Genomic DNA, 144,179 nt, shown 5'->3' with positions numbered 1-144,179 from the left:
TCTTTAATAATTTGAATATTTTTAGCTAAACAATGTAAGAAGAGGAAATGCTTTGAGTTATTATTGAAACACTTATAATACCCTTATAGAGGACTGTACAGCCTTAGACATTACTATAGATAAGGGAAATATTTTAAATGTAATTGCTGAATTTGAACAAATTCTCAAAACAACAATCAAACCAATGTGTGGTGCTGAGGGTTTTATGGTGCTTTGACATTTTAGAAGACAAAACTTTCTATTACCCCTTCTGAGAAAATTAGCTCACTAAAGACTTTCAGCATCATATTCCTCAAACATAACATTTCATATCAGCAGGGCTGGGAAGGCATTATGACCTCCAAAGAACATTTCGAAGCAAATCAGTTTCTCCAATTTAAACCGTCAAAATAGTAAGGAGACGAGTATGTATCAAATAAAGGCTTGGAAGAGAGCTGAGTTCTAACTGCCTTCTCTATTTTGATAGTGGTCAATTGTGGATCTCTGCTATGTGTTAATCAAATTGAATTAGCCTCATCACTGCAGAACTTTTCAGAGCCTTTGGTGGGCTAACATGTAACACTTCCAAACCTATTTGACTTACAGAATGCTTTTAAAAATTGCCCCAACCCCCCAAATCCTTACTATCCTCTTTCGTAACAGTAATACTATTTGGTAACTACTTTTCCTATATTTATGACCTGGAGCTTGCCAGTCCTTGCATATTATACAGTTCTCTGACTTTTTAGCAGGACCAAATGTTCAATAACATATTATCATTAGGAAAGTCATCTTGTTAAATCTTCTAAAAATAAAATCTTTTAAAAACCTCATGTGAGGGGCCGGCCCCGTGGCTTAGCGGTTAAGCACGTGTGCTCCGCCACTGGTGGCCCGGGTTCGGATCCCGGGCGCACACCTACCCACCGCTTCTCCAGCCATGCTGAGGCCGTGTCCCACACACAGCAACTAGAAGGATGTACAACTATGACATACAACTATCTACTGGGGCTTTGGGGGGAAAAAAAAAGGAGGAGGATTGGCAATAGATGTTAGCTCAGAGCCAGTCTTCCTCAGCAAAAAGAGGAGGATTAGCATGGATTTTAGCTCAGGGCTGATCTTCCTCACAAAAAAAAAAAAAACCCTCATGTGACATATAATTTTTAAATTTTAATTTGTAATTTCAGAGTAGCATAGAAGAATATTTCAAATTAAGACTTGAATAATCTCTACTATTTAAGCAACTAAAGAATATTTTTATAATGCGCTTCACAGTACCACTCCTCTCTCACTCCTCAGGTTTGCAGAATATAAAAGAAAGCTAAGAATCACTATGTTTTGCAAACAGTGCTCCTTTTCAGCCATCCCACCTTAGATTTTCTGACACTCCTCACAACCGATGCCCAAGATACAGTTGACTACTCTCTGGCCAGTTGACTATGTATGACCAGAATGGTCTTAGACAAGTCATTTAAATCTTTGACTATTGGTTTCCTCATTAAAAAAAAAAAAAGTCTTGGGGGCCGGCCTGGTGGCACAAGCGGTTAAGTGTGCACGCTCCGCTGTAGCAGCCCGGAGTCCGCAGGTTCGGATCCCGGGCGCCCACCGACGCACCGCTTGTCAAGCCATGCTGTGGCGGCGTCCCATATAAACTGGAGGAAGATGGGCATGGATGTTAGCCGAGGGTCAGTCTTCTTCAACAAAAAAGAGGAGGATTTGCAGATGTTATCTCAGGGCCGATCTTCCTCAAAAAAAAAGTCTTGTAGTACTTATCATCTTACATCACAAGGTTATATTATTGTGAAGAATCAATAAGGTAATATATGGAAGGATAAACTAGTTATGCCACATATATAATATTTTTTATTATTTTGTCGTGCTCTCTGAGAGGACATTTCTACCTGCAGCCTCTTCTGTCTTCAGTCATCCTACACACTGAGGAAGAGACACTTTGTAAATTGGATTACTTCTCTATTTTGAGATTTCTCTTTAATATATGGAAGGATAAACTAGTTATGCCACATATATAATATTTTTTATTATTTTGTCGTGGTCTCTGAGAGGACATTTCTACCTGCAGCCTCTTCTGTCTTCAGTCATCCTACACACTGAGGAAGAGACACTTTGTGAATTGGATTACTTCTCTATTTTGAGATTTCTCTTGTTGAATTTCTTCTGTTTCCCCTCTAGATTCCCAGCTACCCTTCTCTACCTTGCTCTTTGTCCCAGAGGTAGACCTGTATTGACCACATCAACCATCAGCCTTGTCTTCTGGCTCCTGGCTGGGACTGGCCAATGTAAAGCAGCAGTAGGAGATGAGAAAGGGGGAAAGACTAAGTTCAGGATATTAATCCCCTGCTCCTTCCTGCCACAGCCTTGCCGCCCACTTAGAACAGAGTTTCCAGCTCCTGTAAGGCACTCATGTTGACAGCATCCTCTGTCTTCAGGTGCCATTGCCTACTTACTCCTCATGCCCTCTCAACCTACAGATGGTAATAGTCAATGCAAGTGCCATCCTTAGATGGAGGCTCAGGGGCTTAAGCCTAATGCTTTCGAGAGCCCCACTCTGACTGTCCTCTCGTGAGGCCTCTCCTCACATTGAGAACAGATTTCAAGGCCAAAACGAGGTGCCCACTCAGAACCTGCTCTCTCCCCAGTTAGACCATACTCACAATCTCAGAATTCCCTGCCCCGACTGGCCTGTGACTGCTCCCAGGGCTACATCTCTCCTGCTCCCCAGGTCAGCCCTCCAAAATGCAAACTATGTTGTGGGTGAGTTCACCCTAGGACCGGAGAAATGGCCAAAGGTTTGCTGTTTGTGAAGCCGGGAGAGAGTTTGGCCATAAAAGGGAGAGGTGACACTCAGAAATATGGGCACCTTTTTCTAATTCTTTAAGGTGCTGCCCTTTGCCAAACCATGCATCCATGGGGCCACATCCACCTAATGAGAATGTCTTCTAATTTGCAAAATGGTGCCATACAAACCAATAGTAGCCTTGGAACATTTAAAAAGAAAGTTTTAAAAATTGTGCTACTTTGAGCTCTGGGATTTCCTTGAAAGTGCCTTGTGGTCTACTGCCAAGGCATGAAGGAGAACTGTTGATTGGGCAAGGTTACCGCTAATCAGAGCAGTGAGGCTCTGATCTGTTTTTTATATTGAGTTACTTGTAAAGTTTCATTTGAATAGATGGTTCTGTAGATACACTAATTTTGAAAACCACTGGAATATATGATCTAAAATTCCCATCAAGCATGGCCATTAGGAGGCCTTACAATCCTCTCTCATGCATCATATGCAAACTTCTAGTCTTCTGGTTTTAGACCTTTCATGTAAATTATGAAATTTGTCTCTGTGCTACCTATTTTCACTATCAACCCTTGTTCATGTGTGCCTTTCTATCTCAGAGTGTTTTTTTCTTTTTTCCACTATATCCTTCAAACAACTGCTCCCAACCCACCTCCTCTGGGAAGCTTTCCAAGTTAATCTGAACACTCGTGAGATGTTGTAAACTCTTCATCAGATGCTCCAAAGCAGAAGGAACACAAGCACGTTGTTAGAGTTTCGTTGTTGTTGTTTTTATTTCTTATGTGAGCTCTAGATATTGCCCACTTTCTCTTGACACTCTGTAACAGGAAAGAAGGTGGCTCCAAGTCATAAAGGTGTTCTCTAATGTGTTGAAATTATAATAGATTTTAGTCTAATGGGGGAACATAAAGATAAGCAGCAGGATTCAAACAAATGCTAAGATTTCACAGTAAGGAATGGAGAAGAAGCATTGTCTGGATACCATAAACCATAGTGTTTTAATAAGAAGAATATTTGTAATAATAAGAGCATCTAACATTCTAATTGAACACTCACTACGTGCTGGAGATGTAATTTCACTCAAGCCGCCCAACCTTTGAGGGAGGAACTATTACTAACCCTATTTATAACTTTGAATATCCTAAACCTGCTTATTTTAAAATCTCTGATCCTCCCTTACAATTAATTTCATCTAGAGATAGTTCATACCCTGGTTGTTAAATGTGTTGCCTGCCTTTCTTACTATTTGATTTAGTCATTTGTTCGGAATTTTAGTGTTTGGACTCAAGTCATTTTCTTTGTTCGTATTTAAGTTTCCATTTTACTTTCCCATGGTTCTCTCCGTCTATCTGTCTCTCTGTCCTCATTCTATTCATGCGTTTGGAATTTTTGTCTGTGAATTTATTCTGAGTGTGATTTTTTTATCTAGATTTTTTTTTCTATGTTCTCCTTTGTTCTTCTTCTCTCTCACTGTGCACAAACTAGTTGTCCAACTGTTTTATGTGTATCTCCATTTGATTCCCTGACCTGAACCACGTCTTATAATTGCATTTGGGAGCTCCTGTTCAGTGGTGCTAGAATATTGGGAATATTGGGGATCCAGTTACAGAACCAATGGGTAGCTAGTTACAGACGCCAGTTATGTGGCTTTGTCTGTGTTATCCTGTCTCTCTGAGCCTGCAGTTTGCTAAAAACAGAAATTTGGACAATATGGTTATTGAAAGTATACATTTTTCTTTATTTCAAATTTTTTGCAAATGGGACCACCTGATCTAATTTCTGGTTTTAAATAGTAAACTTGACTCTACTGCTCCATCTGGTGTGGAGTATTTTTCTTCATTTTGACTCTGAGAAATCCCGACTTCAAATGCCTTTGCTTATTTCCAGACTCAGTGTCCAGTTGGCCCATGGTATCTAAAAACAGAATATTTGCTTCAAAACATTGAAACTAATGAAAATACTTAAGGTAATTTTGGAAATTCAGAAAAAAACTAAATCACTAAGGATTGTGACAGATAATTGTTTCTTAGTTGCTCCAAATGATCTGACCATGCGGTAAGGTAAAGCCTTAGCCCAATCACAATTGATGTAAACAGCAGTAGCCAATCTGAAACATCATTGTGCTTATAAACATATTTAAAATATAGGGCTAGTATTGTGCATCTAAGCCTTAATGTCTCTTATTTCATAAAATTTTACACAGTAACTACAGAGCACACTCACATTTACAAAAACATTTAAAGGTCTCTTGGAAAATTTGTACAATTACCAAAATTTTTTGTAGTCAAAAGTAAAGGAGTCCTGACTTTTGTAGGACCCATATAATAAAAAAACACAACAAACAAGTAAATAAACAAAAAATATGTTATCTTTCCTTTAACTTTAGCTTCAGAATAACCTTGTAGGGCAATACCAAAAAAAAAAAAAATCTATTGATCTTATGTACTCTAGATACCCCCAAATTTGTTTTGTGTCAAAAAGATAAAGCCACGCTTAAAAAAAGGACCTTTTTCAGACTAAATACTCAAAGGAAAGGTAACAATTGTATGTGCTTAGGAGCTTTACTTAATAATTGTTTGAAAAATTATAATTAACCTATTCTTTACCTCATCTCTGAAAGCTCGGATGTTAATAAGTGGGTGATTTGATTAGTCCACTGTATTTATTATGAAGATATTTAACAAAATATGTTAATTCACAAGATGACTAATGAAATGTTTGGGAGTAAAATATGTTCACTTTACAGATAAGGATATTAGGTCCCAAAGATTTTTAGAACATTTCCTTAGACCGTACAAAAAGTTATAAATGGCAAAGCCAATTTTAGAACTCAGGTTTTCTGACCACAAATCCATTAGATTCAGATCAGAGTTTCACTGTCTAAAACCAAGATAAATCTTGTTTTTTATCTTAGAATCAGTTATTATATTTTATAAGTGGCAATTCATATTTTGATATTTGCAGTGCTGTTTGGTTTATTTCATTTTTTTTGCTAAAATGCCGTAACAAATACGTAACACGTTCTTTTAAGCAACTTTATAGAACCATAATACCAATGAATGACTTTACAGCAAGAATTATTGAATAGAATTTCCACTTAGTGTTGAAGAAATGCCTTGGTTCAGCAACATCCAGTAAGTGAGCACATAAATAATTGCTTATTAAAGACTTTATATATAGAATATTACAATCTCTAAGTATTAGCAATACGATAATGAAAACATTATGATTTACTTGCCACTACCATTAGTAATTGACACCATGGATTACATAATATTACTTCCTGCCAGTAATTTTGATTGAAGCAAAGGAGAAAGGCCATGAAACATACATTTATAACTCTATGTGAATACAGTACAATTACTATGAATGGTTGATGAACTCTTTAACTTTCTGATACTCATTGACAAGCTGTATTAAATTTCATTCTATAGCATCTGTCAAGGGAAATACAAAATTCTATTTACTCTGCCCAATTAGAAAGAGAAAGATTGTTCAATCAAATTTATGTGAGGTCTGAATAAGTTATATCACATTTATCCTTGGATAGGGGAAGACAATGTTCTTAGACTTTTGCACTTTTGATACAGAAAAGAAACTAAGAAATTGATTGGTAGTGCATAACAAAAGGAATTTTTGCAAGGTCATAGCATATGGGGCCCCTCCATGTAGCTAACCTGAAGACCTGACCTTCAACAGAAGGAAGAATGGGCAGCATCTCCATGAGGATGGTAAGAACACACAATGGTATTATAAGGCGAAGTTATAAAGCCCCATTCCTTTCGTGTTCATGTTAAGACATGGTCGTCTGAATAAATTTATCCATTAGGGATTCTTGTTCATAAATAAATTCTGAAAGCAGAAAATCTGTCTCTAATCTAGAATTTGTCTGGGGTAGGGGGTAGTCTCTGTCCCTGAGTTAAGAGAAAAAAATGATGGTAAGACCAATCATCCATGTGCAATTGCTAAAACTTCTGATATCTCTTACAGAATAATGCTACTGTCTGGACTATGCATGGTCTCTTATTTTTAAGAGATTCTTAAAAGAGGGGAGGGAAGAGCCATGGCCTGTAAGTGCCATTAGAGGTAGAATTCAAGGTCTCTTTGAGGATGACCTGAGAAACAAACATGTGAGCCAAAGAATTGAAGAAAATTTGGCCCATGGCCCCTTTAAATTTTTCCCTCAGCTAAACAGACATCTAGTCATTTAGAAAAGAACCCACCCCCTTGTTAGACTAGCTGAGGCACAATCCTCTGTTGTCACTTTTATTGTCTGACCTGGAGAAGGAGGCAGCTTGGGATGCCTAATGGAGTCTTGATTCTATTTCACAGCTACAGAGCACAGCCAGAGGCCCGTGGTGCTTTTGTGAGCCAGAATCCACGGAGGCTAATTTTGGCTGAATAGAGGCTAAAGAGAATTCATTTTTCCTTGTTACATTTATTTCACTAAAATTGTTCAAACTCACAAGATATTGCTGGAAGGACACCAGCAAGCACTTCTTAATTGAGGCCCCATTCAGTAGCATAACTGACTTTGCAGGTACCAGCCACAGAGGTGATGAGGATTTCAGGAGCCCTAAATGCATGGAAATTAACCTTAACACAGGAGACAGAAACGTTATCTCTACTTAGATGTGGAATATAATCTTGAGGCTTCTGTTTCACATACTTGCTGGAGACTGTAACCATGGCTCTCATCTTTCAGTTGCTACATATAAAAGGTTTCATGTCCAGACGTCACTAGTAGATTCTGCTAAGCATGGTCAGAGAGAGAATTGCTATTCCTCACCCCAAACACTGAGAGTCTCTAGAGATAACTAGCAGCAATTGAATATTAACCAGTTTTCAGGAAACCAAATGGACAATGGAGATGCAGGAAGAATCCTTTTGTTTTTCCCTCCTACTTCAAATTTTAATGAGTAAGAAAATTTTTGTATTTAAATTTTTAAATATGTGCAACATTCTGGTCCTAAAAATTATCTCAATGTTAATAGCGCTTAATCCTATTCTGAATTTTAATTTTGCACACATTCTGATTACTACTTATAGTTCCAACTTTTCATGAATTTTTAACTCAATTAATAAGGCTAGCTATTTAAATTGCTAAAATCTTGCAGAAAAAAATGATCTAGGAACTTGCTAAGTGTTGATATTACTCTTGTTATTTTTAGGGGTTCTTCAATCTTTGTTTAAAGGCAGCAGCATCCTTAGAAGATACCTGGGGGAAAGTATAATGATCCCCATTTTACAGATGGAAAAATTAAATCTTAGGAGACACTGATAGGGGTGCTTGATGAAAGAATTTCCGTCTTCCATTTCAAAACTCACTCTTTCCAAATCAGCAACATAAAATAAACTTAACGTGGTTTTTTTTTTTTCCAGAATGAATTTAAAACATAATTCTAATATGGAAAGTGTGTTTCACAAAGGAATCTTGGGGAAAAAATGAATTTCCCTCTAACAGTTTCTCCACATTGTTTGTTGTCCAGAGGGTTCTGAGGGTAGTTAACCTAAGCTCACCTGCCTTAAATATTGACCCTGAGGGGCAATTTGAGGCCTTGCTAATGGGGCAATTTGGGGCCTTAATGATGCAGACAAAAAGGTCCACAATCCTACTTGATGAAGTGAAGAGGCTCATTAGCATGATTTTCAAGGGTGGTGCTCAAAGAATTAGCTTGCCACCCAAAGCCACGTCTAAACTGGTCAAATAAAGAGCTCTTCATTTAGCTAGAGTGCTATATTTGACCACTGTCTCCATTTTCTTATGCATTTGATTCTCTTTTCTTCTAGAGCAGTAAATGTTTTACCACAACCTAAATGGACAGCTCTCTGACTTTTTGCAAAACTTTGAGAGCACAACAAAAATGATGTAGTTTTTTAAAGCAATACAAAATAAAAAGAGGATTCATGTGAACCTATCCCAAACCACCAATTATCCCTATTAGAGCAAAGTTTCATGATGAAAACAACGGCATATTGTTTAATCTTCTGGATTTGTGGACTAGATGCCAATTTCTAATATACAGTGACAGCAAATTTAGGAAATAAGGCATGCCAAATCACCTTTAAATATAAAGCAACTGAGCAACAAATGCCATCACAGGCGTAATCTCAGTGACATGCATGGAGCTTTTGCAAGTACTCAGTGAATTTAAATCCATAATGCCCTAAGTAGACAAATGTACACTCAGATACATACCACACATGGACCCACACACACACACACATACAGCATGCAAACCCACTTGTTCATGTTAACTCAGTCAAGTAGAAAAGGCAGCTGTACATATATTCAGTGCTTCATTAGAAATCCACATTTGTTGAACAAACACACAGTAAAAATTATCAACAGTGACGGAGAATTATCCTTGTTCGTAGAAAATGTGTTTAAAAACACTTAGAAATATAATAATAAATAATAGAAAATATTACAAATATTTAATTTCATCAAATATATAAACTGGTTTTTTCTTTTATAATTTGATGTTATATACAGGCACACTGTCTAATTCAGTTACCAATTACGATAGACGATGATAGACTATTCTTTGACTCATTCTTAACCACTAGACTAGATAGACAGAAGCGCCCTCAGCTTTGCCCTAGGCTCTTAATGCCTCAAGCTACTGCTTTAGTGACTGATTCAAGGGAAAAATAAAGAATGAAAATTCAAAATGTGATACTTTTAACTAATCAACTGCAAGGTAATTTTCTTTCAGCACTGGTAACATATATCCTCCTCGTACATATACACTCTATAGCTGGCTACAATCTTTGGAATGAAGATGTTTTAAAAATGGAATAATATAATTATCATCAAAACTAATTTGTACCTCAAACAGCCCAAATTAAATTCAATAAGCGCAGTAGAAATTACAGTGATTTAGGTTCTGATGTTTCACCCTACTAAATTTTTAATTGTGGCAAATATGTTCTGCTTCTGCAATGTAGAATAAAAAGAGGGGAGGGCGCAAAGACGCCCGACATTCCTCCATATGACAATGTTTTTGTAATCACTCTATTTAAATAGTAACATTTTATTTTTTTAAGCACTTAGTTTCTTGATCAGGATCCATATTCATGGGGTCTCGCTGTAATCCACTTTACCACTTAATGTTGCAATTCAAATGTTCAGTCAGAAGCAAAGCCCTCCAGAATAAAGCATGAATATTACCGTGTGGGGCTGTAAAGAGAAGACTATTAGAATATATCACCAACACACTAGGGGACCATTTAGTCCACTGCTCTAAATACATCATTTAATTACAATGGAGACATTACTTCATGTTTCTACTGATGTAAGTATTATTAGAATTCATGATATTCGCAGGCTACTGTGGGCCATTACATTGGCCATAAGCTATTCCATAAGATTTACTACTAAAGGCCCGCAAGGGTATTTGAGCATTCATGGATTCTGTGGCAGTAGGCTTTTATCTAAGACACATAAGTGAGGGACAACCGAGTTATTATCTCTAAGAAACATAGCTTAATATTTTGGATTCTAAAGGTTAAGGTACCATAAATCCTGAATTACTCTGAGATATCACATAAAAAGACATTTTTATTTTATTTTACTCTATTCTGCCTCTTAAAATATTTTATGATGGCAGTTTCTAGAGTTGTACCATGTTGTTTACATTCAGTCCCTGGATGCATCAAAACAATGACACAGCATTTCTTTTAAACTGCAGTAATGAAAGCAAAAATATATTTTTTGGGGGGCGTGTGTGTGTTTGTGTGTGTGCGTGTGCGATGTCTGTGGTATAGAAGGAAGGGAGATGGAAAGGTTAACTAAATATTTTATTTTTTAAAGGCATATCCAATTTCTGTCTGAGGACTCTTGCTCAGTGCTTTGATTGGACTTTTTCATGATGAGTGCCATTGTGTTGGTCTGAACTGAGCTGATCTGCCCTTGGATGCAAAGCTGGGATCCTCTTAGAAGATTCTAAGGGAATGCACAGGAGAGCACAGAATCAACTGCCAGAAACAGCTTCAGAAGGCCGCCTGCTTTTTAGACAATGAAAATTGCAACCAGAAAACTCAGGAAAGACTGATGAAGGGCTTAGTAATATTTGTCACAAAAATAGGCAGAGAAGAAATCTTTTCTCTATTATGAAGTAGGAACATCTAGATAACTTCCCAACAAATGAACGATTAGGGGTTTGGGTAACCAATGCTTTGAAAAAGCGGGTAAGACATGAAATTCAGCCACACAATCTGGTTTCCCTGTGTCATGGCAATGCCAGCTTTACATTCTTGTTATTGGAAGGCACCTGTTAGGCTTCTGAGTCCTAACACGTGAAGTATGTAACTCTTGCATTTTCCGGGAAAGCTATCAGACAGATTCATCAGCACTGGCTGTTTCTTCGAGAGACGGCTCTAAAGTGACAAATAGCAGCAAGGAGCTAGGCGGGTATATGAGAGTACAGAAGTTGTGTTGACTGAGAGACAAGAAGAGTTATTGGTTTGAACACAGAAAACCACGGAAAAGTTGGGAAGACAAGTCAGATATTTTGTCTCTGAGTTTGTACTATGGATGCCTCTCTTCTGTGGCAGATTTTTTTATCATCTATCTTCCTCCCTACCCTCCTTTTTTACCCCAAACCAGTCAACTCCCAAGACATCCTATTCTGGGGCCTTAAAACTTCTCCTAGCAGATGAATTTCTAGCACTGCTACACAAACTGTCTAATCATTATTAGAAAGGCTAATCATTATTCCAGAAAAAGTCTCAATTTCACAACGCAATGTTCTTATAGCTTTGTATAATGTGCAAATATACTAAAATGATATCTTTAGGACAAGAAAGTAAATAAAATAAGCACAATTGCTTTGGACAAAATTAGCTATTCTTCATTAAAATCTAAAATATTTAATTACTTCAATTAAGTAAAAAATCATCAAATATATGCACTAATAATATTTGTCACACAGTCATATTACTTTCTATCTTTTTTCATCCATTTAGAATGTACTGAAACATTGCCCTTTTGGGCCAAACTTCTAGATTTAAGCACTTCGTGTTTTACATAAAAAGTATAATGCATATATTTTAACCTCTTACATAATAAATCGAAATATATTTTAAAAGCTAAGCATTTTGAATTAACATTTCAGGTCTACAATAATAAATTTTGGAAAAATTAATACTATTATTTTTATTAAATTACCATGCTGTGAAGACCATGCAAAATTTCTAAAACTCTAAGTATTAGCCTTTAAGTTAATGTATAGCTGTTGGTAATAGTATAATATTAGAACTGTATGTCTCATTAATGTAATAATTGGGCTATCATTATGAATCAGCACAACTCTAAGTGCCTTATGAGTATTATATCATTTAGTCCTCACAATAACCCCATTACACAGGTATTATTATCATCCTGATTTTATAGATGGGAAAGCTGAGGCCTAGAGAGTTGAAGCAACTTTCCCAAGGTAATGTAGCCAATCAGCAGCAGAAGCAGGGGTTAAACTTGGCCATCTGACTCTCCAGCCACACTCTTTTTTTTTTTTTTTTAATAAGTGTTTGCAGTTATTAGGACAATATAAAATTACACTCGTAAATTATACACTAATTTGCATAAAATATATACACTCTGAAATATTTGAAAACAATATATTCTCTTGTGTTAAGTAAGTATACATGTTGAAATCTTGTTTACACTGCTAATTTGCTTAGTTGAGTGTAATACAAAGTTAAATGTCAACAAAACCTCAAGTGGATTACAAAACTTTTTTTTTTTTTTTGCTGGGAGTTATTTATTTATTTATTTATTTATTTATTTATTTTAATTTTTTGTTTATTGCAGTAACATTGGTTTATAACATTGTAAAAATTTCAGGTGTACATCATTATACTTCTATTTCTGCATAGATTACATCATGTTCACCACCAAAATACTAATTACAACCCATCACCACACACATGTACCGAATTATCCCTTTCACCCTCCTCCCTCCCCCTTGCCCTCTGGTAACCACCAATCCAATCTCTGTCCCTATGTGTTTGTTTGTTGTTGTTATTATCTACTACTTAATGAAGGAAATCATACGGTATTTGACCTTCTCCCTCTGACTTATTTCACTTTGCATTATACCCTCAATGTCCATCCATGATGTCACAAATGGCTGGATTTCATCGTTTCTTACGGCTGAGTAGTATTCCATTGTGTATATATACCACATCTTCTTTATCCATTCATCCCTTGATGGGCACTTAGGTTGCTTCCAAGTCTTGGCTATTGTGAATAACGCTGCAATGAACACATATGGGTGCATGTACCTTTACAAATTGGTGTTTTCAAGTTCTTTGGATAAATACCCAGCAGTGGGATAGCTGGATCATATGGTAGTTTTATCCTTGATTTTTTGAGGAATCTCCATACTGTTTTCCATAGTGGCTGCACCAGTTTGCACTCCCACCAGCAGTGTATGAGAGTTCCCTTCTCTCCACATCCTCTCCAACACATGTTGTTTCCTGTCTTGTTAATTATAGCCATTCTGACGGGCGTGAGGTGATATCTCATTGTAGTTTTGATTTGCATTTCCCTGATAGTTAGTGATTTTGAACATCTTTTCATGTGTCTGTTGGCCATCTGTATATCTTCTTTGGAGAAATGTCTGTTCAGGTCTTTTGCCCATTTTTTAATTGGGTTGGTAGTTTTTTTGCTGGTAAGATGCATGAGTTCTTTATACATTTTGGAGATTAAGCCCTTATCAGAAGTATGGTTTGCAAATATCTTCTCCCAATTGTTAGGTTGTCTTTTTGTTTTGTTGATGGTTTCCTTTGCTGTGCAGAAGCTTTTTAGTTTGATGTAGTCCCATTTGTTTATTTTTTCTATTGTTTCTCTTGCCCAGTCAGACGTGGTGTTTGAAAAGATGTTGCTAAGACCGATGTCGAAGAGCGTACTGCCTATGTTTTCTTCTAGAAGTTTCACAGTTTCAGGTCTTACATTCAAGTCTTTAATCCATTTGGAGTTAATTTTTGTGTATGGTGTAAGGTAAGGGTCTACTTTCATTTTTTTGGATGTGGCTATCCAGTTTTCCCAACACCATTTGTTGAAGAGACTTCCTTTTCCCCATTGTATGTTCTTGGCTCCTTTGTCAAAGATTAGCTGTCCATAGATGTGTGGGTTTATTTCTGGGCTTTCAATTCTATTCCATTGATCTGTGAGTCTGTTTTTGTGCCAGTACCATGCTGTTTTGGTTACTACAGCTTTGTAGTATATTTTGAAATCAGGGAGTGTGATACCTCCAGCTTTGTTCTTTTTTCTCAGGATTCCTTTAGCTATTCGGGGTCTTTTGTTGTTCCATATAAATTTTAGGATTCTTTGTTCTATTTCTGTGAAAAATGTTGTTGGAACTTTGATAGGGATTGCATTGAATCTATAGATTGCTTTAGGAAGTATGGACATCTTAACTATGTTAATTCTTCCAATCCAAGAGCACGGAATATCTTTCCATTTCTTTGTGTCTTCTTCAATTTCTTTCAGAAATGTTTTATAGTTTTCGGTGTACGGATCTTTCACCTCTTTGGTTAAGTTTATTCCTAGGTATTTTATTCTTTTTGTTGCAATTGTAAATGGGATGGTATTCTTAATTTCTCTTTCTGCTACTTCTTTGTTAGTGTACAGAAATGCAACTGATTTTTGTATGTTGATTTTGTATCCTGCAACTTTACCATATTCGTTTATTACTTCTAAAAGTTTTCTGGTGGATTCTTTGGGGTTTTCTATATATAAAATCATGTCATCTGCAAATAGTGACAGTTTCACTTCTTCCTTTCCAATTTGGATCCCTTCTATTTCTTTTTCTTGCCTGATTGCTCTGGCTAGGACTTCCAGTACTATGTTAAATAGGAGTGGTGACAGTGGGCATCCTTGTCTGGTTCCTGTTCTTAGAGGGATGGCTTTCAGTTTTTCACCATTGAGGATGATATTAGCTGTGGGTTTCTCATATATGGTCTTTATTATGTTGAGGTACTTTCCTTCTATACCCATTTTATTCAGAGTTTTTATCATAAATGGATGCTGTATCTTGTCAAATGCTTTCTCTGCATCTATTGAGATGATCATGTGATTTTTATTCTTCATTTTATTAACGTGGTGTATTACGTTGATTGATTTGCGAATGTTAAACCATCCCTGCATCCCTGGAATAAATCCCACTTGATCATGGTGTATACTCTTTTTAATGTATTGTTCTATGCGATTTGCTAGTATTTTATTGAGGATTTTTGCATCGATGTTCATCAGTGATATTGGCCTGTAATTTTCTTTTTTTTTGTGTTGTCTTTGTCTGGTTTTGGTATCAGGGTAATGTCAGCTTCGTAGAATGAGTTAGGGAGCTTCCCCCCCTCCTCAATTTTTTGGAAGAGTTTGAGAAGGATAGGTATTAAGTCTTCTTTGAATGTTTGGTAGAATTCACCAGGGAAGCCGTCTGGTCCTGGACTTTTATTTTTGGGGAGGTTTGTGATTACTGTTTCGATCTCCTTACTGGTGATTGGTCTATTCAAATTCTCTACTTCTTCTTGATCCAGTTTTGGAAGGTTGTATGATTCTAAGAATTTATCCATTTCTTCCAGATTGTCGAATTGGTTGGCATATAGCTTTTCATAGTATTCTCTTATAATCTTTTGTATTTCTGAGGTGTCTGTTGTAACCTCTCCTCTTTCATTTCTGATTTTACTTATTTGTGCCTTCTCTCTTTTTTTCTTGGTGAGTCTAGCTAAAGGTTTGTCAATTTTGTTGATCTTTTCAAAGAACAAGCTCTTGGTTATATTAATTTTTTCTATTGTTTTTTTGGTCTCTATTTCATTTATTTCTGCTCTGATTTTTATTATTTCCCTTCTTCTACTGATTTTGGGCTTGGTTTGTTCTTCTTTTTCCAGTTCCTTCAGGTGCATTGTTAGATTGTGTATTTGAGATTTTTCTTGTTTGTTGAGATAGGCCTGCATCGCTATAAACTTCCCTCTTAGAACTGCTTTTGCTGTATCCCATAAATTCTGGCATGTTGTATTTTCATTTTCATTTGTCTCCAGGTATTTTTTGATTTCTTCTTTGATTTCTTCGTTAACCCAGTCGTTGTTCAGTAGCATTTTGTTTAATCTCCACGTATTTGTGGTTTTTCTGATTTTCTTCCTATAGTTGATTTCTAGTTTCATACTGTTGTGGTCAGAAAAGATGCTTGGTATTATTTCAATCTTCTTAAATTTGTGGAGACTTGTTTTGTGGCCTAATATGTGATCAATCCTGGAGAATGTTCCATGTGCCTTTGAAAAGAACGTGTATTCTTCGGTTTTTGGATGGAATGCTCTGTATATATCTACTAGGTCCATCTGTTGTAGTGTGTCATTTAAGGCCAATGTTTCCTTATTGATCTTCTGTTTGGATGATCTATCCGTTGGTGTAAGTGGAGTGTTAAAGTCCCCTACTATTATTGTGTTACTGTCTATTTCTGTTTTTATGTCTGTTAATAATTGCTTTATATATTTAGATGCACCTACATTGGGTGCGTAGATATTTACAAGTGTTATATCGTCTTGTTGGATTGTTCCCTTGATCATTATGTAATGCCTTTCTTTGTCTCTTTTTACAGTTTTTGTTTTAAAGTCTATTTTGTCTGATATGAGTACTGCTACCCCAGCTTTCTTTTCATTGCCATTTGTGTGGAGTATCTTTTTCCATCCCTTCACTTTCAGTTTGTGAGTGTCTTTAGGTCTGAAGTGTGTCTCTTGTATGCAGCATATATATGGGTCTTGTTTTTTTATCCAGTCAGCCACCCTATGCCTTTTAATTGGAGCATTTAGTCCATTGACATTTAAAGTAGCTATTGATAAGTATGTACTTAGTGCCATCTTTTAACTTTTTTAATTTTTTTCTCAGTGTTTTAGTAGTCCTTCTCTGTTCCTTTCTTATTCTATACAGAATTGATGGTCACTTTAGTTTGACCTCTGTCTGAAAGCTGTACTCTTTAACTCCCCTCCTCCCTCATGTTTTTGATATCATATCTAACTTCTTTGTTGTGCATTTGTATCCATTACGTTCTAATCATGGAAATAGATAATTTTTCCTATTTGTGGTCTTCTCTTTTCCCCTTAAATCAGTCCCTTTAACATTTCTTGTAGCACTAGTTTCTTGGTGACAAACTCCTTTAATTTTTGCTTATCTGGGAAACTTTTGATCTCTCCTTCCATTTTGAATGATAACCTTGCTGGGTAGAGTATTCTTGGCTGTAAGTTTTTTCCTTTTAGCACTTTAAATATATCGTGCCATTCTCTTCTAGCCTGTAAGGTTTCTGCTGAGAAGTCAGCTGATAGCCTTATGGGGTTTCCTTTGTATGTAACTTGACATTCTCTTGCGGCTTTTAGGATTCTCTCTTTATCTTTAATTCTGGACATTTTGATTATGATGTGTCTTGGTGTGGGCCTCTTTGGGTTTATCTTGTTTGGGGCTCTCTGTGCTTCCTGTACCTGGATGTCTGTTTCCTTCCTTAGGTTAGGGAAGTTTTCATCTATTATTTCTTGAAATAGATTCTCTGCCCCCTTGTCTCGCTCTTCTCCTTCTGGGACACCTATAACATGGATGTTAGTGTGCTTGATGTTGTCCCAGAGGTCCCTTAGACTGTCCTCACTCTTTTTAATTCTTTTCTCTTTTACCTGTTCACCTCGGGTAATTTCTTCTAGTCTTTCGTCCAGCTCACAGATCCATTCTTCTGTATCCTCTACTCTGCTTTTGAGTCCCTCTAATGAATTTTTCATTTCCAGTATTGTATTCTTCATTTCTGATTGGTTCTTTTTTATATCTTCCATTTCTTTGTTGACATTCTCACTGAGTTCATCTATTCTTCTCCCCAGATCAGTGAGCATCCTTAACACTCTTAGTTTGAACTCTCTGTTGGGTAGGTTGCTCATTTCTGTTTCACTTAGTTCCTTTTCTGGGGTTTTGTCCTGTTCCCTTACTTGGAATGTATTCTTTTGCCTCTTCATTTTGCCTCTTTCCCTGTGCTTGTGTCTACGTATTAGGTAGGTCAGCTACGTCTCCTGCTCTTGGATAGGTGACCTTATGTAAGTGATGCCTTAGGAGGCTTCCAGTGTGCTTCCCTCAGTTCTCAATGTTCCAGGGGTGACCCCTATGTGGGCTACGTGTATCCTTCTGCTGTGGCCTGTTTGCTCTCTCTGTAGGTGCCCAGGGAGGCTGAGTTATGCTCCTGGCCAGCTGTTGTAATGCTCAGCTGCTTGTAGTTGTTGTGGGCCCTTCAGTCTCTTTATCAGGTGTGGGGAGCCCCAGCACAGTTGGCTGCAAGTTCTAATACCACATTTGTGTTGCAGTATTTCTTTTAACTGAGTAGGCCCCCAGCGTGGCAGGTTGTTAGGCTCAGGGCCTTACAATTGCTGTAAGCCTCTAGCCTATTAGGTCTTGTCAGCTCTCTGAGGATTGCAGCTGGGTGGGGCTGGCCTCAGGCACAGGAGCACCCAATTGTTTCAGGTTTTGGAAGGTGGAGCAAACCTCCTATGTGGGTCTTTGAGAAGCACAAGTCTTCTGCGGCTGAGAAGCCCTGCCGCCCACAGGTCCACACACACAGTCAACACAGTCCTGCCCCGTGTGAGCGCCCCGACCTCCCCAAGCGGACCCAGTCTCTCCACGGCGGAAGCCCCACACACTCTGCCACCGCCCCACACTCTCAACCCGCTCCTTGTGCACACCCTGCCCCGCTCAAGTCGGCTCAGTTGCCAGGCTGCAGAGATTCCAGTCACCCATCTATGCAGGCCCACAAGTTGCTTGAGGGCTTGTTGTTGGGTGGGGCCAGTCTCTAGGGTGGGCTGCCTGCCCTGGCTGAGCTGGATTAAATCGGTGCTCTAACGGGTGGGGCAGACCCTGGGCTAGCAGGCCTCAGGGAGAACTCCAATGGTGTCTGTGTCAGCACACTCACACCAGGCCACAACAATGGCCGCCGCCAATGTCCCAGTCCCTGGAGAGGTCTCACCCCTCACCGACACGCACTCAGGGCCTATTAGGTGAGTCTCTTGTCACCAAAGCACTGTACACCTTTCTTTCTGGTGATTTTAGGATGCTTTCTGAAACGGGTGAGTTTGCGCACGGGCCCTTTAAGAGCCAGTTTTAGTTTCTTTGTGAACCGGGTTTTCTGGGGGTGCTCCCCAATGTTTTAGTAGCAGGCAAAGTCAGATATTATGCCGCTGGTCTCGATTGTGCTGGGTCCACAATATGCCCACAGTGGGGGCGCTCCCCAGCTCAGGACCCCGCGCCTCCAGGGAGGCTGCATACCTGTGAAGCTGGCGGCTTGTGAAGGCGGCGTTTTCTCTCCAGAAGGGAGTCTCTGCCTCTTCCACCTCAGTTAGGATTGTCCGTTGTTGCAGGAGTTCCTCTTATCCAGTTTTCAGTTCTGTCTCAGGGGTAATTTTTCCACGAGTAGTTGTAAATTGGCTGTGTCCACGGGAGGAGGTGAGTTCCGAGTCTGCTTACGCCGCCATCTTGACTCCCTCTCCAGCCACACTCTTAACAAAGTTGCTCTACCCCTTTCACTCCATACAAACAAAACAAAACAAAAAGGCAGAGGGGGCCGGCCCCATGGTGTAGTGGTTAAGTCCGAGAGCTCTGCTTTAGCAGCCGCGGGGTTCATGGGTTTGGATCCTGGGCGCGGACCTACGCACTGCTTATCAAGACGTGCTTTGGCAGGCATCTCACATATAAAATAGAGGAAGATGGGCCTGGATGTTAGCCCACGGCTGATCTTCTTCACCAAAAAAAAAAAAAGGCAGAAATTCCTAGCCTTTTGGATCTATCATTGTGAAGAGAGTAGTTAAAACCAAGGTTCACAATAAGTACCCAGAAAACATGTCCCACTGTCCTTGGAAGCGTGGCTCACTCCCAACTCAGCCTTCTCGCCAGGTCCTGCCACCAGGTAGAGCAGCTCTAGCTGTAGCCTCACATTTTTAGATATAGCTTCAGTGGGTTCAGACATTAGGTCCTGGGTCTCCATATTCAGCTCACTGAATTGTCTCTTTGAAGCCACTTTCCCTTTCTGTGAGGTGAGGAAAAAGCCCCTCCCATTCCTCACCCCTGGGGGCAGGGATGGGAGCTCAGCATGTAGACAACTGTCTCCAGAGAAACTTTCCTTCTCAGCTCTAGAGTGTCCAGTCTTTCCTGGCTAGAGGTAGATGACCCCAAATACTGGGAGGAATGGTTTTACAATCTCTTAGCCTGGCAAGACGTGTTTAGGTGGTCTAAAACAATGTCTTTTGTTTTCTTCCATGTAACCCTAAAATTTTTAATTAGGTACCCTCACACATATTTTTAGATTGATAATTAAAATTTTTATCCTATAATTAAATAGTTGTAGAGAATAATTACTGACATTAGAGCAAAACCTGTTTTATTATTCTTTTGGTATATCCATGAAATCTATGGCAGCAATTTAATATCCACCACTATCTTTTTAAAATACATGAACAAGGTCCTCTCTAACAGTTGGAAATCACCTTTTCTAGCCCTTGAATTTAAAGTCTTATCCCAATTCCCTCCAAAGGAGTTTTGCCTAATGTATTATATTGTTATGCTTGAAATTATTTTCCCGATCACTCGGTCATAATTCTCTGGGACTAGAGTATGTACATAAATCAAAATGTAACATAAAAATTTCTGTGACCACAAATTTCTAAGTATTTAAAAAAATTATTCTGGATTGAGCCCTCATTACAATTATTATTACTGTGTACTTGATCAAAATAACTTGCATATATTACAATTTTATTTATTTGTTTATTTTTTGCTGAGGAAGAGTCACCCTGAGCTAACATCTGTGCCAGTCTTCTTCTATTTTGTATGTGGGTTGCATATACGCCACAGCATGACTGACGAGTGGTGTAGGTCCACGCTCAGGATCCAAACCCGCAAACTGGGGCTGCCAAAGCGGAGCATGTCGAACCCAATCACTAAGCCACGGGCCAGGCTCTACAAATTTGATAAATAATTTTCAAAGATAAAATTATAATTTTATTGGAAAAAAGTACTTTAATGAGAAGACTAGGCTTTTTATTTTCAGGTAGTTCATGTATCCCTCAATAAATATTACTTTTGCTGGAATAACACAGGATTCAGCATCAAATCTATTCCTATATTTTATAGACATAAGCATAAGAAAACCTGTTCACATAAATAAGATAGTGGTAATGCAAGGACTTTTGTTATAGCAATGTTTTTCAGTTCTTACAATTCTTAAATTATAAGCCAGAAGTCACATGAAGATAAATCTATTTTTACTTACAATTTGATTAGTTCCTGCTTCAATTTTATTCAAAAAAAAGGAATCATCTGTTTTTGAAAAGGGTGGATTATTCCACCATTGGAATAATTCATTTCCTTATTTCTGGTAAGTAAAATGAAAATTTTATCAAATGACAGTCATCCCATTATTCTTTCATTTAGAGAAACCTGGTTTAACTTTAAATGCTCAGAAATGGTTAGGAAAAATAAAAATTCAGTTTATTTCAACACACTTTCCCTAAATAATTATTTTTGGTGGAAAAAAAGGTTTTTATATTTTCATCAAAACCATGGGCCTATTGATTTAGCTTATTCTACTTTTGGAAAATACTTATTATAAACCTAATGGCAAAGTAAATCCTTATTTTCAAAATCAACTAGACTGATTTTCTATAAAAAATTTGACTTCATTTTACATTTCAAATAAATGTGCTAATTTGCAGCACCATGAAAATCATCTCTCTTTAGACCTCTAATTCTAAGATAGATAGATAGATTGGTAGACAAACAGGTAGATATTAGGTAGACAGATAGTATAACTAGCGAATAGTAGCCCCCAAGAGATATCCACACCAAAACTCTGAAACCTCTATATGTAACTTTATTTGGAAAAAGGACTTTTGAAGAAATAATTCAGTCAAGGATTTTGAGATAAGGAAATTACCGTAGATTATCCAAGCGGACCCTAAAATCACTGACAAGATTCCTTATAAGAGAAACACACAGAGAATAAAAACAGGCAATGTGACCATGGCGGCAGAAATTGAAGTCATGCGGCCACAAGCCCAGGAATGCAGAACGCCACCAGAAGCTGAAAGAGGCAAGGAACTGATTCTCTCCTAGAGTGTCTGAAGGAAGTGCAGCCCTGCCAAGATCTTGATTTTGGACTTCTGCCTTTAGAACTGTGAGAGAATAAATTTCAATTATTTTAAGCCACCAAGTTTATGGCAATTTGTTAACAACAGCCATATGACATTAATAGAGATAGAAAGATGATATAGATAGGTAGATAGATAAATAGATAGAGTTGATAGATAGATAGATAGATAGTTGATAGATAGATAGATAGATAGATAGATAGACAGATATTGATCAAGGAGTTTGCTGCATGGATGAAATAAGGCACTTTCACCTTTTGTCTTTATTGGACTCTTCATAGTCTTCCTATTCTTTATCAATAATCAGTGGATGGAAGAGACAATCAATCTAAAAGAAAAAAAATTATCTAAATTTGGAGGCTTCCCATATGGTCAAAATATTCCACGTCTAACATCATGTGTCACTCTTCATAGTCAGATAATGATGATAAAAAAAAAAAAAGTCTGAATTAGAGGAATCTTCTCCAAATGCAATATTTTATAAAATCTCTTTGTTTGGAACCTGAATATTTTAAATCCAGAAGGAAAAAAGTGAGCATAGTAAGGTTCGGGACAATGCAAATTATGAACTTCTTTTGTAAAGTAGGAGAAAGAGGATTGCAAAGGGTAAAATGAGGAAGACAAACCACCATGACACTTGAATCACAGGTATATTTTTAGGTAAATCAATTCAGTAAAAAAATACATACAGAAGTTGAAGATATGGTGACTGATACTCTATTAAAAAAATTTGGAAAGTGTTGGTACTCCTGTGTGAAAACCCCTGGTCCCCGGTAGAAGATCCAAATTTTACAGCTCCTGAAGCTTAAATAATTCAATGAGCCCTATTGAAGGAAAGGAATACAAAAATTTAGTACATGCTTAAATACAGGACCTTGGAAGGGGTTCATGAACCTGAAGGACCGTGAAGCTCAAGCTTCATTAGCTTCATGGTAATTCCACCTCTGGATATGCGGCTTCTTAGCACTTATTGTATAGTCAGCCTTTAGGACCTCAGCTCAGGTACAAAGCATTCTATTTTAACATCCAGTTAGAATTATGTTTCTTATGTCGTTATGATATTTCTTTATTCTGACTTGTCTCTCTCTTCTTTTAGATTACAAGTCATTAAGAGTCATTTTTCTGCTCCTGAACACTCTCCACAATCCTGAATAATAGACACGCCAAAATGTTGGTGACCAAATAATAATTGACTCAAGACTTCAACCCCGTAGCCAGAAACATCGTGAAGTCTAGAACAATTTCCCTATCTGTATTTTCCAAAATCTCTTGGTATTATGAGTCAAAATATATTCTTTCTTACATTAATATATACTATAAAACACACGTTATCTCCAGGAAGGCATAACACTTCTATTGGTGTTTTATCATCTATCTGCTCTTTTACATGTATATTTATGTTCAAATTGTCTCTTTTCCTTTTAGCTTCCTTAAGGGTGTAAATTGCATCAGGGCATTTCTCTATACATCTATAGTGCTTGGATGATTATAAACAGGCAGAAGCCTAATTGTCTCCAGGACAGAACTTAGTCTCAAGTAACAATTCCCTAACTAATTATACCTTACTTTTTACAGCTTACAAATACATGTTTCTGTATGGGATACCAAGGAAGCCAAAATGAATATTAGCGCTCTAGGACTCTGGCAGCAGTTCCCCCAGCTTATATCATATTCCTTCCCGCACTTGCTAATATAAACTCTTAAGACAGCAGGGTAGGTACCTCATTGTTAGAGTTCTTATGAATTACGTATGTGTTTTTCAAGTAGCTATAGAATTAACAGGTAGCCCCACTTCATCATTTTGGTGGCCCCAAAAGAATTACTGCGTCTTTCACCTTGTGGTTGAAATGAGTTCAAAAGAGGAAGACAGCACTACATGATGGAAAGGGCCTCACGATCTCAATTAGATTAATAGACACTCACCTTAATCCAGTTCCACAGCATCTAACAAGGACTGAGTCTTGCTGTATCAATAACAAAATGGTAAACAGACACCATGCGATAGCTAGAATACATTTTTGTTTGACATGTAAATTCTCAACTAAATCTGGGTAAAAAAAATAATAACCACTGATATTTATTGAATATTTAATATATACCAGATTCTATAAATGGATTATCTCATCCTGACATCAAACCTATGAGGTAGGTAAGTACTGCTATTAGCCTCAATTTACAAAATAAATAAATTGTATTGACTAAACTTATACAAATAGATAGTAAGGGAGGCAGGATTTGTGCCCTTAGGGTTCCATATTCATAACTACTACCATTACAGAAAGTTTGAGAAATCTTCCCAGCACTATTTACTCCAAGCTGATTTTCTATGATAGACGATAAAGTAACAGATGGGAGGTGAAAAATCTGGCTATTCCTGTTGGCCATTATCTTTCTATATAAGACATGATAACAGCCTCTATGAAGCTCTTATCAACAAATTCCCTAAGCTTAATTGAGAATAAATGGTGAACCTTGAATCAGAAACAATATTGTATGGTGATCCTTGAGTTGGAATTAAGCTCCACCTCCGGGCTGTACTTGTGGCCGTAGATGAACTAGAGTGCTTTAAGGAAGGGTTTCCATCAAGATAGAGATATTTCTCTTCCTTTCACGGTCCTACAAAAATCAATATCCACGATATATGCAGGCTTTTTGATTATTCCCATTTCCATGGAAAAGCGGGTGCCTGTGGCAGATTATGCATAGTAAACTTATGGTCTTTTCAATATCCAAATCAATTCAAGGTCACTAGACACAACTCTTAGTAACCGTCTCCATGAAAACAATTCCAAAATCCATTGCACAAAGCTTAGCCAAGATAACAGGATGGCTGTCTTTTGAAAGAGCAATATAATTTCCACAGAAAAAAAATATCATTTGTGGCAGATAACTTATGTTACTATTTTGCGAAATGCTCGAATTCCTTGGGAAGCTCTCTTACTTCTATTTATACTTTAAAACAAGGTAGACTGAACTAGTCCAAGAAGTAAACCAACATGTTCTTCCATATAAACACGTTTCATGATGGGGAACATCTATTCTGACATCTACAATGGGCTGTCATTTAGGACATCATATAATATTTAAGCCAAAATGAAGATAAGCAGATTGTCATAAACACTTAACAAAAATATGCAGATGATAGGGCCGGCCCCGCGGCTTAGCGCTTAAGTGTGCGCGCTCCGCTACTGGCAGCCCGGGTTTGGATCCTGGGTTCGCACTGACGCACCGCTTCTCCGGCCATGCTGAGGCCGCGTCCCACATACAGCAACTAGAAGGATGTGCAACTATGACATACAACTATCTACTGGGGCTTTGGGGAACAAAAAAAAAAAAAGGAGGAGGATTGGCAATAGATGTTAGCTCAGGGCTGATCTTCCTCACAAAAAAAAAAAAAATCCAGATGACATATAGGTTGCATTGCTAATGTAAATGAAGTAGAAGTCAAATTACCTACATACAGTAAAAGTAGTTTCTGTTTTCTCTTGATGAAAAATTTGTAATCTTTGTACTGTGGCAGAATAAGCTGACATAAATTAGTTAAATTTCAAAATTTATAGTTACTTCATGTTTCTTTGAAAATTTGATCATATTTCTGATACTTACAAATACTAGACTATGCTTATGTGATATATTAGTTTCCTATTGCTGTTGTAACAAATTACCACAAACTTAAGCCTTCAAACATTGCAAATTTATTATCTAACTGTTTTGGAGGTCAGAAATCTGAGACGGGCCATAAATTTGGTTAAAATCAAGGTGTCAGCAGAGGTGAGTTACTTCTAGAGGCTCTAGGGGAGGATCCGTTCCTGGCAGAAACTTCTACAACTTCTAGAGGATGACTGCATTCCTTGGCTCATGGCTGCATCACTTTGATCTGCTTCCATCATCACATCTTCTCTTATTCTGACTCTGCTGCCTCCCTCTTTTAAGGATCCTTGTTGGGCCCACCTAGATAATCCAGGATAATCTCCCCATCTCAAGATCTTTAACTTAGTCACATCCGCAAATAAGATAACATATACCTTCTGCCATATTAGGTAACATATTCACAGGTTCTGGGAATTAAGATGTATACATCTTTGGGGAGAGGTACAGCATTATTCTATCGCATGTGGTGACATAATTAAGGATGCAATTGAGTGTTATAGTGCAAAAACCCTAGGCTTTGTAGCAGTTGGACAGCTCTGGGATCAAATCTCAACTCCTCAAAACAAGGCTGTATCATCCGGACACTGGTTACTCCTCAGAGCCCTCATGGAAGAGTTAGGTGGAACTTTTTAAAGAAGTCTCTAGAAAATTTCTCTTAATTCTCATTGGCTGGAATTGTATGTCATGTCAAACCCTGAGCCAATTAGGAATCTGAGCAAGGAGATGGAATTATTCTACACAAAATGGATCAGGGCTCACTTCTGGAGCTGGGTGTAAATTGATCCACAGGCTGTATGGAGAAGGATGGATAACTAAAAATAAAAGTAGGGGGGCCAGCCTGGTGGCGCAAGCGGTTAAGTGCACGCACTCTGCTGTGGCGGCCTGGGGTTCGCCGGTTCAGATCCCGGGCACCTACCGATGCACCACTTGTTAAGCCGTGCTGTGGCGGAGTCCCATAAGAAGTAGAGGAAGATGGGCATGAATGTTAGCCCAGGGCCAGTCTTCCTCAGCAAAAAAGAGGAGGATTGGCATCGGATGTTAGCTCAGGGCTGGTCTTCCTCACAAAAATTAATTAGTTAATTAATTTTTAAAAATAATAATAAAAATAGGAAAAAAATATGATTCTCTTAAGAAGGAGGAAGGAAGAATGAATGCTGAATAGGCAACCAACTATATCCATTGCTGAACTTTCAAAACAGCCTAAGTAATAATTACAACAGAGAAGAACTCTGTACACATAGTTGCCTTTATTCTGTAACATGAAGTAATATGTTTAAAATACTTAGAATATTGCCTGGCTCACAGTAAATACTCGGTATATATTAGCTATAATTACTATTTTATGATTATTGTCCTCTGGCTTTATTAGATAGTTTTTTGATAATGCTGTGGACAAGTATAAAACAGTAAACCTTAAGACACAGGGATTTAAATAATCCCAAAATACAGAACTGACCCTTGAGTTTTGAAAAAGGTGGGAACCCGGCAGACAGAATTTCTACTGGTCTCGTTTATGCCACACATGGCTCCTTACTCCACAACTCCACACGCAGTCTTAGATTTTGGTTCCTATTTGAGTTCTTGTTCATCAGATTGCTCACATTAGCTTCCAAACGCTATCTGGCATTTCTTTTATGTGACTGCAGGCTCTTAGTCACAATTCCTTCTCTATTCTGGATCTCTTGTTGCTTTCCTCTCTGCTTGACACATGTAATTCTCCCATTTTTCTGCTGTTATTTTGCATCTCTTGGGTGATAACCCTCTCAACCAGAAATCCTTGTGGTCCACCTGCTACTGGGATGCTGCTCTTTGCTGCACTCGTTGGCCACTATCCATCACTGCAGGTAACCTGCCAGGTCCACGGGAGTTCACACAGGACAGCATACCCAAGGGGAGCCATGCTCTTATGTGCTATTTCGTTTGTGAAACTGAGATTTTCAAGCACGCACTGGTGGTGCAGGAAAGAATTACCTTCTTAATAATGTGATAATGTCACCAAACAGCCTGGTCTTAGTAAAGCAAGAGTGGTGAGAGACCTTAATCTGGCATGTTTTGGACCAGAAGTCAAGAACAAAACAGTCTCCTGTTTAGGGATTTCTGTCTTGTTTGCTTTCAGTCAGAGTTAAAGTCTCTCATAATAGGAGTCTCAAAATCCAGATGATCAACATCCAGGTCTTCAATACAAGAGTATATCGGCCATTTTAAGAAGAGCAGAGTATTCTCAAAGTTTGGAAGCTAAATTGCTTTCACTGGAACCTTGTGAATGCTCTCCACTATAGTCAAACTATTGTTTTGTGTTTTTTTTTTTTTTTTTTTTTACTGAATTGCCAGACGTGCTGAGTTTAGGGTAGAAGCAACTAGGCAGAGTGTGAGCACTGACTTTATTGTATCTGCAAATCTCATAACAACCCTGTTCCATTTCCTGCAGCATATAAGGAGCTGGGCCCATACAGAAAACTGAAATAGGTTTCCCAGCCCATTAGCTGTCACCCTCAGCAGCACTGTGGACAAATGAGCACTTCATAAATACTTTTAGGGAATGATGATTTGCTCATTTGTGTTATGCAACTTTAAAAGGCTGGCAACTTGAGGGGGCCAGCCCCATGGCTTAGCCATTGGTTAAGTGCCCGCACTCCGCTACTGGCGGCCCGGGTTCAGATCCTGGCTGCGCCCCGTTGCACCGCTTGTCTGGCCATGCTGAGGCCGCATCCCACATACAGCAACTAGAAGGATGTGCAACTATGACATACAACTATCTACTGGGGCTTTGGGGAGAAAAAGGGGATAAAAGGAGGAGGATTGGCAATAGATGTTAGCTCAGGGCAGGTTTTCCTCAGCAAAAAGAGGAGGATTGGCATGGATGTTAGCTCAGGGCTGATCTTCCTCACAAAAAAAATAAAGGCTAGCAACTTCAAAAAGTCAATATGTCCTCTGATTATGCTAACTTGCTAGGGACAACATATGGCGTGTCCAGTGCGTCGTTTCAGCATATAATATTCCTGTGTGTTTTCCACCTAGAATTTGTAAAATTGTTCTTTAAAGTAGATAAAGTTCCCTCTTGTGATCCTCCCTTCTCACTCTCTTCCACTGTCCACTCTTTTGTTCAAAACTCCTCCAGGGTCTTTGTGACGACTTCAGAATTTCCACCATCCAGTCTAACCTTATTTTCTCTTCAACGTGCCCCTTCACTTCCCTACTTTTTGCACATCACTCCCACCTCAATCAAAAAGCCTGTTTCTTTAAAGTCTGGTTTCAGATGTTCAAAAAGTAAATATAATAATATCCTAGTTTGTAACATTTCTGTCTAAGAAGAACTTATACATACAGTTTTTCTATTTGATCTTCATAACAATCCTTTAGTATTGGCAGGCTGGACATTATTACCCATTTTTGTAGATGAGAAAACTGAGGTTCACAGGAATTAAATGAATTAAGCTAGGCAACAAAACAAGCAAAGGAAGAGGGGGCACTCTGAGACACACATGTAAGTTTTATTTTTCTTACTTAATACTCCTTCACGGATCATTCTAAATCTTTCTAAAATACTTAATTTGCCCAGACATTAATCAAAACAACAGTGCCTGTGACCAATGGTAAAATAAAGAGATTTTTTTTTCCAAAAATATTCAAATCTCTTTTCCTTTTGGAGATCAGTTCATCAGTCAGTCTTTTTATTGGGGTGATTACAGCTTCTAGGATGTACTGTCAAAGCAGACATTTTTGGACCAGAACGTTCAGATAGTTATCCATAGTTGCACAAGCCTCTTCTCCTACCTTCCACCTGTATAGGTAAAAAGGGGCAGAAATATAAAATACAGTAAATGTATTTTCACCAAAGGACCAAAATTTGGTGTGGTAATTTTTGGAACTCTCAAGTCTCAAGGGTCTCAGAGAACTGAGAGTGTTTAGCGACCTGCAGTTGCAGTGTATCATCCTCAGAGGATTGAAATTGATTTTCTTCATGTTACCGTGTGAGAATCCAGAGCATGCACCCCTGACCCATGCCTTGCCTAGGAGTGTGCCACAGCGCTCAAAGCGAAGGACGTGAGCACCGGGCTTCGAGGCAACCCTAAATGGGAGCAACAGGGCTCCCCTCCTGCTGCATTGTTTTGAAGCTATTATTCCAGCTTGTGATTTCATTTCAGTTCCTTCTTCATCTCCGGGTGCTGCCGCATGTGCCAGATCAATTCCAAACTGGCTTTTTTTAGCTTCTGAAAAACAAAAATTGGTTATCTACTAACTGATTTTATTTTTACTATAAAAGCCTCATGACTGAATTTTGCAAACAAAGCTGAAATCTCTTTGGTCTATGCTGTATTCACTATCCTATATAAAGCGACCGAAACCATCAAAAGTTGAAGAACCACGCTCATCAGTTGTTGGTCAGCCAAGCTTTCAGAGCAGTCAGTGGCGACAGCAAAGCAACTTTATACAGGAAGCAGAGAGGAACCCTTGTGAAGTTAATGAAGCTTAAACTGCAAGGCTCTTCATTTGCACAGGTGCCTTCCAAAACCCTGAGAGAGGGACCTAGCAGTGTGTTTATAAGGTCATATTGTTTCTGGAAAATTTGCAGAAGTAAGGCATTTAACTACAATTGTTTAAAGAGTCATGTTTCTCTCCACTCTTCACACTTTCCCTGGGTGTCTGGTGGCACTGGAAAAGCCATGGGCATTTGAGGGATCTGGGTTAAGAGAGGTTGTGTAACTGCAGACCCTCCAGGACTAGTTCAACTGACTCCATCTCTTACCAACAGAGTGATGAAGAATTGCCTTTCCGAAAATCTGCAAAGCCACGTGGCCAGGGCATGCACAAAAGAGGAAATTGTGACCAGAATCACCTGGGGAACCAAAAATTCCCGCAGAACCCAAGGACCAGGTCACGACAGGACCTTGAAAGTCGGACTCTTATCAGAAGGGAGGGCTCCCTCATTCAGAAAGATCCAACATTAAAATTCCTTCCCCACCTCATAAAAAATGTTTAGAACCCTGTCATAAATGTTTAAAACCTTACCATAAATGCTTGAAGCCCACCAATCAAAAGCTGTCCCACCAGCATTTCCACATGCCAGCCTGTTCTCCTTAACCTCTTAAATTTCTCCCCAAAGCCTGAACTGAGGAGAGAGCTCTAAGGGCACATGCCCCCTGTTCTCTCTGCAGATCAGTCTCACAGAATAAAGCTGATCTCTTTTCCCAAAGGCTGATGCAGTAATTAATTGTCTTATTTATGTGCATCAGGCAAGTGAACTCCAATTTTGTGCAGTAACAGTTGATTTGCAGACACTCTTAGTTTGGGCTTATTGGAATATATTTATGTAGTTCTCAGGCATGTCTGTGTGGAGTTATGTCATCGCCAGCCATTCCACCATAGGAACGGGTCCCAGCTGTGCTCCCCCTGGCCCATTGTGCCAGCCCACCTAGCATTGTGACAGCAGATGCAACACCAGAGGTGGCATCATGACAGGAAAGTGTCCTTGTGGAAAAACTGTTATCATCATAAGACTTGTAAATTTGTCAGCAAAGAATTAGAATCTCATCAACATCCAGTAAACATAAAAGTTATCTCCTGTCAGGAATATACTTAATAATGTAGCATATTGGGTTCTAAACACACTCTTCCAATTTCTTTTTGCTGGGAATCAAAAAGAATTTATCAGAAATTTTATCACAAAATAGAATTTATCAGAATTCACATGTTTATAGGGCACAAACTATTGCAGTGGCAACAGAAACATTATTTATAACAATTCATATATGAAAGAAACTTGATAGAGTTTTTCCTAAATTTGATAACAATCTTAATGTTTCCAGGACATTACCAATAATGATTTATAAAAATGAAAAAACTTTTCTAAACTATTGATATTATGGAAAATTTTTGAATTATTAGGCTATGAGAAATGTTGACTTATATTAATAGTCTTTAAAGAGTCAATCAAAGAGTATTCATCCAAAAACTAAAGAAAAAAATATGGGTATGCCAGACAATTCATTAGTAAAAAAAAAAATGTGATTTTTTTTCTAGAATTGTAGATATGGTATGTTTGACCACTTTTTTGAATTTGTAAATTGTCTCATTTTAAGTAAATTTTCACATTTGAACAGTTCCATCACCTCAAAACATTTTAGGGTCCTAGGAAAGAGTACAATGGAAGTGCACCCACACCACATGTCTAAATATCTAAGTTTTAAATATGGAAACAACTGTAGACAAAATGTGTTCTCCAATCTTGACTATACCTCCATAATGATGAAATAGGAAAAAATGTAAAAATAATATATTTTTTAGGCGACTGGAAGTTGGTCAAATGTCAAAGATGATCGAAATTAATTACTGTACATAGCTGGGTAGTCTGTTAACAGAATGATGACTTTGGGTTGATAATAACAAAAGACGTATATAATTAATGGATTAAAGATATTTAGTCCCACTTTTTTTACTTTTATCAAAAGCACTATGTATATTGTAATAATCAAGACTTTTAGATAATTTTTATTTTATTGATAATGATGCCACATTGTCAACTTTTTTTGAGTATTTTATAATTATTTATTAAAGTGAATTTTGATCAACTTTGCTTTGTTGGGGCAGTAGCAACTGGAATTGTCAGTAAACTTCTCAAAGCAATACTTAGATTCAGAAATGAACCTTGAGTTTTGGATGTCATGTTCAAACGTTACGAGTCATATATGATATATTACTGTTATTGCAGAATCTTTACAGAACATTTTAATTTTATTATGTAAATAGCTGCTACTTATATTATAATTTCATCATCTCTTAAAGCAATATCTAGACCCACACAGTGAAGTAAAGAACCTATATTTACCTCAAGCACTTATATCTACAGCTACATATATATCTATACACACACAAATTTAAGAATAATATGAATTGTTTAATACTGAAAAATGTTTCTCAGAGGTCATTAGTGCAAGTGTTGTGAACACCATGCTGATTTTATGAGTACCTCTGCAATCATACATTAGAACATGAATAGAAGCATAAGTGAATGAACGAATGAATTCTTGGCACTACTGGAAAATGATGCTTTAAGAAGCCAGACTCTCTTGCAGTCATGGTTACTCACCGAAAGAAATTGACAGGATAATCAGTCTCTTACTCAAGTACCTTTGCTACTCAAATCCTCTTCAAACTCCAATGCAGTGTCCGTCTCAGATGTTGACATCAGCAAAACGCAAAAATCTTCACAGTGTTTAGACACAGTAACCTTTGTTTTTGAGGACATAGAACATGAGATGTGGAAAAGATTTTCTCTGTGGCCTGAAAGGTGTTAGTCATGAGGGCACTTATGGGTTTACAGGTTGTTCTGTGTTAGTGCTGAGTGTCAGATCCCAAGTGACAGAGAAGCTGGAGTTCTTTGATAAACTGTTCATGGACACGGGACCCTCTTGTCCAGGCTTAAGGGTAACAATGCTATTGTATCTAATTTTGCATTTATAATTTTTTTTTCTTAAAGTGGGTCCTAAAAATAGCTAAGCTTCAGTCTCCCTAAAACTTAGACTTACCCCTGGAGAGAACCTCTGGACAAACATTGCAGATTATACACACGTGGGTTTGCTAACAACTCCTTTTCAAACCCCACTAAAATGCCTAACTAGTGATTTTTTTTAAACTTATAAACCCCCAAGAGAAAATACTGAAAAGGATCCAACAACAACATAACTTAGAAAGCTAAAAAACAGATGCATGAGTGGTAACTGAATTAGCCAATAAGGGAAGATGAAAACTTAAGGTGTCAGTCAACCTTGGAGCTTTTTTCTTTCATATCCGACATCCATCTCCTTAGATAATTCTCCTGGCTCTACTTTCAAAACACACCCAGAATCTCATCACTTTGCACCATCTTTACTAGGACTACCTACTGTTGTAGGTTAAGTTGTGCTCCCAAAAATATATGTTGAAGTCCCAACCTCTGGTACCTATGAATGTGACCTTATTTGGAAATAGGCCCTTCGTAGATGTAATCAAGTTAAGATGAGGTCATACTGGTTTAGGGTGGGCCCTAAATCCAATGCCTTGTGTCATTTTAAAGAGAGAGAGATTTGGAGATACAGACACATCGGAGGCAAGATGATCAAGTAAAGACGGAGGCAGAGATTGGAGTGATGCTGCCACATGAAAAGGAATGCCAAGGATTGCTGGCAAACACCAGAGGCTGGAAGAGGCAAAAACGATTCTTGCCTAAAGCCCTCAGAAGGAGCATGGCTCTGCCAACACCTTGATTTAGGACATCCAGCCTCCAGACTGGGAGAATGGAATAAATGTTCATTGTATAAGCCATCCAGTTTGTGGTAATTTGTTACAGCAGCACCGGGAACAAATATACCTTCCATTACTTCTCGCCTGGACTAATGAAGTAATTCTTAACTGATTATTCTGCTGCTATCCTGGTGCCTTATTCAGTCTATTCTGAACACAGCACCAATAGTCTCCTAAAATACAGATAGATCATGTCATTTCTGTGCCTAACACCCTGTATTGGCACGCTATTTCCTTCAGAGTAAAAGCCAATGATTGCACATGGCATACAGAGCATACCTCCTGTCACCTCTTTGCCTTCCTCATCACCTCCCACAGCATTCTTCCCTTCCCTCATTCTACTTGAGCCACACTGGCCTCCTTGCTGTTCATCAAACACATAGGCGAGTTCTCATCTCAGAACCTTGGCGCGGGAGGCTCCCTCTGCCTGCAACACTCTTGACCCAGATGTTCCCTTGGAGAACTCCTTCGCTTCCATCAAGTCTTAATCAAAATTCACACTCTCTAAGGCCTACCATGACTATCCTTTTTAAAATTGACCCCTGATCTTCATCTCTTGGCATTCCCAGTCTCCTTACCCTATCCTACTCTGTTCTTGTATGGCACTAACCAGTCCCTAAAATATTAAATAATTTACTTTGTTATTATGTGTCTTGTTTATTGACTGTTTCTTACACTCTCTAAACCCCTTGAGGGGAGGGAATTTTGTTTTGTTTACTGTTATATCGCAAGAGTCTAATCCTTGCCTGGCATATGATGATAAATATTTGTTGAATGAATTTGTTGTATTGATTGGAGAATCTCAAAAGCATGTTAATCTCTATCAGAAAACCCCCCAAATACTGAAAAACTCTTGAATAGCAGAACTTCTGGAAATACAAAGCATTTGGGACTGAGATGGGAAAATTGAAAAGTTATGTCTATAGTTAGTGGATACCTTGCTCTCCTCCACCCCCAGAAAAAGACAATAGGTTTACTTTCTGTAAGGAGTCTCTAAGAGACTCTAAGCGTCAGGGAATGATCTCAGGGGTATCACGTACAATTTGCTCACTGAACAGGGAGATCCCAAATTCTCCTGTTATTTGACTCCAAATACATTGACATTCAAGTTCATGACTCATGGTTGGGAGCTTGCAAGATTTCTTTCTGGAGGAACTGACAAGCCCAAAAGAAAATATTTACTGATACAAAGAGTTGAGGGTGCTCCCAAAGAAACAACCCAGCCATATCACCTCATACTAGACAATGTGAAGCTGCTCATTCACACTGGACATCTAACAAGGTTTTTTTTTTTTTTTTTCTGCTAAGGAAGATTTGCCCTGAGCTAACATCTGTACCAATCTTCCTCTATCTATGTGGGACACCGCAACAGCATGGCTGATGAGCGGAGTAGGTCTGCACCCGGGATCCGATTCCACAAACCCGGGCCGCTGAAGCCGGATTCATGGAACTTTCACTACTATATCAGGGCACTGGGCCCTCTAACAAGCTTTTACAGCCTCATCCTAAAACGTGAAGGAATCATCTTCATGAAAGTCTCTAATTTGAAAGACTTTCTCCACTGGCAGTGGAGTAAAGCAAGTTTATGTATTTCTTTTTAAAAAAATAATATAACTTTGTGTAAGAACACTGTAACAAAAAATAAAATCTGGTACTACAAGAAATATTTCCAACTACATATATCTATTTTAAGCCTTAAAATATCAAGAACTTGAGACAATTATACTGTAGTAGTTTTGCAGAAATCAGAGCAATGAATTTTTTCCCAGGTATTTGAGATTGTAATTGATGTCAGGCGAAGTAAAACACTTTTTCCATGTATATTTGCCAGGCAGTTGTTTTGTTTAGACACTTTTTGTCTACACTCTTTAAATTCAAACTACTCTGCACCACTTTACAAATATTTATCAAATACTTACTGTGTGCAAGGCATTTTTGAGTGCTGGGAGAATATATAATGTCATTATTATTGCTACACTATCACTGTGAGATATCCAGGACAGGAATCAATAATTTTGTGTGATGACCAGAGAGAATTGAGACAAAAAGAGTATGCAATTTATGCAAAATCAAACCATCAACTAGAAAATCCCACTGCGGCAAGTCTTCCCAACTGACAGGACCCAAATTCCTCTGGGAATTTGGCTTTGATGAAGTTTCTGGTCTTATTTTCATCTAATCAAGTGCCTACCTAGGAATTCCCATGGTTTATTACATCAAAACAAGACATAATACATTTGACGTTTTCTCAAAGCATTTTGAAGTCCCCCTGCCTGCCTCCACCATGCATTTTATTTTCACCTAGTGATGAGGGGGCCATCAGTTCAAGATGACTACAAAAAGCCCATTGGCTCAGGCAATTACTTGATTTCGTCTCCTTGAAAATGTCATGCACATTTTAAGCACACTGACAAACAAGTTTGAAATGCTGGTCACATTTGGAGATGCTACAAAATACAGTCTGCAAGGATAAATGGATTTTTGGATTAAAAGTTGTTATTAAGTCCAATCTTTGTGATATTTTTTCAATCTTCAATGTAGAAACAACACTCTCCTCTCCTATTCTCATTTCTCAAACTTTTCTGAGATCCATTGAAATAGTTAAGATGCTCTCAACTGCAAGCAGTAGAAACCTCAACTAAAATTGTCTTAAATAGTATGGAAATGAATATTTTCACTTTTCTAGAAATCCAGTGGATTCCAAGAAAGTTAAATCATATGCTCAAAGACATTATCTCTGCTTTTCCATTTTTGGAGGTAGCACCTTCCTCTTATTAGTGGTAAGATGGCTCCAACAATTCCAGGAGGCACACCTAGACATGACAACAACCAGAAGAAGAAAAGAGATTATTTCTTCTTATGCATCCCTGGGAACAAGATAAAATTTCCCAGAAGCTTCCCTAGCCAACTTCTCTTCACACTGTATGATTGGATCACGTGCTCATTACTGAATCACTCACAAACAAGTATGATTACCTGATATTAAAAATCAGGGATGGAATAGATGAAATGGATGTTGGCGAGTCGACTACACTGTTCTCTTCTTTGTCCTTCACTTGTTTCTGACTGGCCATCTAGTTTTTTTTTAATTTGGCACTTTTGCATTATGGCTAGAATTAGTTTAATGAATTAGAATGTACTTATTCCAGGCCCCAGTTAGCACCAAATGTAAGGATTTACTTTTTCATCTTCATTAATTTAAATGTAAGGATAATCACAAATTTGGAATTACTGATTATCACCTCTTGTTTCCTACTACAATGTCTCTTCATTAATAGATAATTCAGGACAAATAAACTCAGAAAACTTGAGTTTCAGTCTTATTTCATCCACTTACAAGTTTGTAACATTAGACACATTACTATGTCTGCTTATCTCAATTTCTGCATTAATAAATTTGAGATTATTAAGTCCTTATATATTATTGAGGCCTAATGGTTTTATTAAATAGGATAATCTAAAAGCATGCTAAAACATTAAATGTTATACAAAGCTACATTTACGGTGAATTTTAGATAGGTTCCATGTTAATGACTTTAACAAACATTTCATTTGCTCTTTACAACAATTTTACGAGTACAGTGTTATTATTTGTGATTTACAGATGAAGAAATTGAGACTCAGAGTTTATGTGACTTGTCCCAGTAAGTGGCAGAGTTGGGCTTTGAACTAAACCCATGCGTGTGGGACCCCAAAACTCATGAGCTCCACTGCCACACTCTACATACATACAGAATTGTTACTTTGAAAATTCACTCATATACAGCTCCCTCACTATTCCTCTGTTATTCATTAATCAATGAATTTTACTGAGCACATACTATGTGTTTGATATTAGGATGGATGCTGAGAAGGACCCAGATAATTATACGACAGTCTTCCTGTTTTCAAGGATATTACAATCTAGCCAGGGAAACTAAGATAATTGATCATTCAAAGCAATATGCAATAAAAATTAACAGATCAGCATAGGCAATAGCTGCTGTAGAATGTGTGCACCTTGGAAGAAGGGGGTCAGGAATGTGGGTAGCCATGAGACTTCAAGAACTGGACTTCAGGAACCAGTCCCATGGCCTACTGGTTAAGTTTGGCATGCCCCGCTTCAGCGACCCGGGTTTGCCGGTTCGGATCCCGGGCACGGACATATACCACTCATCAGCCATGCTGTGGCAGCAACCCACATACAAAATAGAGGAAGACTGGCACAGATGTTAGCTCAGAGCTAACCTCCTCAGGCCAAAAAAGAGGAGAATTGGCAACAGATGTCAGCTCAGGGCGAATCTTCCTCAGCAAAAAAAAAGTAGACTTTAGCTGGTCAGGTAGAATTAACATAGGAAGTGAGGATGAGAAAAGATTTGCAAGCTACTCAGTATGGGTCATCAAAGCACATGGGCTGGTGAATAAGAATTTGTGGGGAGAAGTAAACTGAACTATGTGCCCAGTACCAGAAGGTCTGTGTAGAGAAATCTGAAGGATGATGTTGATGAGGAAATACCACAGTAATTCTGCAAGTAGGAAAAAAACTATTTTCTCAAGCTGGAGAGTTGGGATGGCACAGACTGGGCCAGGTAATGAGTAAGAACTCTCCTGAGGGAAATGGCAGGGTCAGACTTTATTATTTTCAGATTTGATGAGAGTGCTTCTCCAAGCTTATTCTCCGTCCATAAAAGTCTCTTTGTGCCCGTGTATTTTAATATCTGCCAAAGGAATCATCATGGAAAACATTTGGGCCTCCTTGAAAAGTTAAAATTCAGGAATTAAAAGGAAAAGAAAATCTTCCCTCCTAAGACTGTCTCCTCTCAAAAGAGAGCCTGCGAGATCTTTCCTCTCTCCCACACTCTCTCCCATCCTTTTAAGTGTAGGGATTAATCTCAGTGTCCTCAAACTTTCTTGGATTAAATAGAAAATCTTTTACAAGTAGAAGCTCTAATTTATACATTTCAGGATATTTAAAATTCTCTCCCTACCCCACCCCACACACAAAAATATCCCATCAACGTTCAGGTACAGAAAGCATTAAATCTCACCTCATACTTTGCCTTAGAAGTCCCATTTTTAACCAAGTCTATTACAATATTAGTTTCAAATAAGTTGTAAAAAAAGTTGAAATATACAAATAAAGGTTAAACTTTTTAGAATTCTTTTTTAATTTTTATCAACTTTGTTGAACTATAATTTATATACAATAAATAGCACACAATAAAAGTATCCAATTGGATAAGTTTGCCTCATGAAACAATCACTGCAATCAGGATACTGAATGTTTCCATAACATCACAAAGTTTCCTTGTGTTTCTTTGACAATTCATCCCTTTCTACAACCCTCTCCCCAAACAACCACTAATCTGCTTTCTATCACTCTACATTGGTCTGCACGTACTTTTGTGTCTAACTTCTTTCACTCAACATAATGATTTTTGAGGTTCATCCATGGTATTGTAAGCATCAGCAATTTGCTCCTTTTGATTAGTAAAGAGTATTCCATTGTATTGTCATACCACCATTTGTTTAGCCATTCTCTTATTGCTGTACAATTGTGTACAAGTTTTCACATGGGCATATGTTTTCAATTCTTTGCATAGATACCTAGTAGTGAAATGACTGGATTATATGGTAAGTGTAGATCTAATATTTTAAGAAAACTGCTAAGTTATTGTTCAACATGGTTTTACCATCTTACATTTCCACCAGCAGCATGTGAAAATTTCAGTTCTTCCACATCCTCACCATATTTGGCATGGTCAGTCCTTGTTTGTCAACATTTTTGAAAGTGTAAATTAGTCGCAGCTTTAATTTGCATTATCTGATGAATAATACTGGTGAGCATCTTCTCTGTACTTATTTCCAATCATATATCTTCTTTGCTGAAATTTATGATCAAATATCTTGCCCATTGGTTTTTGTTGGGTTGTTTGTCTTATTATTGCATTATAAGAGTATTTTGTATATTCTGTATACAAATATTTTCTCCCAGTTTTGGCCTTTCTGTTTTCTTTGCAGAGAAATAAAATTTTTTAACATTGATAAAATCTAACATTGATTTCCTCTTTTTATAGACTAAACAAGAAGTCCTTGCCTAATCTAAGGTCACAAAGTCTTTCTCTTACGTTTTCTTCTAGAAGATTTTATGGTGTTCAGTTTTATTTTTAGGTCTATGATCCATATCGAATTAATTTTTTGTATATGATGTGAGGTAAAGGTTGATTCTTTTTCCTCATAAATATCTAGTTTACCAGAACCATTAAAAGGAAGTCTTTTCTTTCACCATGGAATTGCCTAGGCAATTGACAATCAATGGACCATATATGTATGGGTTTATTTTTAGACTACTTACTGAATTCCATTGATCTATATGCTGATCTATTAGCTAATATGAAACTACCTTGATTATTGTCACTTTAAAAGTCTTGAAATCAAGCATTATTAGTCCTCTCATCTTGTTCTTCTTTTAAACATTATTGGCTGTTTAGATCATTTGCATTTCCATTTAACTTTTGAAATCATTTGTCAATTTTTACATTTTTTATTAGAATTCTGTTGAATCAACCATCATCTTAACAGTATTCAGTCTTCCAATCCATTTATAGGGTGTATATCTCCATTTACTTGATCTTATTTAATCCCTCTCTGCAGTAATTTAAATTTTCCTTATAGTGGCCTTGCAGATCTTTTGTTAGATTTATTCCAATGTTTCTGTGTAGTTTGACACTGTTTAAAATGGAATCCTGCTTTTCAAATTCATTTCCCAGTTGTTTGTTGCTAATATTAAAAAAAAAAAAAGATAGTTAACTTTTGTCCCTCTTTCCAATTTAAATGCTGCAGCCAAGTAGAATAAGTAAGCAACCAGAGATAGACCTAGAACAGTCTATGGATAGGATGAATTTTTTACTAAACTGAGTACGTTTATGACAGAGAAAATTTCTAACTTGTCAATCAAATCTGGTTTTTGACTCAAATTAATTTACCTCATTTTAAATTATGCTAAATAAAAACAGTAAAAGCTAGCCCATCAGGGACTATTATAGTACTTATCACATATAAATTCTTTTTAGTCTTGCAACAACTTTATGTTTTAGGTACTGTTGTAATCCCCATTTTACAGTTACAGAACTTGAAGCTAGTAATTAAGTAACTAGATCACTTTCATAATCAAATAATCTTTAGAGACCACAGTCAATCAATTTTATACAATGCCTCTTGAAAAAGCGTGTTAAGATCTCTACACTTGAGTTGAAACTAGCAAATTCATTTGTGCCCTTACATGAGCTCATTCTTAGAGCATACTCTCCAAGAGGAAAAAATAAATTCTAGAAATTAAAATGTTGGAAAAGATGCTAAGACTTGAAGGGGGTAAGATTTAAGTCAATTTTGAGGCAAAGTGAGGGAAGGTGCTAGGTGGAAAGGACCTCAGTTTTATTACAGATGAAACGGAACAGACAGAAGCCCAAGATTTTACTCTCACTGCTCCCTCCTTACCTCCTCTGGGAGAACAATGAGATCATTGTTAGTTCCAATTTACTGTCCAGAGAATTGAGACACTCAGAGGATACGTAATTTGTCCAAAGTCTCCTCGCTAAACAGTGTTTTAGGAGCAGGGATTCCAACCCAAGACAATTTGATTCCAAAGCTCAGACTCTTTCCACAGCACATCCCTCCTTCCATCCACTCTCACCAACTCCCATCCCTACTCTTCCCAAAGATTTTCTTTGGAAGCAAAGTGAATACAGTGAAAGGACGTATGGGTAGAGAAAGTAAAGATCCACCATAGAAATGCAAAATTGATTGAACAATGAAATTGAGGACATGCCCCTGCAAGGTTGACCTAAATGCAAGAAGAATAATATTATCCCCAGGGTTGAGAAGAATGGAGCCAATGTTACCTTTTCCCTGGATATTTGGAGGTGGTTGGGACTTTTGATGAAAGGAATGGTGGAAATATCAAGGTAGGTCTCAGTGATACCAAGTTTTCAGAATTTGAAAGAAAAAAGAAAAAGCCTCAAAAATACCAAAGAAAGACTCCAGTTTTTTCTAAACGACTTCTTTAGATTTTTTTATCCAATTTATCAAATTACGTGGCAAAATGAAAATTCTTGGCTCCCCATCCCCCCCAAATCTGATCCTATCTATTAGTTTACAGTGAGAGGTTAGCTTTCTTGAAAGCATTTTAAACCTATTTGTATTTTTTCAAAGTAAATGACTTGCCTACTATTAAATTTCAAACATTCTGAAAGGGTTATGAGAAGAATTTTGGGGTTTTCTTTTCCTAGGAACCAATGTGGAAGGCCAAATTTCTTTGAGTAAAGCTGCTCCAAACCTAAGGGAGATTAAATTTATTCACTCCTTGGCAGTTAGAAGAGATATTTAATAGAGTTCTTCCTATCTAGCCAGAGAGCACATTGTGGTTCTAAGTTAGAATTAAAGGGGCTGTTTGCATTTCTACTTCATGGTCTTATTAGCTTTATCCTATTAGGAACAATTTCTATTAATGAATGAAGAAGCAGACGGACCTTGGCAGCAGCGCAAAGCTTTGTTTTCAACATATTAGAAAAAAAATTGACTAAAAATATCATCTAGAATTTGAATTAAGTACTATCCTTCTTCTTGGCTATTTAACATTCTAAGTGTATACTTTACTGACACAGGTTTTGTTGATACATTTAAGTACTAACTTGTGAAAGCAAGGAAAATGAGATCATGCTTCTATATTTTTTTGCAATAAGAGTATTATGGTGGCTAGTTTTCAGTCCACTTTGCTTCTGTGTCCACATTGCAATTAAGGAAATTAGAATACTAAGGAGTTTTCTCATAAGCTCATGTAGTTCACATTAATTGAGCAACAGATGCTAGGAAAAGGAGAGAGAAATACAATTTTTAAATATGTGAGGGACTTCACTTGCTATTTCACTCTAGGATTTAACATAGTCCCTGCTACTCCTCCAGTCTTGAGAGCATTTAAAATAATGCTGAAATATACATATATTCCGGAAATTATCCCCAAACCACAACTATTTTATATATACACAAAGCCATGTGCACTCTGTTTTATTGATAATTAAAGGGATTTTCAAAGCAACTTTTATTTTAACCGATTTTTGCTTAAGTGCTAACTTTTAAAGCCATGAATCAAAAGGTTTTAAAGATATATTATTCAAGCCAGAAATGTTTTTTTTTTTTAAGCTGCCAGCCAAAATTAAAGAAAATTCCACTGTTTGTGGCTTTTGGACTTATCTGTTGGTTATTTGTATTAGTTGTAAAAAAATTTTAGGACTAAATAAATAAATAAAAACCAAAACAGTACTTTATAGCTAAATTTTAAGACATATATATTCAAATATAAAAAGGTATGCAGGTTTTCAAAGAACATATAAAAATGATTCAGTAATGTACATTATTTTAATGTGTTCTCAATTGAATTTCTTCCAGTGGCAGGGAAATAATACTCCCCAACATCAGTTCATGATATCCATGCAAATACTGGTTGGCACTGCGAAAAAGAACAGTGTCAGGTTCAGTTTTTCTTGCTGTAGAGCAAAAGTCACAGTCAAATAGAGAAAGAGAAAGAGAGGAACAAATAGTAAGAGTAGAGGAACAACTTGGCATAAAAATTCATACTTTTGTGTCAGTTGATACATTTTTCTTGGACTTGATTTAAGTTCATTAGTTTGATGACTTCCTATATTCCCCACTGTACCAAGGAACATTGCTTTGTTGCCATACATACATAAGTGGAAAGTAAAATTTTTTGCCAAAATTTATCCCTCACGTAAGAAAGTCACCTTATATTTGAGTGCTCATCAAGTCCTTCATATTGTACATATTTGCTTTTAAAAGCAGAATATTGTTCATGTGATTTTCAAACTACCTACATATTAGAATCACCCAAGAAACCCCTTAACAGGCTGATACATAGGGCTGTTTCCCAGAGATTCTGGTTTAATTTGGTCTGAGATTGACCCTGGGCATTGGAAAAAAAATTTAAGCATCCCAGGTGATTCTGATGTACAGTCAGGTGGAAAACTACTGTAGGATCTCAATATTAGTTTTGGACGCTTTCAGAGGTCACCATATAAAATCAAGTGTAAGGAGGCAGAGAAATATAACACAAATTTAGTAATAATTGCTGTGGGTATGACTTTATAGGTGTTGGATGCAGTGGTACACAGCCTTTTAAAGATGGATTTAAAAGTTACACATTAAGTGGTTAAATTGCAGAGATCATAACTATAAGCACATAAAACAACAATAACAATATTAACAATATTCATTAAGCACCTAGGAAGGACAAAGAACACAAAAACAGAATTATATTAAAATTATACAAATGGTACTTGAGGCTTGGTATAAAACTTCCAGTAAAATCATTACACAAGGATGCTAAAAGTGATTAATAGCAATAACAGGATATATGGCTTATACTTCATTTGTAACCTCCTTATGGATTTAAGTACAGCCCTAAGAACTTACATATACCTTCATGTAACATACATTATACTACAGTAATATATGGGCTTGATCTTAGATATTATAAAATTACTTAATATGCTTTCTCATGACCAAAAATTGACCAAGATGCAAAATTGTCAATTCACAATTAACATCAATTAAAATTATCAACATTTTATCTTTCCACTTTCTGAAACATTTATTTCAAACTAGTGTTTTATGCCACTAGATATTCTTTATTTATTATAATTTTCACTGATTCAGTAAAATTAATAAAGAGTTCTAGAAGGCTGAATATACTAGGCATTTAATTTTTCAATTGTATGTTGAATAAATGAATGGAGAGCATAAAAGCTCTGCTTCTTTTTGTTTTTCATACATGAATATTGAGATTATTTTAAACATTATATTATCTCAGTGACAATCAGAAGTGGCTATTGGAGCATCTGAAAATAAATTCAGTATTGTGGCAGGAGCTCAGAGCAAACCCACTCTAGTCCATTTATATCTTGTTCTATTTCACTAGCCCTATGAAGGATTAAAAGTCACCTAATAATCCTATCAAATACTTACATATCATTGCTATCTGCCAGGCACTATTCTAAGCGTGTTACATATATTAGCTCATTTAAGAACCCCATTAGTAATGAGGCTTCAGTTTATATCATACGGATCATCATTATTTATAAATTCTAAAGAAAATGTTTTTAGGCAAAGCTGATTAGATCCAATTGGCTTCCAGGAAATGTACATCAGAAAACTAAATCACTAATTGCATTTTAAATATTCAGAAGTGGTTTGTTGAACAAAAGTAGTTCCAAAGACGTTATTCATAATGATGCTAACCCTTTTGATGAATTCCAGAATGACTCTGCATTCTAATCTTTGATCTCTTGCTTTTTCTCTTTCTCTTTATGTTTTGTACCACCTCTTCCAATGATTAATCTTCAATAATGAGGCCAAAGTTGACTTCTTCCACCTGTTGCTTTGGCCATATCGTCTACTTTCTGCAATGTCAATGGCATTTTGGATTAGAACTAACCACAAACAAGTTGATTGAATGCTTTTCAAAGGACTGCCCTGACCACCTCAGTTTGCTTTTGCTACTTCCCATCCCGTTTCCCACACTCAGTCCTCACAAGTTCGCTTATGGACTACCCCTGTCTCTAATCATCCCACTCCATTTTCCTAACTTTCCTCCAGACTGCTCATTGAGGCTAGTTTTCTAACTACTTTCCTCTTCAGCTTAAATAAAATGGCCTATGAAAGTCTTCCTTAGTAGAAAAGCTAAATCAGTTTCCTTTAGCTTCTTTCTTATTTGAGAAATTCTTACGGGTTACATTATGTCCCCCCCAGATTCATATGTTGAAGTCCTAACCCTGCCCCCCATACTTCAGAATGTGACCTTTTTAGAAATAAGGTTGTTGCAGTTGTTGATTAAGTTGAGGTCATACTGGAATAGGGTGGATCCCCAATCCAGTATGACTGGTGGGCTTATAAAAAGGGGAAATTGGGACACATACATGCACACAGAGAGAACACTACGTGAACATGAAGGCAGAGATCAGGCAATGCATCTACAAGCCAAGGAGTGCCAAAGATGGCCAGCAAAGCACCAGAAGCTAGGAAAAAGGCACAGAACAGATTCTCCCTCACAGCCTTCAGAAAAAGAACAACCCTGCTGACATCTTGAGCTCAGACTTCCAGCCTCCAGAACTATGAGACAATAAATTTCTGTTGATTAAAATACCCACCTTGTGCTGCTTTGTTAGGGCAACCCTAGAAAACTAATACAGAAACTAAATACACCGCAGATTTTACTACTCTGCCCTTGTACTTTCCCACCTCTCTACATGCTGGGGGGTTTTGAATCAACTCTCTTTGGAAATAACTATGATGAAAACACTCCATCACCTACTACAAAGGAGCTGCAGAGTAGGGTGGACAAAACACTGATTCAAAGAATGGAGAGACCTAGCTTCAAGTCTTTCCCCCCTATTTCTTGCCATGTTAAGTTGGAGATGTTTTGACTTCACCACGTTGATTTTCTCATCTGTAAAATGAGATAACCCACGGTATCGTTATGAAATAGTGTAGTAAGGTAAGAGTTTGGGCTCTGGACTCAGACAGAGCTAGATTCCCTAGTCAGCTCCCCTATTCACTGCAGGTATAATCTCAAGGCAATTTTGAGATGGCCACTTCTTTGTGTAACAGAATTAAACCCCCTGACTATACGCATGCTCACTAGACCTTGGCTGAGCCAATGGGATAACATCTTTCTAGCCATGCCAGTTGGTTCCCTGATGGGCATGAGAACCAAATCAGGCCAATAGGTAACAGTGCAGATGGAGTAGTTATTAGGGGGATGGGAGCTTTTGTCACACTATCTTAATTGGGAAAGCCAGCACAACCACCTCCTGACTGTTAGACCTTAGGCAAGTCCTCTGACCTCTCTAAGCCTGTTTCCTTTCTTTGTTAAAAAATTATTGTCATAATAATAACTGGCTCTTCAGAATTTTGTGGAGTGTAAAGTCTTTAGCACTGTGGCTAAAATGAACTATTACTAGTTATATTGTCATTCTGTGTCCTTCTCAGGTTGGTCATGTTGGAAGTGGCAGGGAAAAGCCTCTTCATTCTCTCAGGTTACAGAACTATTAGGATGTGACTCCAGAGATGCCAGTGACCACTATGCCAGCACCCAGAGGGAAGCAGAAACAGAAGGAACAGGAGAGATCTGAGCAGAGGCTTCTGGTAGTGCCTAATCCTCCATTCCAGTCCCTAAGTTCCTCTTGCTTCAAATCTGTGAGCTATTCTGATGTCTGCCAGTAACTCTCCTTTTCCCACTTAAGCTAATAGCAATTGAATTTCTGTAATTTGTACATAACCTCATCTCTTAGTCCATTTCTCATCAGTAACATATGATCAGTAATAGTGGCTACCTCACTGGGTTATTGTGAAGATAAGACATGAAGTTCTTAGCACAATGCCTGGCACATAATAAGCAACTGGTAAAAATAACTGTTAATTTAACTGCTACTTAGAGTTACTAAGAAAAAATGTGAATATATGTAAAACTCTTTGGGAACAATAAAGCCTGAAATATATAAAGGCAAGATTGTCTCACAATGATAAAAGTTATTTTTGATCATCTCGTATAAGGGAATTGACTGTCAAATGGTCATTGCTCCTGGCAAAGTTTCTGTGGGTTCTGCCCTACACTGATTTAGTAAAAATTTTGCTAATGAAAAATTTTCTTTAGCTGTCTCTTAAGAAGGGGGAAAATAGGTTTATATATATGCATATAAGCAGCTCATGACATTGGCTATCATATACCAAAGTCACATAGGAGTTGAAACTCTGAATATTATGCTACTTTCTGGGTGGGTGAGATTTGGGAGGTTACTTTATGACTCTGAACCTCAGTCTTTCATCTTGGTCAACATATTTATTCTCCGTTTACCTGTAGCTATAGGTGGGAAATAAAAAAATGGCATATAAGCATCATCCTGAGAAACATTATTGTATTGATAGCCAACCTCCCTCACCGTTCCCAGAAAGTGTCCAGGGAATATAAGCTTAGCAGCATTGACCGAGGTGTTTCAAGTAGAAAAAAAAAATCAGTCAGTTGAGAAAGAACTTCACTGAATGGAAAAAACAAAAATTCCACTCCACGTTTTGGGTTGAAATAGAACGAAAGGTGGCAATAATAAGCCTTTTTTTATTAAACCTAGACATTCTCAAGATTTACTTGATGGCATCTAAGTGGTTACCATTTAAGTGTACAGTTCAGTGATTGTCAAAGGAAAAAGTTATTTTAGGAATGGAATGTTGCTAACATTTTCTGAAGAAAACACTCTCTGGCAAAAGGTTAGTGTGAACATGAATTCCAAAAAAATTTTTTTTCCTCAGGTAATTTAATACATTAGCCTGCCCTTTGCTATTATTTTTTCTTTTGAATTTAAAAATATTTTTAGTATTTGAATTAAATACAATATCAACAAGGGAAGCTGAAGTCAGGTCATTCTTGTTATTTTTAAAAGTTAGAATTGTAAAACCTATTTTTTTCTTTTGTGAGGAAGATCAGACCTGAGCTAATATCCATGCCAATCCTCCTCTTTTTTGCTGAGGAAGACTGGCCCTGGGCTAACATCTGTGCCTATCTTCCTCCACTTTATATGAGAAGCCACCACAGCATGGCCTGACAAGCGGTGCATCGGTGCGCGCCTGGGATCTGAACCCATGACCAGGCAGCAGAGAGCGTGCACTTAAATGCTACACCACAGGGCTGGCCCCTGTAAAATCTATTTGACTTTACAAATTAAAAAAGTAGTGTGGATAACCAGAAAAACTGAAAATAAAAGTTTGTATTGATCTTTATACTCAAAAAAGTACTCAGAAAAGCAGTGTAATGGCTGATGTTATTTGAAATACTTAGGACTTTAAATTTTGTTTTGTCGTGAAAATATGCTTAAGAACCTGAAAGTTTACAGCATTCTTCTTGGTGATGTACTTAATTTTTATAAATTGTTTTATACCTATCTCACCTGCTAACACTAATTTTTCTATTAGTAAATAAGACATTTGCTTTGTTTACCCCTTCTGTTCTCCTATGTGTATTGTTGTTTTAAAATATTTTTTATTTGCCTTTTTCCTTCTCTGAATACTATAGTCTAAAATCCTCAAAACAAAGAAATATTGCCTTCAAAACATTTATTTAATTTAGGGTGGAGTTGTGTCTATCTTGAGCAGAAAGAGTTAAGCTCTTTTACTGTAGGTTTCAATTTGCAATTATCATGCTGAAAGAAATAATATATATTTTAAACTTAACAAAACAACAAATGTATTAAAAGAGAAGACTTGATAAAGATCACACTTTAGCCACAAAGAACAGAAGTTAGAACAAATAGCACAAGAAAGGCTAAAAGTATCTATAGAAATATAATTCAACGAGGCCAGAGAATATGACAAAATATCAGGACATCCTCTTCAACCCTTGTTCACACTACTTGTCTTCTAAATCATGTGTTTGAAATAAACTCAATTGTTCACATTTCAAGTGTTTTGGAGACAGGAAACTTACAGGAATATTTTGCGAAAATAAAAACTTAAGAAACCTTATCTTTGCAGCTCCTCAGCATTATAAATAGGCAGGGGATAGGCAGCTTATCTAGAACTCTTTAGAACAGTTAAAAATTGAATCAGCCCACAGCCAACTGTCTCCACTGTAGAACCACAGAAATCCCGAAAGTAAAAACTAACAAAAACGGAAAAACCTTAAGTAAATTTGAGTATAATGGAAAGAAGAATAATTGCTATTTAAAACAATAATGGTTTTCTAGGGGGTAGAGTTCTATTAAACGGCAGGTCTTCTGATCCTGCAGAGCATGTTAATGGATTGGGTTATGCACTGGTCAGACTGGGAATAACCACAGGAGGTTGTTGCACTGTGAGATAAATTTGGTGCTCAGATGGAAGCGGATGAGGAGGAACAAAGAGAGCAAGAGTGGAGAGAAACGGGGCCTTTCTTGTGCTTTTTGTTCTAACTTCTGTTCTTTGTGGCTAAAGTGTGATCTTTATCAAGTCTTCTCTTTTAATACATTTGTTGTTTTGTGAAGTTTAAAATATGTATTATCTCTTTCAGCATGATAATTGCAAATTGAAACTTAACAGTAAGAGAGCTTAACTCTTTCTGCTCAAGATTGACACAACTCCACCCTAAATTAAATAAATGTTTTGAAGGCAATATTTCTTTGTTTTGGGGATTTTAAACTATAGTATTCAGAGAAGGAAAACGGCAAATAAAAAATATTTTAAAGGAAGGATGTGCAACTGTGACATACAACTATCGGAAAACGGCAAATAAAAAATATTTTAAAGGAAGGATGTGCAACTGTGAAATACAATTATCTCCTGGGGGCTTTGGGGAAAAAAAGGAGGAGGATTGGCAATAGATGTTAGCTCCGGGCCAATCTTCCTCAGCAAAAAATAAATAAATAAAAGAATGGAGACAGACCAACCAGTCAGTTCTCATGAGTGCCAGTCAGTGTGAATTATCATGTGACAAACTTCAGTCATGAAATGCCCCAAAAAACATAAAAGCCTAATATTCAATTGGAATTTCTTTACTTTCTGTGATGTAAACACTTCTCAGTCTCCCCAAGAAGTTAATAAAGTCGAATGGCATATGAACACCCTGCGGGCATGACTTTGTGGAAATAAAATAAAAGATCTGGGTTAACAAAGTGAGGAACAACATTCTTCAGATGACAAGATGACCTATAAAGTGAATGTCGTCGTTAGAAAGGCTTAGGTGCTTACCACATGGGCCTCTCCACAGGATTGCCTTGAGCAACTGTAGCTGGCTATGTAAGTGAGCTGGGAGGCAGATCCCTCCCTGGTTGTGCCTTCAGATGAGACCACAGGCATAGCTAACAGTCTACAGATTCATCAGAGAGCTTGAGCCAGAAGCACCCAGCTAAGCTATGCCCACAGAAACTTCAAGATAAAAAATGTTTGTTGTCTTAAGTCACTAAGTTTTCGAGCAATTTATGGCACCATGTGCATATTAGCATGCACATCAGTAACTCATACTCTAACAGATAGTAAAAGAGAGACTTGGAGTGTCAGGCACTACTCAGAAACACTCCAATCCCATATATACTCCAAGTGCTAAATCCTACATAAAACAATATGTCATATCACTGGTCTTTTTTTTTTTTTTAATGTTAATATATTTATTTTTTTACTTTTTTATTTTATTTTATTTATTTATTTTTTTAATTTTTTGTTTATTGCAGTAACATTGGTTTATAACATTGTATAAATTTCAGGTGTACATCATTATACTTCTATTTCTGCATAGATTACATCATGTTCACCACCCAAATACTAATTACAACGCATCACCACACACATGTGCCAAATTATCCCTTTTGCCCTCCTCCCTCCCCTCTTCCCCTCTGGTAACCACCAATCCAATCTCTGTCTCTATGTGTTTGTTTATTGTTGTTATTATCTGCTACTTAATGAAGGAAATCATACGGTATTTGACCTTCTCCCTCTGACTTATTTCACTTCGCATAATACCCTCAACATCCATCCATGTTGTCACAAATGGCTGGATTTCATCGTTTCTTATGGCTGAGTACTATTCCATTGTACTCTCATACACTGCTGGTGGGAGTGCAAGCTGGTGCAGCCACTATGGAAAACAGTATGGAGATTCCTCAAAAAATCAAGGATAGAACTACCATATGATCCAGCTATTCCACTGCTGGGTATATCACTGGTCTTAAACCTATCTCTTTCAAGTTTCCAGAGTGACCCCACTCATACTACTGATTACCTTCTTCAAAATTTGGAAGTTGCTACCTTCTCAAATTATCTGAAGCAGTTAAAAGGGTGAAACCAGGACAAAGAAGGAAGAGCACAAGTAATAAGCAAAATAGTGATTAGTATGTGCCGGACATTGTTCTAAGTGCTTTACGTGTTAATAAATTTCATCCCCACAACAACCATAGAGTAGGTGCTATTATAACCCTCATTTTACAGATGAGAAAGCTGAGGCACAAGGAAATCAAGTAAATTGCCAAGGTTATAAATATGATTAGTAAGTGGTGTGGGTAAGACCAGACATCAGGCTTACTAGCTCAGTGTGCTCAGTCATTACATCACACAATTTTCGTTTTAGCATGTCTTCACATCCCTTCCCAGCATGACAATGAAATGAGTAGGGACCCTTTTCTCAGTAAAGTTAATACCTAGAAGGAGGAGAGGTGTGGTATTAACTCCTCTGCACTTCTTGCCTTTTCTGCCTTATATCATCTTAGAAAAGCAGAAGCAAGGGGATGGAGAGAGACAGTCCCATTCATCTCAGTAACAGAGGGGTCACTTACAGGGGTAGTTGTCCTACTGAGGCATCACTGAAGGTTTCTTCATTCAGTGCCCACAGGAGAAGTTATATTTTTCTCAAGATGAAAAGAATGGGATGTTTCTGTTTAATCTTTGTTCTATGATTATATTTAGGAATATTTTATAGTTTGTGCTACTACTTACCTACTTACTAAAAATAGATCTTTAATTAATTTCTTTCTTAGGGGATGGTGGTGTCCTTGGTCTTGCATGAACGATCACCTAGTCCATCTGTCTGCCAAATGCACGAGAAATTCTTTCCTGCTATTGTTTAAAAGGAGAATCGTGCACGCTAGAGATGGGAGGAGTGGAGAGACTCATGATATTTTGCTAATTAGTGCAGACAAATATATGGATACAAAAAAAAAAAAACCTGAAGTAACAGTATTTCTCACTCTATCCAAAGAACATAATACTTCAAGGGCTCACAGTTAGTAAGAAACCTGACTTGTTGACAGCTGGAAATATTTGTGAATGTCATTCCTATATTCTTGCTACCGCTTAGATAATGGTTTTTTTTTTAACACTTAAATGTCAACAAGTTTGATTCAGTGTAAATAGGTTACCTCCACATCAGTCAATGACAGCAAAATCTCAAGATGTTAGAAGAAAGAGACGAAAGTTGGAAAGTTTTTCATGTTTTTTGTCAAAAGCTCGTTTATTCATTGTCCATGCTAATAGCTCATAACCAACATCTCATAAATGCTGTAAGGATTAGCAAGATGTCTCGTAATTACTTTTACCCCAGTGATAAATGATTTACTAATAACTTGGGACCTCTCATATAAGGTAGCCCTTAGACTCCACGATGTGAGTTTGTATTATAAATGAGACCAGTGTATAATGAGGTCCTTCTGTTTGTCAGTAACAAAATCCTATTGGAAAAAGTAAAGCCATGGACATATCTCAGGTTGAACTCTGACTATTAACAAACCACATTATAAGGAGATGTCACTAAATGCAGTATCATTACCTGTACGGTTCTGAGCACGTAACCAAAAACAGCAATCGCACTGTGATGTTTGAATTTACATGGAAGGGTGGTTGTGAAAACATTTTACCTCCGTTGCATTTTTAAGAGAAATCTGAATCAAAGTTGGAATAATATCTCCAGTATGAATAGAGGAGCTGGAAGCAGAATCAAGTCTACTGTGAACTACAGCAGTTCTTTGGCCCTTGCAGAATATTCCTTTCCATGCCACAGCACAAGAAATGTAAATAGAAGAAAAAGCATAGATTGTACATACATCTGAGAAAGGGGAAGGAAAGAAGAGCCAAGGTATTAATGTAGAGCAAGGCCGTTAAGCTTTTACAGAAGTCTTAAAAGGAGAGCATGCTCACGAAATCCTCTACACCAAAACTTTTTCTTTGTTCATCTCATCATATTTATTTTTCTCCACCTGTTGACTTCATACATGCTCCAATGGTTTATCAATGGATTCAGCGCATTAAGTTGTTGTCTTCAAGTTTTATTAATGTTTTCCAACTCATTTTTTTATCTTCCTGATGTGTCTGAAAGAAGTGTTTTTAGCAAATAATATCATTTTTAAACACAGTATATCTATTTATGCATAATTTTTCTTTTGTAGTTGGCTGGAGGAATAAATATCCATGGGCAGATAGAACTATATAAGTAAACAGGTACACCAAAATAAAGAGTTGATTATCAGAAACACGAATAAAAGTAAACATTTCTATTATTTTATCAGTCAGAAGAATAACTAGTTGGATATCTACATTTCTTGACAGAGTTTGTCAAGAGAGCTCAGGTTTGGTTTACTCTGGAGTATTTTTTTTCAGCTTTGTTGAGGTAAAATTGACAAATAAAATTGTCACATATTTAAAATGTACACCCAGATCAAGCTAATTAACATATACATCACCTCCCATATTTACCTTTTTCTTTTTTTTTTGGCGAGATCACAAATTCTTCACTCAGCAAATTTCAATTATATAATGCAGTGTTATCAATGATAATCACCACATTATACATTAGAGCCTCAGACTTTATTCATCTTTTAACTGAAAGTGTGTAACTTTTTGCTAGTTGCTCCTCATTTACCCACCCCCCAGCCCCTGGTAACCATCATTCTACTTTTTGTTTCTATGAGTTTGCCTGTCACTTTCTTTCTTTTTTTTTTTGGATTCCTCATTTAAATGATAGCATGAAGTATTTGTCTTTGTCTGGCTTATTTTGCTTAGCATAATGCCCTCCAATTTCATACATGTTGTCACAAATGGCAGGATCTCCTTTTTTAAAGCTGAATATTATTCCATTATATATATATATATATATATATATATATATAATATTTTCTTTATTCATCCATCAACAGAAACTTAGGTGGTTTCCATACCTTGACTACTGTGAATAATGCTGCAATGACAATGGGAGTAAATATATCTCTTCAAGATAATCATTTCATTACTTTCAGGTATATACTCAGAACTAGAATTGCTGGATTATATGGTAGTTCTATTTTTACCTTCCTGAGGAACCTCCATACTGTTTTTCACGTGGCTGTACCAATTTACATTCCCACCAACAGTGCATGAGGGTTCCCATTTCTTCACATCCTTGCCAGCATTTATGATCTCTTGTCTTTTTGATAATAGACGTCCTAACAAGTATGAGGTGATATCTCATTGTAGTTTTGATTTGCACTTTCCTGATGATTAATGATGTTGAGCACCTTCTCATGTACCTGTTGGCCATTTGGGTTTTTTTATTGTATTTTTTTCTTTGGACCAAACCATTTTATTGAAGGGCTTGGGGAAGAGGTCAAAGGGCTGGGAGGACGATGAGACCCAGCATCTTTGGTGTGGCCAAGATCTCCCCAGCTTCACAGTCACCAAAAACCGTGTTGGCTATTTGTATGTCTTCTTTGGAAAAATACCTATTCAAGTCTTTACCCACTTTTAAATTGAGTTCTTTGTGTTTTTGCTATTGAGTTGTATGTATTCCTTGTATATTTTGGATATTAACTCTTTATCAGATATATGGTTCCCATTCCATAGGTTGCCTTTTCATATTGTTGATAGTTTCCCTTTGCTATGCATAAGCTTTTTAGTTTGATGTAGTCCCATTTGTTTATTTTCGCTTTTGTTGCCTTTGATTTTGGTGTCAGATTCAAAAAATAATTGCCAAGACCAGTGTCAAGGATATTTTCCCTATGTTTTCTTCTAGGAGTTGTACAATTTCAAGTCTTACAGTCAAGTCTTTAATCCATCTTGACTAGATTTTTGTGTATGGTGTAAGACAGGGGTCCAATTTCATTCTTTTGCACATGGATATCTAGATTTCCCAACACCATTTATTAAAGAGACTATCCTTTCCCCACTGTATGTTCTTGGTGCATTTGTTGAAAATTAATTGACCATATATGTGGGGGTTTATTTCTGGGCTCTCTATTCTGTTCCATTGATCTATGTGCCATTTTATGTCAATATTATACTATTTGATTACTATAGCTTTGCAACGTAGTTTGAAATCAGGAAGTGTAATGCCTCCAGCTTTGTTCTTATTTCTCAAGATTTCTTTGGCTATTTGGGGTCTTTTGTGATTCCATACAAATTTTATACTCTGGAGTGTTTAATTATGCCCCATGATCCAGGAAAGTAGGTTGCTCATGTGAGGATCCAACATATACTGCATGACATTTTCAATGTATTTTTCTAACCAAGATAGCTAAACATGTGTGCCTGATCTTGTTAAGAAATAAGAATCCCATATCACATTCTCACCACTTCTTCATTTATTCTTTCTTCAAAATATACTTTCCTGGACATATTTTGTAGAGAGAAATGTCAGAGTTTCTCCAGTTTTTGGTGTTGCCTCCCAACCCACAATTCCTAAACTCCATCAGCACCTCTACTCTGTCTCAACACAACAAGAATAGATAGAATTACTATTTAGCATCATAGAGTCACAAGCTAACATATATTAAATCTACTGCTTCCCATCTTCTATCGTGGATTATTTCCAGACAGTGGGAAACACTTAGACCAAAGAAAAGTGAGACAGAGTTTCATCCTTGCATATTTAATTAAAATATGATTTATTTAATTGTATAGCAAGATATAAAATATGTGTAAATAAATATATTTTATCAATTGACTTTAATATAAAATTGTTTTGGTAAACAGCACAAGACAGACAGGTCTTAGGTTGCTAGTGTTGAGATGACCAATGAACCTTGGAGCTCACCTACCTTCGGACGTTTTGTTATGGGAAATAATAAATGTCCTTATTGAGTAGGCCACTTTCAATTCTGTTTCAATTTCTGTTACTTTAAGCTGAAAACATCCTATAAAATGCAGAGATATTATCTCATTCATGGTTTTAGCATGGTGCTTGAGTAAACTGTATAAACGGGGCAAACAGAGGTGAGAAAATAGGGAAGACATTAGGAATCTTTGTGAAAAGGACTAGGTAGGGGAATTCTGAGGACTGATGATTGTAATGAACCCCAGCTTCACAATTTGGCCTGGGATTAGTCTATTAGGAATTTCCAATTCTGCAGTGAATTAATAGATGTTAATGGACTGCAAACATCTGTTCCCTCAACAAGGTGATATTTTACCCTTTTTTCACTGCTAAAAAATAAGATCTCGGTCACTGTCACTGTCCTCAAAGTCATATTATAGAGAACTGATAGACAGCTAACATTTTGTTCCTGTTAAAAAGCTGGAAATTTAAGGCATTAATTGATTTTCCTAAAGATGTTCCAAGTAATAGGTAAATCCAGAACAAAAATATGTCTGATTTTTAAAGACTCTAGACCGTTGATTCTACTTAATACTAGAAATAAGATTTCGCTGGACACATATAACCTTCTTAAAGAGAAAGAAAAAAATATTTCTTCTATTCCAGACAAACTATATTGGCTTCCTAGAACTGCTGATTGTGGAATCAACAGTTCATAAAATTATATGTATACATGTGTCTGTATATTTGTATATATGCATGCATGTGTGTATATACATGAAACATACAAATATATCTGAAAAAATATAAATACTTCTTATATTACATTTATTTAAAATAAATCTTATTAGAGATTTTCTATATCTATATGTGAAATTACATTTCTTTGAAAATAAGTATACATTTGGAATTGATTTTATCCCTAGTTAATACAAATCAGCAAGTTTACTTACACAACACATAGATGAGCAAATGAGACGATTTTAGGTTAAAAATAACCAGGTTAGGGGCTGGCCTGGTGGTGTAGTGGTTAAGTTCACACACTCCACTTCAGCAGCCCTGGGGTTCACAACTTCGGATCCCGTTGTGGACCCACACATCATTCATCAAGCCATGCTGTGGGAGTTTCTCTTTGTATAATCACAGGGTTGTTTTTTTTTTTTTTTTTCCCTGTAGGAGTGACTTCTTGGACCACTGTCCTGTCTCCTCTTTTCCTAACCTCCCCTCTCTCTCCAGAATTGTGTTGCTGTCTACTTTAGATCTTGTAACAAAAGAATTGAAGCTAAAATCATCTTTAAAAGTATTAAAATTTAAAGTGTTCAAATGAAACTGTTCACGGGAGTCAGTAATATGAATGGCCTGTCCATCCCTCCAGCATTTGTTAATTTGTATTGTGCTCAAATGTTCAAATTGCCAGGTCAGTGTTCCAAATGCTGATTGGAAATATCATCTAATGTGCATTGTAGGCAGTAAAGTCACACTTCAATTTCAGCACAGGTTTTACATTTTAGTTCCTGCTCATAATCTAAATAAGCATAGCGTTTCTCAGCTTAAATTTATTTCAGGCATGCTCTCTCCAAAGGATTTAAAAATTAAAATGCCTCCATGGCAGAATGGGAATGTTTATCCATTTAAGATGCTTAGAAATATAAGGAGTAATCATCTTTCTTTTCTGTGCAATATAGTTTTTGAATAACAGAGAAGATCATTTTGAACTATATTTAACAAGTAGCTTGTTTCAGCTTCGATATTAGCTTGATTTACCATCTGTAGAATTACCAATAACATGATGCATTTATTACCCGTAAAAGCTATTAGCAGGTCATTTTGTTCAGTTCATCATATGTGTCTTGAGACACAATCTGGCGTCTAACAGATTTTCATACATTGATGTCGCAGAGAATCAGACTGTTCTTTAATTGATTGTTTCTTGCTAGACTCCTTTTGATTAAAACAAGTTATGCTATTTGCTTTTAGTTCCACATTTCTCCACTTCAAAGTATCGCCACAGAAAGCAGAAATTATTCTCATTTCTCTGGGTTCTTTTAATTCAAAGTGAATGTATATATTTAAAAGCCTGCCATAATCAAGGGCTTAAAAATGGGTTCAGTTTTTCCAATCTATGACTCCCTCAACAAGAATGCAATCCTTCACCATGCCTTTAAAAAACAGATTTATCTTTTCCTGCCAAGTCATCGAATTTTGAACCTCAGAACCTCGAGTGAGTATAGATCACAGGGACCAAAAGGAATAGGAAGGGCTCCCCCAAAGCGCCATTTCCCTCACAATTTGCACAGCCCCAGACAAGCAAAGCTGAATCGTGGTGATAGTGTTGTATCCTTCTCCAGAGGGAAAAGAAAAAAGGGTCTTTTGCTAAACTGGTTTCAGAAGGCCTAACTCATATTGTTCATTTAAGCAAAGAGATTGGTAAGCTCCTGAGACACCCCCTTCTCTCCACCTCCCACCAAAAAAGAAAACTCCAAAAGCTATGTGAACTCTGGGGGGATAAGGTCGATGGTCTTGTCTCAGTCCTTCTACCCACATTCCCCACACAGTTAACACCGTAAAAATGAAAGGGTTGCAATCAGATCAGTACTCGTCAATACGAATGAGTAGCAGCTTGCCGGCTCAAAACAAGAGCCTAATTCAGCATTCAAAAGGTTTTTGTTTGCCTAATGTCAGAAACAAACATAAAACTTTCTATCATGTGACATTCATGACACTAAGAGAGAGCAGTCACCCTTCCCTTAGGCTTCTGTCTGCCACAGACAAAAGCCATCAATAGCTCCTTTGTATTCTACCTCAGCTTTCTGTCTTCATTGATGAGTCAGCCAATCACTCCCAATTGTCATCTGTTCTTTCCAGGTGAAATTCCCAAGTTCCCAGTCACAAACTCCCATGTCCCAGGATGCACTAGTTCACATAAGAATATCCCAGCCAATAGTACTTGTAGCAGATCAAAAATTTTATCAGGAAACAGAAATATTTTTAATTCTAATTTGAACATCTTATAGTGTGTTACTTGTTTAGACAACGTGTTGTGAAATATTTGCTATTTTCGATTATTTAGGGCAACCAGAAATATATGGAAGTATACCAAATTTATTTTGTCATTTTAGCACCAATTAACTCCTTAAAATTTACATTACTTTATGCAAAATGTAGCTGCCTGGGGATTCTAAAAGATTTTTAATGATTTAAACTTAAAAGCCACTATTCAGAACCAGTGATGCATTGAGGAAAATTATGTAAGTTATGTCCTTAGAAATTACTTTTACCCTAGAATTTATTTAAAATCAAGTTGTGCCGATCATTTCAAATATTGCTCTAAATTTAATAGAAAATCTCTTGGTGGATGTTTAGTGTAAATTGAAAAGATTAAATGGCTTAAAAATAGCTTTGAAACATTATGTAGACGCATGAGGCAGTTATCATGTTTAAATGATGGGAATTTAATGGTCTTCTCATACATTAACCCTACACTCTGACGGTGAGAAATGTCTTCATCTTACGCTAGAAATGGATAAAAATAAACATTTAGATTTAGTAAATCTAATGATTTATTTAGCATTTTCTTACCTATTTGTAATATTTTTGAAATTCAATGAGGTGAATTTTTATGGCTCAGAGTTCATTAGCTACAATGGAACCTTCAAATACATAATAAATAACATGCACTTGGGACAACTTACTGAGGTATTGTCCTGTCTCTTTTCATGATATGCCGCACTCTATATGACTATGAAATTAAAAAACAGCAACAACAACACTATTTTATTTGATAAAATACTTTTAAAAATTAACACTAACAAACACTATTTGTTAGTCAACTCCTGAGAAATAAGTATATCTTATTCGTGAAAATATACCTATGTCAAAGGCAATAGAAATGGCTAAAATTACCATTATTTGATATGGAATGTGAAAAAAGTCACAATTTTTCAATGAATGCATTATGGAATGTTATATTACAGGCACGTTTGCTTCTAGCAAGAGTTGTATGAAACTGTTTATATTTAATACAAATGTGGGCAGCTAACTGAATGAGTTTAAAGAGAAATATGTTTTTAAAAAAATGGTAAGCTTCTCTAGACGAAAATATGAACTTTTGCCTGAATCCCTTTGAGAGAGAGAGGGAAAAAAATGAAAGCAACATGCTTTGAAGTACTCTTCAATGTTATCTGGTCTAACCCAAACTGCAAAGTTATAAAATCTGTAGATTTCATTCACCAGCTCTGTACCAGTCACTCATGTTGATAACAAGGATTGGCTAAATATATTAAAATAGCAGTTGTATCCTGAATTGTTCCCTGTGACATATGAAGTAATAGATTCTTTTAATAACATCTTGAACAGAATTTCTGTAGAGGTACATGTAGATATGACATGCAAGGTAATGCACTATAATTTTATTCCATTCTATGGCTTCCTTATTCGTGAAAAGTGAGATCAAATAAGTTGTCTTAAATCCTAACTAATTTTACTTTGGATAGGCCTCTATCTCCAGCTTTGGTGGGCCTTTCTATCATAAATAGTTTCTAGGGATTTTAACATTATTTGATAGACTGGATGTTATTATTCTCATTTATGTATGAAGAAACTGAGGCTTGAGGATGCAGTTATTCCTTTTTTTCTCATTAAAAAAAGAAAAAAAGACAAACTTCTTCCTTCTCATACTAGTTTGCTTTATTTTCATAGTGAGAATCAAAGTCTATTCCATTTTATGAATATAGGTGATTGGATAGCGGATGGGTAAGACTTAGCATGATTTCTTACTTCTGTTCTTTGGAAATGATGTTCTTTTAGGAGAAAACTGAGGCAAGCATCCCTCTTTCTCTTAACTCCCTGCTTATGCTTCTTTTCCTTTGATTCTGTATTCTATGCTATGAAAGGATACCTTGGGAATATAAACCTCTCCACGCCAAACATCACGATAGTACCTAGAGGTAAATTGGCCCAACTGATGCCTCAATGGCCCCAGAATGGTGCAAGGAAAAAACACCAAGCAGGGAATAAGAAGACATGGGGACTGCTTTCCAATAGCAAGTGTCTAAGTAAATGTAAGCCTGAGGGTCCACTTACTCATAATCACAGTATTAATTGAATGTATGAATATATGACACACATGCTTCTACGATCTTTGACTTCTTATCTTATTTAATTCTTACTACAAGCCCAGGAAGCATATTATTATCCCATCTTGCAGATGATGAAATGAGACCCACAGAAGTTAAGAGGATGAGAGATGAGATTTGAACTGGGCTCCAGAGCCTTACTTTTGAGCATTACGCCCATTCCCACATCCCCTATTTGCATAATGAAGGAGTTAGGCATACTCTTGAATTTCCCTCTTTTTCTTACATTCTGTGATTAACTCACAGTCTTTTCCCACTCTGAATTAAACTTTCACCTGTTCATCTAATCATATTACTTTCTATTTTTTCATTTTAATCTGTTCTCTAGTTAAGCAATCACACTTAATCAAGACATGAGATGGCTGTCTAGTTCTCTCTTTCCCTCTCTGTCTCTCTGTCTCCATATACACATACATAACAATACCATTGAGAATAATAATCAGTTGTGTGTGTATATGTATATACATATATATGTGTGTATACACACACACAGTTGATTCTTGTTCCTCTCAGCAGTTAGGTTTGTAAAGCCACCACAAAACTGAATTAGCAAGTACTGAATTATTGCTCCTAAGAGAAATACAGGGCTAGGTTCCTTTGAGCCTCTGGATACAACATTTTTGTCAACAAATCAATACATAACCTTGTTTTATGTGTGTTACTCTTTAAAGACACCTTATTTAATATAGACTGTTGTTTTCTTAATATTGAACTCATTACCAACGGCATTAGAACTCATGCTTGAATGGAGCTTATCTAACACACATATTTTCTCTATACAACACATCACAGCCTTCTTGCTCTTAGGAACACTAGACAGCTCTCCAGCACTATGCTTGTGGACCATTGTAAATAGTTAATCACCAACAAAAAGCACAAAAATGCAAAAACAGCACTAAATATACCACAAACAGGACACTTGTTTACAGTATGAGAGCTGGAACAAGAAGACAGAACATCACCTAATTTAGCCTCATCTGTGAATGTGAGCGTCCAGCAACATAATTTTTTCACTGCTCTATGCATGTGCATATCCTCAAATGATCACTAAAGTCCCTAGAATATTGATTTGGGGTTACAAATAAATTTTAATGAGTAGGCAAATTCGCAAATAGAGAATCCATGAATAATGAGGATAGATTGTATGTGTGTGTGTGTGATATTTCCTCATCTCTGATCTGTTTTTCTACCTCTCTCCTTTCTTACTTCCTCATTGTCCTCTTTTTATCTTCTCTAGGTAAAAACAAATAAGTAAAAAATAAAAATTTTCTTTTTTACCTTGTTTCTGCAATCCTTATTTTCTTCAGCATTTCAGAAACTCTAGGGCTATTCTACACACACATAATCTTTGATTCCATATCAATTCTGCATGCATCTATGTTGTCAACAATGTTGTGGCTGATTACAAAGTATAATTGTTTTATAAAACACGATGTCTGCTTGACAAATGGTCTTTAAAATATACCTAATATCTCAACAGAGAACCAAAGGCAGACCCAGGAATTCTTATTTTTTGTTTTCTTTCCCTGACCTTTATATCACCTTATACTATACAGGGGCAAGAATGTCTATATTCCTGATTGTTTTTTAGCTTCAAATTACTTGCATTTAATTTAGCAATCTGTTCTTCATTGGAGACTAGTTGAATTTACAAAAGCAATTACACCAGTTTCCTGTGACTTTGAAGGATATATATAGTTGTGTTAATTAAGTAGAAGAAGAGAATGTGGATTGCTGGTGATTTTCCAGTGGAAAAAACAATTGTCGTCATCTGTGCAGCATTAATTGCTACATAGGGTAGGAGATTAATATTTTTAACATTTTAAGTGGTTTTGCATAAATGTTAGCAATAAGCAAGCCATTTCATTTCTTATTGGTTTGCATTTTTAATAATATTGGAATGCTAGCCTTCCCATAAAGGGAAGATTGCAACAAAACTGAAATAGTGTTTCAACCTTGCTGGTTATGTGCAAACTGACCCCATGTACCCTCTTTGGGGAATACTCAAAGACAATGGTATGTTGAAAACATAAAAAAAGGAGATGGAAATTTATTTTTAATTTTTCTTACATTTGTGAATTTAGTGCCATAAGAGGCAAACAGCACTGGCCAAGGACTCTGAGGAATAGACACCATGAATGCTTCATTATCTTTTCTTTTATTATATTAGATTTGGCCTTTTTTAAAGAACTGATCGTTAAGTTGGTAAAATTGCACCGAAATATAAATTGGTATATTTACTTGTACAAAGAGAAAACTCAACCAGATTCTTCCCTATTATTTAAAACGGAGAAGGAATCTGAAAATGTAGTGATCATGATTCATTCATTCAATAGTGATTACTGAGCTCCTGGTGTGTACCAGGCCCTGTTCTAGAACTGGGAGTACAGAGTGAACATGACAAACGGGGCTCCTTCTCTCTCGAAGGCTGCATTCCATGGGCATAGGGGCACTTATGGTAGGACAGAGCATAAAGAAATAAGTACAGTATTTTCAGATTATGCTAGGAAAAAAATAAAACAAGATGGCACTTTAGAGAGTATTTCAACAGTGAGATCGAGGAAGGCCTCTCTGAGAAGGTGGCATTTATGCTGCTATCTGAATGAAGAGAAGGAGCAAAGTGTTAAAAGATATGGGGGAAGGATCTCCATGGAGTGGGAACAGCAGATGCTGGGGCCTGCTGTGGGTTTGGACTTCAGCTGTGAGGAACAGAAAGACTAGCATGGCTGGAGTAGAGCAGGGAACGAGGTGAGATGAGACTGGAAAGTAGGAAGCCAGATCATGGAAGGCCTTGCATGCCATGGAGAGGACACTGGATCTTATTCTAAGTGCAATGGGAAGCTTACATATCGGAGGATGTAAGCAGGGGAAGGACATAATCTGATATTCATTCATAAAATGGAATCTCTCTATGAGGAGAATAGACAGGAGGAAGGCTTGTGGGAGAAAGGTGGGCAAAGGAGTTGGTAAAATCTTATTCATTATTTTAAGCCCAAACAGAAGCAGAGACATTTATTCCTTCTCCTATGCTCCCAGAGTAATTTTTTTAAATTGCACTTCCATTAGGGACGAACACAGGTTTATCTCTTCTGCACTGAGCTGAGGAAAGATTGGACAATGGTTCAATGCCCTTGTTTCTAGCACAGATCGCAGAGCATAGCAGATGCTCAGTCAGCACTTGCTGAATTGAAGTGAACCAAGTGAAGACAATGACTAGCTTCAGTCTAAATTCACTGAATACAGCAGGTTCTTAATACTGAGACAATAGGTAACCAACCAATGGTTGAGAATAAAGAGACATCTCTCCAGATACAGATGAAATTTCCTAATAGTATTGAAAGCCATCTAATTGTTATCTTAAATGCCAAATGAAACCTTGGACATGTTGGGGAAAAATCCCAGATTCTCTAATTTGTATTCTTATTAAGTATTAGTTTGAAATAAACTATTTCTTGGTCTATGTTGGGATAATATCAGCACCTGTTTCTTGAACTACATATCAATAGATGTTAAAGCTCACCCATCATTGGCTTTCATTTTAAAAAATGTTCTAATTTTTTTTCCATCACAAGAAAATTTTGTTCATCAAATTTAAAGAAGTCACTTTGTGCAAAGCTTGGTTTGATCATTGTGATATTTTAGGGACTTCACCAACAAACATATATTACCTTCCACTCTCTAAACCCAAATTTATGAATTTCTTCTGTAAGCTATGAAATGAAAAATTCAGAAGTCCAAGTGTTAGAAATCATACAGGAGTTTTTTCAACAAAGACCCTTTTTATTTTTTTCTCAAAATAATTTTAAATAAAAATCAGATATTGCTGCTTTGATTTCTCACTGGTGGAGTTTCTTTTGTTTCTGAAGACCAGGCAGTTGAAATCTCCTTCTTGGTAGGAGTATGCACAACCAAAGGTTCAGACGTGGCCAAGTTCAGTGGCATGACCTAATGTCTGCTTCCAAGAGATGAGGTGGACCAACCGCCTCTTTGAAAACCTAATTAAATTGATAGTGATGACATCTAATTATAACTTTTTCCCTTCTTTAGGGCGTTAAAAAGCATGCTTCCTTCATTCTTTATAGAAATACTACCAAGTATATTGCATGCATGATTTCTCCAGACTGAAATTAAAAATACATGCATTTTGTAAAATATTTCTTATTTACACTCCTTCCTTTGTTTTATTTGCAATGAATCAGTCAGGTTCTCAAAGGACTATACTGTAGAAACCCCATGATCAGCTTATCCACCTCATCACCTCCCAGGAAAGGAAAACTAATATGAAAAATGGCCAAGAGCCCTCCTCCCCAAATCGGCCTTCTATTTAGGGTCTCCCCAACCAAGGTCTTTTGGCACATGGAGGGAAGTATAGTATATAAGACATGACATGTGATCTTATGAAGGGCAATTTGTTTTATGAATATCTCCTATTAATGTGCTTGCTTATAGGTTACCTTATAAACACTCAACATTATACTGTTAACTTGAAATCATGAATTGTTGACAGAAACTTCGGTAGATCTTCCCTGTTGAAATATCTTGAGCATCAATGACATAATATCTGTCCTGAAGCTGCTCATTCACTATAGTTTGGCTATATTATTTTAATATCCAGTTCTTATCAAGGTTATAAGGAGGGAGGTGGAGCCTTTTTAATGTTAATTAGTGCTACATGTAGGAAAATGAACAATAGACTTAACAAATAGGTCACTTTTTTTTTTTGCCTCAAAGGAAAGATGAGCTGATACAGTTTCTAGGGAATTCTAATGCTGGTGTTATGAAGTTCCTCTATTTTTCAGTGCAAAACCTAAGAGGAATCAAAAAGAGAAACTTTCTCATTTCGCATTTAGGGACTACACAGCACTAGAAGCAGAATCAGATTAAGTAGGATATTTAAAGAATAATTAATTCTGTATTTAAGGAATATAAAGTATTCTCAAGTTCATGATACTGTTATATGCTAATTAACACAGTCCTTGTGGCCAGTGACAACTCCAGAAATTTTGTGCAGTAGGGCTTTTGAAGCTGCATTTAAATAGCAAGCAATATGCCTTTTAGGAGGCTAATTTAGAGCTGGCTGGTAAGTGGAGGTACATGGGTATATTAATCAGGGTTCTCCAGAGACAGATTTAATAGGTGATGTATACGTATCTATTCAAAAGGAGACATATATGTGTATATACATATATAGAGAGAGAAGTATGTATACATTTATATATGTATGAAAACATGTGTGTGTGTGGAGAGATTTATTATAAAAATTGGCTTATGTGATTATAGAACCTGAGAAGTCCCAAGACCTGTAGTTGGCAGACTGGACACTCCAGACAGCTGATGGTATAGATCGAGTCCAGGTAAAAAGGCCAGAGAAGTAGGAAAGTGATAGTGTAAGTTCTAGTTTGAGACCGAGTTAGACTCTGAGCCCACCTGAAGACGGTCAGGCAGAGAGAGTGAATTTTCCCTTCCTCAGCCTTTTTGTTCCATTCAGACCTTCAACAGATGGGGTGAGGCCTACCCACATTGGGGAGGGCAATCTGCTTTACTCAGACTATCAACTAAATGTTGATATCAGCCAGAAACACCCTCACAGACACACCCAGAATAATGTTTAACCAAATATCTGGGCACACCATGGCCCAGTCAAGTCGACACATCAAATTAACTATCATAGTGAGATGTGATGAAAATAATGCCCCATTGGTGTTCTAATGACTGTGACAAGTGAAGTCATCTCATCTCTCTAAACCACAGTCTTCTCATCTGTAAAATGGAGATAATGCAGCAAACTCTGCCATAACTGTCATTTATGAATATCATCCCATTTATAAATGGGATCCAAAAAGTCAGTCATGTAAACCTCAGGGCTATAATATTACAAAGTATATAATGTGACTGCTGAGGCAAAGCAGATAACTGACTGGGAATTCCTGGGTCTGGGAACCAACTGCCAATCATATTATTCACAAATGTGTGGTATCATGGAATTTTACTGTAAAAGTACTCGTTTCATAAAGTTGTTTGGAAGACTAAGTGAGATAATGCATGTAAAGCACTTAACAGAATTGCCTGGCACACACACACACAAAAAAAACATTAACACAAATTATTTCTCCTTCTTTATATCCTCCTCTCCTCCTCCTCCTCCTCCTCCTCCTCTCTCCTCTTCCTTCTTTTTCTCTTCTTCCGATTCTTATTCTTCTACACCAATAACAAACATCTAACAGTCTTGGTTATTCAATCATTCTAGAAACACCTTATCATTTTGTTTTTCGTAACACTGCATTCTCATCCCTCTTCTTTTACATCTCTGACATTTCCTTCTCTGTCTTTTTAGAGTACATCTCTCCTTGACACTGTTCTTCAGTTGATAATATTCCTCAGGATCCCATTCTTGGTCTATTGCTAATCTTACTCTGTACACTGCCCTAGATGAGCACTCAATGCTCCTGGTTTCAACAACCACTATGTGCTGAGATTCCCAGCCAGTGTTCCTAGCCAAGACTCATTCCTTCAACAAATCCAAAATTGAACTAATTATCACCTATTCAAACCTTAATACTTTTATATACCTCTGTGCCTCTTTGCCAATAATCCACCAAAGCCTGTTTATTTTATCTCAATCTGTGCCTTCCTCTTGACGATTGTTCAGCTGCATTAGAGAAAATATCATTCCAAGCTTTCAGAAGTTTATCTATTACACTCTTCATCAATAGTCCCAGAAACTTAAAGACAAACTAGCCAAAAATAAAACATGAACCATAATTCAAATTATTTATATTTAATAAAAACATGTTTATGCAAACAAATTAGACAAATTATGTACTGCAATGATTTTCAAATAATGTCCCATAATTATTATGAGATTGTTATTGTGTGTGTGCTCAAAAGTTAAGGAACTAATTTCTGCTTAATCTCCTAAGGACATCTCTAACAATTCAGTCTATCACTCAGACTTAAGGCTTAAATGCTATAGAATGTAGTGCTCAATTCATTTTGATTCAACTCAATTCATTTTGATTCAACTCAATTCATTTCAAGAAATATTTATGAAATGTCTGCTCTGTGTAGGAACTGAGTTAGATCTTTTTATGAACATCATGATTATTAAAATATAGTCTCTGCCCCCTAAGGGGTGTACATTATGGTAAGGATATTTAGACAAGTGAACACATGTCTGTAGTAAAGCACAATAAGCTGACAGCCATAGACTTGCTTTAAATAACATGTCACAAAGAATCAGAGGGAGCATTTTGAATCAGTAGGATCAGAAAGGACTTTATGGAAGAGCTAGAATCTGTTCCTAAGAGCAAGACATATCTAAGAAGATGCAGTTTTTTATTTTGATTTTGATTTTGGGTTACTATATATGGAAGCCGCAGACAAAATACATCTTAATTTTTTATGGTAATAAGAAACACACCAGATTTTAATCCTGCTTTTACACTTAATAGGTTTTATGATTTGAGAAGATAACTGTCTCTACGTTTCAGTACCCTAATTTTTAAAGTGATGAAAATATTATCTTCCTTATAGTGTTATTGTGATGACACCAAATGAACACACTTAGCACTCAGGAGACATGAGAATTGGATGTAGATGTCTTAGTGATTGGTTGAACAACAACACCTCAGATTATTTTTTAATGGATTGGCTTCACTCTAAAAGAAAGTCTCCAGCAGTTTGCCACATTTGGGTTTATTTTGTTCTACACATTTATTGTCATTTGGCTTGAAGACATAGAAATCTTGGTTTGGAAGTCTACAGATGACAAAGGTGATTACTAGCACATTGATTCCAAGAATTTTAGAGCTGGAAAGAATCTTATAGGTCATCTTGTTCAGCATCCTCATTTTAAAACAAAGAAAACTGAGTTTATTAAAAAATGTTCACTTTATTTACCACAAATTTTACATGAGCCAACAACAAACCTTTACACTGCATTTTAGGAAATATTTTGTATTGATTATAAGATGCGATTATCTCTACTCAGCCATATCTACACCATCACAGGAGAATCGGGTACCACATTTTCAGAAGGAACTGACAAGCCCAAGACATCCATCAGAGGTCATCATGATGAAAGAGGGCCTGGAAAGTTGTCATTGACCCTGTTGAAGGCACTAACGTTATTCAGTGTGAAGAAAAAAAATTCATGTAGATGTAACACCTATTCTTATATATTTTTATGGCAATTATGTGGCAAATCTTCCACATTGTTTCAGAAGAAAGTACTTGGACCTATAGGAAAATATTACAAAAGAAAGATTTTAAGTTCAAAATAAAGATAAATCTTCTAAAAATTAGATTAGTCTAAAAATATCTGTCTTGTAAAATCATTGAACTAGACCATCTACTGGAATACCTTCCAATTTCTTAACAGCCTAAGTTTCTCTGAATTTGAAAAACTAAGTATGGGATTAATTATTCCCAAGGCAAAAGGGTTTAATTTATTTATTGTTCTCTGCTTTTACATTTTCAATATGATTTAACCAACATAAATATGACTTATGAATTATCTTTAAAGAATTTGTTATCTCACAAATTTCCTTTAAGCCTCAACTTGTATTTGAATTAAATTAACTTCTAAACAACCACCAACTGTCCTTTTTTTCTTTTTATATCTGAAATATAGGTATTCTTTTTATATTCTGGACTGTGATGTCATACTGTGGAAGGGGAAAACAAATCAAAAATGCTGCTTTCCAAATTAGTAGAATGAGAATTTTAGAAATTGCACATCATTTGTATTTTGTTTTTTTCCTTTCTTTTTTTTTTTTTTTTTTTGGTAAGGAAGATTAGCCTTGAGCTAACATCCATCACCAATCTCCCTCTTTTTGCTGAGGAAAATTGGCCCTGGGCTAACATCTGTGCCCATCTTCCTCTACTTTATATGTGGGACGCCTGCCACAGCATGGCTTGATAAGCGGTGCATAGGTCCATGCCTGGGATCTAATCCTGCAAACCCTGGGCCACTGAAATGGAGCGTGCAAACTCAACCACTACACCACCGGGCCGGCCCCATCATTTGTATTTTGAATGAAGAAATTATTTTACTTTGATTACCTGTGAGTTGAAATGGACAGAAGATATCCGGAAATAGTTTAGGTAGGAATCATCCTAGATAGAAAATATAGTATGAGAAATGAAGATAAGTGAAGAAGACCAGATGGAGGATGTAGAAAGAAAGAAAAGTTATGGATAAAAATAGATGAATATTGACATTATTTTGGGGAGAAAATTGAAGAGCATTGACATTATTTTCCAATAACTGACAATCTCAGAGAGGCAGAAAATTTGAGTTCTGACATTAATAATATAAATTATAGGGTGACCATGGATAAGTGGATAAATATTTCTGAATATTTTCTTTATGTTTAAGGTGAGAGAAATGAAGTAACCCAAGGCTATCTGGGGGCTCATAAATAATCATTGTCAGGTATTTTATCAAGGAAAATATACATGTCTTACTTTATAATAATAATTTTGTGCAGACAAGGGGTTTTATTTTTAAAAAAGAAAGAAAAATCTAGGCTTTTCTACAAGTGCTTCATTTTACACTGTCAGATTGGTTTGGCTATTTGTCAGAGAATCTTTTGAGACATTATATCTCATATCAGAACTGTCTTGGAGAATAATTGTTTGCTTTGGGGTCTTATGGCAGTAATTCTAAAATCTCTGGAGGCAAGGTTATTTACAGAAAAAGGTGAGAAAATTTGGGACATTGCTGAAAACAAAGACAGGATCTTCAAGTAACTTTTGGTAAGCACATCTAGTATTTGCTATAAAATGTGTAGCTAGCCAACATCGAGAGCTGCCATTAAATTCAATACCTATATTATTAAGAGTTAATTGCAATGAGAGAGAAGAAACAGAAGGAATACCTACAAGAATAATGCTCTGAAGATCTTTTAACTTCATATATACCTTGAAATCCAAATAGAAGTAAAAATGGCATCTTTAATATAGCACCTAGATCGAAACCAAGTACTCCTCTGGTGCTCAATAAATGTTTGTTGAATGAAGATTTCAACTGACCAATCATTCCAAGAGTCAATAAATAGACCAATGCTAGAATAATAATACAAAAATATTCTAATTAATTGGGAATGGTAAACAGAGGGTTTGCAAATTTTGGTTGGTAACCAAAAATGTATATTTTTATCATTAGTTAAAAAAATGTACATTTTATCATCAGTAAAAGCTGTAAGACAAAAGAAGCTTGTTACCACACAGAGAAACCAGTATTACCATTAGATATTTACTGTGCAATGTTGAGCTCAGTTTTAGAACATCAAAAAATCTTTTAAAGCAAAAGGAAATTTGGCCTGCCCTGTGGCGTAGCGGCTAAGTGCGCGTGCTCTGCTCCTGGTGGCCCGGGTTCGGATCCTGGGCGCGGACCGATGCACCGCTTGCCAGGCCATGCTGTGGCGGTGTACCACATAAAGTGGAGGAAGATCGGCATGGATGTTAGCTCAGGGCTGATCTTCCTCACAAAAAATAAAAATAAATAAATAAAAAATAAAGGCTTTATTTAAAAAAAAAAGAAAAGGAAATTGAATATATATGCAATTTGGCTTACTGATAATTAGACAAACACCAATCATCACAAACATGATTTATGATTAGACTTCAAAACCAAAAAAAAAAGTCAGTTTGCAATTTTTCAGTTCCCCTTATGCCCCATGTAAGAATAGGCAGCATCTCAGATATGAGCAGATCCTCTACTTAGTTAAAATCAACAGAATGTAAAGCATTGTATGTAGCCAAGAGAAATTGATTCTTTAGCTGCTGAAATTGACTTTGTAAGAAGAATATATATTTTATCGAATAAATTCAAAGATGACTAAATAAAAATGAATTAGAAATTCCCTCTGAATTTAGGGTTTGCCTCCACCCCATCCCCACCCTATAAAAGTCCCTGGACTTTTATTGCAGATGAACTAAACATAGCTCTCAAAGACAAAAGATATACAAAAGCACAATATTTTAATATAAGAATCTGCATTTACTAATGCAGGTGCAGGCACCTATTTTACAAGGTACTTATTAATGAATGTAGAAGAGCAGGATAAAGTGATGAGAGTTTAATTTATTTTGGAAGTAAGAGTTTGTACAGTAATTATCAAGAAGCAGCCACTTGTCAAATAGAATCAGTAACAAGTGCAGTTGGGAGAGGTTTTCTGGTACACAGGCATTGTGAAATATTTTACTTTGCAATCAGAATGGACTTCCTGACAATAGTTTATTTTGCTTAAAAAAAAGAAAAACTATAAGCTGATTATATTTGAGAAACTATATATGCTAGCATGTTTGCGAAGGTTAATTTTAGTCTAATCTTTTTCTCTTTGTTTATGACAAAAACATAGAAGGTCTCAACGACAGTTATTCTTTAATATTTTAACTTTATTCAATGTTCTGTTCACCCCTATCCTTACAGGACTTGACCTTGGCCTGGAAACACTGACTTCAGGTGTGTGGGCAGGAAAGATGAATAGTCACAGAGTCCATGGGGTATATTCAGGGAAGCAGCACCTTGAGGGATAGACCTAATCAAAACTCAAGCAGATTATCAAGGAATATATAACTCCTTGGTGGCATAGAGTGAGAGGTATTTCAGAGAGATTCCGGGGATAAGTGAGGAGGAAGGTTGGAATCCAGAAAGGGAGTTCCTTGGAATAGTTGCTGGTTAATTAGGGTGCTACGGCATTTTATATAGGTAATTATGACCTCTTTTTTACAAGTAAAGAATAGATAAAGATACCAATGGAAAATATACTCTGAATTATATTTTTATCTGTTCAGGAAATGACTAAACAAAAAAATGATACTTTATTTTCTCCTCAGGAAATGAAAGGAAAAGAATGATTCAGGCTCATAATTGTTTGGCCTTCTACTAATGTACTACTTTTGATCATTCTTCAGGCTTCACCAGGGTCTACATTTTTGGTCACATAACCTAGACTGAAATGACCAATGGGAAGTTAAGGAACTAACCAGTGGCTCAGTCGAAGCATTGAATTTTTCCATCTTAAAAATTAATACAAGTTACTTCCTTGTCACCCTATTTCACATTTGCACTCAAGAAAACATAGTTTAAGGAATTCATAGGAATAGATCATAAGCATAAGACCTGATTGAACCACACCTAGCTCTGATTGTTGACACATCTAAATTGGTTGACTAAATATCAAGTTTTAGTTATTGTGTGATATAATGCTCAGGGTATGTTTGGAACTCTCTTTTCACTCTCTTCCTTGGAAACTAGCATTTTTAAAACTTTTTTTTTTTTTTTTACTAGTGGTTATAACTTTCATTTCTGACAAACACAGAGTAGCAGGGACCAGATTTACCCTCTCATCTGAAAGAACCAAAAATGGGTCAAAATACATAAAACAATAGTTTTCACCAAGGATGGTGATCACTGAGAGATAGGAAACAAACAAGGTGAACTATAAAACTACCCTAGTTTGTTGTCTTGAAAGAATTTCCAGGCCATGGCACAGAGGGAGAGTTCAGGTGGAATCTAGCAGACTCCCTAAGTTGAGTGGAGCTGAGACACCAGGGAGATGCAAGCAGCTAAGAGTTTGTCGGACAGAATAAGGAGGAGGAGACAGCTACATAGAGGGAGAATCCCTGGAGATCTGCACTCTGTCTTCCTTGAGTTTTCAGCAGAATACTGATCAGTACATGCATGTGAGGAAACTACCTAAGTCTGGGGAAAAAAATACCTCAAAATTTTAGATTAAACAGTAGCTATAGGTCTAGGACTAGCACCTGTTCCTTCCAGCAGATTGGAACACCCCATAATTCAGGGAGAATTGGTTTAAGAATTCAGAAAAGTCTTGCCTCAGGAGTAGAGAATCATTAACACTGGACTAAACACTTCTCTGGCCTGGCCTAACAAATCTTAAAAAGCAAGACCCAAAAAGATCAGTTTCCAAGCAATTGAGCTGCATCTCAGAACAAAGGTCAAGAATATTTATAAAAAAAATATCCACCACCCAAATAGATGAAATCATCAATGTCTAGCATCCAGCAAAAAATTACCAGTCATGAAAAGAAGAAGGAGAACAAGATCTATGACAAGTAGAAAAATTAATGAACCCAAAACAGACCCAGGACAGACACAGATGTTTGAATTAGGTGAAAAGGACATTAAAACAGTTATTATGTCAGTGTTTCATATGTTCAAAACATTAAGAAGACACATGGCACATTTTTAAGAAGATACAAGCGAAACTTTTAGACATCAAAATATGAATGTCTAAGGTAAAGAAAACACTGGATAGGATTAATGGCAGACTAGACATTGTACAAGCAAGTGATCTTAAAGATATAGTAATGGAAACTATTTGAAATGAAACAGAAAATTTTTAAGAATTTCTAAAAAAGGAAAGAATAACAGTGAGCTGTGGCACAATTTCAAGTAGCCTAATATGGAGTTTCCTAAACAAGGGGAGAGATAGACAGAAAGGCAGACAAACATATAGACAAAGACAAAAAATATTTGAAGAAATAATGGATGAAAGATTTTCAAATTTGATAAAAACTGTAAACTCACAGATGGACAAACCTTAACAAGCACAAGAAATACAAAGAAAACTATACTAAGGCATATAATAATCAACTTGCTCAAAACTGATGATAAAAAAAAGTCTTAATAGCAGCCAGAGAAAAGAAGACATGTTATGTATAGAGGAACAAAGTTGAGGATGAGATCAGATATTTCATCAGAAACAAGGCAAGTAAGACAATACTGCAGCATCATCTTTAAAATACTAAAAGAAAAGAAATTGTCAAATCAGTATCCTATACCCAGCAAAAGTACCTTTAATAAATAAAGATGAAATAAAGACTTCTTCAGATATATAAAAGGTCAAGGAATTCATCTCCAGGAAAAGATCTGCATTACGAGAAATGTTGAAGGAAGTTCTTCAGGCAGAAAGAAAATTACTCCAGACAGAAATATGGTCCTACACAGAGGATTGGGTAAATACATAAGGTTATTTTATTATTTTTTTTTAAATCTCTTTACATAATAATTGGCTTTTTAAGCAAAAATAATAACAATGCAGTGCAGAGTGTATAACATATGTAAAAGTAAAATGTATGACAAGAAAAGCATTAATTCCAATGGAAAAAATTGATGTATACTCTGATAAAGTTCTTATCCTATATGTGAAATGGTATAATATCATTTGAAAGTAAACTGTGGTAAGTTGAAGATGTGCTACAAAATCTAAAACAACCACTAAAATAACTAAACAAAGAGGTATAGCTAATAAACCAACAAAGGAGATAGAGTGGGAAAAATACTCACTTAAGAAGGGCAGAAAAGAGAAAAAAGGAAGAAAAAATAAATTACACACATAGAAAATAAATAGCAAAATAATGAATATAACTTAACCATATTAATACATTAAATATAAATGGTCTGAACACCTCAGCTAAATGACAGAGATTGTCAGATTGGATTATAAAACAAGACCCAAGTATATGCTGCTTGAAGAAACCTATATTAAATATAAAAGCTAACACATTAAGTGTAAGATGATAGAAAAATTTATACCATGGTAATACTAATTAAAAGAAAGCTGGAGTGCTTTTGTTAATGTCAGATAAAGTAAATTTCAGAACAAGAATATCACTAGGGGTAAAGAATTTAATTTCATAATGATAAAAGAGTCAAGCATACATAACAATACTAATATTTACGTACTTAATAATGGAACTTCAAAATATATAAAGCAAAAACAAAACTGATAGAATTTCAAGGAGAAATAGATGAGTTCATAATTATCATTGGATGTTTAATATTTTTTCCTCAATAATTGATAGAATAAGTAAAGAGGAAATGAGTAAGGATAGAGAAAACTTCAGCAGCACTACAAAGCAACTTGATCTAATTGACATTTATAAAATACTCTATCCAACAACAGTAGAATACACATTCCTGTCAAGTGCACACAGAACATTTAGCAAGACAGATCAGTTCTGGTCATAAAACAGTTCTTAATAAATTAAAAAGGATTCAAGTTATAAAAGTTGGTTTTATGACCAGAATGAAATTCTGGAAATAACAGAAAAATCTCTGGAAAATATCCTAAATATTTGAAAACAACACACTTCTAAATAACCCATGAATGACAGTGTAAATTGAAAACAAAATTAGAAATTACTTTTAACTGAATAAAAATGAAAATGCATATATAAAAATTTGTAAGATGCTACTAAAGCAAACTACAGGGAGGAATTTGGATCATGAAACACCTATATTTAAAAATAAAAAAGTCTCAAATCTATAACCTCAGCTTAAGTTGAAACCTTACAAAAATAGAAAATTATGAGCAAATTAAGCACAATGAAGCAGAAGAAATGAAATAATAAAGATCAGAGTGAAAATCAGTGAAAGAGAAATCAGAAACCAAAATAATAAAGAAAACCAATGAAACCAAAAGCTATTTCTTGAGAAGATTAACACAATTGGTAAACCTCCAGACAGATTAATCAGAAAATTTTTCAGAAGACACAAATTATTAGTACCAGATTGAAAGAAATGACATCACTAAGTATTCTATATATATTAAAAGAATAATAAGGGAATATCATCAAAAACATATTATGCCAATAAATTTGACAACTTAGATGAAATGGACAAATTGTTTGAAAGAAATAAATTATAAAACTCATTCAAGAAGAAATAAATAACATGAATTGCCCTATATCTATTAAAGAAAATGACTTTTTAATTAAAACTTTCCTATAAAGCAAACTCTAGGCTCAGATAGCTGGTGAATTCTACTAAATACTTAAGAAATATAAAAATACCACTTTTATACAAAATTTTCCAGAAAATTAAAAATAAAAGAATATGCACAACTCATTCTATGAGGGCATCATTACCCTGATCCAAAAACCGGAAAAACACATTACAAGGAAAGAAAATTCCAGGTTACTGTCTCATATAAACATAATGCACAATTTATGGAATGCATAAATATAAACAAAACTAACAATTCTTTAAATATTTTAGCAAGTGTAATCCAACAATATATGAACATAGCAATACATCATGACTGATTGGTGTTTCTCCCAAAACTGAAGAAAGGTTGAACATTTTTAGAAATTTTAAAGATATTTTTAGAAATTAGATGATTAGATGTGAAATGAAATTTTAGTTGGCATAGAAGGAATGTATTCACCATACTAACAAAATAAAAAATATAAAAATAATAAGACCACCTAAATAGATATAGAAAAAGCACCTGACAAAATCCAACATCCATTTTTGATAAAATCTCTCAACAATCTAGCAATAAAAGGGAACTTTTTCTACTTTATAAAGAGTATCTTTGAAGAATCTACAGATAACATCATATTTAATAGAGAAAGGCTAAATAACTTTTTCTGAAGATCAAGAACAGGTAAGAATGTCCTCCAATATTTTACTTGAGTTTCTAGCCAGTGAAATCAGCCAAGAAAGATAAATTATAGACATCCAGATTGGGAAGAAAGAAGTAAAATTGTCTTTATTTAGACAACATAATCATCTATGTAGGTAATTCCCTGAAACTAAAAACAAAAACAAACTACCAGAACTATTAAGTGAGTTTAACAAGGTTCCAAGATATAAGACAAATAAACAAAATTACATTTCTGTATACTAGCAAAGCACCTTTGGAATTGAAAAATTTTAAAAAGCAATGCCATTAGCTAAAGTATCAAAAATATGAAATAGTGTTAAATCTGATCAAAGATGTGAAATAAAGATCAGTACACTGAAAACTAAATTAAAGAAGATATAAGAAGAAATTAAAGAAGATCTAAGTAAACGGAGAGATATACTCAATATTCTTAATCTGTAAATTCTCCTCAAATTGATCTATAGATTAAATGCAATCCCATTAAAAATCCCAGAATTTTTTGTAGAAATTGATAAACTGATTCTAAAATTGGTATGTGTATTGGCACAAATAAAGAGATATAGATCAATGGAACAGAATAGAGTGTCAGGATTTATATCAATAAATATATGGAGAACTGAATTTTGACAATGATTCAAAAGCAATTCCATGGAAAAAGCATAGTCTTTTCCAAAAATGGTGCTAGAAAAATTGCATATCCGTATGTTTAAAACAAGAAGGAAAACCTTAATCTATACCTCTCAAAATATACAAAAATTAACTCTAAATGGATCATATACTTAAATGTAAAACCTAAAATGACAAAAAATTTAAAAAACAGCATAGGAAAAAATCTCATAGCCTTACAGTTAGGCAAGGCTCCTTAGCTATGATACCAAAAGCACAATCAGTAACAGAAAATATTAATAAATTAGGCCTCATTAAAATGTAAAAATTTTTAATTTCAAAATTCATCCATTAAAATTTTAAAATTCAATAAAATATTTAAAATCTGCTTTTTGAACATAATATTAAGATAATGAAACCACAGAGATACCACAGACTGAGAGAAAATATTTACAAATCATATACTTTATAAAGAACTTGTATCTAGAATATGTAAAGAACTCTTAAAATTTAATAATATGGACACAAACTATCTGAGTTAAAAAGCAGGAGGGGGCTGGCCTGGGGGCATAGTGGTTAAGTTCGCACGCTCCACTTCGGTGTCTCAGGGTTCATGGGTTTGGATGCCAGGCGTGGACCTACACACCATTCATCAAGCCATGCTGTGGCAGCATCCCACATACAAAATAGAGGAAGATTGGCACAGATGTTAGCTCAGGGACAATCTTCCTCACCAAAAAGAATAAATAAATTAATTAAAAAATAAAATAAAAAGTAGGCAAAAGATTTGAAAAGATATTTCACTAAAGAAGATATACTGATGGCAAATAAACACATGAAAAGTTGCTTAACATCATAAATCATTAAGGAAACGTAGATTAAAACTACAATGGTATGCCATTGTACACCTGTCAAAATGGCTAAAATTTAAAATCTTGACCATATCAAGGGTTGCCCAGGATATGAAGCAACTGGAACTCACAATCCTGGTGCAACCACTTTGAAAAGCAGTTTGGCAGTTTCTTAAAAAAAAATCTACCTATTACACCATAAGATTTGGACAATCCACTCCTAGTTGTTGACCCTAGAGACAGAAAAGCATATGTCCATACAAAGAAATGCACACAAATAGCTACAGAAGTATTATTTGCAATGACCCAAACTGGAAAAAAACAAAATATCCATCAACCGGTGAATGGATAAAATAATTGTAGTATGTTCAAACAATAGACCACTACTTAGCAATAAAAAGGAAAGAACTACTGGCACACTCAATAGCATGTTTGACCATCAAAATAATCATGCTGAGTGAAAGAAGCCAGACTACTAAGAGTCCATACAGTATGATTCTGTTTATACAAAACTCTAGAAAATACAAACTAATCTATGATAACAGAATTCAGATCAGTGGTTTTTTGGAGACAAGTTTTGGAGCCGTAGAGATGGGAAGGAGAGAGGTGGGATTGATAAGAGTCAGGAGGAAATCTTCAAAAGTGGTGGATATATTCTCTCTATTGATTGTGGAGATGGTTTGATGGGTAATATATATGTTAAAACTTATCAAATTTTCCACTGGAAATGTGTACAGTTTATTGTATGCCAATTATATCTCAATAAAACTTTTTTTCAAAGCATTAGCTGTTGGCAAATCACTGCTATACTTTCCGTAATTTGGAAAATCTTTTATTTGGTTATCTATTACCAGTCATAGCCTACTGACCACTTTCTGATTTCGTCCTTTATGTTTGTCAAAATTTAACTTGCAGTTGCATTTCACCTCTGTCCTCATCATGCCTGTTAGTTGTTTATTTTTGCCCGGAAAAGTGTCTATGCCAGGAAAATTGTCACAGTCTCATCCTCCAGCCATAACTCCCCTTAAGGCAATTTAGTTGTTAATATCTTTCCCTTATATCTTTCTTATTGTATGAAGACAGGTTATATAACCCTCTCTCACTCAGCTTACAAATCTTCCAGGTTATATATCAATATCAATCCATGTTAAATAAAATACAAATATCCAGGTTCAATGGAGAAAACACATAGAAAATGAAAGTTTAATAATGCTCACTAAACATTAGGGGCCTAGAAAGGTCTACCACTGGTATATCCTAACTTGGTTATAAAATATTGAATATTATTTGTTTCACAATGTGATTAAAACCAATCTCTTCAGACTATATTTATCTACCTTCTTCTAGCAGACCTGGTTCTGAAGCATTCCCAATAGGGAGATAGCGATTTTTCTACCGGTCTGCATTTACAGAGATTTCTAAGATTTCTGTTCATCCTACCAAGAGTCAAAGGAGAAATAGCAACTCCCTTAGCACTCATCAGAAGCATTGATGTTTAAGAATTATTTCCTCCAAACTTAAAAAAGCATCTCTCTCCACTCCCTTAGGAAGCTTAGATCTTAAATAGGTCAATCACCTGCCCAGTTGCCTGGTTTTAAATTCCTTACTTTTTGTTTCTTTTCTTTCAACAGATTTTAAAATGTCAAATTAGTTCATTTAAACCTGTACCACAAAATTAAGCTGATAATGCATGATTAGGTAATATACGGATTTTACATAACATCTTTCTAATTTCTTTATATCATATCAGTGTAAAATTGTAAGATTGGGAAGAGTTAGTTATAATCCCACAGATTCACAGGATCTTAAAGTTATTTGAGTATTAAAGACTACCTAATTCAGTTGAATATTTGCACATCACTTAATTTATCTGAGTTTCAGTTTCTCCCTATCAATAATAATAACTCCCACTTGCTAAAACTTAACATGTAGCCAGTGATGTGCTAGCGCTCTTCCTATATTATTATTTTAATCCTACAAGAATATAGCAAGGTGGGTCTTACTATCCACATTTTGCAGACTAAGAAACTGACACTTAGAGAGGTGAAGATGTTTCTCACAGTTTTGCAGCTAATAAGGGGCAGATTTGAAATTCAAACCTAGGTCCGTGTGATGACGCAATCTGTGCTCTTCCCCATTATCAACCATAGCATATTCCTACAAAATTAGGAGAGTATGAAAATTGAATGAGAGAAAAGGTGAAAGTGGATAGTACAGTGCCTAGGAAACGGACTCTTAGGACATGATAGTGTTCTAATGTTGTTCGAACATCCCTCAACAGATGGTTAATCTACCCTCCACTTGAATTCTTACAGTGACGGAAGATTGACTATTTCACATTCTGTTCCATTTCTGGATAATTCTAACTCATAGAATATGCTTTCTTATACTGAGCTGAAAACTGCTCCCCTATAGCTTTCACCTCTTTGACCTATTTCTGCCCTCCGGTTGGAATATTGATTGCAATTTCATTAAATTTAGAGCTTAATTTAGGGAGAATTGGCATCCTTACAATATTGAGTCTTCCTACCCAAGAATAATTCGAAGCTCTGATTAATTCAAGTTTTCTTCAAAGATGTCCTGCACAGGTGATTTTGAATAGTGTATGCCTTTTGGTGGTACTGTGGCTTAACGGAAAAAGGGCAACTTTGATTTCGAAACAATTCAGGTTTAAAATCTGGATCCATCTTTTATTGAATGAAAATTTGACTACTCTGAGTCTGTTTCTAAATTGATAAAATGGAAATAAAATCATCTACTTCATATGGTTGTTTTATGTAAAAATGCTTTGCACCGTGTCTGGAACATAATTGGTATTCATTAACATTAGGTACTGTAATTAATATTGATCACCCAGCCTATTTTCTAGCATTTTAAGAAAAGATTCCACACTCTTTTGGAAATCTATACTAACATGTCATAGCCTTCATTATCAAAACATTCTTCTCAAAATAATTATAATGGCATAAATATTTTGCATTGCCATAGTTTTCTTCCAGAAGATGAAAAGTATACATAGAATAAGGCTTTAGAGAGCACAAGATCTTGAAACAGACACAAGTGAGCTTCAACACTGACTTGGACACTTATTAGCTATACCCTTGGGAAAGTATAATCACTTTTTTTAGGCTTAGTTTCCTTGTCTGTTAAAATGGAGCGGAAAGATAGTACCTACCCATAGAGCTACTTTGAGTATTAAATGAGACTGACACACACTAATTCTTGCTGTTGTGAGTATTAAATGAGATGATGCATATTAAAAGAACATAGTAATGGATATGTTACCACAACTATTGTAATTGTTATTCCTCAGACCAAACCAGATTTGTAATAGCACGTATAAAACAGATTTATGGAATAAATGTGTAACGGAGGCTTGCTCCCTTGATATAATCTGCTCATTGGGAAAGTCTGCTAATCCCGTGATTAAGTTCCTTAACAGAAGTGTCACTTGCTTTATTTGTCAGTTCCAAGAGAAATGTGTTTTTCCTATGAGTCATAACTGGAGGAAGGCGGAGCCCACTAGAAACACTACAAGAATCTCATTTTTCCAACACAGGGGTGTTATTTCCTGGGATGAGTTTAAGCAAAAATTATAAACCAAATGACCTCTCAATCCCATCTTTTGTGTCCCTTCATGCTTATTTTATTGTCTGTCCACTGTCCCATTTTGTATCTCCTTGGGACCCTATACTCACATCTCATGTGTCTGAGTGCTGTACTACTGTCGCCATTCCTTTTTGAAAGTCATTGCCATGTCTGTAAATACTTATCATTTAGAAAGATGAGGAGAAACAACACAATTGCTTAGTCAAAAGAATGACTCTATAACGTGAACATTTTAGAGCCTGCAATAAGAAAGATAAATTCGGATGGGTAGTCTTTTAATCTTACTGCTTAGGATAGTTCTGCACGTAATTCGAACTGGACCACTTCTATCTTTTGGCAATTTCCCGTAGATTATTCATGCAGAATGTAAAAGTGCAGGTGTTTCATACCACATAAGTAAAATAAATTATTTTTTAGCAAATGTGGGTCCAGATGATGCTCCTTTTCCTTTCCGCTCAGTGAACATCCTGCCTACTCTAAAAGGGGAAATTTCAACTGATTATATTAGTTATTAAGTATAAATCTTTATAAGCTAGGGACAAATGGTTACTTTATTTTTTTGTATGAGAGAAACTTTTTTAAAATCATTGTAGCTAAATTAATTGGTTAAATATAGCTATTCAAAGCGATTTACCAGAGCTACAATCTCCTATTTCCAGTTGCCAGGTATTTGTCCCTTGTTACAGTTCATCTGAATATTAGAAGAGGCTTGCAGTCTTATTTCTCCGTCTGATAAAGGAAATATTTCAAGATTCAGAACACAATGAAATATGCATAGCCAAATAACCAGAATATAATTAGTACCTCTTGTGTTTTTATTTTAATAATGATTAAAAGTCTGAATGGTTACTTTTAAAAAATGATTGTATAATTCCCCTCAGATTTAATATTTACTTAAAAAACTTACTGGAAGCTGGGGGAAAATGAAATTATTTTCTGACTGAGGAATAATGTACAGAAAAAGGTTTTTTGTTTGTTCGTTTGAAACACTCAAGGAAATAAACAAGTAGAGTAGACTGGGTTATTGAAGGGAAGTCGGTAGTTCTAATGGTAAGTTATTCCGTCATTGTTTCTATATTATTTCATAAATTATGAATTTAACTTAAGTGAAACAAATTTAAAAGTTTCTCCTTTCTCAGCACAGAATAGAGGCTCTCATTCATCTGCTCCTGGGACTCCTCCCCACCTGGATCACAGCCCTAAATCTGAACTTGTTCTCAATTTGAATAAATAAAAGGTCTGAGTCTAATCCTGTCTGTATACACAAGTAGTGAACTATATACAAATTAGTACCACAAATAAAACTTTTTGATCAAAATATATTATAAAACATGGCATTTTTATATTTCATATACCTTGCTATCACCAAATTTTACACACTTTAGAAATTTAAACTTGTCATTTTATATTCTAGTGTACTGAATAAATGTCTGCTTTAAGTAACAACAAAAACTAATAATTGTACTTTAGAAAAGAGTTCACAAGGAGAAGTCAAGATGGCGGTGTAGCAGATTCTGAACTCACCTCCTCCCATGAAAACAGCCAATTTACAACTACTCGTGGAAAAATTACCCCTGAGACAGAACTGAAAACTGGATAAGAGGAACTCCTGCAACAAAGGACAATCCTAACTGAGGTGGAAGAGGCAGAAACTCCCTTCTGGAGAGAAAAAACGTCACCTTCACAAGCCACAGTGCCTCACGGCCGCCTGGGAGCAAAACAAAGGTATGCAGCCCTCCCTGGAGGAGTGGGACCCTGAGCCGGGAGCGCCCCCGCTGTGGGCATTTTGTGGACCCAGCACAATCAAGACCAGTGGCATAATATCTGACTTTGCCCGCTACTAAAACATTGGGGAGTACCCCCAGAAAAGCTAGTTCACAAAGAAATTAAAACCGGCTCTTAAAGGGCCCACACACAAACTCACTCGTTTCAGAAAGCAACCTAAAATCACCAGAAAGAAAGGTGCACAGTGCTTTGGTGAAAAGAGACTCACCTGATAGGCTCTGAGTGCATTGCAATGAGAGGTGAGACCTCTCGAGGGACTGGGACATTGGCGGCGGCCATTGTTGTGGCCTGGTGTGGGCATGCTGACACAGACATCATTGGAGTTCTCCCTGGGGCCTGTTGGCCCAGGTCTGCCCCACCCACTAGAGCACCGATTTAATCCAGCTCAGCCAGGGCAGGTAGCCCACCCTAGAGACTGGCCCTACACAACAACAAGCCCTCAGGCAACCTGTGGGCCTGCATAGATTGGTGACTGGATTCTCTGCAGCCTGGTGACTGGGCCCACTTCAGCGGGGCAGGCGTGCACAAGGAGCGGGTGGAGAGTGTGGGGCAGTGGTGGAGTGTGTGGGGCTCCCACTGTGGAGAGACTGGGTCCACTTCAGGAGGTCGGGGCATGTACACAGGGCAGGACTGTGTTGACTGTGTGTGGACCTGTGGGTGGCAGGGCTGGTCAGCTGCAGAAGACTTGTGCTTCTCAAAGACACACATAGGGGGTTTGCCCCACCGTCCAAAGCCTGAAACAATTGGGTGTTCCCATGACTGAGGAAGCCCCACCCAGCTGCAATCCTCAGAGAGCTGACAAAGGACCTAAAGGCTGGAGGCTTATAACATTTGTAAGCCCCTGAGCCTGACAGCCTGTCACGCTGGGGGCCTACTAACTTAAAAGAAACACTGAAACACAAATGTGGTATTAGAACTTTCAGCCACCTGTGCTGGGGCTCCCCACACCTGATAAAGAGACTGAAGAGCCCACAACAACTACAAGCAGCTGAACATTACATCAGCTGGCTAGGAGCATAACTCGGCCTCCCTGGGTGCCTACAGAGAGAGTAAACAGGCCATAACAGAAGGACACACGTAGCCCACATAGGGGTCACCCCTGAAACATTGAGAACTGAGGGAAGCACACTGCAGGCCTCCTAAGGCATCACTTATATAAGGTCACCTATCCAAGAGCAGGAGACGTAGCTGACCTATGTAATATGTACACACAAGCACAGGGAAAGAGGCAAAATGAGGAAGCAAAGGAATATATTCCAAGTAAGGGAACAGGACAAAACCCCAGAAAAGGAACTAAGTGAAACAGAAATGAGCAACCTACCCGACAGAGAGTTCAAACAAATAGTGTTAAGGATGTTCACTGATCTGGGGAGAAGAATAGATGAACTCAGTGAGAATGTCAACAAAGAAATGGAAAATATAAGAAAGAACCAATCAGAAATGAAGAATACAATACTGGAAATGAAAAATTCATTAGAGGGACTCAAAAACAGAGTAGAGGATACAGAAGAATGGATCTGTGAGCTGGAAGAAAGACTAGAAGAAATTACCCAACCTGAACAGATAAGAGAGAAAAGAATTAAAAAGAGTGACGACAGCCTAAGGGACCTCTGGGATAACTTCAAGCACACTAACATCCGTGTTATAGGTGTCCCAGAAGGAGAAGAGTGAGACAAAGGGGCAGAGAACCTATTTCAAGAAATAATAGATGAAAACTTCCCTAACCTAAGGAAGGAAACAGACATCCAGGTACAGGAAACACAGAGAGTCCCAAACAAGATAAACCCAAAGAGGCCCATACCAAGACACATCATAATCAAAATGTCCAGAATTAAAGATAAAGAGAGAATCCTAAAAGCTGCAAGAGAAAGACAAGTTACATACAAAGAAAACCCCATAAGGCTATCAGCTGACTTCTCAGCAGAGACCTTACAGGCTAGGAGAGAATGGCACGATATATTTAAAGAGCTAAAAGGAAAAAACTTACAGCCAAGAATACTCTACCCAGCAAGGTTATCATTCAAAATGGAAGGAGAGATCAAAAATTTCCCAGACAAGCAAAAATTAAAGGAAGAAACCAGTGCTACAAGAAACGTTAAAGGGACTGATTTAAGGGGAAAAAAAGAAGACCACAAATAGGAAAAATTATCTATTTCCATGACAAGAGGGTGATGGATACAAATGCACAAAAAAGAGGTTAAATATGATACCAAAAACATAAAATGAGGGAGAAGGGGAGTTAAAGAGTAGAGTTTGAGACAGAGGTCAAACTAAAGAGACCATCAATTCTGTATAGAAGGAGAAAGGAACACAGCAGGACTACTAAAACACTGAAAAAAAAAAGTTAAAAAATGGCAGTAAGTACATACTTATCAATAGCTACTTTAAATGTCAATGGACTAAATGCTCCAATTAAAAGGCATAGGGTGACTGATTTGATAAAACAACAAGACCGATATATATGCTGCATACAAGAGACACACTTCAGACCTAAAGACACTCACAAACTGAAAGTGAAGGGATGGGAAAAGATACTCCACACAAATGGCAATGAAAAGAAAGCTGGGGTAGCAATACTCATATGAATTTAAGACAAAAACTGTAAAAAGAGACAAAGAAAGGCATTACATAATGATCAAAGGAACAATCCAACAAGAGGATATAACACTTGTAAATATCTACACACCCAATGTAGGTCCACCTAAATATATAAAGCAATTATTAACAGACATAAAAAGAGAAATACACAGTAACACATTAATAGTAGGGGACTTTAACACTCCACCAACAGATAGATCATCCAAACAGATCAATAAGGAAACATCGGCCTTAAATGACACACTAGACCACATGGACCTAGTAGATATATACAGACCATTCCATCCAAAAACCAAAGAATACATGTTCTTTTCAAATGCACATGGAACATTCTCCAGGATTGATCACATATCAGGCCACAAAGCAAGTCTCCATAAATTTAAGAAGGTTGAAATAATACCAAGCATCTTTTCTGACCACAATGGTATGAAACTAGAAATCAACTATAGGAAGAAAATCAGAAAAGCCACAAATATGTGGAGATTAAACAAAATGCTACTGAACAATGATTGGATCAATGAAGAAATCAAAGGAGAAATCAAAAAATACCTGGAGACAAATGAAAATGAAAATACGACATGCCAGAATTTATGGGATACAGCAAAAGCGATTCTAAGAGGAAAGTTTATAGGCATACAGGCCTATCTTAACAAACAAGAAAAATCTCAAATAAACAATCTAACAATGCACCTAAAGGAACTGGAAAAAGAAGAACAAACCAAGCCCAAAATCAGTAGAAGAAGGGAAATAATAAAAATCAGAGCAGAAATAAATGAAATAGAGACTAAAAAAACAATAGAAAAAATTAATAAGACCAAGAGCTGGTTCTTTGAAAAGATAAACAAAATTGATAAACTTTTAGCTAGACTCACCAAGAAAAAAAGAGAGAAGGCACAAATAAGTAAAATCAGAAATGAAAGAGGAGAAACTACAACAGACACCTCAGAAATACAAAAGATTATAAGAGAATACTATGAAAAGCTATATGCCAACAAATTTGACAATGTGGAAGAAATGGATAAATTCTTAGAATCATACAACCTTCCAAAACTGGATCAAGAAGAAATAGAGAATTTGAATAGACCAATCACCAGTAAGGAGAACGAAACAGTAATCAAAAACCTCCCCAAAAATAAAAGTCCAGGACCAGACGGCTTCCCTGGTGAATTCTACCAAACATTCAAAGAAGACTTAATACCTATCCTTCTCAAACTCTTCCAAAAAATTGAGGAGGGGGGAAGCTCCCTAACTCATTCTATGAAGCCGACATTACCCTGATACCAAAACCAGACAAGGACAACACAAAAAAAAGAAAATTACAGGCTGATATCACTGATGAACATCAATGCAAAAATACTCAACAAAATACTAGCAAATCGCATACAACAATACATTAAAAAGATTATACACCATGATCAAGTAGGATTTATTCCAGGTATGCAGGGATGGTTCAACATTCGCAAATCAATCAACGTAATACACCACATTAATAAAATGTAGAATGAAAATCACATGATCATCTCAATAGATGCAGAGAAAGCATTTGACAAGATACAGCATCCATTTATGATAAAAACTCTGAATAAAATGGGTATAGAAGGAAAGTACCTCACCATAATAAAGGCCATATATGACAAACCCACAGCTAATATCATCCTCAATGGTGAAAAACTGAAAGCCATCCCTCTAAGAACAGGAACCAGACAAGGATGCCCTCTGTCACCGCTCCTATTTAACATAGTACTGGAAGTCCTAGCCAGAGCAATCAGGCAAGAAAAAGAAATAAAAGGGATTCAAATTGGAAAGGAAGAAGTGAAATTCTCACTATTTGCAGATGACATGATTTTATATATAGAAAACCCTAAAGAATCCACCAGAAAACTTTTAGAAGTAATAAACGAATATAGTAAAGTTGCAGGATACAAAATCAACATACAAAAACCAGTTACATTTCTATACACTAACAACGAAGTAGCAGAAAGAGAAATTAAGAATACAATCCCATTTACAATTGCAACAAAAAGAATAAAATACCTAGGAATAAACTTAACCAAAGAGGTGAAAGATCTGTACATCGAAAACTATAAAACATTGCTGAAAGAAATTGAAGATGACACAAAGAAATGAAAAGATATTCCGTGCTCTTGGATTGGAAGAATTAACATAGTTAAGATGTCCATACTTCCTAAAGCAATCTATAGATTCAATGCAATCCCTATCAAAGTTCCAACAACATTTTTCACAGAAATAGAACAAAGAATCCTAAAATTTATATGGAACAATAAAAGACCCCGGATAGCTAAAGGAATCCTGAGAAAAAAGAACAAAGCTGGAGGTATCACACTCCCTGATTTCAAAATATACTACAAAGCTATAGTAACCAAAACAGCATGGTACTGACACAAAAACAGACACACAGATCAATGGAATAGAATCGAAAGCCCAGAAATAAACCCACACATCTATGGACAGCTAATCTTTGACAAAGGAGCCAAGAACATACAATGGAGAAAAGAAAGTCTCTTCAACAAATGGTGTTGGGAAAACTGGATAGCCACATGCAAAAAAATGAAAGTAGACCCTTACCTTACACCATACACAAAAATTAACTCAAAATGGATTAAGGACTTGAATGTAAGACCTGAAACTATGAAACTTCTAGAAGAAAACATAGGCAGTACGCTCTTCGACATCAGTCTTAGCAACGTATTTTCAAACACCATGTCTGACTGGGCAAGAGAAACAATAGAAAAAATAAACAAATGGGACTACATCAAGCTAAAAAGCTTCTGCGCAGCAAAGGAAACCATCAACAAAACGAAAAGACAACCTAACAATTGGGAGAAGATATTTGCAAACCATACATCTGATAAGGGCTTAATCTCCAAAATATATAAAGAACTCACGCATCTCAACAACAAAAAAACTAACGACCCAATTAAAAAATGGGCAAAAGACCTGAACAGACATTTCTCCAAAGAAGATATACAGATGGCCAACAGGCACATGAAAAGACGTTCAAAATCATTAACTATCAGGGAAATGCAAATCAAAACTACAATGAGATATCACCTCACGCCCGTCAGAATGGCTATAATTAACAAGACAGGAAACAACATGTGTTGGAGAGGATGTGGAGAGAAGGGAACTCTCATACACTGCTGTTGGGAGTGCAAACTGGTGCAGCCACTATGTAAGACAGTATGGAGATTCCTCAGAAAGTTAAGGATATAACTACTGTATGATCCAGCTATTCCACTGCTGAGTATTTATCCAAAGAACTTGAAAACACCAATGAGTAAAGATACATGCACCCCTGTGTTCATTGCAGTATTATTCACAGTAGCCAAGACTCGGAAGCAACCTAAGCGCCCATCAAGGGACGAATGGATAAAGAAGCTGTGGTATATATACACAATGGAATACTACTCAGCCATAAGAAGCGATGAAATCCAGCCATTTGTGACAACATAGATGGACGTTGAGGGTATTATGCAAAGTGAAACAAGTCAGAGGGAGAAGGTCAAATACCATATGATTTCCCTCATTAAGTAGTAGATAATAACAACAACAAACAAACACATAGAGACAGAGATTGGATTGATGGTTACCAGAGGGGAAGGGGGAGGGAGGAGGGCGAAAGGGATAATTCGGCACATGTGTGTGGTGATGGGTTGTAATTAGGATTTGGGTGGTGAACGTGATGTAATCTATGCAGAAATAGAAGTATAATGATGTACACCTGAAATTTATACAATGTTATAAACCAATCTTACTGCAATAAACAAAAAATTTTTAAAAAAAAGAGTTCACAATACCTTTTTATCTTTTAAAATAGGAATCAAATTGTTAAAACTTCACAGATTGGCACAAACTTGAGAGTGCGTCTATTATATTTTTTTATAATTTCTTAATAGGTGAAATTTATCACTGAACGATTTTATATGGCTTATGTGAATTTAGTAGCTATTTTTCTCAATAAACGTCATAGTTTATATATTGACAAAGATCCTTCGAGTTCCATGAAAAGATTGCACTTAAAATAGCGAATTTAGAAGCAGGCTTTGAATTATTAAATGCTGAGTGGAAACTCAAGCGAGATCTTGTCCATGTGTCTGGTGATGCTGTGTTACTGGTCCATAAAAAAGGGAGGAGAAGTTAATAACATTTATTAGCTATCTACCAGGTTCCAGGCACTATGATTGCTAATTTATATACTTTTTCATTCATATTCAAAGAACATCTCAGTAATTTATTATTAACGTCATTTTACAGATGAGGAGATTGAAGCTCAGAGATAGAAGTAATATGCCCAAATTCATAAGGGTAGCAATGGGTAAGTTTGAAGAAGTGGACACGGTATACGGTTTGGTCTAATTCTGATATCCCTGCTCATCCCCAAAATTGTTTGTTTATTCAGCAAGCATATAATGAGTTCTTACTATGGATCTAGCTCTTTACTCCTAGGTTATGGAGATTTTTTTTTAACGATAAGAAAATTCCAATTAAATAAGAAGGAATAGATACAAACATTATCTCACCCCACATGAAAGCTACAAGAGCAAAAGAAATGACTAAAGATGTGAGATTAACAACAAAATTTTGTAAATTGGAAAATAGAGAGACTAGTGATAACTGACTTAGGCTTCAGCAATTTCCATTCAACTAAGTTCCTAACTGTCAGGGATGTTCTAGAAACTCGAATTCTTCATTTCTGGGAAATTTTCTCTTAGCATTTCTTTGTCAATATCCTCTCTTCCATTTTCTTTGTTCTCTCTTTCTGGAACTCTATATTTATTAGAGGTTGGAACTCACAAAATTATTCTCTAATTGTCTCATCTTGTTTTTACTATTTTCCTTTTACTAAGATATTTCCTCAACTTTACCATCTGACTTTCTAATTATCTTTTTTATTGTTATTTTTTTTTGTATGTTAACACTACTTTATTCTGTCTTTAAAATTTCTTTTCTATGAATAATTTCCAAATGCTTTTGTTGATTTTCTGAATATTCTTTTTGTAAAAAATAACATTACATTCTTTTATAAAGAGTTCAATATTTTCTCTTATCTTTCTGAGGATATTACTATAGATTGCTATTTAATTGATTTATATAGTTGTTTAATGCATCTATTGATTACTTAATGAAGTTGCTTCTTTTCTCACTACCCAATTCCAGAGTTGGAAAGAGTATATTACATGTCTGGCTATTTCATTTTCCGTGGTCACTTTCATGAAATATTATCATGTTTCTCTTCCCTTAAATTTTAAATTTATTGCCGTCCCTCACTACATCTTCCCCCCAAAAAAGGCAGAGAAAAATCTTTACATATTTGGTAGAAAATCTTATTTTTTCTTGTCCCTTCCTGGAGATGGCTCTTGCTTTAGATAGCCGGCAAGTGGGGAGGAAATCTAGAAGAGGTGAAGGCACAAATTCCCTGAGGACGCCAAATATTCCCCAGATCATAACTACCATGCACTGAGCACTTGCTGCATGTCAGGCCATGTGCTAAGTGCTTTGCATTTATTATCTAATTTAATCCTGATTTTAAGCCAACAGTGCAAGTATTACCATCATTTAGAGACGAGGAAACTGAGGCATGGCTAGCCTTCTTAAAATATGCAATACTACCCGGGCTAATAAATGGCAGAGCAGGGATTCAATCTTATCTCTAAATCAATTAAGAGGCAACACTCTTATCAACCTAAAATATAGTACTGCTTGCTTCTCTCACCAGAGAGTAAAAGGAAGTCAGACTGAAGCTGTGGTAGGCTCATCTCACTACTGTTCCTTAAAACCACTCATGCCCCGAAAGGTAGGATTGGGAAAGAGAATAAAAAAGACGAAATGTTTTCTTTTTCAAATAGAATAGGGGTAATAATCAGAAGGACAATATAAGAGCTCATTAGCTCTTAATGAGAAACTCTGATTTATTGGTAATGAAGGTTGGCCTCAGTATGTCCAATGTCTTCTAATGTGCAAATGATACTGAAATGGCAATGAAACCTGGTAAAAATTAAGTTAAAACAGACACAAGCAGAGGTCTGCATAACAAAAGAAAACTAGATATTATAAATGATGATTCAAAACTAGTAAATAAAAGAAGACAACTTTTTAATGATTTAATGCACTATTTTCATGAAGGGTAGCCCCCAAATGAACCAGTACATAGAAATTAGCTTTTATTTTATTTATTCTTTTGCCCGTGCTAGGGTAATTGAGATTTTTTTAAATGATATTCTTATGGAACAGGAAATATCACTAAAACTGAGGCGAAATAAATGCAGTGTAATCAGAAAAACAAGAGCATAAAAGAACAGAAAAACTATTTCACATTAAGTATTCAGTTTATAGAAACAAGATTGTGTTAGTAAAAAATGAAAGTTAACAATTAATTATAAAACAATATTACCTTTAGCTCATTTTTAAAGGGGAAAAAAGTTAACTATAAATCCAAAAATTATAACTCCACTGAGTTTATTATAACCTGAAAACTCTTTCCAATAGCTTTAGGGTTTTGTCTTCACCCACATTTCAGCAGCACAGCATGAGTTTATATTATTAACATTATTGATAAATCAGAGTAAACGTTTAAAGAAATCAGAAAATAGAGAATTTTCAAACCGGAAAAAGATAAGATATTCCCTTTATTTCACATTTTCGGCAACAGCATAATGAGGGTTTTGCTATCAGTCAAAATTTGTGTTTCCTGATTCTGCCACTTTCCAGCTGTGTTTATGGTAAGCTATCTGACTCTCTCTGAGGCTCAATTTCATCTACAAAATAGGGATACTAATATGTTCTTCATAGAGTTGTTGGAGAAATTAAATGAGATAATATTTGAAAAGTATTTAATATTTAGCACTTAAGACTAAACAAATGTTATTTATTACTAATATTATGAAAGTTCACGTTTTGGATTTCCAGTTTTAATTACCTATACAATCTATATAAGTCCCAATTCTAAATTTTGCCAAAAACATGTACATCTTCTAAGTGTTTTTATGTATGCAGAAAAAGACAGATAGATAAATAGATGATAGATAGATAGGTAGACAGACAGTTAGATAGATAGATCTCATTTTATTATACATGGCCCATAGAGAATTATTCATTTATGTATAATAATAGTGATTTCCTGGTAATTGAGGGATGTTTAAAATACCGGTGTTTTGAGATTTGGTTTGTTTTAAGGCTATTTTCTTGTAGAATACTGGGAATAGCTATGTTTAGAGACGTAAAGGAAAATGCTAAGATACGGTTTAGAAATAAAACAGAGTGCTGAACTCTCAACTAGGTTGAGGTACTTAAATAACTGGTACTTAAATAGCTGTTACTTTGAGCAAGCTACTGAATTGAGTCTCCAAGTGTCAATTTTCTCATTTGCAAAATGTAAGCAGAATATCAGTTTTGCAAAGTATTTTGTAGATTAACGAGATAAAGTGTGACAGATGCCTGGAGTGGTTCTGAATACACAGGAGGCCCATAGAAAGCAGTAGCTGTGCCCCGTAGCACCTGATGGTGTGGTCAGCACTCTCATAGCCACATCTTGCCACTACAAATACGACAGCAAAAATTCTGAAGCCAAAGTGCTTAGGTTCAAATATGCCTCTAATATTCACTAGCTATGTGACTTTGAGCTGCTTACGTAACATCTCGTGCATCAGTATCCTTGTATCTGTAAAAAGAGGATAATAATGGTATCTACTTTATAAAATTATGCAGAGGATTCAATGAGTTAATATTAGTAAAACTCTTAGAATAGTGCCTGGTATATTATAAGCACAATGAAGTGTTTGTTAAAAACATTTCTTTTTACTCTAATATATAAACGCTTTTTTTTATGTTTAAAGTAGTCAATTGTATTAAAATTTTCTTATTTTTTTAACTCTAGATACCTCGTCTATATTATTTAAGGCAGTGGTTCTCAAATTTTTTGGTATTAAGATTCTTTTAGAGCCTTAAGAATTATCAAGGACCCCAAAGAGGTTTTTTTTTTTAATTATTTTATTGAGGTCATAATGGTTTATAACATTGTGAAATTTCAGGTGTACATTATTATTTATCAGTTTCTGTATAGACCGCATCGTGCTCACCACCAATAGTCTAATTTTTATCTGTCACCATATATACGTGAAGAGTTTTTTTATGTGGATTATATCTATTGAGATTTACTGTACTCAAAATTAAAACAGATCATTTTAAACTCTTTTGTTTTTTATTTTTTTAATAAGAAATGTGTTTTATTATTTTTATTTCTCTTTTTTTTTAAATTTTTTTTGTGAGGAAGATCAGCCCTGAGCTAACATCCGATGCCAATCCTCCTCTTTTTTGCTGAAGAAGATTTGCCCTGGGCTAACATCCATGCCCATCGTCTTCTACTTTATATGGGATGCCGCCACAGCATGGCTTGACAAGGGGTGAGTCTGTGCACGCCCCAGATCCGAACCTGTGAACCTTGGGCCACCCAAGCGGAGGGCGTGCACTTAACCGCTGCGGAACCGGGCTGATTCCTTAAACACTTTTCTTTATTAATTAATTGGAAAAAGGTATAATGAACCCAGTATATGTTAGTAAAGCAATATATTTTTGTGAAAAACAAATATATTTCCAAAACAAAAAATACTGAGAAGAGTGACAATATTTACATTTTTCCAAATCTCTTTAACATCTGGCTTAATAGATAATAGTTGGAGTCTCAAATCTGTATCTTCATCTACTCTATTGAAAATACATCATTTTGGTTAAAGTATGTGAATAAAATCTGGCCACACATAGATATATTGTTGGAAAATGGAGGAGCATTTTAGTAGCCTCCCTGATAATTTCTGAATGTTCTTTTTTGATGTCTCACGAAAATTGACAAAGAGTAGTTTCTTAAAGATTAGTTGCAGTGTGGAATCTGAAACAATATCTTATGCTCTGTTTCCTTAAAATGCATTGATTTTTCTTGTTCATTGAGTGGATCTTTTATAAATGCAAGATTTATAAAATCCTGCGTTAGTCACTTGAAAAACATTGGTTCAATGGCTAATGTAAATTTTCCAGTGATACATTTCGTCATACAGAGTCAAAAAAAAATCACATTCATTATCACCACCCATCTCATCAGGAATGTCTTTTAAGTACTGGTAAGCCATTAAGCTTACAATGGAGGATACAAGTTTCCAAAAATTCTAATTTTCACTTGAAATCTCCGATTTCATCCTTGACAACAAATATCGTCAGTTGTTTTCCTTGAAGTGAGATATTTTAAGAAAATATCCGCCGAATACCCAAACCTGAATAGCCAGAGTGTGTCTGGCAATCTTTTTTTAAAGTAAAAATTATGTTCCATGAAAAAGCGGATAGTTCAGCTTGCAGCTCAAACCATCTCAGGAGAACATTTCCTAGAGACCAACATCATACGTCATTGTCCAGGAGAAGCACTTTACGCAGACTTCCCATTTTGTCAAACAGAATATTAAAAATATGTGTACTCAGGGTTGATATTTAGTAAAAGTAACAATTTTTCATGCTTCATCAAAGACATTCTTAAGTGAAACTGACTTGCTTTTTTTCTCACCGTGAGTGGGTGGCATAGAGAACAGAATGACTACAAGTACACACAGAGATGAGTGCAACAGCCTTGATTTGTTCTCAGGTGCCAGCAGGAGACCCGCCACTGTTGCTATTTTCTTTAAATAATAACAACTTTATTGAGATACAAAGTTTTTAGTATCTTCATGAAGTTACGCTGCCATTACCAATATCAAATTCTGGAAATTTTTCATTACTCCTAAGAAGCCCCATACACGTTAACAGACACTTTCTTGTTTCCCCCTCCTCTCCAGCCCCTGGAAACCACTATTTTACTTTCTGTCTAGATTTGTCTATTATGGACATTTCATGTAAGTGGAATCATACAATATGTGATTTTTTGTGTGGCTGGCTTCTTTCACTTAACATAATGTTTTCAGGATTCCTCCATGTTATAGTATGTGTTATTGCCAAATAATATTTTTGCCAAATAACTTTATTGCCAAATAATATTCCATTGTATGGATATATGCCATTTTGGTTATCTTTTCAATTGATGGACATTTGTGTTGTTTCACTTTTGGGCTACTATGAATAATTCTGCTACAAACTTTGATGTCTGAGTTTTTGTGTGGACATATTTCCACCTCTTGAATATATACCTAGGAATGGAATTGCTGAGTTATATGGTGACTCTATGTTTAATCATTTGAGGATTTGCCAGACTGTTTTCCAAAGTGTCTGCACCATTTTACATTTCCACCAGCAATGTATGAAGTGTCCAATTTCTCCAGATTCTGGCTAACACATTTCATTATCTGTCTTTGTGATTATTCCCATCCTAATGGGTATTAAGTGGTACCTCATTGTGGTTTTGATTTGCATTTCCATGATGACTAATGATGTTGAACATTTTTTCTTGTGATTACTGGCCATTTGTGTATCTTCCTTGGAAAAATATCTACTAGGGTCCTTTATCCAATTTTTAACTAGATTGTCTTTTTATTACTGAGTTGTAAGAGTATTCTGGATACTAAATCCTATGATTTGCAAATATTTTCTCTCAGTTTGTGAGATGTCTTTTCACTTTTGCAATGATATCATTGAAGCACAAAAGTTTCTAATTTTGGTAAAGTCCATTTGATCTATTTTTACTTTTGTCACTTATGCTTTTGTTGTCTTATCTGAGAAGCCATTGCTTAATCCAAGGTCACAAAGACTTATTCTTATGCTTTCTTCTCAGTATCTTACATTTTTAGCTCTTACATTTGGTCTATAATCTAGTTTGAGTCAATTTCTATTTCTGGTGTGAGGGGAGGTCCAACTCTTTTGCATGTGGCTATCTAGTTGTCCCAATACCATTTGTTGAAAAGACTACTATTTTCCCATTCAATTGTTTTGGCATGCTTTTCAAAAATCAATTGACCATAAATGTAAGAATTTCTTTATGGACTGTCTATTCTAGTTCATTCATCTATATGTCCATTCTTGTGCCAGTACCATACTATATTGGTTACTGTACCTTTGTAGTAAGTACTGAAAACAGAAAGTGTTAGTCCCTTAATTTTGATTTTTCTTTTCAAGATTGTTTTGGTTATTCAGGATCCCTTGCATTTCCATATGAATTTTAGGACCAGTTGTCTCAATTTATACAAAACAAAGGCAGCTGGAGTTTTGATAGAGATTGCATTGAATCTGTAGGAAAAATTTGGGGAGTGTTACCATCTTAATATTGTCTCCTGATCCATGAACATGGGATATCTCTGCATTTATTTAGTTCTTTAATTTCTTTCAACAGTATTTTATTGTCTTCAGTGTATAAGTGTTATACTTCTTTTGTTAAAATTATTCCTTGGTATTTTATTCTTCTTGATGCTTTATAAATGAAATTGTTTTCTTAATTTAATTTCTGGATTGTTCATTGCTAGGATATAGAAATACAATTAATTTTTGTACATTAATATTCTATCCTGAAACCTTGCTTAACTTGGTTACTAGCTCTAATAGTTCTTTTGTGGATTCCTTAGGGTTTTCTATATAAAAGATCGTGTCAACTGCTAATAGAAAGAGTTTTACTTCTTTCTGTCCAATCAATGCCTTTTATTTCTATTTCATGCCTATTTCTATTTCAGTCTAATTTTCATTGCCCTGGCTAGAACCTCCAGTATAATGTTAAATAGAAGTGGTAAGAGCAGACATCTTTTCTTGTTCCTGATTTTAGGAGGAAAGCAATCAATCTCTCAACATTAAATACGATGTTAGCTCTATTCACAACTGTTTTTGCACAATCAGTGCAAACGTCAACAGAGTGAAAAAGGCAAATAACATTTAGTATTATTATGAAATTAGTTTTCACCTATAGAATATCTCACACGCATCTTGAGTATCCACATGTGTCCACAGACTTCATTTTGAGAACCCCTGAATTAAGACATTGAAATATAACTTAAAATCTTTCCCTTTATCCTATATCCAGACATGACCCTAGGAGAAACAGATAGATCATCAATGTTACACTACATTTCATCCAATAATACAACTATATTTTATCTTCACTTAATCTATGCCTTTCACTTCCTAGATTTTGTCATTGTCTTCAGATGCAGTATCCCTAAAATCTTAACTCTTGCTTTTTTGCAAAACACAACTTTCTATTCTTCCAGCCTTCTTACTCTCCCATTCTCATAACCCCTGATTTTCAACCTTATAGCAACCTCCATTCTCTCAGTTGTTTCATTTTTCCCAGACTTTCAGCATCTTATTGGCTGCCCTTCCCAATAGAGTCAGTATCTCACTGTTAATATCTTCAACAATTCTCTGCAGCAGCCTAGCAGCCTTGCTCTCCTTCTGCACTACCCTACTAAACTTGAGCTCAGGGTATTCCAATAATCCATCTTTTCTGCAACCACATCTAGGCTTCCTGGGGTGGAGTTGAGATGGGGGTGGGGTGGGAGTGGGGGTGAGGGTAAAAGATGAATAACTGTTAAGATTGATGTCTTTCTAGATCTACAGTTTCTGATTCAGTTCTTTTATTTAATCAACAGTCTCTTTCATTTTCCTGCACCACTCTTGTGAAATTGCCTATCCAATTTCTACTTTCATTTCTTTCAGCAATTGACTTTACCTCTCATTTCTCATTTTCAGTTATGGAACTTCCTGATTTCCTGTCACACCATCCTCCCCTTTCTTTTCTCCTTGCTTCAGAAGGTGAACCCTGTCTCTTCCAGCCAATCCTGTAAATGCACTCTTGATATCAGCTTTCTCTAATTTTCTCTCAGAACTTGGTTACTTTTGCATTCATTCATTAAATATTTATGGCAAAAAGGTAGGAAAACTAGCCCTACCAAATAGTACATTTTTTCTCAGGCTTGTCCCTAATTATTTAATATTTGGATGTTATTTAAAATGGCACTGACATTTTAATTTCAATTTCTGTCTATTGTTAGCATTTAGCAAAAAGTGATTTTTGTATATTGGCTTTGTATCCGCAAACTTGCTAAAATCACATTAATTCCTGTAACTTTTCTGTAGATTCCATTGAATTTTCTACATAAATGATTATGTTGTCTACAAACACAGTTCAATTCTTACTTTCTAATTTGTATGCCTTTTATTTCTTGTTCTTGCCGTATTGCACTGGCTAGAACCTCTACTGGAATGTGGAATGGATGTGTTGAAGGAAGACAACTTTGCCTTGTCCCTGATTTTAGGAGGGAAGTGTTCTTTTACCATTAAGTATGATTGTTAGCTGTAGGTTTTTCAAAATTCCCATTAATCAGATTGAGGAGCTTTTATTTTATATCTATTTTACTGAGAATTTTTATCAGGAATGAATGTTGAATTTTTTGGCCAAATGCTTTTTTTATATCTATTGAGATAACTATGTGCTTTTTTCTATAGTCTGTTAATATGGTACATTACATTGAACGAATTTTGAGTATTAAATCAACCTTGCATGGCTGAGATAAATGTCAATTGGTCTTGATGAAGTCTCCTTTTTATATTTTATTGGATTCGATTTGCTAAAATTTCATTGAAAGGTTTTTCACTTCTGTTTATGAGGCATAATGTCTGTAGTTTTATTTTCTAGTAATGTCTTTGTCTGCTTTTGGTACCTGGGTAATGCTGCCTCCTAAAAGGAGTCAAAAAGTATTCCAACGTTTTCTATTTTTCTAAAAGAGTTTGTGCAGAATTGGTCTTATATCGTTCTTAGTGTTTGCTGGAATTCACTAATGAAGTCATCTGAAGATTTCTTTATGGGAAAGTTTGGGTATTTTTACTATAAATTCAATTTCTCTAGTAGATATAGGGCTAGTCCATTTCTTCTTAAATGACCTTTGATAAGTTGTGTCTTTAAGGAATTTGTCTACTTCACCGAATAGATTGAATTTATTGACATAATGCTGTTTATACTGCTTAGCTACTAACCTTCTACTATCTCTCGAAATGTCGCCTCCCTAGCCCCTGATAGTGGCAATTTACATAAAATTTAGAAAAATAATATATTTATCAAGTCTCTTAGGGTTTAAATTTAATAAATGAAGGAACAGGATGAGAGCGACAGATTTAATAGCTTAAAATTTTTAAACTCAAGTATTTAAAAAATATCACAGACAAAATTAATTCAAGAGAAGAACAATAAAACATTCCAATAACTTTCACAGACTCCCAAGATAAGATTATCAAACATTTAAGTATGGTGAGAACAAATATGAAAATCTACATATCTAAAGATCATCAACAGGGGCAGTCTTAAAGATAAAGTCCACAAGAAAACATATAAACAACATAACATAAAGGAATTTGATCAAAAACAGAGTTTAGGCAAGATGAGGAAGAGGGTTGGGAACATGGGCCTGAAGCAATTCCTTAAAACAACAACATGTGGAAAGCTGGAAGCCTTCAAAGGGGCACCACAACCTGACAAGAAGGATGCCATTGCAGAAATGAAGTGAATCATCATGGTGAGGACTCCACCATCTCCTAAAGAGTGTCATGTTAGTGGAAGTAAAGATAAGATGGAAGAAAAAAAAATTATGGCTAAAGAGTGTTTGAACATTTGTAAGTAGTGCAATTATTCCCCTGGGCTAGCTGGGATGGTCCCTGACCCAAGAGCAGGCTGTATTGGTTCTGCTATGGGCTCCTCCAAGAGTCTTATGCACCATGTTCAATATCTCCAAGCATTCTCTGGGTTGGGCTAGGGATGTCTCTGTTGCACAGACATGACTCTAGGATCAGGCCTTCTTGGCTGAGAAGTACAGTTACTCACCATTCTACACTTGGCCTTCTTGGTATCTGGAACCCTCAGCTTCCTTACCAAGAAGCCCTAGAATTCTCAGAAATGCATCTGTATGTAGAAATATGGACTGCTTTAGTCATTTACACTTGGCTGTTGAATGGCTAAAATGTGACTAGGGGAGAATTTCATAGGAAAGAAGATTAAGGAAATTCTCACCATAAAATTGCTTTTTGAAACAGACAAGCAGTATTTATTAAATTAAATAGAGATACATGCAACATTTCTTCATGTTGATAAATTTTGGATAATTATTCCCCAAATTTGGTGTTGGAGTAAGTGAAATTTTGAAAGTCACCTACCCCCTATCATTTTAGAAATTCTTTCCTCTTCTTATGCTCCTTTCTCTCAACCTAGTGTTCTACTTCTACCAAATCTTAATAACAAATAAAGTGATAACTAGAGTATTCGTTGCTATGGGCTCAAGGGATTAACTTGTCAAATATCATTTAGATTTATTAAGGGCTTTGGCACTGGGGAGTAAGAGAAGACAGAGCTTATGTATATTTACATATTATCTGTGATTGTCTACCTCTAGTCTCCTGGAAACCAGAGACTCAGGAACATCTTCCCCAAAACATTCAAAAAAACTCCACACAATTGCTATTGGCTTCAATATTATCACCACTGGATCTTGTAGATGTGTATGGGTGTGTGTGAGAGAGAAAGAGAGAAAGAAACTTCGGATGCCACTTTAGCAAAGTTGCTGAATCTTCCTCTAGATCCAATTGCCATAAAATGCATATAAATTACAGGAGGATAAAGAGCATGCATGCAATAGCTACAAAGGAACTAAGAGTCAAATTTTGCATTGTTGTTCAAAGTATATAACATGGAATAAAAAGAGCCAAGGGGTCAGAGGATAATTGACCCCTTGAATAATTATCAGTGATTCCTTCTACAGGAATTCAGTGTTCTATGGAAGCTGCGTGCCACTGAGTTACACGTCTACAAGAAAGAGAACAGTGGTCGGTTAAAGACTGATCCCTTGGGAAAAGCTGCATGATTTCTGTGAAGAAAAATCACATCTTTAAAATCTGTGAGAGGTTTTTTGCATTTTGGGTGAGAGATGAAGATGGATAAATAACTATGCATAAATGAGAAATAACTGCATCTCATCAATTTAGACATTCCTAACGTTTCTCCATTTAAAAAATACATATTTAAAATTCAGTGATGAATATGTGATTGAAACCTGTGGGCTGCATAAATAAATGAGTTATTGAGAGGGAGCGGGCCCGTGGCATAGTGGTTAAGTTTGGCATGCTCCACTATGCTGGCCCTGGGTTCTCAGGTTCAGATTCCGGTCGTGGAGCTATACCACTCGTCAGCCATTCTGTGGCGGCAACCCACACACAAAATAGAGGAAGACTGGCACAGAAGTTAGCTCAGGGCTAATCTTCCTCAGACAAAAAAAAAAAAAAGAGTTAGTGAGAGAGAGAAAGGAGGAAAATAGGAAGGAAGAAAGGAAAAAAGGAAAGAAGGAAGTTTCCTATTCAATGCTCATATTCTAGAAAATGGACTCACTATAGAATCAAAGGACTATTTTATCATGGATAAATCACTAGTTTAGAAATGAAGCACAAAGATTATGGATAAATGGTAGTTTTTATAGATAAAATACTTTCAACTAGGAATATGTGCTGAGACTGGATCTATTTGACTTTTTTAAATAAATGATCTAAATGGCATAGCACATAATTATATCTCTGAGACTGCATTTAACTCCAAGCTTTGCTGAGTAGTAAAATACCAGGGGCCGGCCCGTGGCTTAGCAGTTAAGTGCGCGTGCTCCACTACTGGTGGCCCCGGTTCCGATCCCAGTGCGCACCGACACACTGCTTCTCCGGCCATGCTGAGGCCTCGTCCCACTCACAGCAACTAGAAGGATGTGCAACTATGACATACAACTATCTACTGGGGCTTTGGGGAGAAAAAGGAGGAGGATTGGCAACAGATGTTAGCTCAGGGATGGTCTTCCTCAGCAAAAAGAAGAGGATTGGCATGGATGTTAGCTCAGGGCTGATCTTCCTCACAAAAAAAAATAATAATACCAAGCCAATGGAGAAAAACTAGAAGAGTTTCAGAATTTGAATAAACTTTTCCATCGGATTATAAACTCCTTGAGGACAAAAATGCCATCTTTTATTGCTGTATCACCAGCACCAAACACACAGTGCCTGAAGCACTCTAAATGAAAGACAAAGTGATACTCTGACAGATGGATAGACAGATCAAGGAGCTGAAACAAAATAGGTAGATGACTTGAAATGTTCACCAGAGCACCTAGGAAAATATTAATTAAAAAATACTTCTAGAAAAATTCTTTCTGATCTCTCAGCTAGCCCCCAGTAAAAGGACTTTGAAGTCATTGTAAGCATTTCTCTAAAAATAACGCAGTTTTTCTCCTATGCAAAAATGTTAAACATTATGAAAGATAATGGAAACTAAATATAAAATGTTAAGCTAATCTTCAATAGAACTAGATTACATGCAAAAAAGGGGTTTGTGCCTTAAAAAATATTACAAGATGCAGGTAACAATGGTATATTCATCCCAGGAATATTGCATGTGATATTAATCAGAAAAGGAAAATGTGCTATCATATATGCTTCTTTTTAAAGTTAAGAAACTTAAAAAGAAACATGGGGAGGGTGTGAGCATTATGTAATGTATTTTATTGAAGAAGATAGATATTTTAGAATTAGTTACTAGAATTGGAATTCTTTAGGTCAGTGAATCTGGGAATTGTATAAAGATTTTTAAGACAATGTGGAGAACAGACACGATCTGGAGACTGAGCAATGTGTACATTCTTGGTACTGCATAAATGAGAACAAATAAGAACACAGTTGGAGTTTATCAAAATGGGCTAGTAGAGTACATGCTATTGAGAGATCAGCTATGAAGGCCCCACTCTTGCAGCACTAGCTATATGCCTCTTTTCTTATGTTAATGATATTATAATGAAGAAAAAACACATGCAAATCAGGAAAATAGCAATCGGAGATGGGGTAAGATGTGTTCAAATGATAGCTAGATCTTCCTTAAAGGAAGATCTAGGAAGAAGTTAGGAAAGAGTTTATACAGTGAGCAAACGAAGAAACCTCATAGTGGTGGTATTGTGTTATAGGTAAGAGATTGTACTGAGTATGTGTATTCTTGTACTTTTCAGGTACTGCAAGCCTGTGATATATCCACTAACTGGGATGTTTCCATGTATATAATGAATTAAATGCATTGTGCTACCACATTGCTGCACCTGTCCTGTTTGGTATAATTTCTGAATGGAAGCAAACCCAAGAGGAAACAAGCTATTTGAGCCAACAGTTGCCATATGCCAAGAAGCTTAAGGAAATGAGAAAAAATAACCAAGAGGTTGAGATATGAAGGGATTGACTGAAAAAATAGGCTTCTGACACCTGGAAAAAGAAATGTCAAAAATATTTGTGATAAATATTTTAAAGGATAAAAAACTTGTTGATCAATTACCAGAATCTTAGAACCAGAACTTAGACATTTAAAGCAATAAGTTCAGGACAAATAAAAGAAAAGTAAAGTAATACTCTGACGCATTAGGTGCTAAATAAATGAAAGCCATCATGGCAAACAATAGCACACACTAGAAATACAGTGTTTGAAGCTAATATCAAAGAGAGCAATTGTTCAGTGGGATATTCTTCGGGGCATTGTTAGAATCTGAATATTGGACTGGACCAAAAAGCTTCCAGTTGGAAAGAGAAAAAAAAAAACACTGATCATTTTCAGTTAAAAGGCCAGCCATTTTGAAAACTGGATAATAACCATTTATAGTGATGGTGGTGTTGGGGGCAGTGCCATTGTTTCTGAACCAGTTCTACCTGTGGATAAGTCTGTATAGAAAGACTTTGGTGTTAACAGTACAATTTGTTGATTTCCTATGGTATAGTTTATGCAAAAACAGAATAACCCAGTAGTGCACAGATATTAGATGGCAAAATTTCTCTTTAACCTTCTGTCTTTGGGCTATATGATCTTCTTCAACCTTTTCTGATTGGGTCTATTTTTCATCCATTAGATAATGTCTGTCATTACTATTGCATATGCCCTAATATTCAATAAGCACATATTTCACAGTGGCAGTACTACATTACTGACCCTTATTCACCTTACTAAGAGCCTCAGGTCTAGTTCTGGCCACTCATTCTGGCCATTCCCATCTTTTATCAGATTAGTGATAGTCTGAGCCTAATACTTGTTTTGTACATGCCCTTTTCTGAACTTGTGTTGACAGGCCATTTCTTATTTGTCAAAGTCCCTTTGAATTAATTTCCTCTTTTTTCTTGCCTAACTGGGTTATTGGAAAATCTAATAAGGATGCTTTCTCTTCCATCATTCAGAACATTGATAAACATTACTGGAATCAACCTGATCCCAAAGGAACATCCTGCTATATGCCTTATCTTCCTTTCTTCTGCTTCTCAAGTGAGTGCAACATTTTTCCCTTTGAGGAATTATCATTGATGGGCAGTTCAGCCTGACAATGGTTTATAGTATAAATTCAATCGTTTTAATTCTCCTTCCTGATGTTCCCCAGTCTTTGACTTGTGTGGAAGCCATTAGGTTTATGAATGCTGTTCAAATAATATCATCCATTCCTCACGTAAACATAGAGATCTAGAATGTCTTGAGGAACCAAGATCATTCTTAAGACATATAATATAATATAGAATTGACCAGATAAATGTTCTTATTTGATAACTATGCAACCTGAAGGTACCGGGTTGCATCATGTTCATTTGACAGATGAGGGCTCAGAAGTTAGTCAAGTAATTCTCCATTGGACACGCAACAAATTATGGTTAAGCTGGGGTCTTAAAAAAGTGTCCCATCTGGGCTGGCCCCGTGGCTTAGCGGTTAAGTGCATGCACTCCGCTGCTGGCGGCCTGGTTTGGATCCCTGGCGCGCAGTGACACACCGCTTCTCCGGCCATGTTGAGGCCGCGTCCCACATACAGCAACTGAAAGGATGTACAGCTATGACATACAACTATCTACTGGGGTTTTGGGGGGAAAAATAAATAAATAAATAAAATTAAAAAAAAAAAAGTGTCCCATCTAAAGTTTGTGGTTTTGCCTTTGGATTACACAAAACTTCCTAATAAATTAATGGGGAACTTATTTTAGCTGTACTTTTGTGGTTCACCATGGCCATATGAAACAATTTGCAGGAAAAGTCATGTGAGAGATCTCTCTAATGCTGGATGTGATTTGATAAGGCAGAAATTTAAATGTCAGTAAATTTAATAAACTTAAGGTGTATGTATTCACAATTCTTATTCAATTCAGAAAGCATTGAATGTATTTCTCTATGTTTGCCTTGTAGTTGACATTCAGAATGGAAAGATACTGCACAACTCTGTTGAGTAACAAAGTTCCTTGACACAGCTACAAAGCTGATATTTAAACAAGAGCCTATGAATATTTTTGAGTTACCAAGCAAGAGAACATCTTCAGAGTTTATTCTTTTATGATACTACATTAGAAGCTATACCACATGAATTTTAATAGAAGCAATATCAATTCAACCACCATACATTCTATATATCACTTTTTTTTTAACGCTTCAATCATTAAGACTCCAGACAAACATTTGGAGAATTGTCAGGATCTCATGCAAAGTCACCATGGTGTGCCAGTTGAGTGTCATTAAATATGGCAGTGGAGAAATCACATTCATCCACTTCTAAGCATGGTGTAAAGGAGCTTCTAAATGGAAACTCTCAAACTGTTGAGTCTAATTTAAAAACGGTAGCAAGATGGCTGACTGCTCATTTTTTTAATTCTCAAATATTTAAGTTAAACATTAGTTTCCAAGCATTTGTTATATTCAGTATTATTTTGAAGGCTAAGTGTTACAGAGTTGGCATGTTATAAATTAATAGAATAAATATGAAGAGATAATGAATATAATTTGGACTATTGAATACTTCAGGTTTATTTACTTAACAAACACATATGTGCTTTCAGTGTGCCAGGCACTGTTCTAAGTGTTACAAAGGTTAACTTATTTAATCCTCACAGCAACCCTATGATTGATGTATTGTCATTATCATTCTCGTTTTACAGATGAAGAAATTGAGAGACTAAGAGATTAAATAACTTGTCCACGGTCATGTTACTAATAAATGACAGAACTGGGATTTGAACCCATATAGTCTGGCTCCAAGTTCTGTGCTTTTAAGCGTTATTCAATTCTATCAAATAAGAATGGAAGGTTTATAGCAGTTTATAAATCTCTCATTCACATTACAATTGCTAAAAGTTTATACTATGCAAAACATAATTCTAATACCATGAACAAATTTTACCACAACTTTATGCTTATATTTTTGTTGTGCAAAAGATAAAATTTTCATAAAATTTTATAATGATGAATAGCTTTAAATTTGGAAGAAAAAAATCCAAATTAGAATAGTAACATTCTTTCCTAGCAAGAAAATCATTTAGAATGTCAGAGGACAAAACATGAAACAAAAACAATCACCTTTCCAAAAGCAGTGTTGTCACCACAGACGAATAGTCTTGGAAAGAGTAACAGATTTTCAGTCCTTTCAACTCTGGAACACCAAGTACTGTGCTATGTGCACAGCAGAGGGTCAGTAAACACTTGTAATAATCGGAGATTTCTGCCAGCAGATATTCCTTCCTTAGAAGACACTTACATTTTTATCCCTAGAGGTAAATGCTCAGCTAAGTTGTTTTCCTTACAAGTATGCCCAATCAGAAAAGCTCACATATTTGGGTACCCAGAGCCCATCATAGAATTTTTCTTGATAAAATGACTACATCTAAGCTGGCTGAAGGCAAAAATTGTCTCGTCCTTGGCCTCCCCTTTCTACTTCTTTTCCAAATCGTCTATCAAAACTCATCTTAGGAAACAAGTGGATAAACTCATTGATACTGAGCTGCAAATAACCCAGAGCATCTGGGCATCACTCTACCCCATTGTATTTAGATCATAACAGCAAATGTAGTCATTAGCCAATTGGGCTAGGGAGGTATCTTAGAGTGAATGTTTTCAGCTCCCCGCACATCATTTCATCTCTGCAGACTTTTAACAAGACAAACTTTGCTCCTCTGCATTTTACTTACAACTACTGTAAAGACAGCGTACAATGGAGACCTCAGCTGACATAGAATGCAGCAAACCCACTCCTCATGGGAGGTAGACAGAAAGGCCAAACCATTCTCAGCACTCCGTTCCTTATGAAGCTAAATGATGGTTGACAATGAAATTCAGGCTTCTGATTCTTATTAAGGCTGACTATTGAAACTTGATTAGGCCTATAATTACACACTGCTTGAATCAAGAATGTCAAATAATGGGGCAGGACCTCTATAACTGAGGAATCAACTTACAACCTAGGTTGATCCACGAACAACCTGCTCAGACAGCACTCAGTCATAAATTGTCCTGAGTTTAACCTGGTAAGAATTGTTGGGAGGATATTTTCTGTCAAGTATCCAAAACTGAATTCTTTATTTCTGAAACTCTAGCTGATCCTTGGTACTCAGGAAAGAGAAAGAGAGAGAGAGGCGAGGGTTGGGGAGATAGATATGGCCAAAATGGCCTGAAATTCTGTGGCTAGTAAGTAAAACCAAAGAAAATTATTAGATTTTATCAAAATTTATTATGTGTAACTATGCAAAACTAACCAGTTTTAATTAAACTAGTTTAATTAAAATTGTTAAAATTTAAATATTTTTGTTATTGATTGTTATATAGAAATAACCTAAGCAAGATACACTTTTTATATTTTGTTTTTAAAGGAAATGAAATTTCAATGTACTGCATGCACAGTATAGGAATTATTTAAATGTACAGGTAAAAAAATACATTATTCTCTATTTATTTCATAGAAGATGAATAAAACCTAATTTGGGAAAATGTGAAACAGTAAGTGCTTACAATGTGATATGCAATGTGTGTCAGAAAATCTGTACTTGAACTATGAGAGGTTTCCCTAATTCTTAGTTTCAGGAATTTCACAGCGGTAATCAGTTACATACACTCTATATAGCTACAGCAGTACAGCTCCTACTATAAACTAGTAGCCAGTCTGGTTGAAGAGATCAAAGTTTATGTCAGACGGCAGCTTGAAACTGGCCAATGTACACATTCAAGAGATGTAAAGCATTCACATTAAAAAGCAGAAAGTTTAGGCAGAAGGATCTTAATCGATTTTTAAAAATCTGCCCTATGAATTCTATGACCCATGTTTACCTCACTCCTTGGTTCCATATCAGTCCAGTTGACTTTGACTTAACTCTACTTTTTCCTGGCTGAGACCATTAATTTGGGGTTTCTGGTAGTAGCTCTACTCAATTCAATCTTGGTCCTGACTTGGCTTCTCCTCCAGGTTAATCCTATAGTGTAGACCAATCAACCACTGTAGTTCCCAGCATTCTGGTTCTCTTTCTGGGACAATTGACTTTCAAAAGCTGTAAAAGTATATAAAAAATGAGTTCTATCCTAGAGGTTAGAAATTCTGTTCTTGGTTCTGCCAAAAAAACTAGAGGTGTGACCATGGTATATTATCTGACTTTTCTATTCCTTGGATTATTTGTTTTGAAATGTAATGGCTGGATTATATGACTATTAAAACCTCTTATAGAAATTATGATTTCAGTTTGATATTACTTGGGTTAATGCCATTATTTTATTAGTTCTGAGGGTAATGAACTATTTGAAAGTATATCAGAAGATGTATCACCAATGACGGTCAATATTTTAAGAAAATTTAGAAACTTGATGGTTTAGACACTAACTAAAAGTGAACAAATATGTGTATATATATATATATATATATATATATATGCATAAGCTTCTCTTTATTTCCCTATAGTATTATTTTATCACACAGTTTGCAACCCTTTCAGTTTCCAAGTTCTGCTAAGAGATCAGCTTGATTCAGTGAGATGTTAACATCATGCTATCTGCATTTTTTCAGCTTTTAATTCTCAAAACATCTAAAAGTAAAATGATTGCTTTTGACATTATTTGACTTTCTTGATTCAAGTAGGGTGTAATTATACCCCTGCTCAAGTTACTGTAGACAGTTTGAATCCAAAGAGAGATACCACATATGGAAGTGTTATGGTTAATCACAAACAGATAGAACTAGATTTTTCTTACCATACATTGTACGCTTAAGGTGATATCCACTTTTTACAATAAGTATAACAAAAAGACTAAACATAAACATATGTTAATATATATATAGTGTTCTAATTAAATTTGAAATTAGGAAGGGGGCATAAATTTTAGAACATTACTCTCAAATTTGCAGTGTAGTTTTATGAAGACTTTTAAATTAAAATATTTCATTGTAATAATAGTATACCTATTTGTTTGATACTGAAACTCAAGTTGATCATACTGACCTGGACCAGGAGGAGCTAAAATAACCAATCAACTCAGTTTAAAAATAACCTCAGAAAACCACAACAGAAAAAAAAATTCAGTCTGTTGGCTAATGTAGACATAATTTGTATGATAATTCTTTTAATCCTTTTTAAATTGGAGATACTATAATTACTATAGAGTATTTATCTCAAAAAGTCAAGTTTCAGGGAAAGAGAAGCTATAAATTCTCATTTATTTATTTATATTTATTTATATTTATATTTGTCACAAACTTTGTCTTCAGTCACTAAAATGTGGGTCAATTTCTGAAAGCAAAATAAAGTTAGTATTGAAGAGACCAAGTAGAATTACCACTGTGCTAAAATTTTTTTAGTGTAAGTAAGCAAAGACTATATTCCTCCAACTTTGGCTGAAATGTGAAAAATTTATGAATCATTTAAGTGTTTCCTCATCAGGAAGTCAAAATTTGAATATTTTGAGATTCTTAATATATGAGGTACTATAGTTACTTCTAAAATGTAGCTACTGAGTAGCTACTAAATATAAATGCTGTAAAAATATAGGACTTTAAACGGATGGTATAGAAAAATAAGTCTGTTGTACAGAAGAAAACTTCTAAAGGGATGGTACAGAAGCAAAATGGTTTTCAAAATAGAAACCCTGGCGCCCCCACATCTATTTTCCAAAGAATTAGCTTAATAAATTAAGAACAAAAGAAAAAATAATAGGAAGTTTGTATTGTTGTCAGCAATACAAGTGAAAAAGCCCATTGTATTTCTGGCTAAAACTTTATGATTGCTGAGCAATAATGTATTTTTTTCCTTAAAGACGCTTTTAAAATGAAAAATTTACATACTTAGTTCTCAGGGTTCAACCCTTTATCACCTACATCCCTGTTATGGGCTGGATTGTGTCCCCCAAAAAGTCCTAACCCCGAATACCTGTGAATGTGACTCTATTTGGAAATAGGGTCTTTGTAGATGTAATCAAGTTAAAGTGAGGTCATTAGGATAGACCCTAATACCATACAATGGGTGTCTTTATAAGAGGAAAATGCCATATGAAGACAGGACAAATGGGGAAAGGGCCTTGTGACAAACAGAGGCAGAGATTGGAGTGATCTAGCTACAAGATAAGGAACACCAAGGATCAGCAGCCACTATCAGAAGCTGAGGAGAGGCAAAGAAAGATTCTACCCAGAGACTCAGAGGGAATAAGATTCCACTGGTACCTTGTTTTCAGACTTCTAGCCTCAAGACTGTGAGAAAATAAATTTCTGTTGTTTTAAACCACCCAGTTTGTGGTACTTTATTATAGCTGTCCTAGGAAACGAATACAATCCCTAACCAGCATTCTTCATATTACGTTGGTTGTACAGGAAAATGTGAAGATTATTAAATAAAGCTTGATATGACGGTATCTTATCAGCCACTCCACACTCACCAGTGACAGCTTTCAATTGCAGTGTATGACTGAAGACAGTCTGAGATTTAGAGGTTGTAAGGCATGGCATTTTAAAGATATAAAACCAGCATCAGCTTGGGGTATGACATCTTATTTTTAATTTATGGAAATGTATTTTCTTCCTAAAAGGCTCATTAAGAATTCACACAGAGAAAGTTCATTTTGCAAATTTAGAAATGGTTCATCTTTGGTGGAAGAAAGCACTTGATAGTAGCTGGTTAGGGCATCTGCTTTTCTCTTTTCTGATTCTTGATCAGTTCTCGTTTAAAAAGAGAAAGAGAAAAACAACCCCTTGATCTTGCAAGCATGTTTTTATTTTAATGAAGCTTTGAAAAGAATTATTCTTCAATCTGAGTTAAATGCTTTCCTTATTACATGTTTATTTATCTTAAAAATTGAAGGAGACATAATCAACTGTAAAAGTGAATTTTTTGTGATTGTAGCCATGCCTTGATTTAGTTAAGAGGTGATCAAAGTCAATTAGGCAAAATGCAGAAGCTTTCTAGGTGTTTGGGCAATGTCTTATAGGGATATCAAAATGACCGGCTATTAACTGTTTTTAAAAGAAATTTCAGTCTTGGTTTTTCATCTACATGATGAAAAAGCCATATCAACAAGTGTTTACAAGCACCCTTACTGTCTCCATCTGTGTTTGGAGTGCTACAGATAATATAAAAAATGAGAATTTCTTGTCTCTAAGAAGAAATTTACAACCTGTTTGAGAAGAAAAAATGTATGGTAGATCCATTAAACAACTAGAAAATAATACAGTAAAACTTAGATTGAGCCTCAAACTGTGTGTGGAAATGACAGCTTTCCACATTCACAGTTTCAATGGCAATTAAATACCGAAGTCAGCCTAAAATTTATATAGATATTATAAAGCCTGGAATTTTACAGATGTAAAACCAACATCAGCTTGGGTCATGCATTTTTGCACTCTAGATTTCTTTTAAAGAAGAGATATTTGTAGGATAGAGTCACCTGGGGGCCTGAGTTGTGGAGTGGGGGCAGGTGTGATGCATGGGTATTCCTCTGAATATTCCTCTGAAATTAGCACTGAAGACAGGGATAGGTGTTAGATTGGAAGAGAGAGATGAATAGGCACCATTCTAGGGTGGCAGTGAGGGTTGGGGGTAAAAAAAAAAAGCAAAATCACATAATTAGAGTTGTATAGTAGAAGGGTTAATATCATCAAATGGCTAACATTATAAAGACATATTATCTGAAGCCAGATGATGTTGGAAATAGTGAAGAGGTGAATGAATGAACTCAGACATGAATGAAATAAAAGAAGATTATGTTTCCAGCCAAATAGGTACCCTGAGGAAGGGGAAATTTATTTTTCCACAATGTGTCAGTCAGCACTCTAATGCCCACCCCACCACCACTTACCCCCCAAAAAAGAAAAAAATGCCTTGTCTTATCAGCACACTTTGTCTTTATTCTAACTTTTAGATGTACCAGATACCACAGCAGGTGTTATGAAATACACAGATTGATGCTAGGAACTAAGACTACCAAAATTGTGAACTAAACTGGGAATTAAACACACACTTAATTTCAAATAGTTTCAATTACATTATTTTCAATAAAGGAAAATAATATTCCACATCTATCTTTTTCTTCTAAGAATATACTGTTCTGTTTTCTTTGTACAAATGCAATGCTTTCCCCCATGTGTTAGTTTATATATTAATTTAATTGTAACCCTCTCAAAAGCAATTGTACGATTGGAAAGCAGAGTGGACACAAGAATGTTTAAGAGCCAAATGTGCTCAGATTTATTGTATATTTGATTGACTGGGGAAATGACTTTCAGTTGACATCTGAGCCAACAAGTTAGCTGAAATAAAATTTTGCTTAATACCTTTGCATCAATAATCTAGGCACAGCCTCATTGATTGAGAAAGCCTGATCAATAGAGTATGACTGGCTGCCTAACTGTAACTTTGCCAGACTTTTTTGCTAATTCTGCTGATGACCTTCTTACCACTGCTTCTCAGGTTCACCTTTTTTTCCACTTTGAAATTCAATTTGCTCCATTTGCTGTTATTTGAGGAATTTACACATCCAATTGCTTTTGTCCACCTGCTATAGTTGTTACATAGGATGCAAAAGATTTCACCTGATTGTGGTAAAGCTTTGGAACTTCCAAAGTACTGAAATATGTAGCAAGCATTTTCATATCAAATATACTTGGGATAAAATAACCCAGAACAATCAATCATGGGACCGAACAATAAAAAATGGGATATTCCATTTTCTAACAATGATTCATATAGCGAAGGATCTATAAGTATTAAAGAGGATATTGTTATACTGAGGAAAAAAAAAAAAACAAATGGAAATAAGAGAATATGGCTCTGGTTTTAAGAATAGCAGGATAATGAAGAAAAGGAGGCCAAATGCCTCAGTGGAGAAAGAAGGGTCGTGGAATGTGTTACAGCTCAATGAAATTTAGAAATAAGTGTTAAGAATTGCGAGGGTCTGAGATTTTAATGTACTTATAAGCTAAGAAATTAACTTGCCACAGTTTCATGGATGCTGGCAGAAGACACAAACAGAAGATAAAGCACCTTATGTCTCATAGCAATAGCAGTAGCCAGATGATCAGCATTTGTGCTGTTCCCCAAGCCCTAATTCCCCAGAGCAACGTGAAGAGAGCCCGGTAACACACAGGGTGTTGTGTACAGAAGAGGAACCGTAAACTTGAGTACCTTAACCTTTTATAGTGAGCAGTAAGTACGCCTGTCCTTTACTCCGGAGGGAGACACTATCTCTGTCTTGCAAGGCTTTGCTCTACAAACATCGTGAAACGATAATCCGGAGCTCAAGGCGTTAGTGTTTTTGCTGGCAAAACCTGCAGAAACAGGAGGGACACACGGAGGATTAGCTCCCAGCAATTATCTGATGTGAACCTCTCCTTTTGCAGTTATTGAAACTAGGATAGGCTGAGATCTGAAGAATCACATTCCCCCACTAAATCCCCACCTCCTCAGTTTCTAACCTCTTCTCCTCCAATGACCTTCTCTTCCACTCCAATTCAGCCACTCATGCTCATGGCTCACTGTGGACCTTGTCATCACCCCGACCTAGTCTATCTCTGGAAACTGAAATTAAGCATCACCCAGTGTCCCCCGTTTCAGCCCTCTCACTTGGTGACTGCACTTATCCTTCAGGACCTCCACTCCTTCCACCCCTAACTTCATCCCAATCTATCAACAGCCATTAGCCTTCACACATTTCCCTTTCCAGCTTAGACTCCATTGTCCATCCCTTCAACTGCTCTCATGTCAACATCTTTAACTTCCTTATCCCATTTTTCTCCCTTGGCATTTCCCAGTAAAAACTCAGTTTCAGGGGCCAGCCCAGTAGCCTAGAGGTTAAGTTCACGTGCTCTGATCCAGCAGCCCAGGGTTCGCAGGTTCATATCCTGGGCGTTGACTGACGCACCACTTATCAAGCCATGTTATGGCAGGCGTCCCACATATAAAGTAGAGGAAGATGGGCATGGATGTTAGCCCAGGGCCAATCTTCCTCAGCAAAAAGAGGAGGATTGGCAACAGTTGTTAGCTCAGGGCTAATCTTTCTCAACAACAACAAAAAAAAAAACCAGTTTCAAATAACTTCTACTACCAGTTATTCTTTTAGGTACTCCTGGGCTGCTGAGCACTGCTAGTGAAAATTGCACAACTGTGCAGATTGGTTTCAATATAAATTCATAGTCTCTAATCTCAACTGGGTTCTCAACACACCATTTTTTAGCGCCATCACACTTCTTAAATCTGGCTCTCTCTGACCCACATTTGCAACAAATGACATCATTTCTTCTGCATTGAAAAAAAAAAGTAGAAGCCACTGGATATAAATTCTCTCAACTTCTTAACACCAAACCTGCAAAAATAGCTGTAATGCCATCCATCCTGTTCTTCTGTCAAATGGAGGAGATGTCTCCCCTGTCACCTGAGACTAAGGTTAATTCTGCTGTCCATGCTTTGGAGTTGTGTCAGAGTCTGCTAATTTTCCTCCAATATCCATTTTCCCCTTCTTCTAAACTAACACAATTGCTAAATTGCAGCTAGTCATTTGACCATCCGGAATCAAGACTACAATTTTCCTCTATACTTCAGTTAAATGTGGCCATGGAATGAAAGCAAAAATGGATGTAACTTCTGGAAAGCATCCTCAAAAGGAGTGAATGTAACTTTCTCCCTCTCCCTTCATACAGCTGTATGGAACATAGATGTAAAGTCTAGAGCAGCAATGTCCAGTAGAAACATAATGCAAGCCACAAACTCAAGCCACATAAGTAACTTCCAATTTTCTACTAGCCACATTAAAAAGTAAAAAGAAACACGTGAAGTTACTTTTAATAATACATCTGAGTTAATCCAGTATGTCTAAATTATCAGAACTTTAACCTGTAATTAATATAAAAATTATTAATGAAGTATTTTACATTTTGTTATACTATGTCTTCAAATTTCAGTGTGTATTTTACAGTTACAGCATACCTCAATTTGGACTAGCCACATTTCTTTTTTTTTCTTTTGTGAGGAAGATCAGCCCTGAGCTAACATCCAGTGACAATCCTCCTCTTTTTTGCTGAGGAAGATCGGCCCTGGTCTAACATCCATGCCTATCTTCCTCTACTTTATGTGGGACGCTGCCACAGCATGGCTTGACAAGCAGTGCGTCGGTGTGCGCCCGGAATCCTAACCTGCAAATCCCGGCCCGCCAAAGCGGAGCACGCACTTAACCACTGCACCACCGGGCCAGCCCCTGGACTAGCCACATTTCAAGTGTTCAACAGTACATGTGGCTGGTGGCTACCATATTGGCTAGCACCAGGATAGAGTTCCACCTAGAGGGTGTTCACCTTGTGCAATGAAGCAACAATATGGAAAATCAAGTCCCTCACAAAACAGCACCATTCCAGTGCCAGACTACTTACCTGGACTTTGGGATGGTAGAAAAATAAATTTTAATCTTAGGCCAAAATTATCCTGGTTTTTCTGTCACTTGCAACTGAACCTCATCCCCTTCTGCTTCATCAGGAATGTATTTCCTTTCTCTGCTACTATTCATTTGATGCAGTAGAGAGAAGTAAAGGGAAACTAGCCCAGGCACAGCAATGTTGCATGGAGGCTGCCATCACTTTCATTACAGCTCTACAGCATACTAACCAGTGACCTTGGGTGAGATACTTGACTTCTGTGACTCAGTTTGCTGATCTGTAAAATGTGAACAATAACAGCACTTATCTCATAGGGTCATTATGAGGATTAGAAAAAGCTAATACATATAAAATACTGAGAACAGTGTCTGGTAATGTAAATGCCAAATTAATGTTACTTAGATAAATCCTCATATACAAATCCTCCTTACAACACAAATATTTAAGACCTTTTTATCTTAAAGAATAGTACTAATAACAAATTCTTCAACAGCATGTCAGCTACTCTTTCATGGCCAAATTAAGAATTGTTTAAATCTACATCTCCACTTACTCACCTACCACGGAGACTTCAATCCACTGCAATCCAGCTTCCATTGCTATATGTCCGCTGGAATGACTCTTGTCTCTATTGTATTAATTAACCATTCCCCATTTTGAAATCCTCTATTTTGTTGGCTCATTGGGTTTTTTCTTTTCCCTTTTTGGCCATCTTTTCTCAGTCATCTCTGTGGGCTCCTCTTCCTCAGCCTCATATACCTCAATTTCCATCTTGGACTTTTGTTCTCTTTCTCTATGTGCTCCCTGGATTAGAGCATCATCCCCATGGTGCTCACAGTATCTCAAGCCCATATAACATTCCTGTGCTCTACGTCTATATTGATATTTCCACTTATATTTCCACAGAGACCTCATTATACTAACTTCCAAACCTATTTTTCCTTCTGAAATTCCTGTCTCAGTGAATGGCGTGAACATCTGTCCGATTAGTGTCCACCAAGCCAAGAATGTGGGGGTTATCCTTAACTCCTCTCTCTCCCTCAATCTCACCAACTAATTACCAAGTCTTCCTAACTCTAATCCTGAAATAAAGGTTCACACTCACTTTTCTCCATCCCCATCAGGAGTTCGTCATTTTGTGTTTGAACTAATAGTCTCCTGTACTGTGCCAATCTCCAGTCCCAATTTTCTTTGATCCATCCTCCGAACTAGATTTCACAAGCATGATTGTTTACTCCCCTGCTTGAAAACCTCTTTCCTCACCATCTCAGGAGGAAACCCAAATTCCTTAAGATATTTTGAAAATCCCTGCGTCATCTGGTATTTGCTTGCCTCTCTAATTCCAAACGCGCCACTCCCCATTCCCAGCCTCCTCAGCTGCCATCCTTCAGACTCAGCTTCTTTCAGCTCCTTGAACATACCGTGCTCTCTCTCATCCTTTAGCCACTAGTGGGCACTATTGTTTTCCTCCCCAGGATCTTCTTCCTCTCATCTATCTTGTAGCAGCTGGATTTTTCGGTGCTATCGATCCCAGGTCTAGAAGAACATTCTGAATGGCCAAGCCATTCAATGTGACCCCATCTCCCATGTCCCAGTTTTTGGTTCAGGGATAAGAACATGACCAAAGTTGGTCAATCATAATGAATCCCAGGTTTTTTGTTTGATGACTGGAGGCAAAAAAAAAAACCTTTCTTTTCTAATTTGGTGTGAGGCCTAAACTGACACAGTCATTTTGCTACCCTGAGGAAATTCAAAATCAGGACAAAATCAAAGCAGAGGAAAGTAGAATTAGAAGGAAATCCAATAGAACTCTGATAAAGTTACATCTGAAACCATCCCTACCTCTGGACTTGTTAGTTACATGAGCTAATAAACTCCTATTATTGTTAGTCTGTCTGAGTTGGGTTACCTGCAAAGCCTGATTGAAATAGGGACTTTCGCTTGATGGCTCCTCTACCTGGACTATGCTTCTCTCATTTCTTTACTCCTGCTCATTCTACTCTGGTCTCAATGTAGACACCACTATCTGCGTTAATCTTTCCCAGACTAGTCTGTGTACCTTCACAGCACTCTGAATCACCTTGATCTCAATGATTCATAATTGCTTGTTTCTTCCTATCCCATATGAGATTAAAAGCTCTATGAGTCTACACACCATGCCTTTAATGCTCATAATTGTTTTTCTGGTATTTAATATACATCTTAGCACATAGTGGATGCTTCATAAATATCTGTTGAATTAATTATAGCTAACATTTGTAAAGTACTTTCTATATGTCAGACATTGTGATAAGATCCTTACAAATTTTATCTTATTTAATGATTACGTGTGCATGTATAATTATTATTAACTATTATTATTCACTATCTTATATATGAAGAAATTGATATTTGGAGGGGTGAAACAACTTCATGTTGCACACATCTAGCCAACGTGAGAGCTGGAATATGAACCCAGGTAGTCTGTCTTTATGGTGTATGCTCTTAGCCATTACATTATGCTGTCTCCATAAGAAGGAAAGAATGAATAAGAATCATATTTAGAACTCTGATCATCTTACTCTCTTCAGTGTTTTTCCAGCATGCCACTGTTGAAAAACATATTTTAATCCTCTTCACAAAGCTCTCTTTGCCAGATCAAAACCATGGAGCAAAGCAATCAAAGTTTCAGCCTAATGAGGAATAAAGGAAAAAAAAAATTGTGATTAGATTCTTTACTTTCAGTGAAACATTCCACCTAGTACAACACGAGCTTAAGTGTAATCTTAGTGTTTGCAATGCTCTATTTTAATGTAGTTCCTTCATATTTCTTTACCCAAAGAAAATTTAGAACTAACTCCAATTAAGTTGTTTTGAGAAGGAAATTTTTCACAACTGTGAAATTTCAGAACGTTGAACTGGTGCTCTCAGCCACAAAGCCGGGAATACAGGATGGACAGCATTATGGCTGCATAACATTCCTGACATAACTCAATGTTTATTTGTAGAAACTAATGCCCCAGTATATTCTCATGGGACTTGAAATCTCCCTTTTGCTCATTTCCCCTGGTTGGCAATTCTTAATGTCCATTATCCAACCATGATGATGTAAAGTAGAATGTATTTTGCTTGTGGAAAAAAAGAATGGTTCAGAACTTTAATTAATTTCTCTAGTTGACATATTAATACTTGTTTTAGGGTAATGTATTTGAGTACTCTCAGCATGCTAGGCTTTGAAGAAACAATGCTTGAAACAAAGTCTCTGCCTATTTCATATGTATAGTTTCTAAATCAAATACCCTGGAATTTTTAGACCACCATTTGAACGATTATTCCAGGTTTAAATATACATTTTTAGCTGATTTAGTCTTTAAAATGTTTAAAATCAGCTTTTTTCTCATTACATAAGTAATACATGTTCACTGCAGAAAAATTAGAAAATCATGCAAACAAAAAGAAGAAAATAAAAATAACCCACGATCGCAACACTCAGAGATAATCACTTTAATTATATGGTGGGTGTTCTTCCAGACTTCTCTTGTGCATAAACACATCCATGCAATTTTTTTTTAAAAAACAAATATGGATTTTTAGTCTACATCCTGTTTGGCTAATCGCACTGCCTGCTTTATTCAGCAATATTTGGTGTAGCACTAATTTGGGATATAATGATGAATTTAGCAGACAAACCATGGTAAAGAGACTAAGAACTCATTGACTTTATCTGGCCTTAGGAGAGGATCCACAACAGCATGATACATATCATATTTGCTTCCTTCTGATTTAGAGGGAATCTTGACTCTAATAAATCTGACAAACTTACTCAAGCTCCCTAGGCAGAGCTGAGAGAATATTTTGGGTAATTATCAAGAAAGTTTATAGTTTTTGAAAGCTAAATGTATAATTGGAGAAAGACCTGAAGCCTGAGGCCCTATATTATCTCAATTATTTAATTACACTGATCAAATGCACCAGATTCATTCAATAAGCCACCAAACTCTACGTAGATTCTAACTACAAACATCAAAGAATTGTAGAAATATTGGGGATGGGGCACCAATTTCGACATACACAGATAACTGACCCACTCATTCACATGATTTGCGTTGTGAACACCGAGACCTACCATGTCTTATAAAAAACAAAATAAACCTTTCCTATTATAGGCAGTGATTCACACCGTGTTTCGAAGAATTTTAAAAATAGTTGGTGTGTGAAGGGCATTTGGAGATTTAAGCTTTCCCCGCTGCATGGTTCACTGCTAGTATATCTGGGATATATCTATATTGGCACAAACATAACCAGTGAAATAATGTTTCAAAGATGACATTTTTAATGTGGGAGAGAAAACTGTGACCTAATGTTAATTACGGATGTCAATTATATTTGTGTTGTTTATGGAACACTATGTCATTGGCAGTGTATTAAAAGATAGGCAGCCATAATTTGAAATCATTTTGGCAAGTTACTCTCTGTAATGGAAAGGAACAGTGGCTGCCATCTACTAATTTCCCAGGGATATCACAAAGCTTAGTGGCCTTGAAAATAAATTGTATTATTAGAAAAAATAAGAATCTATGAAAAAAATATATGAATACATTGTGATGACTTCAGCTAAAAAAGAAAAAAGAGCATTGGATGATTTTATTGTTATCTTCAAGCTTAAGGAAGATGATCATAAAGAAGATGGTGACCAGCTGTTCTTCAAGGCTATAGCAGGAAATGGCTTAACTTGCAAGACAAATTTAAGTTGACATAATGTAAGAACTTCTTGACAGCATTGAATTTTAATAACTTAAAATAGGCTCCTAAGGACAGCTGAGGGAAATGTCTGCTTTGAAAATCTTTAACGTTATGATTATGATAAGCATTACCATTGGCTGCTGGGGTTTGAGTAAGGTCCCATCTAGAAGGAGAGAGCTGGTTTTAGGCAGGATTACTAAATGTGTCCAAAACTCTTCCTGCCCTAGTTGTTGGTATTGTCTCACACAACCTCTCCAAAAGGATTCAACCAAATGACCAATTCATTTCTTAATTCACTTCACAGTATTGAGTGCCTACTCCTGGCTCCAGTATGTGGACAGATTACATCGATTTATTTGTCCAAAATGTATAGGTAAAACATTTATTCAATGGATCTTGTGTTGATAGGGGCCTTTTTTATTAACTATTATTTCTTAGTCTGTGCTTTAAATAGTAGATATTATATATATAACACAGGTATCAACAATATGGTTAAGATGTTAAAAATACAGAATGTATTTCTTCTGACACTGTATGGTAACACGTAATGTTCAGATCATGTAGATTTCAAGCAACATCCAGGAAAAAAGAGATAATCATTCTGATAAATTTGCATCTCTTATACTCAAAAGTTCATATTTATTCCTAGTTTTTTTTAAAGAAAACCCCTCATACTATAGTCAAGTTTAAACTCCACGTAATATAAAAGCTATTCCAACCATGATGTTGAATTACTAAGATGAGAAAATCACCAAAAACAGCTTAAAGGACCACTGATTTCAGTGGAAGATATATGTGAGCACCTAGGCATTGGGCTCTTAAATATAATAAAAAAAGAATAATTATGAGACTAGTAGTTATTGACAGTCTCAAAAGATGAAGTAATTGAAGGAATGAGTTACAATATTAAGAAATGACAGATATTGGGTGGCGATTAAAAAAAAGTGGGAGTTCTTAAGAAGGGAAAAGGAAATTACACAAATACAATTAATTCAATTTGAAGGGGAGTCTATACCACTCAGTATTTCAAGATTCCTCATGGAAACAGTGAGGCTCTCTGATTCCCCGTTTCTTTATAGCATGAAGTCGATTCTTTCAGGCCTATTCAGCCTCATCAAACTGGGTCTCCCACTGAGAAGCATCATTAAGATGGCAGGTCCCCCAATCTTCCACCTGAAAAACAGCCACTGAATTCACAGATTTTCATCCCCCACTGCACTCCCTCATATCCCACCAATTTCAAAGGCAGCTGTGTATATCGAAGACAGATGCAGAGAGGCCAAGAGGATGTTTGAGTTCTTATAGTCGTAAAAGCAAACAGAGTTGTACAAGGAGGATCAATATTTTCCTACATAATTTAATCAGGTGAATTGTACATAGCACAGGTATTGTGTTTATCTATAAAGAATGCTTAAGGATTCATTTTTTTTCATTTATGTACAGAGATATATATATCCTTTTTAAAAATTATATCATCTATATTAGTACAGTATAGGATTTTTTCCCCTGTATGTTAATGTTTGAGTTCCATAGCCAATATCCCATAGGTCACCAGTTAAACATGTCACAATTAAATTCCAAAAGGATAGTATTATACACAAAACATATCCATTCTTATGTATTTGCTTAACCTTATGCAACAGGTGTAATCCTGAAAATTTTGTTAATGATTGAATTCTGTAAATCAAAAATCTTTCCTGAATGACCTTAATGACATAAATGAGCTGGTATTTCAAGGAAATCTATGTTGAATCTTTCTTAAAAATAAATAATCCTTTGGAAAAATAAGGAAATTCCCTTGTGCAATAGTTGATATTCTGTGTATATGCTTACCATACTTTCTTAAAGTGGTATAAACTTAAGCAGTCTTTATGCACATATTTATACGGCTATAGTCAGACATTGATTTGATAGGTATCTACTTGACCTTACTAATTTATCATCTTTCATCTTGTCATTATCCCCCATTTGCATCATATTGCTTAAGATATGCCTCTGCCAATATGTTGGACGGGGTGTTTTTACTTTTATTTGCTTTTGTATTTCTCTTAATGGGCAATACATACAGTACATTTGATATTTGTTTTTAAAATCCAGATACTGTATATAATATATTGTTAATACAAAACTCTATTTGACTAAGGATTAAAATCAGTAAGATTAAACTCTCCCATTGGTATTACTAATTGAAGAAGGACAAACGTATTTTGTTTCTTTTTAAACATTTCAAATACTTCCATATTGAACACCTAAAAACTTTTGCTTTTTATCCAGTTTCAGTACCCTTTCATTTCATATCAAATGTCTAGACAGTATAATGATGTATAGCTTTTCAACAAGATGCATAGATTTTTCTGCATTTTGCTATGCAAGTAGTAGTGAATGCATGCCTATAAACTATTCACACATTACAGAAGATCTTCAAGTCTTTGCTCTTGCTGCTTCCCCTATCTGCAACACTTTTTACTTAGAGTCACATTTCAAATGTCACCTCCTCCGAGATGCCTTCACAGACCACTACCTAATATTATATTGTGTATTTGTTTATTGTCTATCCCCAATGAGAATGTAAGCTCTGAAAAAGTGGGGCAAGGGATGAGTAGGCAGGGAAGGGTTTCAGTTTTACTCACTGCTACATCCCTGATTCCAAGAACGGTAGTGCCTAGCACATCTTAGACACTTACTAGTTTTAGTTCAATGGATGAATTAACGGTAGAGAAATGAAATGAATGCATTTCAAAGAAGTTTTAGAAAGTGTTACTGATATAGAATACATGGACTTCATGCAATTAACTTTTTCAATGTTCTACCGTAGGTCTTAAACGCATAAAAGCACAGATTATGTACAGTAGATTCAGGTAGACCTTATACCGCCTGCTTGCTGTCACATGATTCCCAGTTCAGCACAAGCACCAAAAAGTCAACTGAAATTGGTATCTCCAAATCAACCAATGCCAGGTCTGAAACCTCAAATGTGAAAGATATATTCCCAGGCAAGAATAAATTATATGTGATGCTGGTTCAGATCATTGTCTTCAGTTGTCTTCAAGTTAATAGTCGTCAGTGAATCTTTTCCGTAATTCACATGGTTGCATATATCTCATCCAAAATTCTCTGTGAATATTCATGGATCTAAGATTTGAAGCAGGATGAGGAGCATTCACATGAGTCACAGAAATGACATTTATGTGAAAATATAGTATAGCTGGCTAACTCTTTGAAATATCTCATTGAAACAAATAATTCTTATAGTAAAAATATTTTTAACCATTAGAAATATCCAATGTGAAATAGCTTTCCCAGAGTGATAGTCAGTTTCCTTTTTGCATATTATATAACCATAATTTGAATCATTATCTTTTGAGACATCGTAAATGCAATTGTTGAATCTAATAGTTGAATTAATCAAAAGATGACTATTTTATCAAAAAATTATGTCCTGTGGTAGACTAATTCTTTATGATATTAATATTACACAAAATAAAAAATTTCCATTATTAAATAATTTGGGGAATATTATTTTTGAGAATCCAATCAAATGATTTTTTGTTTTGTTTTTTTCTCTACGGGGTGCCTCAGAGCCACTAATATGTTAATATGCATTAGATAGCTCCTAAAGGAGAATATACTACGCATGAAGAGTTTCCCAGATGTGTTGACCATGGAATCCAGTTTTTAGAGAGAATCTCATTGAGAGCAGCGTTCCAAGGAACATCCTTTGGCTAATACTGAAGTTGAAGAACTCTAAGCCACTTTCCAAAATTCTGTTATTAAAGTCTGCTCCTTAAAGCCCCGAAGGCAAGGTGGATTTAAGCAGCTGTATCTCGGAACCATCTGTCCCATTTCAAATCAAGCCATTCTAAATTTTATCTCTTTTAAGTATTGGAGATCTGCCTAAGATTTTATTTGAAAACAGAAATGACTTGACAGCTTAAAATAAACACCCAACATCTGTAAATATTGTCTTTCAAAATCATTCAACAAAATTGTGTTTACTTGTCATGATAGAGTCAGTTTACTTTCATGCTATTTTATCTGCAAAACACACATATATTTGGGCTATTGCACCATTGTGCTGAATAATTTGTTAAAATATCTGCTTTATAATCTAACTCCAGAATATATCCATTTAAGTATCTTCTATTAAACTAATCATGGTTATTTGACACACTTGTAACCTTAAATTTGATGACAAAAATATCTTATTTTTAATTACAATAAGTATATTGACAGTAAAAGTTTTATATATATATAATTTATTTCAATAATACATATTATTGAAACACTTCCTTATACGTTACAATTTTAAAAAACCAAGACAAATAAATCTCACTGCAAAGTTTCTCTACACAGGTTACAAATGAAGTATGTAAACTTATTAAAACCTTTAAAATGAATATTACTTCAAATAAAAGTTATTTTTAATGTCAAACTGCTAATAAAAATAGAAAAACCAAATAATAATGCTCTAACTAATGAGTGGGAATATGAAAAATAAAGCAAAAGTATTAGACAACACATTCTAAGGTGTTTCTGTGTCACAAGACCTTACCACAATCCAATCTTGAGAAAATGCTAAGTAAGATACAACCTAATTCATTTGATGAAAGACAGAGTCCCAAAAATGAGTTGTAAATGATAAATGTACATTTTGAAGTACCTGGGAGTAAATATAGAATGTGCAATCATGTCATCATTACTTTGTAAAAACATGTGTATTAGAAATAATAAATACAATGATGGTAATGATAATGAGTAAATTAAGTGCAGATGCTATATAAGCAGAAGGTAAAAGTTTTAAGAACCAAAAGTCTACATAAAAACAATACAAAACAAGTGGGTAAAAATCCATTATAAATAAGCTTTCTTTTCCCTAATATTTGCCTCTTATTTGTAACGTGGTATTTACACTGGGTGATCAGGCCACATCACAGCTCTAGCAATGGAACACTCAGCAATTACACAAATTTCAGTATACTCAGCACTCAGCCTAAGTATTGAGGAGACACTCCCAAATTATCAACTCCATTTAATACTTTTAAATAAGCAATATGTGGCTTGGTGATGTGAGGATTTTTTTTTGCTTTTGCTTTAATAAAGTTGTTGACAGAATGCTATTAGTGCAATTTATAGTCTCCGAGTCGCTGTAAAAGATTAGAAATTAGGTTAAAGGTATTTTTGAAATATAGTTTCTTCCTCACCCCAACCAAACAAGGAATTTAGAATCTTAATTGAAATGGTTATTTATATACAATATTAATGCATTTATGGTTAAGGTTTTGTCAGCATTTCTATCCAAATAGCCTTGTTTGAAAGAATAAAGTATTATGCTTCCAAATAGTAATGACAAATTTAAACTTGAGATACTCAAAGTGTTTTTAAAAACTTACAGATTTTTTTCAATTCATGAACATTTAGACAAAGTTGAATTCAAGATGCACTTAAGAGTGGAACAATACAAAGATTTGCTGATCTTATTGATATTTGAGAACATTATTCAAATGATTACATATACATTGCAAAATATATGATGATTTGTTCATACTTGCTCCAGAACTTCTTTTGCTCTGACATGTCAGTGCTATCCACAGATCTATAGAGAAACAGGTGCAGCAAGAGAAGAATGTAGTATAGACTTAGCCCTAAACCATTTGGAGCAGCCACTGTCTCAACATGCCTGGCTCGAGTTTAGTACTTCTCTGCCTAAATCTTAGATTGAATCTGATCCAGGTATGATCTATGGTTGGTGGAAGGGGTTAGGAGGAAGCTGAAAAAGTATAGGGAATAAAGAGGAGAATATTGGCTGATTCTCTTCCTCTGACAACAGCATCAGAAAAGCAAACTAGGCCTTGAGTTAGCCCGAGACACTGGTAAAATGCTAGTGACAGCAAAGAGCTTCCTAATTTCTCTTCTAAAAAGTCCAAACTATTCAAAGGTGGACTAGACTCAATGTTGGGCCAAATAATACCAAAAAAGGCCTAATCTCAATTCATTATTCCTTTCTCCCCCATTTTGTTTAGATTCAGCCCGGGATCAAAAATCCGAGGCTCCATTACCCATCAATACTCAGGAAAGAGTGATATCTACCTCAGAAATGGAAATGTATGGAGACATACATAGATGTCATGGGTACAATTCAGTCTTAGTGTTTCGGATACTATCATTGATTTCAGTGAGGATGAAGCTGATTCCCAATCTGCCCATCAACAATAAAAGCAACCATTAAGGAAGCCTGCTTATCATTGACCTGTTTATTTCTACATCAGAACAATTCCTTCAACTTAAAAATGATAGCAAAAGAACTCCAACCTGAATCAGATTGATCATATAGATATAACTACCAGTTTACAGTAAATCAAAAGATAGAAAAGCATGTTAAGTTATATCACAGGGATGCAGCCCACCAAATACAGAATGTAAATTATATAAGACACAAAAATCAAAAGAAAAAAATAAAGAGGGAAAAAGAACAATTCTAGATTAAAACAAACAAGAGATATATAAATCAAATGCCATTTGCTTTGATCTTGATTTAATAAACAAATTTTAAAACATACTTATGGGCAATAAGGGAAAATTAAATACTGAATGTGTATTAGATGATGATAATAATAATTTAAAAATTTTAAGGTATGAGAGTGCTACTGTCATTATTTTTTTAAATCCTAATTTCTTAGAGATCTATGCTGATGTTCCTGGATTTAAAAATATGATCTGAGATTTGCTTTAAAATAACTCATTGGTGTATATAGGTGAAATAAAATTGACCAATTATTGATATTATAAGTAATATGTGTTCATTACATCATTCTATTTGCGGTATGTTTAAAATTTTCCATAATAAAAATTTTCCATAAATAAATAATGGTGATGAAGGCAAGTGTGTGTGTCTTTGTGTATGTGCGCGTCTTTGAGTGTTCATACTATTTTGTAGTGATCAACAGCTAAGCTGAGAATTTGTTTCTCTACGGGAAGTGAACTATCTAATTTCGACAACAGGTTTCCTTATAATAGTTTGCTTGGCCAAATTAGATCTACATTAAAGAAACAGATGTTAAAAGGCACTGATGCTGACTATAGGCTCATAGAGATGAAGCAAAGAGAAAGGAAGATGAGCAAAATATATGACCTAAGTGCGAGTTATACAAGGTAGTTTATGTTAAGAATGGGAATGATTAATAAACCTGTAGCAAACATCACACTGAAATATGAAAGACTGAAAAGTCTTCCCCTGAGATGAAAACAAAAATAGGTCACCTGCTGTCACCACTTCAGTTCAGCAGTGTGCTGGAAATCCTAATAAAGCAAGAAAAAGAAATTTAAAAACATAAGGATTGAAAAGGAAAAAATAAAATTTTTATTAACTACAAATAACACATTTGCTTATGGATAAAATCCAAAATAAACTATTAGTATTCATAAGTAAATGTATAAGATCACTGTATACAAAGTCAATATACAAAAGCAATTGTATTTAAACATACTAGCAACAAACAATTAGAAAATAAAATTTAGAAAATGACAACATTTAAAATAGCATCAAAAACATAAAAACTCTAGGACTAAATTTAGGGAAAGCTATACACTAATGCTACATTGAAACATAGAAAACACTATTGAGTACAATTAAAGAAGATTTAGAAATAATAACAGGAAATACCAAGGTCATTGGAGTACTGATTCAATATTGTTAAAATGTCAATTTTCCCCAAATTGATCTATTTACTTAAAATAAATACCAATCAAAATCTCAGAAGGGTTCTATTCTAATTAAAAAGTCAATTTTGAAATGCATATGAAAATGTAAAGGAACAAGGGTATCCAAGACAATCTTGAAGAAGTACAATGTTGGAGGACATTCACAACCAGATATAAAGACATTTTATAAGCTACAGTGATTAACACAGTTGATATTGGTTAAAAGACCAATGAAATAAAATAGAAAGTCCAGAAACAGACTTACGTATATGCTGAGCTGATTTATGACAAAAGTGGCATTGTAATGCAGCAAGTAAAAGATTACATTTTTTTAATAAATGGTGCTGGGTCAATTAGATAGGCATATAAAGAAGAGTGAATCTTGACCCCCTACTTCATATGATACTCAAAAATCAATTCCAAATATTTTGTAGATCCAATGTGAACATAAAAAAATAAAGTCCTTAGGAGAAATTACGGAGACTATCTTTGTGATCTCTGGGAAACAGGACAGAAAAGCATAAACCATAAAGAAGAAATGATAAATTGAACTATATTACAATTAACACTTTATTTTTCATCAATAGAAACAATTAAAATAGTAAAAAGGCAATCTAAAGAGCAGAAAATTATGTTAGAGAGAAAAAGAGTGAGATAGATACAGATATCTGACAGTGCGTTTTTATCCTGAATATGTAAAGAACTTCTACAAGTCAATTAAAAAAAGTAGAAACCCAGATAAAAAATGGAAAACCATGTTGATTAGGCACTGCTCAAAAGAGAATAACCAAAAGGCTACTAAACATTTTAAAAAGTGTTCAATCACATTAGTCAACAAGGAAATGCAATTATAACTAAAATGAGTTACCACAACACACCCACCAGAATAACCATAACATCAGGGGATGAAGAGGATATGGAGCAAGTAGAATTCTACTACACTGCTGTTGGGAGCGTAAATTGGTACAACCCTTTTGGAAAGCAGTTTGGAAGTATCTACTAATGCTGAACATATACATCCTCTATGACCTAGCACTTTCTCTCCACGGATATGTACACCAAAAATATGTGAAGAATGTTCATAGTGGCACTATTCATAATAGGACGAAAGGGGCAACAATCAAAAGGTCAAAAGTAGAATGGGTAAATAAAATGGTGGTATGTTCAAACAATGGACCACCACATAACAATGAACATGAATGAACCTCACACACTTAATGCTGAAGAGAAAAAGCCCCCACACAAAAATGTATATACAATACCATTCCATCTATGTAAATTTCAAAATCAGGCATAACTGATATATGGCGTTAGAAGCCAGGATAGTATTTACATTGGAGTGTGGTAGTGACTGGTGCCTTTGGGTACAGGTAATGATTTTCTCTTGATTGAATCTTAATTGTGCATTTACCTTTATTAAGAAAAAAATCCATCCAATAGTACACATTATTTGTATGCATTTCTGCTATGTATATTATACTTGAATAAAGGGTTTAATTTTTAAAAATGGGAATAATATTTTTGCAAAAGATCACTACATGTCACCCTGTAGTAGCAGTCATTGCTAAATCTTCAAATATTAAACTTGAACATTTGAGGTATGATAAAACAACTATATAGTTGGAGGAATACTGGATCATTTTAAGTTACAAAGTTCTGCAGCTAGTTCCATGAAATATCTGAAAACAATCCTCCATAATTTCACTAAAAGAAATATACAGATACTGTCAGAAGTGGCTAATTGATATTATCTATGATACCAGGAGTTACCTATGATATTTTTTCTAATTTAGGTATGCGCATTACCTATTTATTTTTCAGATTAGAAATATTAATGAAGAAAAAAATTTTCTTTTTACATCATTTTTCTTTATTTACTCTACCAAATTTATGCTTGTATATTTCATTTTCTTTCTGTGATTATGTCCGTCCTCTAAAACACTGACTATACCCATCTTTCCAAACAGACAGAAACTTTTGGGAATGCATCCATATGAGGCAAAAATATTTCCAAAAGCAAGAATACATTTTTGTGCCTGGACCAATCCTTGTGCAGACAACGCTGCACTCATTAGTGGTTGATCTTCTCGTGATGCTTGAGGTTAAGCCCTGCATTTATATAGCTGTGAATTCCCTTAACAAACAGCTGCTCTGCTGCGGTTTGTCCTGTCCTTAATCAACTTCACTTCTGCCCAGAGAACAAGCACAGAGATTTAGACCAGGGAGGAGTACTGATTCCAAACTCTCTAACCATTACTTATTTTCCCATTTTCAGCCTAAGTTTTCTGGATATTATATAATCAATTATTTCACCATTTTCTGACTTCAAAATTGTGTGTGTGTGTGTGAGAGGGAAAGATTAGCCCTGAGCTAACATCTGTTGCCAATCCTCCTCTTTTTGCTGAGGAAGATTGGCCCTGGGCTAACATCCGTGCCCATTTTCCTCCACTTTGTATGTGGGACGCCTGCCACAGCATGGCTTGATCAGTGGGGCATATGTCCGTGCCTGGGATCCAAACCTGTGAACCCCAGGCCGCTGAAGCAGAGTGTGTGAACTTAACCACTACACCACTGGGCCAGCCCCCTGCCTTCAAAACTTTTTTAGGGTTTACATTGAAATATGTCTTCCTTCTGTGTAAATTTGCTTTACTTAGCAATAAGCACAGAATCCTGCAGATGTGGGCATAAGACAAAATGAAAGTACTCAACAATTACAAGGTGTCATTATAGCATTATTATTTAGAAGGTACCTATTTAACATTCTCTTTTCCACTGAGTACTGAAGGCAAAACATATACTTCCATTTAGCTTTTGTTAATGGCTTTTAGTTAATATGGATTTTGTTAATTATATGAGAAGCTATATATTTTTCCTAAGAGTGGTAAGTAAAATACAATATCCCAAGCCATTCCTGAAAATCAACCTTATAACTGTGTCATTATGCTTCATGCTTTTTTTGTTGGAATTCAGGTGTTAGTATACGGAAAATGAATATTAAATATACACCCTAATTTATCTCATTTAGGTATTGTTGGTAGAGTTACTATTTTTAAGAGAAAATCTCAATCCTCTCTTTAAGTTTTCCCAAAATGTGGGAAACTCTAAATTGTATAGAAATAAATAAGCAGTGTTTGTTTCTTCCAGTAAGTAGGTGGTTTGATTTCCCAGAGGGCAGGTGGGGAGTGCAGGAAGGAAGTGAGGCAAGACTTTGTGGGAATTATCTGAGCCCTAAAGAAATTGAGAAGGTTTGGAAGTTAAATAAGGTTCAAGTTGGTTCTTATTGTGAATGTCTAAACTGTTTTGCCCTTCCTTGGTGAAGTGCCTTAAAGTCAGGTATGAATAGACTGTGAAATGGGCTTTTCTTGGGCAGCAAACTTCAGCCAAATGGTGATCTTGTTTAAACACATATACAACAGCCTGTTTTGTGGGAAAGTTTTATATATAAACCTGGGGAGCTGATCAAATGAAAATAATCACTAAATTGTATTTGAATCATGGAATAATTCTTAATTTTCTTGAACTGTATTAAGGCATTTTTTTCATTGTCTAATTGGTAAAGATTTGAGATTAGAGATATATACATACACAAACACATACATATATTTACATATACTTAAAAGAATATGTTTTAATTTAAAGTAGGTTAAAATCTTTTAAATATTAGTAAATATGTACAGAATAAGAATGTAAAATCTAACTAGAAGAGAGTCAAAATAAAGGAGACATAATAAGAATTGAGTCTGCATTTGTAGTAACTGATCACTCATTACTGGAATGACCATACCACAACCAAGGTTGACATTTTCAGTTAAGAAAACACGATGAAGCAAAACTGAATTTTCATGTGACTTTTTAAGTGAGTAATTCTTATTGAGGTTTCTGTTTCATAAAATGAGTGCAAACTTATTATGGAAAATGCAGATAAAGCTACAGTAATGCTAAGTAACATATATTAAATGACCTGTATACCCTGGGTGCTTTATGTCACTGCATTAATTCCCACAAACACCTTATGAGGTGGCTATGATAATTATTTAACACTGTAAAGTTGAGGAAACTGGTTTTCACAAAGGTTGACTTTTATCCAATTCACACAGCTAGCAGGTGTCAGAGCTGGGATTCGATTCCAGGTCTCCTTGTCTCAGTAATCCAAACCCTGCTAAAGAGTAGGAAAAAAAGAAAATAATAATCACTTAAAATACTAATATTCTGCTATAGATACACATACAGCCAGACCCACATATAAAATCTCTCTAAATTCTGTAGGGGTAAACAGTATTTATATTCTTTTTACGTAAAAATAGATTTTCTTATGACTTCCTCCTATTCCCATTTATCAAATATCTACCGGAAGGTGTTATTTTGAAAAACTTTATCAAACCAAGATATTCCAATTTCTGATTGAAAAGGCTCTACTCTCCTTCAGGAACACAAACTCTGTTGGAGGAAATGAGATTGCTACTTTTTTCCCTTATGTTTTCATGGATACAGTAATGAGCACAAGACCTGTCGTCTTAAAACAGGCTGGTTTCTTTTCTGGCCCATTTTATGGACCTGTTCCCATAAGTGATGCTCTTACCAGTTTGAATATAGACAGTTCTGGTATAGTACCTAACTCTGAGTCATCAGGTTTGATCTCCTCGGCCGTAAGCATGTTCTGCCTCTCCCAGACATTGGTCACAATAGGCCCTGAGTTCATACTCTTCACTAACCCTGGGAAGAATGCTGGGGTTTTAATATACATTAAATTTTGCTTCTTGGATGTTCCAAAGAATAAACAACTAATTTCTGGGCCAAAATATTAAACTCTTTATGCTTAAAATGTTTCATAATTTCTCCAGGCCTCTGCTACACATTGTTAATGACCTTGAACTGTTCAAGTTTAGTGTGATGGTTAAGGTAGTACACTGATTATTGGCCATGGTCCACAGAAGTCCAGTTGAAGCCTGGCTGGAGCTGTTGCCAGAATCACTCAGCATCTGGTTGCTGCTAAATACAGAGAAAGGCCATGAGTAGGTTGAGTTGGTGGGTGTACTCACGTGTTCTGAAGAAAGAACATTTTTTGCTTTCAAAACAAGTTTCAGCAGTATAATACTGATGCTTGTGAAATTATTTTATGGGAGAGCAGCCATACCAACCATTTATACTGAATAAAGACATGTAGATTTATTTTGGCTTAACACTTGAATTTTCTGCTTAAAGAGGTACCCAAAACTTTATAGCATGAACAGCATTCAAGAAAAACTGGACTGGGGCCGGCCCCATGGCTTAGCGGTTAAGTGCACACGCTCCGCTACTGGCAGCCTGGGTTCGGATCCTGGGTGTGCACCGAGGCACTGCTTCTCCGGCCACGCTGGGGCCGTGTCCCACATCCAGCAACTAGAAGGATGTGCAACTATGACATACAACTATCTACTGGGGCTTCGGGGGAAAAAAAGGAGGAGGATTGGCAATAGATGTTAGCTCAGAGCCTATCTTCCTCAACAAAAAGAGGAGGATTAGCACCGATGTTAGCACAGGGCTGATCTTCCTCACAAAAAAAAAAAGAAAAGAAAAGAAAAAACAAGAAGAAAAACTGGACTGGAAAGTGTTATTGTACCAAATGAAGTCTCCTTATATTGTATTAGATTTCTTTCCATTGAAAGTAGAGTTTTCTCTATCATACCCAATGAAATCAAAGCAATTCTGACACAAACACTAGTCACAAAGTGAGTACAACTATATAACATTTTTCTGGAGTGTACACTTTCCCAAGAAAATCAGCAGATAGTGGTAGGAAAAGTTAGAGGCCTCGGCCTAAATTCTGTTCCACCACTGAATCATGAGGACGATCAAGTCAGCAGTCTACTTTATATCCCTAAATTGTAAAGTAGGTACAATTTGCTAATTTTTTCCAATATTATAACATAAGGGATATGAGAAACAAACCTATCATTTCGTGTTCAAGGAGAAAGATGGTTAGCACTCTCCTTATTGGGCCCAAATGTTTGAGATAATAAAATGGGCAAAAAATAATCATGATAATTCTCTCAAATGTGACCACTGATTTGAACAAAATCACCATATATGAATAACCACAAAACCACAAAAGTAAATAAGTGAAGGAATTGATCTCTTCTTTCCGTCTTCTGGCCTAAACACCAGTTCAATACTTGTGCTGTTTTGAAATGAGAAACTGTAAAAACAGCCACGTATTTGGTTATAAATATATAAAATATTTAAATAAATGAAAACATTTGGTTCAATTTCTTAATTTTCCAGATTTTATCAGAATATTCTATTTTACATTAGCTGTCACCTCAGAGGAGATATAAATATGGCAAAACGGGGGATATGGAAGCTACCACTCTGGAAAACTAATAATTTCACTAATTGACCTTCTAAGCCCCCCTCTCTCCCAGATGGGACTTCTATGTGAGTAGAACATGTATATTCAGTGTCCCTTGTTCTGATAGAAATAGCCTCTCCCTGTGGAAGGGGGAGAGAAAAGGGGCAGAAGCCACCTTCTGTGGGTTTATGTAATTGTATTTCTGACCAACATGAAATCAATGAATGACTTTTTCCCCTGTTCCAAAGTCATCCTACATTTTCTTTTTAGAATTTCTTAAATCAGGATTTTACTTTCTTTACCTACTTTAGAAAAAGTATCATTTTCATTTTTACGAGAAATCAAGTAAACATCACCATGCTTAATATTAGCCATCTACCCTTCTGTAACAGAACATGTCCAACCCAAATACCTGCATGAGACATTTTCCTGCATGAGAGAGAAAGAGACTCAAATACATGAATTCCATCGAAGACAAATGTTCTAACTCTAATAACATCTGTCATAAAAAAAGAAATAGGTATTAATTTGCACATCAAAACATATATCCAGATAAACACGTGTCTTTTTCTGAATTATTATCACTGTTACTGCCATTATCTATTGTTCTTCTGCATTGTCTTCATTTCTTCTGTATTAATAGATATCTTACAATTTAACCTGTCACTTGCACTGAAAACAGAAAAAAAATACTCAAAATTAGATGAGGGGAGACTGTCAGTTTGATCACCAAGTCTTATCATATATGTCACTAGAAATTCTCATTAATTATCTTTTATAATCATTAAATTTTACCACAATGACAGTGACATATAGAAAGAGTCCATAGTTTACTGAATGTCACTAACAGGGTCTAGCCTTGTGTTCTTTCTATCTTTTTCTGGACCTTTTAACTTATAAGGAGGGGAAGAAAGTAGGAAGTAAGTACAGCGAGGATGTTTTTACTCACCATGTAACTTCAGAAACTTAGTCTTTTAATAGGAAATACCATGCCAAGAAGGGGTAGTGTCTATATATTCCTCTGTTAATAATTTAAGTACCAGAGTCCCACTACACATTCAAGGCATCCTATATGTGGCAGATGAGCTTCTCATATTTTCAATGTGGATTTCATTCTCCTTCTCCTACAGGTGGTAAAATTTACAGTGAGTAATTGCCTGCCTTAAACCAGGATGTGCACACGTCAAGTGCAGAGTCAAAAATAGGACACCAATCTCCTGACCCCTAACCTCTTCCTCCATCCAGAGCACTGATTTTCTCCCTGCTCCATGGTGGCAACAGTGGGCATAACCAGATACCGAGAATTTGTTCCTTCTGTCATCAAGAAATAAATTTCACGGGTAAGGGAGCTCAGCTAGTCACTGATTACAAAAAATGGAAAACCAAATACAGTGTAAGCGCTTGGTGTTGCTATTATTCAGAAGGTAAGAGATTGTGTGCAGAACTAATATTATGATTATTTGTAACTGGGATACAGAAGAATTTGAGAAAGCAGGAGGGACTGTAGGTAACAGGATTGAGCACCGCGAAGAAGTTTCACTAAGAAAACGCAACATATTTTGTGAGGCATGAGGTCTTGCAATAATAACTGGAAGCTTTGATTATATTAACAGATTAGTAGCATTCTGATTCTTAATTATTTGCAGGGAATAACAGCAATGATGAATATATAGAAAGTGCATTTTTCCCATGTCACTCTACAAATAGGAAACACGCTTCTGAGCAGAGAAATGCAGTAATCCTTAAAATAGAAACTTTGGTGAAGGAAGTAGCAAGTAGTGTAATGACTCATAGTACTTAGAGTGAGATATTTAAACAAACTCCTCCAAAATTCTCTCAATGAACATGGAATCTCTTATTTAGGGAGACTTGATACTACTATAGCGTAATCATAAATAAAGTTTCAGAGAGCCAACTTTATCACCCTTAGCAAAGAGTCCCAGGAATGACCATAAAGTGAGGCAACTCGAAAGTGACGTGTCACTTTCATCTTAATCTCTGGAATTTTGTTTATATTACTTCCCTTTCAGGCATGACTTCCATCTCTTATTCCATCTACCTAACTTTGCCCCAGTATTCAAAGCCCAACCAAAATCCCCAAATCCTCAGTAAAGTCTTCTGTGATCAGTTCAGCTCACACTGATGGTTCTCTGATTAACCGGTAGTAGCCAGTGCCCCACATTAAAATATTTTTCAGCTTTTTCTTATAATTTTTAAACATGCAGAAAAAGCAAATGAATATTTCAATAACTACCCATACATTCACCACCGAAATTCACCAAGTGACATATTTTCTTTATGTTTTATTTTTGGTAAACTTTTTCAAAATAATTTGTAGACACAATGACACTTTATCCCTAAGTACATCAGTATACATCTCCTAAAAATAAAGATATTCCTGGGGCCGGCCCCATTGCCTAGTGGTTAAGTTTGATGCACTCCACTTCAGTGGCCTGGGTTTAGTTCCTGGGCGTGGACCTATACCAGTCATCAGCATCCATGCTGTGGCAGGGACCCACGTACAAAATAGAGGAAGACTGGCACAGATGTTAGCTCAGGGCAAATATTCCTCAGCAAAAAATAAAATAAAATAAAATAAAATAAAATAAAATAAAATAAAATAAAATAAAATAAAATAAAATAAAATAAAATAAAATAAAATAAAGATATTCCCTAACACAGTCACAGCATCTTTTCCATACCTATGAAAATTAAAAATGATTCTATAATCTAAAATCAAATCTACATTAAAATTTGTGCAATTTTCCCAAACAATATAGCTGGTTTTGTTGAACTGGAGAATCTAATCAAAGTTTGTGCTTTGCATTAGGCATTTGGTTGTTATGTATCTTTAGATTTTTTTTTTTTTTTTTTTTTTTGGTCAAGACATGTCCACTCACTTTAAAGAATCTTTTTGAAGATACTCAATCAAGGATGTTTAATAATGCCCAATAACCTAGATTCATCTGATTAGTACCCCATGCTGTAATTTAAAATGTTCATCTACCCCTTGAATTTTCTATAAAAGGAAAATAGGTTAAAAGGATTGATTAGATTCTTTTTACATATTTTTAGCAAATACATCTCATAGGTGATACTGTCACATATACATCACATCAGAAGCCACATAACTTCATATTGTTTGACTATTAATGATGCTAAATTTGATCATGTTTAAGGTGATAGCTGAGAGAACTATAGAACTTTGTTCTATGCAAAGGCTCCATTTTCCCTTCTAATTAGTAGGTAATGTTTCATAGTTCTAATATTTAATCTCCAGTTTCTTTCCTGTTCTAGACTTCTAACAACATGTAGCATTCTAGAAATTGGGAACTACATTTGACATTATATTTTATTAGCTACAGAACCCATAATCACAATGATAAGCATTCAGCAGGTTTCTGATGAATATTTATTAAGGAAGGAATTTGCAACATATAAAATCAGACACATTCTAGTTCTTAAAGCTTCCATTTTCTGCTGCAGTCAGAAAGAAAGACCATAAGAAAATGCAGACCTAACTTCTGCTTCTAGTTTTGATGAAAGAGTTTCTAGAAGATTAATGCTCCCACTAAGAGAATCAAACAAAAGAAAATAGGTATTTCAGAGCATCCAAGGCAGCTAAGACTTTAAAGGCCAAAATATCATAAACAAGGAATATTAATTAAGGTGAGTCCAACATTCTATATGCCTGTTTTCCTCTTGGGGCACATGCTGATTCTTGGAAGGAGTAGGGAGAGAGGCTGAGAATCCACAAAAAAATGTGGCTGCTAAGAGGCAAAGAAGCCATTGGAGTTGTAAGTAACGCTATGGAGCTAGAAAGAAAAAAATTAGAGTTCACACCACCTAAAGCAGTCAAGACAATAGAAACCAAGATCTGTGAGAAAAGTGAAGTTCAAAGCATGAACCTAACTTTTGGTAATTATTTTCCCAATACGAAATTTTCTACAGTTCCCAGGGTCAACAAGCCAAGAAGCAAAGTAGAGAACATCCCTTAAAATGTAGAATTTTTACACTCTAACAGTGCTCAAAAGAGAAAAATTTAAGTTCAGGATATGCCAGTTGGGAGGACTCCTAGGAAGTAATCAAAGCTCTCAGAAACCCTAAATGGCAAGCCCTAGGAGTGTGGATAATCCAGAGGCAGACCAAGCCATATGAAGACCGAAATCCTACCTTAAGTCAGCTCAGTACCTGACTGGATTGTGGCAATCCATTCTATTCTAGTTTCCCATCAGAAGATCTATCCTACTCTGGTTGATTCTCTGAAGGAAAATAACATCATCCAAAATCTCTCCAATGTTTCATACACAATCTCCAGCATTCAATCAAAAATTACCTGCCACACCAAGAAAAAGGAGCAGATCTGAAAAAGCAAAAACAGAAACATAAACACAATAATAAAAATGACAAAAACATGCTCACAGGTGACCCAGATACAGCAGTTATAAGAAGTGAATTTTTAAATAACTGTCATTGCTGTATTTTTTAAATGGCTAAATAGAGAATTTCATCTGAGAAATAGAATATATAACAAAGTACCAAATAAAATTCTAGAACTAAAAAAGAGAAGAACTCAAATGAAAAACTCAATAGGTGGGTTTAAAACTAGATTGGACACAGATAAAAAAGATGATTAGTCAAATGGGAAATAGTTCCTTAGAAAATACAAAGACTAAATCATGGATACAAAGGTAAACTAAATGTGTGGAAAAAAGCATAAGGGACATATGAGACACGGTAAAAAACCAGTTACATATATGTAACTGGTGTTCTGGAAAAGGAGAAAAGAGAGATTGTGCCAAAAGTAATATTTTTAAACAACGGTCAAGAATTTTCCAAAAGTGATGAAAAATAACAAGTCACAGATTCAGGAAGAATGACAAATCTCAAGCAGACTAGTCAAAAAGTAAATCACACCTAGCAAAAATATAGTAAAACTACCTAAACAAACACAATAACAAAGTCTTAAAAGTAGTTAGAGAGAGGAAGAGGCATATTTACCTTCTACAGAGCATTCCCTTGGCGTCTCAAGTGAGACAATTGAACATGGAACATAATTGAATAATACTTTTAAAGTACTGAAAGAAAAGAACTACCAACCTGTAATTCTATACCCAGCTAATATTTCTCTCAAAATAAAAGGTGAAATAAACTATAAACTTCTAAAAGTTTTATACTTCTACATTTTACATTTAAATATATGATCCACTTTGAGTTAATTTTTGCATAAGACATGAGGTTGAGCTTCCTTCCCCCCCCCCTTTTTTTTTTTGCTAATGGATATCCAATTGCTCCAATACTATGTGTTGCAAATGCTATTGTTTTTCCATTAAATTGCTTCTGCACTTTTGTTAAAAATCAAGTTGGCCAAACTTGTATAGTGCTATTTCCAGAGTCTCTATTCTGTTCCATTATTTTCCATATTTATACCTCCAATATCACACAGCCCTGATTACTGTAGTTATATAATATCTTGAAATTGAGCTGAGTGATTTCTCCTACTTTACTTTCCTTCTTTAGAAGTGTTTTTGCTATTCTAGTTCTTTTGCCTTTCCATATAAATTTTAAAATACTCTTGTTAATATCTGCAATCTTGCTGGGATTTTAATTGGAACTGTATTAAATCTGTATAACAACTTGGGAAGAATTGATATGTTAAATCGAATGTTGAGTTGAAATGGTAAAATGGTGAGTCTTCCAATACATGGATATGAAACATCTCTCTATAAATTTAGATCTCCTTTGAATTCTTTCATCAGTATTTTCAATGTACGAATCCTTTACATGTTTTGTTAGATTTATACCTAAGTACTTACTTTTCCGAGAAAGTATATATGGTATTGTATTTTTAATTTAAGTTTCTACATGTCTACTGCCAGTATTTAAAATATAGTTAACATTTCTATGTTGATCTTGTATCCTGCAACCTTGCTGAACTCACTTATTTGCTCTGGAAGAGTTTTTTTCTTTAATAGCTTCCTTGGTCTACATAAACCATTATGTCATTTTCAAATAGGGACAGTTTTATTTCTTCCTTTCTAGTCTTTTATTTCTTTTCTTGACTTACCTTTCTGGCTAGATCTTCCAGTACTATGTTGAATAGCAATGGTAAGATTGGACATCCTTGTCTTACTGTCAATCTTTGCAGGAAAGAATTCTGTCTTTCACAATTAAAAATAATGCTAGGGCCGGCCCCGTGGTTTAGCGGTTAAGTGCGCGCGCTCCGCTGCTGGCAGCCTGGGTTCGGATCCCGGATGTGCACCAACGCACCGTTTCTCCGGCCATGCTGAGGCCGCATCCCACATACAGCAACTAGAAGGATGTGCAGCTATGACATCCAACTATCTACTGGGGCTTTGGGGGGGAAATAAATAAATAAATAAAATCTTTAAAAATAATGCTAGCAGTAAGTTTTTGTAGATACTTTTAACCAAGTTGAGGATATTCCCCTCAATACCTAGTTTTCTTCAAATTTTTATTATAAATGGGTGTTGAATTTTGTCAAATGATTTTTCTGTGTTAATTGATACGATTATATGACTTTTCTTCTTTAGTTTATTAATATAGTGGATTACATTGTTTAATTTTCTAATATTGAACTATCCTTGAATCCCTGGAATAAAACCCACTTAGTCATGGTGTGTAATTCTTTTTGCATATTGCTTAATTCTATTTACTAACTTTTAATAAATAATTTTTGCATCTGTATACATGAGGGATTCCGGTCTGTAGTTTTCTTGTACTGGCTTCGTCTGGTTTGGAACACTGGCTTCATAAAATGAGTTGGGATGTGTTCTCTTCTATTTTCTGGAAGAGATTGTGTAGAATTGGTGTTAATTCTTTTTTAAATGTTTGGTATAATTCTCTAGTGAAGGTATGTGGGCTTGGAAATAACTTTTTTAGAAAAAAATTAATTACAATTTTAATTTCCTTAATAGATATAGGGTTACTAAAATTATCTATTTCATATTGAGTTAGTTGTGATAATGTGTACTTTTTGAGGAATAGGTCCATTTCATCTAAGGTCAAATTTATGTGTATAAAATTATTTGTGGTGTTCTCTTATTAACCTTTTGGTGTCTGCAGGGTTTATAGTGATATCCTCTGTTTCTTTTCTGATATTGGTAATTTGTGTCTTCTCTGTTTTTCATTGTCAGTCTTGCTAGAGATCTGTCAATTTTCTCGATCTTTTCAAAGAATCAGCTTTCTGTTTTCATTTACTTTCTCTACCTTTCTCTATTTTCAATTTTATTAACTTCTGCTCTTTATTATTTCCTTCCTTTACTTACATTGCATTTATGTTCCTTTTCTCTGTCTCAGTTCTTGTGATGGTAGCTT

The sequence above is a fragment of the Diceros bicornis genome, chromosome 10 (genome assembly GCF_020826845.1).
Source record: "Diceros bicornis minor isolate mBicDic1 chromosome 10, mDicBic1.mat.cur, whole genome shotgun sequence".
Classification (NCBI taxonomy): Eukaryota; Metazoa; Chordata; class Mammalia; order Perissodactyla; family Rhinocerotidae; genus Diceros; species Diceros bicornis.
This window is presented reverse-complemented; position numbering follows the sequence as displayed.